At 42.3% G+C, this 144,179-nt stretch overlaps 1 protein-coding gene across 1 annotated transcript; it reads right to left on the bottom strand.

Moving 5' to 3' along the window:
• Window positions 1-43,354: 43,354 nt before the first annotated feature.
• Window positions 43,355-143,945, bottom strand: LY75 (lymphocyte antigen 75). The gene is made up of 35 exons (XM_073647081.1): window positions 143,748-143,945; window positions 138,044-138,412; window positions 116,835-117,005; window positions 115,079-115,243; window positions 110,516-110,626; window positions 109,001-109,144; window positions 108,683-108,868; window positions 107,253-107,407; window positions 106,086-106,196; window positions 98,427-98,515; window positions 98,140-98,306; window positions 96,262-96,458; window positions 94,593-94,735; window positions 93,467-93,545; window positions 92,302-92,370; window positions 83,925-84,042; window positions 82,781-82,816; window positions 82,479-82,669; window positions 81,605-81,663; window positions 80,023-80,096; window positions 75,961-76,103; window positions 74,615-74,720; window positions 73,467-73,627; window positions 73,238-73,367; window positions 71,111-71,337; window positions 70,846-71,008; window positions 63,891-64,046; window positions 63,619-63,741; window positions 62,250-62,444; window positions 51,940-52,163; window positions 51,630-51,801; window positions 50,238-50,396; window positions 49,803-49,925; window positions 48,690-48,857; window positions 43,355-47,881 (listed from the first exon to the last, which is right to left on the bottom strand). The coding sequence occupies exons 1-35, from the start codon at window positions 143,842-143,844 to the stop codon at window positions 47,718-47,720; spliced, it is 5,145 nt and encodes a 1,714-aa protein (XP_073503182.1). The 5' UTR covers window positions 143,845-143,945; the 3' UTR covers window positions 43,355-47,717.
• Window positions 143,946-144,179: the final 234 nt, after the last annotated feature.

The following is a 144,179-nucleotide window of genomic DNA, read 5'->3' as shown; positions in this document are numbered from 1 at the left end:
ATTTTGATGAGTGATTTTAATGAGTGATTCTGACAAGTGATTCTAACGAGTGAGTCTGACGAGTGATTTTGACGAGTGATTATGACAAGTGATTTTGACAAATGATTCTGATGAGTGATTCTGACAAGTGATTTTGACAAATGATTCTGATGAGTGATTCTGACAAGTGATTTTGACAAATGATTCTGACGAGTGATTTTGACGAGTGATTTTGACGAGTGATTTTGACGAGTGATTTTGACGAGTGATTTTGATGAGTGATTCTGACAAATGATTCAGACAAGTGATTCTGACAAGTGATTTCGACGAGTGATTTTGATGAGTGATTCTGACAAGTGATTCCGACGAGTGATTTCGACGAGTGATTGTGACGATAGATTCTGACGAGTGATTTTGAGGAGTGATTCTGACAAGTGATTTTGACAAATGATTCTGATGAGTGATTCTGACAAGTGATTTTGACGAGTGATTCTGACAAATGATTCTGACAAGTGATTCTGACAAGTGATTTTGACGAGTGATTTTGATGAGTGATTCTGACAAGTGATTCTGACAAGTGATTTTGATGAGTGATTTTGACGAGTGATTCTGACAAGTGATTCTGACGAATGATTCTGATGAGTGATTTTGATGAGTGATTTTGACGAGTGATTTTGACGAGTGATTTTGATGAGTGATTCTGACGAGTGATTTTGATGAGTGATTTTGACGAGTGATTTTGATGAGTGATTCTGACGAGCGATTCTGATGAGCGATTTTGACGAGCGATTTTGACGAGCGATTCTGACGAGCGGTTTTGACGAGCGATTCTGACGAGTGATTTTGATGATTGATTCTGACGAGTGATTTTGACGAGTGATTTTGATGAGTGATTCTGACGAGTGATTCTGACGAGTGATTTTGATGAGTGATTTTGACGAGTGATTTTGATGAGTGATTCTGACGAGCGATTCTGATGAGTGATTTTGACGAGTGATTCTGACCAGCGATTCTGACGAGCGGTTTTGACGAGCGATTCTGACGAGCGATACTGACGAGCGATTCTGATGAGTGATTTTGACGAGTGATTCTGACCAGTGATTCTGACAAGTGATTTTGACAAGTGATTTTGATGAGTGATTTTGACGAGTGATTCTGACAAGTGAATCTGACGAGTGATTTTGACAAATGATCCTGACAAGTGATTCTGACGAGTGATACTGACGAGCGATTCTGACGAGTGATTTTGACGAGTGATTCTGACCAGTGATTCTGACAAGTGATTTTGACAAGTGATTTTGATGAGTGATTTTGACGAGTGATTCTGACGAGTGATTCTGACGAGTCATTTTGACAAGTGATTCTGACGAGTGATTCTGACGAGTGATTTTGATGAGTGATTTTGACAAGTGATTTTGATGAGTGATTCTGACGAGCGATTCTGATGAGCGATTTTGATGAGCGATTTTGACGAGCGATTCTGACGAGCGGTTTTGACGAGCGATTCTGACGAGCGATACTGACGAGCGATTCTGATGAGTGATTTTGACGAGTGATTCTGACCAGTGATTCTGACAAGTGATTTTGACAAGTGATTTTGATGAGTGATTTTGACGAGTGATTTTGACGAGTGATTCTGACAAGTGATTCTGACGAGTGATTTTGACAAGTGATTCTAACAAGTGATTCTGACGAGTGATTTTGACGAGTGATTTTGACAAATGATTCTGACGAGTGATTTTGACGAGTGATTTTGACGAGTGATTCCGACGAGTGATTCTGACAAGTGATTCTGACGAGTGATTTTGACAAGTGATTTTGATGAGTGATTCTGACGAGTGATTTTGACGAGTGATTTTGATTAGCGATTCTGACGAGCGATTCTGACGAGCGATTTTGACGAGCGATTTTGACGAGCGATTCTGACGAGCGGTTTTGACGAGCGATTCTGACGAGCGATACTGACGAGCGATTCTGACGAGTGATTCTGACCAGTGATTCTGACAAGTGATTTTGACGAGTGATTTTGATGAGTGATTTTGACGAGTGATTCTGACGAGTGATTTTGACAAGTGATTTTGACAAGTGATTCTGACAAGTGAATCTGACGAGTGATTTTGACAAATGATTCTGACAAGTGATTCTGACGAGTGATACTGACGAGCGATTCTGACGAGTGATTTTGACGAGTGATTCTGACCAGTGATTCTGACAAGTGATTTTGACAAGTGATTTTGATGAGTGATTTTGATGAGTGATTTTGACGAGTGATTTTGACGAGTGATTCTGACAAATATTTCTGACAAGTGATTTTTATGAGTGATTTTGACGAGTGATTCTGACAAGTGATTCTGACGAGTGGTTCTGACGAGTAATTTTGACAAATGATTCTGATGAGTGATTTTGACGAGTGATTCTGACAAATGATTCTGACAAGTGATTCTGACAAGTGATTTTGACGAGTGATTTTGATGAGTGATTCTGACAAGTGATTCTGATGAGTGATTCTGATGAGTGATTCTGACAAGTGATTTTGATGAATGATTCTGACGAGTGATTCTGACAAGTGATTCTGACAAGTGATTTTGACGAGTGATTTTGATGAGCGATTCTGACGAGTGATTCTGACGAGTGATTGTGACAAGTGATTCTGACGAGTGATTTTGATGAGTGATTTTGATGAGTGATTCTGACAAATGATTCTGACAAGTGATTTTGAACAGTGATTCTGACATGTGATTCTGACAAGTGATTTTGACAAATGATTTTGACAAGTGATTTTGACGAGTGATTCTGACGAGTGATTTTGATGAATGATTCTAACGAGTCATTCTGACAAGTGATTCTGACAAGTGATTCGGACGAGTGATTCGGACGAGTGATTTTGACGAGTGATTTTGACAAGTGATTCTGACGAGTGATTTTGATGAGTGATTTTGATGAGTGATTCTGACGAGTGATTTTGATGAGTGATTCTGACTAGTGGTTTTGACTAATGATTTTGACGAGTGATTCTGACGAGTGATTTTGATGAATGATTCTGACGACTGATTTTGACGAGTGATTCTGACGAGTGATTCTGATGAGTGATTTTGACCAGTGATTTTGACGAGTGGTTCTGACGAGTGATTTTGATGAGTTATTTTGATGAGTGATTCTGACAAGTGATTCTGACAAGTGATTTTGAACAGTGATTCTGACATGTGATTCTGACAAGTGATTTTGACAAATGATTTTGACAAGTGATTTTGACGAGTGATTCTGACGAGTGATTTTGATGAATGATTCTAACGAGTCATTCTGACAAGTGATTCTGACAAGTGATTTTGACGAGTGATTCGGACGAGTGATTCTGACGAGTGATTCTGACAAATGATTTTGACAAGTGATTCTGACGAGTGATTTTGATGAATGAATCTGACGAGGTATTCTGATGAGTGATTTTGACGAGTGATTTTGATGAGTGATTCTGACAAGTGATTCTGACGAGTGATTTTGACGAGTGATTCTGACAAGTGATTTTGACAAATGATTCTGACGAGTGATTTTGACGAGTGATTTTGATGAGTGATTCTGACAAATGATTCTGACAAGTGATTTTGACGAGTGATTATGATGATTGATTCTGACAAGTGATTCTGACGAGTGATTTTGACAAATGATTCTGACGAGTGATTCTGACGAGTTATTCTGACGAATGATTTTGTCAAATGATTCTGACAAATGATTCCAATGAGTGATTCTGACGAGTGATTCTGACGAGTGATTTTGATGAGTGATTCTGACAAGTGATTCTGATGAGTGATTTTGATGAGTGATTCTGACGAGTGATTCTGACGAGTGATTCTGACAAGTGATTCTGACAAGTGATTCTGACGAGTGATTTTGATGAGTGATTCTGACAAGTGATTCTGACGCGTGATTTTGATGAGTGATTCTGACAAGTGATTCTGACAAGTGATTTTGATGAGTGATTCTCACAAGTGATTCTGACGAGTGATTTTGATGAGTGATTCTGACAAGTGATTTTCACAAGTGATTTTGACGAGTGATTCTGACTAGTGGTTTTGACTAATGATTTTCACGAGTGATTCTGACGAGTGATTTTGATGAATGATTCTGACGACTGATTTTGACGAGTGATTCTGACGAGTGATTTTGACGAGTGATTCTGATGAGTGATTTTGACGAGTGATTCTGACGAGTGATTTTGATGAGTGATTCTGACAAGTGATTCTGACAAGTGATTTTGAACAGTGATTCTGACATGTGCATCTGACAAGTGATTTTGACAAATGATTTTGACAAGTGATTTTGACGAGTGATTCTGACGAGTGATTTTGATGAATGATTCTAACGAGTCATTCTGACAAGTGATTCTGACAAGTGATTTTGACGAGTGATTCGGACGAGTGATTTTGATGAATGATTCTGACGAGGGATTCTGATGAGTGATTCTGACGAGTGATTTTGATGCGTGATTTTGATGAGTGATTCTGACAAGTGATTTTGACAAATGATTTTGACGAGTGATTTTGATGAGTGATTCTGACAAATGATTCTGACAAGTGATTCTGACAAGTGATTTTGACGAGTGATTTTGATGATTGATTCTGACAAGTGATTCTGACGAGTGATTTTGACAAATGATTCTGACGAGTGATTCTGACGAGTGATTTTGTCAAATGATTCTGACAAATGATTCCAATGAGTGATTCTGACGAGTGATTTTGATGAGTGATTTTGACAAGTGATTCTGACAAGTGATTCTGACGAGTGATTCTGACGAGTGATTCTGACAAGTGATTCTAACAAGTGATTGTGACAAGTGAATTTGACGAGTGATTTTGACGAGTGATTCTGACGAGCGATTTTGACAATTAATTCTGACGAGTGATTCTGATTGATTTTGACAAATGATTCTGACAAGTGATTGTGACCAGTGATTTTGACGAGTGATTTTGACAAATGATTCTGACGAGTGATTCTGACAAGTTATTCTGACAAGTGATTTTGAAGAGTTATTTTGATGAGTGATTCAGACAAGTGATTTTGACAAGTGATTTTGACGAGTGATTCTGACGAGTGATTTTGATGACTGATTCTGACAATTGATTCTGACAAGTGATTCTGAGTGATTTTGACGAATGATTTTAATGAGAGATTCTGACAAGCGATTCTGACAAGTGATTTTGACAAGTGATTCTGACGAGTGATTTTGACGAGTGATTTTGACGAGTGATTCTGACGAGTGATTTTGACAAATGATTCTGACGAGTGATTGTGACGAGTGATTTTGACGAGTGATTTTGACAAATGATTAAGTCATTCTGACGAGTGATTCTGACAAGTGATTCTGATGAGTGATTTTGACGAGTTATTCTGACAAGTGATTTTGACAAATGATTTTGATGAGTGATTTTGATGAGTGATTTTGAGTGATTTTGATGAGCGATTCTGACAAATGATTCTAACAAGTGATTGTGACAAGTGAATTTGACGAGTGATTTTGACGAGTGATTCTGACGAGCGATTTTGACAATTAATTCTGACGAGTGATTCTGATGATTGATTTTGACAAATGATTCTGACAAGTGATTGTGACCAGTGATTTTGACGAGTGATTTTGACAAATGATTCTGACAAGTGATTCTGACGAGTGGTTCTGACGAGTAATTTTGACAAATGATTCTGATGAGTGATTTTGACGAGTGATTCTGACAAATGATTCTGACAAGTGATTCTGACAAGTGATTTTGACGAGTGATTTTGATGAGTGATTCTGACAAGTGATTCTGATGAGTGATTCTGATGAGTGATTCTGACAAGTGATTTTGATGAATGATTCTGACGAGTGATTCTGACAAGTGATTCTGACAAGTGATTTTGACGAGTGATTTCGATGAGCGATTCTGACGAGTGATTCTGACGAGTGATTGTGACAAGTGATTCTGACGAGTGATTTTGATGAATGATTCTGACGAGTGATTGTGACAAGTCATTCTGACGAGTGATTCTGACAAGTGATCTTGACGAGTGATTTTGATGAATGATTCTGACGAGTGATTCTGACAAGTGATTCTGACGAGTGATTTTGACTAGTGTTTTTAACTAGTGATTCTGACGAGTGATTTTGATGAATGATTCTTATGTGTGATTCTGACAAGTGATTCTGACGAGTGATTTTGACTAGTGTTTTTAACTTATGAATGATTCTGACGAGTGATTATGACGAGTGATTTTGACAAGTGATTTTGACGAGTGATTCTGACGAGTGATTTTGACGAGTGATTTTGACGAGTGATTTTGATGAGTGATTCTGATGAGTGATTCTGATGAGTGATTTTGATGAGTGATTTTGATGAGTGATTTTGATGAGTGATTCTGACGAGCGATTCTGATGAGCGATTTTGACGAGCGGTTTTGATGAGCGATTCTGACGAGCGATTCTGACGAGTGATTTTGACGAGTGATTCTGACCAGTGATTCTGACAAGTGATTTTGACAAGTGATTTTGATGAGTGATTTTGACAAGTGATTTTGACGAGTGATTCTGACAAATATTTCTGACAAGTGATTTTGATGAGTGATTTTGACTAGTGATTTTGACAAATGATTCTGACGAGTGATTTTGACAAATGATTCTGACAAGTGGTTCTGACAAGTGATTTTGACGAGTGATTTTGATGAGTGATTCTGACAAGTGATTCTGACGAGTGATTTTGATGAGTGATTCTGACGAGTGATTTTGACAAATGATTCTGACGAGTGATTCTGACGAGTGATTTTGACGAGTGATTTTGACAAGTGATTTTGATGAGTGATTCTGACGAGTGATTTTGCCGAATGATTCTGACGAGTGATTCTGACGAGTGATTCTCACGAGTGATTCTGACAAGTGATTTTGACGAGTGATTTTGACAAGTGATTCTGACGAGTGATTCTGACGAGTGATTTTGATGAGTGATTTTGATGAGTGATTCTAACAAGTGATTCTGACAAGTGATTTTTAAGAGTGATTTTGATGAGTGATTCTGACTAGTGATTCTGACGAGTGATTCTGATGAGTGATTTTGATGAATTATTCTGACGAGTGATTCTGACAATTGATTCTGACAAGTGATTTTGACAAGTGATTCTGACGAGTGATTTTGATGAATGATTCTGACGAGTGATTCTGACGAGTCATTCTGACCAGTGATTTTGATGAGTGATTCTGATGAGTGATTCTGACGAGTGATTTTGATGAATGATTTTGATGAGTGATTCTGACAAGTGATTTTGACAAGTGATTTTGACAAGTGATTTTGATGAGTGACTGACAAGTGAATCTGATAAGTGGTTTTGACAAATGATTTTGACAAGTGATTTTGACGAGTGATTCTGATGAGTGATTTTGACGAGTGATTTGACGAGTGATTTTGACGAGTAATTCTGACAAGTGATTCTGACAAGTGATTTTGAAGAGTGATTCTGACAAGTGATTCTGACAAGTGATTCTGACAAGTGATTCTGACGCGTGAATCTGACGCGTGATTTTGACAAATGATTCTGATGAGTGATTCTGACGAGTGATTTTGACAAATGATTCTGACAAGTGATTGTGACGAGTGATTTTGACAAATGATTCTGATGTGTCATTCTGACGAGTGATTTTGACGAGAGATTCTGACAAGTGATTCTGACGAGTGATTTTGATGAGTGATTCTGACAAGTTATTTTGACAAGTGATTTTGACGAGTGATTCCGATGAGTGATTTTGATGAATGATTCTGACGAGTGATTCTGACGAGTGATTCTGACAAGTGATTTTGACGAACGATTTTGACAAGTGATTTTGACAAGTGATTTTGACGAGTGATTCTGACTAGTGATTTTGACGAATGATTTTGACGATTGATTCTAACGAGTGATTCTGATGAGTGATTCTGACGAGTGATTCTGACGAGTGATTCTGATGAGTGATTCTGACTAGTAATTTTGACGAATGATTTTGACGATTGATTCTGACGAGTGATTTTGACGAATGATTCTGATGAGTGATTCTGATGAATGATTCTATCGAGTGATTCTGACAAGTGATTCTGACGAGTGATTTTGATGAGTGATTTTGACAAGTGATTTTGATGAGTGATTCTGACTAGTGGTTTTGACTAATGATTTTGACGAGTGATTCTGACGAGTGATTTTGATGAATGATTCTGACGACTGATTTTGACGAGTGATTCTGACGAGTGATTTTGACGAGTTATTCTGATGAGTGATTTTGACGAGTGATTCTGACGAGTGATTCTGACGAGTGATTTTGATGAGTGATTTTGATGAGTGATTCTGACAAATGATTCTGACAAGTGATTTTGAACAGTGATTCTGACATGTGATTCTGACAAGTGATTTTGACAAATGATTTTGACAAGTGATTTTGACGAGTGATTCTGACGAGTGATTTTGATGAATGATTCTAACGAGTCATTCTGACAAGTGATTCTGACAAGTGATTCGGACGAGTGATTCGGACGAGTGATTTTGACGAGTGATTTTGACAAGTGATTCTGACGAGTGATTTTGATGAGTGATTTTGATGAGTGATTCTGACGAGTGATTTTGATGAGTGATTCTGACTAGTGGTTTTGACTAATGATTTTGACGAGTGATTCTGACGAGTGATTTTGATGAATGATTCTGACGACTGATTTTGACGAGTGATTCTGACGAGTGATTCTGATGAGTGATTTTGACCAGTGATTTTGACGAGTGGTTCTGACGAGTGATTTTGATGAGTTATTTTGATGAGTGATTCTGACAAGTGATTCTGACAAGTGATTTTGAACAGTGATTCTGACATGTGATTCTGACAAGTGATTTTGACAAATGATTTTGACAAGTGATTTTGACGAGTGATTCTGACGAGTGATTTTGATGAATGATTCTAACGAGTCATTCTGACAAGTGATTCTGACAAGTGATTTTGACGAGTGATTCGGACGAGTGATTCTGACGAGTGATTCTGACAAATGATTTTGACAAGTGATTCTGACGAGTGATTTTGATGAATGAATCTGACGAGGTATTCTGATGAGTGATTTTGACGAGTGATTTTGATGAGTGATTCTGACAAGTGATTCTGACGAGTGATTTTGACGAGTGATTCTGACAAGTGATTTTGACAAATGATTCTGACGAGTGATTTTGACGAGTGATTTTGATGAGTGATTCTGACAAATGATTCTGACAAGTGATTTTGACGAGTGATTATGATGATTGATTCTGACAAGTGATTCTGACGAGTGATTTTGACAAATGATTCTGACGAGTGATTCTGACGAGTTATTCTGACGAGTGATTTTGATGCGTGATTTTGATGAGTGATTCTGACAAGTGATTTTGATTAGTGATTTTGACGAGTGATTTTGATGAGTGATTCTGACAAATGATTCTGACGAGTGATTTTGACGAGTGATTCTGACAAGTGATTTTGACAAATGATTTTGACGAGTGATTTTGATGAGTGATTCTGACAAATGATTCTGACAAGTGATTCTGACAAGTGATTTTGACGAGTGATTTTGATGATTGATTCTGACAAGTGATTCTGACGAGTGATTTTGACAAATGATTCTGACGAGTGATTCTGACGAGTTATTCTGACGAGTGATTTTGTCAAATGATTCTGACAAATGATTCCAATGAGTGATTCTGACGAGTGATTTTGATGAGTGATTTTGACAAGTGATTCTGACAAGTGATTCTGACGAGTGATTCTGACGAGTGATTCTGACAAGTGATTCTAACAAGTGATTGTGACAAGTGAATTTGACGAGTGATTTTGACGAGCGATTTTGACAATTAATTCTGACGAGTGATTCTGATTGATTTTGACAAATGATTCTGACAAGTGATTGTGACCAGTGATTTTGACGAGTGATTTTGACAAATGATTCTGACGAGTGATTCTGACAAGTTATTCTGACAAGTGATTTTGAAGAGTTATTTTGATGAGTGATTCAGACAAGTGATTTTGACAAGTGATTTTGACGAGTGATTCTGACGAGTGATTTTGATGACTGATTCTGACAATTGATTCTGACAAGTGATTCTGAGTGATTTTGACGAATGATTTTAATGAGAGATTCTGACAAGCGATTCTGACAAGTGATTTTGACAAGTGATTCTGACGAGTGATTTTGACGAGTGATTTTGACGAGTGATTCTGACGAGTGATTTTGACAAATGATTCTGACGAGTGATTGTGACGAGTGATTTTGACGAGTGATTTTGACAAATGATTGAGTCATTCTGACGAGTGATTCTGACAAGTGATTCTGATGAGTGATTTTGACGAGTTATTCTGACAAGTGATTTTGACAAATGATTTTGATGAGTGATTTTGATGAGTGATTTTGAGTGATTTTGATGAGCGATTCTGACAAATGATTCTAACAAGTGATTGTGACAAGTGAATTTGACGAGTGATTTTGACGAGTGATTCTGACGAGCGATTTTGACAATTAATTCTGACGAGTGATTCTGATGATTGATTTTGACAAATGATTCTGACAAGTGATTGTGACCAGTGATTTTGACGAGTGATTTTGACAAATGATTCTGACAAGTGATTCTGACGAGTGGTTCTGACGAGTAATTTTGACAAATGATTCTGATGAGTGATTTTGACGAGTGATTCTGACAAATGATTCTGACAAGTGATTCTGACAAGTGATTTTGACGAGTGATTTTGATGAGTGATTCTGACAAGTGATTCTGATGAGTGATTCTGATGAGTGATTCTGACAAGTGATTTTGATGAATGATTCTGACGAGTGATTCTGACAAGTGATTCTGACAAGTGATTTTGACGAGTGATTTTGATGAGCGATTCTGATGAGTGATTCTGACGAGTGATTGTGACAAGTGATTCTGACGAGTGATTTTGATGAATGATTCTGACGAGTGATTGTGACAAGTCATTCTGACGAGTGATTCTGACAAGTGATCTTGACGAGTGATTTTGATGAATGATTCTGACGAGTGATTCTGACAAGTGATTCTGACGAGTGATTTTGACTAGTGTTTTTAACTAGTGATTCTGACGAGTGATTTTGATGAATGATTCTGACGAGTGATTCTGACAAGTGATTCTGACAAGTGATTTTGACGAGTGATTTTGATGAATGATTCTGACGAGTGATTCTGACGAGTGATTCTGACAAGTGATTCTGACGAGCGATTTTTACGAGCGATTCTGACGAGCGGTTTTGACGAGCGATACTGACGAGCGATTCTGACAAGTGATTGTGACGAGTGATTTTGACAAATGATTCTAACGAGTGAATCTGACGAGTGATTTTGCCGAATGATTCTGACGAGTGATTCTGACGAGTGATTTTGATGAGTGATTTTGACAAGTGATTTTGACAAGTGATTTTGATGAGTGATTCTGACGAGTGACTCTGACGAGTGATTTTGCCGAATGATTCTGACGAGTGATTCTGATGAGTGATTCTGACGAGTGATTCTGATGAGTGATTCTGATGAGTGATTTTGACGAGTGATTTTGACGAGTGATTCTGACAAGTGATTCTGACAAGTGATTCTAACAAGTGATTCTGACGAGTGATTTTGACGAGTGATTTTGACGAGTGATTTTGACAAATGATTCTGACGAGTGATTTTGACGAGTGATTTTGACGAGTGATTCCGACGAGTGATTCTGACAAGTGATTCTGACGAGCGATTTTGACAAGTGATTTTGATGAGTGATTCTGACGAGTGATTTTGACGAGTGATTTTGATGAGTGATTCTGACAAGTGATTCTGAGTAGTGATTTTGATGAGTGATTTTGACGAGTGATTTTGATTAGCGATTCTGACGAGCGATTCTGACGAGCGATTTTGACGAGCGATTCTGACGAGCGGTTTTGACGAGCGATTCTGACGAGCGATACTGACGAGCGATTCTGACGAGTGATTTTGACGCGTGATTCTGACCAGTGATTCTGACAAGTGATTTTGACGAGTGATTTTGATGAGTGATTTTGACGAGTGATTCTGACGAGTGATTTTGACAAGTGATTTTGACAAGTGATTCTGACAAGTGAATCTGACGAGTGATTTTGACAAATGATTCTGACAAGTGATTCTGACAAGTGATTCTGACGAGTGATACTGACGAGCGATTCTGACGAGTGATTTTGACGAGTGATTCTGACCAGTGATTCTGACAAGTGATTTTGACAAGTGATTTTGATGAGTGATTTTGACGAGTGATTCTGACGAGGGATTCTGACGAGTGATTTTGACAAGTGATTTTGACAAGTGATTCTGACGAGTGATTCTGACGAGTGATTTTGACAAATGAATCTGACAAGTGATTCTGACGAGTGATTCTGATAAGTGATTTTGATGAGTGATTTTAATGAGTGATTTTGACGAGTGATTTTGACGAGTGATTCTGACAAATATTTCTGACAAGTGATTTTTATGAGTGATTTTGACGAGTGATTCTGACAAGTGATAATGACGAGTGGTTCTGACGAGTAATTTTGACAAATGATTCTGATGAGTGATTTTGACGAGTGATTCTGACAAATGATTCTGACAAGTGATTTTGACGAGTGATTTTGATGAGTGATTCTGACAAGTGATTCTGATGAGTGATTCTGATGAGTGATTCTGACAAGTGATTTTGATGAATGATTCTGACGAGTGATTCTGACAAGTGATTCTGACAAGTGATTTTGACGAGTGATTTTGATGAGCGATTCTGACGAGTGATTCTGACGAGTGATTGTGACTAGAGATGAGCGTTGTTCTACTCGAACTGTTCGCCAATCTCAAATTCGAGCTGTTTTGGGCGGTGTTCGAGCCGGTCGGCGAACACGAACAATTTGAGAAAAATTCGGCTGTTCGAGGTTATGTTCGATAACTGTTCGTGCACCAAAATCATAACTGGATTTTTTCTCAGTAATGCTGAAAATTAATGTTAATACGCAGTTTGAGTGTACAGCGGGGCGGGCGGAGGGGCAGGGGATGGATCTCTGCAGGAACAATGAAGATCTCCATTTTTTTTTCTCTTTCCCGCATTTGCAGTGGGGAGGTGCAATCTGTCAGCCTATCAGCAGCGCACACACGGAGCGAAGTGCTTTTTTTCACACAAGCAAGGGCATGTGTGATTGGCAGTGTATGTCACATGTCCTTGCCCTATAAGACCAAGCCATTTTCCCCGTCGCCACCATTTTCTCACTGCTGCAGCTGCGTGTTAGACGGCACCGCTGTTGCTGTGTGTGCTATACCTTGTTAATTTCAAGCCAATTTTCGCACAAATATACAGATAGCTTGGGAGTAGGGAATAGTTGTGATTGCAGTCCTTTTAAGGACTAGGTTACAGCATTTCCTACGACTTTTATCAGGGAGGTCTGTGCTCTTAAATAGATAGGTTGTGGGAGTAAAGACTAATTGTAATTGGAGTCCTTTTCAGGACTAGGTTACATGAGTTCCTATCAGTTTTTGCCAGGCAGGTCTGTGCCAGTGCTGTGCAAGTTTTTTTCACAGCATTTGGCTGAATCTAGCAAAGCTAATCCTTTTTGGCCTATTGCAGAGTGTGTTAGTCAGTGGAGTAGCCTATCTGTGTTGCAAGATATAACACCTGTGTATAGAATACCAATTTTTTTACTGCACCTAGTGAAGTAAAATCTTTTGGGCATAGCATCATTCTATTAGTCCATCTATACTGACCTCCATCAGGTTGCAAACTGAATATAATTTTTTTCTGCATCTAGCTCTGAAAAAATATTTGGGCTTCTAGCGGTGTGTGGGACTTGGTCTATTAGTCCATCTATACTGACCTCCATCAGGTTGCAAATTAAAAATAATTTTTTTCTGCATCTACCTCTGAAAAAATATTTGGGCTTCTAGCAGTGTGTGGGACTTGGTCTATTAGTCCATCTATACTGACCTACATCAGGTTGCAAATTAAAAATAATTTTTTTCTGCATCTAGCTCTGAAAAAATATTTGGGCTTCTAGCGGTGTGTGGGACTTGGTCTATTAGTCCATCTATACTGACCTACATCAGGTTGCAAATTAAAAATAATTTTTTTCTGCATCTACCTCTGAAAAAATATTTGGGCTTCTAGCAGTGTGTGGGACTTGGTCTATTAGTCCATCTATACTGACCTACATCAGGTTGCAAATTAAAAATAATTTTTTTCTGCATCTAGCTCTGAAAAAATATTTGGGCTTCTAGCGGTGTGTGGGACTTGGTCTATTAGTCCATCTATACTGACCTCCATCAGGTTGCAAATTAAAAATAATTTTTTTCTGCATCTAGCTCTGAAAAAATATTTGGGCTTCTAGCGGTGTGTGGGACTTGGTCTATTAGTCCATCTATACTGACCTCCATCAGGTTGCAAATTAAAAATAATTTTTTTCTGCATCTAGCTCTGAAAAAATATTTGGGCATCTAGCAGTGTGTGGGACTTGGTCTATTAGTCCATCTATACTGACCTCCATCAGGTTGCAAATTAAAAATAATTTTTTTCTGCATCTAGCTCTGAAAAAATATTTGGGCTTCTAGCAGTGTGTGGGACTTGGTCTATTAGTCCATCTATACTGACCTCCATCAGGTTGCAAATTAAAAATAATTTTTTTCTGCATCTAGCTCTGAAAAAATATTTGGGCTTCTAGCGGTGTGTGGGACTTGGTCTATTAGTCCATCTATACTGACCTCCATCAGGTTGCAAATTAAAACTAATTTTTTTCTGCATCTAGCTCTGAAAAAATATTTGGGCTTCTAGCAGTGTGTGGGACTTGGTCTATTAGTCCATCTATACTGACCTACATCAGGTTGCAAATTAAAAATAATTTTTTTCTGCATCTAGCTCTGAAAAAATATTTGGGCTTCTAGCGGTGTGTGGGACTTGGTCTATTAGTCCATCTATACTGACCTCCATCAGGTTGCAAATTAAAAATAATTTTTTTCTGCATCTAGCTCTGAAAAAATATTTGGGCTTCTAGCGGTGTGTGGGACTTGGTCTATTAGTCCATCTATACTGACCTCCATCAGGTTGCAAATTAAAAATAATTTTTTTCTGCATCTAGCTCTGAAAAAATATTTGGGCATCTAGCAGTGTGTGGGGCTTGGTCTATTAGTCCATCTATACTGACCTCCATCAGGTTGCAAATTAAAAATAATTTTTTTCTGCATCTAGCTCTGAAAAAATATTTGGGCTTCTAGCAGTGTGTGGGACTTGGTCTATTAGTCCATCTATACTGACCTCCATCAGGTTGCAAATTAAAAATAATTTTTTTCTGCATCTAGCTCTGAAAAAATATTTGGGCTTCTAGCGGTGTGTGGGACTTGGTCTATTAGTCCATCTATACTGACCTCCATCAGGTTGCAAATTAAAACTAATTTTTTTCTGCATCTAGCTCTGAAAAAATATTTGGGCTTCTAGCAGTGTGTGGGACTTGGTCTATTAGTCCATCTATACTGACCTACATCAGGTTGCAAATTAAAAATAATTTTTTTCTGCATCTAGCTCTGAAAAAATATTTGGGCTTCTAGCGGTGTGTGGGACTTGGTCTATTAGTCCATCTATACTGACCTCCATCAGGTTGCAAATTAAAAATAATTTTTTTCTGCATCTAGCTCTGAAAAAATATTTGGGCTTCTAGCGGTGTGTGGGACTTGGTCTATTAGTCCATCTATACTGACCTCCATCAGGTTGCAAATTAAAAATAATTTTTTTCTGCATCTAGCTCTGAAAAAATATTTGGGCATCTAGCAGTGTGTGGGACTTGGTCTATTAGTCCATCTATACTGACCTCCATCAGGTTGCAAATTAAAAATAATTTTTTTCTGCATCTAGCTCTGAAAAAATATTTGGGCTTCTAGCAGTGTGTGGGACTTGGTCTATTAGTCCATCTATACTGACCTCCATCAGGTTGCAAATTAAAAATAATTTTTTTCTGCATCTAGCTCTGAAAAAATATTTGGGCTTCTAGCGGTGTGTGGGACTTGGTCTATTAGTCCATCTATACTGACCTCCATCAGGTTGCAAATTAAAACTAATTTTTTTCTGCATCTAGCTCTGAAAAAATATTTGGGCTTCTAGCAGTGTGTGGGACTTGGTCTATTAGTCCATCTATACTGACCTCCATCAGGTTGCAAATTAAAACTAATTTTTTTCTGCATCTAGCTCTGAAAAAATATTTGGGCTTCTAGCAGTGTGTGGGACTTGGTCTATTAGTCCATCTATACTGACCTCCATCAGGTTGCAAATTAAAAATAATTTTTTTCTTCATTTATCTCTGAAAAAATATTTGGGCTTCTAGCAGCGTGTGGGACTTGTTCTATTAGTCCATCTATACTGACCTCCATCAGGTTGCAAATTAAAAATAATTTTTTTCTGCATCTAGCTCTGAAAAAATATTTGGGCTTCTAGCAGTGTGTGGGACTTGGTCTATTAGTCCATCTATACTGACCTCCATCAGGTTGCAAATTAAAAATAATTTTTTTCTGCATCTAGCTCTGAAAAAATATTTGGGCTTCTAGCAGTGTGTGGGACTTGGTCTATTAGTCCATCTATACTGACCTCCATCAGGTTGCAAATTGAATAAAAAAAATTTCTGCATCTAGCTCTGAAAAAATATTTGGGCTTCTAGCGGTGTGTGGGACTTGGTCTATTAGTCCATCTATACTGACCTCCATCAGGTTGCAAATTAAAAATAATTTTTTTCTGCATCTAACCCAGCCAATAGTTTTGGCCTAATACCACAGTTTGGCCACTCAGCTCTGCTCGGTTACCATCCATTGTTTTTTTGTGCAAACAACTCCAGAGTTGTGAATTAGTTAACCACCAAAATGAGTGGAAAAAGGCCTGCTGCTGGTGGAAAGGGGAATAGGCGTGTTGGGAAGGGGAAAAAAGGTTGTGTCCGTGGGGTAGGTGCAGAAGAAAGACCATCTTCCAGCCAAACTAAAATGTCTACTTCTTTTAGCGGACAATGTGATAAGATCCCTTTCTTACGGCCACGCCAATCGCTACAAATTCCAGATGAGGCACAAAAACAGCAGGTGCTTTAACGGATATCAAGTGCTCCTTTAAGTGGGCTCTCCTCCACATCAACTTCAACATCACAAATACTCCAGTCCTCAAAGGTGTCACCCAAATCGCACTTGCTTCCTCACAGCTCCCAAATCTCCAGCTGCCCGTCTGAGTGTGAGGTAGAACAGATGGTTGAGTCTGCAGAGCTGTTTACTCATACTATAGCCTGGGAATCAGAGGTCGACTCCAGCGCTTCTGTGAATCCAGACGAGGAAATGATCTGCACTGATGCCCAGAATCTTTATGAGTCGGATCCAGGACCAGACGCAGAAGGTTCTGACCATAATGTAGACCCTCATTCCCAAACTGTAACTCCTGTTGGTGGAGACAATGAGGAAGACGATGATAAGACTCAAATACCTGATTGGAGCGACAACTTTAGTTTTTTGTCAGGGCAGGAACAGGTTGGCTCTGAGGACGACGGGTGTGATAACGCACAGGGTGATGATGATGAGGTCGGAGATCCCACTTACTGTCAACCCACAGTCAGCCAAGAGATGAGGTCAGCAGAGGAGGTGGAGGAAGATGCTAGTGACGACGAGGTCAGGTTGCGCCTTCCTGGACAGAGACGTAGTACTGGAAGCACGTCAACAACTGCATCCTCAAACACAACTCTGCCTCTCACCACAAGTCGTGGTGGCTCTTCAGGTCGCATGGGTGCTAAGCCTTGCATAGCCTGGGCATTTTTTCAGATCGATAAAGATGACCCAACTCGTGTTATCTGTAACATTTGTCAGCAAAAGCTAAGTAGAGGCCAAAAAATACATAGTTTGAGTACTTCATGCATGAATCGGCACATGGACATGAAGCATAAGTTGCAGTGGGAAGCTCAGTGTGCTACAATGCGGCCTAGCCGGCCGGGCCAATCACCGTCTGCCATATCTTGTGCATCCGCGGCCTCTTCATCCTCTGTGACTGGGGGGACAGCAGTCACACCTGTTTTGGGGCGCAGACCTGCCACCTCTTTACCCGCAACAGCCGGCGTGATTGGCAGGTCATCATTTTCTTTGGAGGTGGTAACACCAGCTGGTGTTGAGCGCTGTCCGACATCGATAGCACCACCTTTGGATCAAGGCAACCTAACATGTCCGCCTGCATCTTCCTCACAGACCGGCAGTTTGCCGGGGACACCCTTATCAACCCCGTCTAAGCACAATAGCCAGCCCTCGGTCCCTCAGATGTGGACAAGTAAAAGACCATTTCCTCCTAGCCATGAGAAAGCTAAGAGGTTGAATTTCACCATCTGCAAGCTCTTGGCTACAGAAATGCTGCCTTTCCGCCTGGTGGACACAGAGGATTTTCGAGACCTTATGTCCGTCGCAGTGCCCCAGTACCAGATGCCCAGTCGGCACTACTTCTCAAAGAAAGGTGTGCCTGCGCTCCACCAGCATGTCGCACACAACATCACCGCTTCTTTGAGAAACTCTGTGTGTGACAGGGTGCATTTCACCACAGACACTTGGACGAGTAGGCATGGACAGGGGCGTTACATGTCGCTGACTGGGCACTGGGTAACTATGGTGACAGCAGGACAAGGGGCTGCTGTCCAAGTCTTGCCGTCCCCACGAGTTGTGCGTCAATCCTCTTTATGTCAAAGTTCCTCCACTGCTTCTGCCTCCTCAACCTCCTCTCGGTCTTCCACCTGCACCCAAAGCCTGTCTGGTCATGCCACAAGCTTTCTAACTGCGCAGAAGGGATCCTGCACACCTCCTTACTATGCTGGCAGTAGGGCTCAACGTCATCAGGCGGTTTTTACATTGAAATGTCTGGGAAATGTGAGTCACACAGCTGAGGAGTTGTGGTCAGCTCTGGAGAACCAATTTCATGAATGGTTGTCTCCACTGGACCTGAAACCAGGGAAGGCCGTGTGCGACAATGCAGCAAACCTGGGTGTGGCCCTTCGCCGGGGCAATGTCACACACGTGCCTTGTATGGCTCACGTGTTGAACCTGGTTGTCCAGCAATTTTTAGCCCACTATCCCAGACTAGATGGCCTTCTGCAGAGGGCACGGTCGCTGTGTGCTCACTTCCGCCGTTCGCATCCCGCAGCTCAGCGACTTACATCTCTACAGAAGTCGTTGGGCCTGCCACTTCACCTGCTAAAATGCGATGTGCCTACCCGGTGGAATTCAACTCTGCACATGTTGCAGCGACTGTGGCAGCACCGACAAGCCCTGGTGCAATACGTTCTGACGTATAGTCTGGGCCAACGAGATTCAGAGGTGGGGCAAATCACGCTGGAGGAGTGGTCTCAGATCAGGGACCTATGCACCCTTCTGCACAGTTTTGAAATGGCGACGAAGATGTTTAGTGCTGACGATGCCATTATCAGCATGACTATTCCGGTGATTTACATGCTGGAGCACATGTTAAACAGAATTCGGAGTCAGGTGGTGGCACAAGAGGAGGTGGAGGAAGTAGAGGAGGAGGAGTTGTATGCGGAAGGGCTAACATCTGCAAGGTCCAGACGGTCGGCAGCACCAAGGCGGCAGGCATGTGAGGGTGGGGGAGATGGTTTTACCAGGGCGCATGGTAGCAGCCAAAGTAGTGAGGAAGGTGCAGGAGCCCAGGAAGAAGTGGAGGACGAACTGATGGAAGACTCATCAGATGAGGGAGACCTTGATCACATTTCTGTTGTGCGAGGTTGGGGGGAGAGGACAGAGGAAGGAAGCATGATTGTTACCTCGCCACCAACACAACAGGGACTTGGTGCTCCTGGATGCGCAACACACATGAGTGCCTTCTTGCTGCACTACCTGCAACATGACCCTCGAATTGTGAGAATTAGAAATAATCCTGACTACTGGGTTGCCACACTGTTAGATCCCCGGTACAAAAGTAAATTTGCAGAAATTATTCCTGCCATAGAAAGGGATGCACGCATGCAGGAGTATCAGCAGAGACTGTTGCAGAATCTTACATGTGCTTTTCCACAAAATACCAGTGGTGCACGTAGTGAATCTCACAGTTCCAACTTGCCAACCGTGGGACCGTCAAGTGTTCAGCACTCAAACCGTAACAGAACCACAGTATCTGCTGGTAACATCAATTTTGCGGAATCATTTCACCACTTTTTTAGCCCATCCTTTGCAAGGCCACAGGAGACAAGAAGTCTGACACATAGTCAACGCCTAGAGACGATGGTACAGGAGTATCTCCAAGTAAACATTGAAGCCACGACTGTGTCACTGGACCCTTGCTCTTTTTGGGCTTCCAATCTGGATAAATGGCCGGAGCTAGCCACTTACGCCTTGGAGATCTTGTCATGCCCCGCAGCCAGCGTTCTGTCTGAACGTGTGTTCAGCGCTGCTGGTGGTGTGCTGACAGATAAGCGCACGCGGCTCTCCACTGATAATGTAGACAGACTCACGTTCATAAAGATGAACAAATCATGGATCCGAAACGACTTTTCTACCCCTGTGTCATCCTGGGGAGAGTAAAAGCTTGATGATTGGTTAAAATCACCCTACCAACCGTTTTAAGCTTTCAAATTACTAATCATGTTTATCTGTATCTTGACTGGAAAATAATTTGGGCTTTGTAGCAGTGTGCAGCACTGATCCTATTAGGCCATCTATACTAAAGCTTCACCAGATTTAAAATTAAAAATAATTTTTAGCTGCATCTAGCCCGGAAAATAATTTTGGGGCTCCGAGATGCGCAAGGCACATAAGTGCCTTCTTGCTGCACTACCTGCAGCATGACCCTCATATTGTCAGAATTCGAAGTAATCATGACTACTGGGTTGCCACACTCTTAGATCCCCCAAACTTTTCGATCAACCTTTTCATTTTAATAAAGACCAAAAAAATGGTCATTTTTGAAATTATAAGCATTAGCAGGTTGTTAGAAACTGAAATCAAACAGTTTTCAACTCAAAACTTTATTCTAGGTGATGTTACATTTTCACATAGGACCCCTTGTTCGAAAGGAGCTTCTGAACTCTCTCGTCCATTGAATTTGTCAGGTTTTGGATGGTTTCTGCTTCAATTGTTTTGCATGAGGACAGAATACCCTCCCAGAGCTGTTGCTTAGATGTGAACTGCCTCCCGCCATCATAGACACTCCTTTTAATGATGCTCCAAAGGTTCTGAATGGGGTAGAGGTCAGGGGAGCATGGGGGTCACACCATAAGTTTGTCCCCTTTTATGCCCATATCAGCCAGAGATGCAGATGTTTTATGTGCAGCATGAGATGGTGCATTATCATGCAGAAAAATGATCTTGCTGTGAAATACACGGTTCTTCTTCTTGAACCATGGCAGGAAGTGCTGTTTGAGAAAATCCACATACATTATGGAGTTCATCTTTAGCGCCTTCAGGGATCCTAAAGGGGCCGACAATCTCTCTCCCCATGATTCCAGCCCAAAACATTACTCCACCTCCTCCTTGTTGGCGCTGTAGCCGTGTTTGCGTGGGGTGTCCATCAACCAGCCATCCTCCACTCCATCCATCTGGACCATCGAGCGCTGCACGGCACTCATCTGTGAACAAAACAGTTTTGAAATCAGTCTTCATGTAATGTTTGGCCCACTGGAGCCGTTTCTGCTTGTGTGAAGTGGATAGAGGAAGTCGACAGGATGGCGCATGCACAGCTGCAAACCTCTGAAGGACCCTGCATCTTGTTGTTCGGGGGACGTTGGAGGCACAAGCAGCTTCAAAAACTTGTCTGCTGCTATGACAAGGCTTTTTTGCCGCTGCTCTTTCAACCTGACGTAATTGCCTGTAGGAAAGAGTCCTCAATTTGCCCTTATCAGCACGCACACGTGTGTACTGTGAATCAGCTACATACTTCTTGATTGCCAGGACACTTCATCCTGATCATCGCACAATGTTGATTGTAGTCATGCCTTGACCTAAACACTCCACAATTTGTTGCTTCTCAGCAGCCGACACATCCTTTTTCTTTCCCATTTTGGCAGAAAATGTAGGCTGCTTAATAATGTGAGAGAGCCTTCTTAAGTAGTCTTGCCTTTCATTGGACACACCTGCCAAACTAATTAGCACAGGTGTCTGCAATTGCTTACAGTGATATAAAGAGCCCTGACACACATCACCATCAATGAGTTTAACTGACAAACAAACAAATTCTTCCCTTATCACTCCTAAACACTTTTTGTATAATAATTTGGAACGCAGTGTACATGTGCTTTTCCACAAAACACCAGTGGTTCACGTAGTGAATCTTACAGTTCTAACTTGCCAACCGTGGTCTGTATGGAGTTGTTCAATAAAGGGCCCAAAATTAAGATAACATAGATGGGAGAGGTCTCTATGAATAGGAATTCCTAAGTATTTGATACCCTGTGAGGGCCAGGCAAAGGGAAAGTTGGACTGGATGGAATCCTATATGGATTTGGGGAGGGAGACATCGAGGGCCTCAGACTTCGCTGCATTGATTTTAAAATTTTACCATGTAACAAAGTGATCTATTTCAGCCATAACAGCATGGATGGATATATGTGATTGAGTGATATATACTAGGACATCATCAGCAAATAGAGAGCACTTGTACTCGGTGCCTCCCACCTCAATCCACCTAATATTGGGGTTATGGCGAATTGATGAGAGCAGGTGCTCCGTCACTAGGATGTATAAGAGAGGGGACAGAGGACATCACTGCCTTGTCCCATTGGTGATTGTGAAAGGTGATGAAAATGTTCTGACGCACCCCCTGGGCCTTGGGACACCCGGAGCCGGACCCTTTTTGGTGGATGCTGGTGGTTGTAGTCTTCGTGGCGGCGACCCAGTTCCGTGGCTCAGGGCGGTCAAACCAGTGGCGGAACTATTTATGTGGTTTTCATGTTTAAATGTCCGACTACGCCACCCGTGGATTGCGGTCAGAGTGAACCGCCGCTACAGGGCAGACCACTGAGGCTGGTGTTGTGGGTGCAGCAGAGCGTAGCATAACTCCCCACGGGAGGAGTATAGCCTCAGGGCAGTGTATGCGGAGGATGGGGGTGATGGTGCAGGGCAGCAGCAGTAACGACACGGAGTCAGTGATGCAGTTCAGGGCCTTTACTCACAGTTCTTATTATCCAGACCACGTCTGCAGGTAACGGCTGCCCACGTCGTACTGTGCTCACCAGGTGAGGGGCTCAGACAACTCCCAGATAACTTTGGAGCACTTCACAGGACCCCCTTTGTGTGTCCTTTGTCTGGCCTTTCTTACCAACACTTCTGTCCGGCTGCCTCGGGCCTCCTCTTGGTAAACTTGGCGCCAGTTTCCCTGACCCTATGTGGTGCCTTCCTAGCGGGTGTAGCGAGGGGCTGCGCCACATAAAATGTCAGAGCCTCCGGTTTCTAGCTGAGGGTCGTTTCCTGCCTCCACTAGTTCGGGGACCGGTCTCCCCCTTTGGCCTGACCCCTCCACGCAGGTGGATTCGGGCGTGCGGTGGCGACTCGCCCGTCCGCACCCCTGGGATCCCTTCATTCCTCGTTCCTGGAGCCTTCTCCGCTCCTCTTCCTTCCTTCTCCCTCTTCCAGGCCTGGGCCTCTGTTACTAGGCCCGCCTCCGGAGCAGAGCTCATGCAGAGCCCCTGCTCCCTGCCACTTCTGCTCAGACTTCTCTGCACTGAACTAAGATGGTGCCCACCTTTTATACTCCCTTCTCAATGCACCCAGGAACTGCTTCCTCCCTGCTCCTGCACTACAGGGTTCCCCTTCCTCAGTGTTCCCTCCCCCCACTCCAGCCAGGGACAGGGACTGTCGTGCCCATCTCAGGGGCATATTGGTCGCCCTGCCCCACGGCAATGTGGTGTAATGCATGCAGGTGTCGGGTCCTGATCCACACTCCATCCTTACCTGAGAGTGAGATATCACACCTCTGGGTGAGGTGCAATACGTCTTTAGCAACCGAGCCCTCAGGGTGCTACAGTTCCATTTATCTTCAGCCTAGGTGACGTATTGCGATACAGGGCCGTGATTTTGGCTATAAAAGGGTCCCCTAGACCCCTACCCCAAGCTTTTTAAGAGAATCATATATGGCGTGCCAGGAGACTCTATGGAATGCTTTCTCAGCATCCAACGAGAGTATCTAATTACAAATTTTTAACTGCATCTAGCCCAGGAAATACTTTGTGCCTAGTAGCAGTGTCTGCTAGTAAGCGGATTATCCCGGCTGTTAAGCAAGCTGCACCACCTGTAGTTTAGACACTTAATTTTTTCAAAGGAAATGCTTCGGGACCATGGGATACTTAGTGAAGAGCATCAGGAGGCACCCCAAGGCATAGGGGCTGGGACTGGCAGTAGGATGCCTTGCGGTGGACAGCCGAGCTCGATCCTTATAAAAGCTTTTTAACTGCAGCAGCTTTAGTGGACGCTACTGGAGCTGGAATTACCGCGGCTGCTGGCATGAGACTTGCCCTCCAATAGATCCTTGTAAATGGATTTAAAGTGTATTCATTCAAATTAGAGAGACAATTTAAATTAAAAAGCTTAGAGCTGCCTCCACCACAGGGGGGCTCGCTCGACCCACCAGCGGACAGGCACCAGTATTGGGAGAGGGGGGCTGGCCGTCAGGGTTCACCGCGGCTCTGGCACAAACCCGGCGACACGGAGGAGGCACGGGCAGGAGCGGACTGGCCGTGTCGGCTTCTCACTTTTTGGATTTTAGAAGGGCATGACATGCCTATATCTGTGTCTCCCCCTCCTTTTACTCCTCCACCTCTTTTATTTTCGCATGACTATATGTACTTGTCACTTTTCCATGTGTTAGTTATGTCTTCTGAGCAGTTTGTCAGCTTTTGGACACCTTTGAAGGTGTTTTCTATGTGTTTCTATGTGTTTTTGTTTGCCTGCCATTGGTTTTAACGGTGTTCGAAGGTGTTCGACGAACAGTTCGACGAACAGTTCGGCGAACACACGGGTGTTCGACGAACCGAACCGAACTCGAACACTACGGGGGTGGCTCAACACTAATTGTGACAAGTGATTCTGACGAGTGATTTTGATGAATGATTCTGACGAGTGATTGTGACAAGTCATTCTGACGAGTGATTCTGACAAGTGATCTTGACGAGTGATTTTGATGAATGATTCTGACAAGTGATTCTGACGAGTGATTTTGACTAGTGTTTTTAACTAGTGATTCTGACGAGTGATTTTGATGAATGATTCTGACGAGTGATTCTGACAAGTGATTTTGACGAGTGATTTTGATGAATGATTCTGACGAGTGATTCTGACGAGTGATTCTGACAAGTGATTCTGACGAGCGATTTTTACGAGCGATTCTGACGAGCGGTTTTGACGAGCGATACTGACAAGTGATTGTGACGAGTGATTTTGACAAATGATTCTAACGAGTGAATCTGACGAGTGATTTTGCCGAATGATTCTGACGAGTGATTCTGATGAGTGATTTTGATGAGTGATTTTGACGAGTGATTCTGACAAATGATTCTGACAAGTGATTCTGACAAGTGATTTTGATGAGTGATTCTGACAAGTGATTCTGACGAGTGATTCTGAAGAGTGATTTTGATGAGTGATTCTGACGAGTGATTTTGACAAATGATTCTGACGAGTGATTCTGACGAGTGATTTTGACAAATGATTCTGACAAGTGATTGTGACGAGTGAATCTGACGAGTGATTTTGCCGAATGATTCTGACGATTGATTCTGACGAGTGATTCTGATGAGTGATTTTGACAAGTGATTTTGATGAGTGATTCTGACGAGTGATTCTGACGAGTGATTTTGCCGAATGATTCTGACGAGTGATTCTGATGAGTGATTCTGACGAGTGATTCTGATGAGTGATTCTGATGAGTGATTTTGACGAGTAATTTTGACGAGTGATTCTGACAAGTGATTCTGACGAGTGATTTTGACAAGTGATTCTAACAAGTGATTCTGACGAGTGATTTTGACGAGTGATTTTGACGAGTGATTTTGACAAATGATTCTGACGAGTGATTTTGACGAGTGATTCCGACGAGTGATTCTGACAAGTGATTCTGACGAGTGATTTTGACAAGTGATTTTGATGAGTGATTCTGACGAGTGATTTTGACGAGTGATTTTGACGAGTGATTTTGATGAGTGATTCTGACAAGTGATTCTGACTAGTGATTTTGATGAGTGATTTTGACGAGTGATTTTGATGAGTGATTTTGATGAGTGATTCTGACGAGTGATTTTGACAAGTGATTTTGACAAGTGATTCTGACAAGTGAATCTGACGAGTGATTTTGACAAATGATTCTGACAAGTGATTTTGACGAGTGATACTGACGAGCGATTCTGACGAGTGATTTTGACGAGTGATTCTGACAAGTGATTTTGACAAGTGATTTTGACGAGTGATTTTGACGAGTGATTCTGACGAGTGATTCTGACGAGTGATTTTGACAAGTGATTCTGACGAGTGATTCTGACGAGTGATTTTGACAAATGAATCTGACAAGTGATTTTGACGAGTGATTCTGACAAATATTTCTGACAAGTGATTTTTATGAGTGATTTTGACGAGTGATTCTGACAAGTGATTCTGACGAGTGGTTCTGACGAGTAATTTTGACAAATGATTCTGATGAGTGATTTTGACGAGTGATTCTGACAAATGATTCTGACAAGTGATTCTGACAAGTGATTTTGACGAGTGATTCTGACAAGTGATTCTGACAAGTGATTCTGATGAGTGCTTCTGATGAGTGATTCTGACAAGTGATTTTAATGAATGATTCTGACGAGTGATTCTGACAAGTGATTTTGATGAGTGATTTTGATGAGCGATTCTGACGAGTGATTTTGACGAGTGATTGTGACAAGTGATTCTGACGAGTGATTTTGATGAATGATTCTGACGAGTGATTGTGACAAGTCATTCTGACGAGTGATTCTGACAAGTGATCTTGACGAGTGATTTTGATGAATGATTCTGACGAGTGATTCTGACAAGTGATTCTGACGAGTGATTTTGACTAGTGTTTTTAACTAGTGATTCTGACGAGTGATTTTGATGAATGATTCTGACGAGTGATTCTGACAAGTGATTTTGACGAGTGATTTTGATGAATGATTCTGACGAGTGATTCTGACAAGTGATTCTGACAAGCGATTTTTACGAGCGATTCTGACGAGCGGTTTTGACGAGCGATACTGACGAGCAATTCTGACAAGTGATTGTGACGAGTGATTTTGACAAATGATTCTAACGAGTGAATCTGACGAGTGATTTTGCCGAATGATTCTGACGAGTGATTCTGACGAGTGATTCTGACGAGTGATTTTGATGAGTGATTTTGACGAGTGATTCTGACAAATGATTCTGACAAGTGATTCTGACAAGTGATTTTGATGAGTGATTCTGACGAGTGATTTTGACAAATGATTCTGACGAGTGATTCTGACGAGTGATTTTGACAAATGATTCTGACAAGTGATTGTGACGAGTGAATCTGACGAGTGATTTTGCCGAATGATTCTGACGAGTGATTCTGACGAGTGATTTTGCCGAATGATTCTGATGAGTGATTCTGACGATTGATTCTGACGAGTGATTCTGATGAGTGATTTTGACAAGTGATTTTGACGAGTGATTCTGACGAGTGATTCTGACGAGTGACTCTGACGAGTGATTTTGCCGAATGATTCTGACGAGTGATTCTGATGAGTGATTCTGACGAGTGATTCTGATGAGTGATTTTGACGAGTGATTTTGACAAGTGATTTTGATGAGTGATTCTGACGAGTGATTTTGACATGTGATTTTGACGAGTGATTCTGACGAGTGATTTTGCCGAATGATTCTGACGAGTGATTCTGACGAGTGATTTTGATGAGTGATTTTGATGAGTGATTCTGACAAATGATTCTGACAAGTGATTCTGACAAGTGATTTTGATGAGTGATTCTGACGAGTGATTCTGAAGAGTGATTTTGATGAGTGATTCTGACGAGTGATTTTGACAAATGATTCTGACGAGTGATTCTGACGAGTGATTTTGACAAATGATTCTGACAAGTGATTGTGACGAGTGAATCTGACGAGTGATTTTGCCGAATGATTCTGACGAGTGATTCTGACGAGTGATTTTGCCGAATGATTCTGACGAGTGATTCTGACGATTGATTCTGACGAGTGATTCTGATGAGTGATTTTGACAAGTGATTTTGACAAGTGATTTTGATGAGTGATTCTGACGAGTGATTCTGACGAGTGACTCTGACGAGTGATTTTGCCGAATGATTCTGACGAGTGATTCTGATGAGTGATTCTGACGAGTGATTCTGATGAGTGATTCTGATGAGTGATTTTGACAAGTGATTTTGACAAGTGATTTTGATGAGTGATTTTGACGAGTGATTCTGACGAGTGATTTTGCCGAATGATTCTGACGAGTGATTCTGACGAGTGATTTTGACGAGTGATTTTGATGAGTGATTTTGACGAGTGATTCTGACAAGTGATTTTGATGAATGATTCTGACGAGTGATTTTGATGAATGATTCTGACGAGTGATTCTGACAAGTGATTTTGACGAGTGATTTTGATGAGCGATTCTGACGAGTGAATCTGACAAGTGATTCTGACGAGTGATTCTGACAAGTGATTTTGACAAGTGATTTTGATGAGTGATTTTGACGAGTGATTCTGACATGTGATTTTGACGAGTGATTCTGACAAGTGATTTTGATGAATGATTCTGATGAGTGATTCTGACAAGTGATTTTGACGAGTGATTTTGATGAGCGATTCTGACGAGTGAATCTGACAAGTGATTTTGACGAGTAATTCTGACAAGTGATTCTGACGAGTGATTTTGATGAATGATTCTGACGAGTGACTTTGACAAGTCATTCTGACGAGTGATTCTGACAAGTGATCTTGACGAGTGATTTTGATGAATGATTCTTATGAGTGATTCTGACAAGTGATTCTGACGAGTGATTTTGACTAGTGTTTTTAACTTATGAATGATTCTGACGAGTGATTCTGACGAGTGATTTTGACAAGTGATTCTGACGAGTGATTCTGACGAGTGATTTTGACGAGTGATTTTGACGAGTGATTTTGATGAGTGATTCTGACGAGTGATTCTGACGAGTGATTTTGATGAGCGATTTTGACGCGCGGTTTTGATGAGCGATTCTGACGAGCGATTCTGACGAGTGATTTTGACGAGTGATTCTGACCAGTGATTCTGACAAGTGATTTTGACGAGTGATTTTGACGAGTGATTCTGACAAATATTTCTGACAAGTGATTTTGATGAGTGATATTGACAAATGATTCTGACGAGTGATTTTGACGAGTGATTTTGACAAATGATTCTGACAAGTGATTCTGACAAGTGATTTTGACGAGTGATTTTGATGAGTGATTCTGACAAGTGATTCTGACGAGTGATTTTGATGAGAGATTCTGACGAGTGATTTTGACAAATGATTCTGACGAGTGATTCTGACGAGTGATTTTGACAAGTGATTCTGACGAGTGATTTTGACAAGTGATTCTGATGAGTGACTCTGACGAGTGACTCTGACAAGTGATTCTGACGAGTGATTTTGACGAGTGATTCTGACGAGTGATTTTGCCGAATGATTCTGACGAGTGATTCTGACGAGTGATTCTCACGAGTGATTCTGACAAGTGATTTTGACGAGTGATTTTGACGAGTGATTTTGACAAGTGATTCTGACGAGTGATTTTGACGAGTGATTTTGATGAGTGATTCTAACAAGTGATTCTGACAAGTGATTTTTAAGAGTGATTTTGATGAGTGATTTTGACTAGTGATTCTGACGAGTGATTCTGATGAGTGATTTTGATGAATTATTCTGACGAGTGATTCTGACAATTGATTCTGACAATTGATTTTGACAAGTGATTCTGACGAGTGATTTTGATGAATGATTCTGACGAGTGATTCTGATGAGTGATTTTGACAAGTGATTTTGACGAGTGATTCTGACGAGTGATTCTGACGAGTGACTCTGACGAGTGATTTTGCCGAATGATTCTGACGAGTGATTCTGATGAGTGATTCTGACGAGTGATTCTGATGAGTGATTTTGACGAGTGATTTTGACAAGTGATTTTGATGAGTGATTCTGACGAGTGATTTTGACATGTGATTTTGACGAGTGATTCTGACGAGTGATTTTGCCGAATGATTCTGACGAGTGATTCTGACGAGTGATTTTGATGAGTGATTTTGATGAGTGATTCTGACAAATGATTCTGACAAGTGATTCTGACAAGTGATTTTGATGAGTGATTCTGACGAGTGATTCTGAAGAGTGATTTTGATGAGTGATTCTGACGAGTGATTTTGACAAATGATTCTGACGAGTGATTCTGACGAGTGATTTTGACAAATGATTCTGACGAGTGATTCTGACGAGTGATTTTGACAAATGATTCTGACAAGTGATTGTGACGAGTGAATCTGACGAGTGATTTTGCCGAATGATTCTGACGAGTGATTCTGACGAGTGATTTTGCCGAATGATTCTGACGAGTGATTCTGACGATTGATTCTGACGAGTGATTCTGATGAGTGATTTTGACAAGTGATTTTGACAAGTGATTTTGATGAGTGATTCTGACGAGTGATTCTGACGAGTGACTCTGACGAGTGATTTTGCCGAATGATTCTGACGAGTGATTCTGATGAGTGATTCTGACGAGTGATTCTGATGAGTGATTCTGATGAGTGATTTTGACAAGTGATTTTGACAAGTGATTTTGATGAGTGATTTTGACGAGTGATTCTGACGAGTGATTTTGCCGAATGATTCTGACGAGTGATTTTGACGAGTGATTTTGATGAGTGATTTTGACGAGTGATTCTGACAAGTGATTTTGATGAATGATTCTGACGAGTGATTTTGATGAATGATTCTGACGAGTGATTCTGACAAGTGATTTTGACGAGTGATTTTGATGAGCGATTCTGACGAGTGAATCTGACAAGTGATTCTGACGAGTGATTCTGACAAGTGATTTTGACAAGTGATTTTGATGAGTGATTTTGACGAGTGATTCTGACATGTGATTTTGACGAGTGATTCTGACAAGTGATTTTGATGAATGATTCTGATGAGTGATTCTGACAAGTGATTTTGACGAGTGATTTTGATGAGCGATTCTGACGAGTGAATCTGACAAGTGATTTTGACGAGTAATTCTGACAAGTGATTCTGACGAGTGATTTTGATGAATGATTCTGACGAGTGACTTTGACAAGTCATTCTGACGAGTGATTCTGACAAGTGATCTTGACGAGTGATTTTGATGAATGATTCTTATGAGTGATTCTGACAAGTGATTCTGACGAGTGATTTTGACTAGTGTTTTTAACTTATGAATGATTCTGACGAGTGATTCTGACGAGTGATTTTGACAAGTGATTTTGACGAGTGATTCTGACGAGTGATTTTGACGAGTGATTTTGACGAGTGATTTTGATGAGTGATTCTGACGAGTGATTCTGACGAGTGATTTTGATGAGTGATTTTGATGAGTGATTCTGACGAGCGATTCTGATGAGCGATTTTGACGAGCGGTTTTGATGAGTGATTCTGACGAGCGATTCTGACGAGTGATTTTGACGAGTGATTCTGACCAGTGATTCTGACAAGTGATTTTGACAAGTGATTTTGATGAGTGATTTTGACGAGTGATTCTGACAAATATTTCTGACAAGTGATTTTGATGAGTGATTTTGACAAATGATTCTGACGAGTGATTTTGACGAGTGATTTTGACAAATGATTCTGACAAGTGATTCTGACAAGTGATTTTGACGAGTGATTTTGATGAGTGATTCTGACAAGTGATTCTGACGAGTGATTTTGATGAGAGATTCTGACGAGTGATTTTGACAAATGATTCTGACGAGTGATTCTGACGAGTGATTTTGACGAGTGATTTTGACAAGTGATTCTGACGAGTGATTTTGACAAGTGATTCTGATGAGTGACTCTGACGAGTGACTCTGACGAGTGATTCTGACGAGTGATTTTGACGAGTGATTCTGACGAGTGATTTTGCCGAATGATTCTGACGAGTGATTCTGACGAGTGATTCTCACGAGTGATTCTGACAAGTGATTTTGACGAGTGATTTTGACAAGTGATTCTGACGAGTGATTTTGACGAGTGATTTTGATGAGTGATTCTAACAAGTGATTCTGACAAGTGATTTTTAAGAGTGATTTTGATGAGTGATTTTGACTAGTGATTCTGACGAGTGATTCTGATGAGTGATTTTGATGAATTATTCTGACGAGTGATTCTGACAATTGATTCTGACAAGTGATTTTGACAAGTGATTCTGACGAGTGATTTTGATGAATGATTCTGACGAGTGATTCTGACGAGTCATTCTGACCAGTGATTTTGATGAGTGATTCTGATGAGTGATTCTGACGAGTGATTTTGATGAATGATTTTGATGAGTGATTCTGACAAGTAATTTTGACAAGTGATTTTGACAAGTGATTTTGATGAGTGACTGACAAGTGAATCTGACAAGTGGTTTTGACAAATGATTTTGACAAGTGATTTTGACGAGTGATTCTGACGAGTGATTTTGACGAGTGATTTGACGAGTGATTTTGATGAGTGATTCTGACAAGTGATTCTGACAAGTGATTTTGACGAGTGATTCTGACAAGTGATTCTGACGCGTGAATCTGACGCGTGATTTTGACAAATGATTCTGAAGAGTGATTCTGACGAGTGATTTTGACAAATGATTCTGACAAGTGATTGTGACGAGTGATTTTGACAAATGATTCTGATGAGTCATTCTGACGAGTGATTTTGACGAGAGATTCTGACAAGTTATTTTGACAAGTGATTTTGACGAGTGATTCCGATGAGTGATTTTGATGAATGATTCTGACGAGTGATTCTGACGAGTGATTCTGACAAGTGATTTTGACGAGCGATTTTGACAAGTGATTTTGACGAGTGATTCTGACTAGTGATTTTGACGAATGATTCTAACGAGTGATTCTGATGAGTGATTCTGACGAGTGATTCTGACGAGTGATTCTGATGAGTGATTCTGATGAGTGATTCTGACTAGTAATTTTGACGAATGATTTTGACGATTGATTCTGACGAGTGATTTTGACGAATGATTCTGATGAGTGATTCTGACGAGTGATTCTATCGAGTGATTCTGACGAGTGATTCTGACAAGTGATTCTGTCAAGTGATTTTGACGAGTGATTTTGACAAGTGATTTTGATGAGTGATTCTGACTAGTGGTTTTGACTAATGATTTTGACGAGTGATTCTGACGAGTGATTTTGATGAATGATTCTGACGACTGATTTTGACGAGTGATTCTGACGAGTGATTTTGACGAGTGATTCTGACGAGTGATTTTGATGAGTGATTTTGATGAGTGATTCTGACAAGTGATTCTGACAAGTGATTTTGAACAGTGATTCTGACATGTGATTCTGACAAGTGATTTTGACAAATGATTTTGACAAGTGATTTTGACGAGTGATTCTGACGAGTGATTTTGATGAATGATTCTAACGAGTCATTCTGACAAGTGATTCTGACAAGTGATTCGGACGAGTGATTCGGACGAGTGATTTTGACGAGTGATTTTGACAAGTGATTCTGACGAGTGATTTTGATGAGTGATTCTGACGAGTGATTTTGATGAGTGATTCTGACTAGTGGTTTTGACTAATGATTTTGACGAGTGATTCTGACGAGTGATTTTGATGAATGATTCTGACGACTGATTTTGACGAGTGATTCTGACGAGTGATTTTGACGAGTGATTCTGATGAGTTATTTTGATGAGTGATTCTGACAAGTGATTCTGACAAGTGATTTTGAACAGTGATTCTGACATGTGATTCTGACAAGTGATTTTGACAAATGATTTTGACAAGTGATTTTGACGAGTGATTCTGACGAGTGATTTTGATGAATGATTCTAACGAGTCATTCTGACAAGCGATTCTGACAAGTGATTTTGACGAGTGATTCGGACGAGTGATTCTGACGAGTGATTCTGACAAATGATTTTGACAAGTGATTCTGACGAGTGATTTTGATGAATGATTCTGATGAGGGATTCTGATGAGTGATTTTGACGAGTGATTTTGATGAGTGATTCTGACAAGTGATTCTGATGAGTGATTTTGACAAATGATTCTGACGAGTGATTATGATGATTGATTCTGACAAGTGATTCTGACGAGTGATTTTGACAAATGATTCTGACGAGTGATTCTGACGAGTTATTCTGACGAGTGATTTTGTCAAATGATTCTGACAAATGATTCCAATGAGTGATTCTGACGAGTGATTCTGACGAGTGATTTTGATGAGTGATTCTGACAAGTGATTCTGACGAGTGATTTTGATGAGTGATTCTGACGAGTGATTCTGACAAGTGATTCTGACGAGTGATTTTGATGAGTGATTCTGACAAGCGATTCTGACAAGTGATTTTGATGAGTTATTCTGACAAGTGATTCTGACGAGTGATTTTGATGAGTGATTCTGACAAGTCATTTTGACAAGTGATTTTGACGAGTGATTCTGACGAGTGATTTTGATGAATGATTCTGACGACTGATTTTGACGAGTGTTTCTGACGAGTGATTTTGACGAGTGATTCTGATGAGTGATTTTGACGAGTGATTTTGACGAGTGATTTTGATGAGTGATTCTGACAAGTGATTTTGAACAGTGATTCTGACATGTGCATCTGACAAGTGATTTTGACAAATGATTTTGACAAGTGATTTTGACGAGTGATTTTGATGAATGATTCTAACGAGTCATTCTGACAAGTGATTCTGACAAGTGATTTTGACGAGTGATTCGGACGAGTGATTCTGACGAGTGATTCTGACAAATGATTTTGACCAGTGATTCTGACCAGTGATTTTGATGAATGATTCTGACGAGGGATTCTGATGAGTGATTCTGACGAGTGATTTTGATGCGTGATTTTGACGAGTGATTCTGACAAGTGATTTTGACAAATGATTTTGACGAGTGATTTTGATGAGTGATTCTGACAAGTGATTCTGACGAGTGATTTTGACAAATGATTCTGACGAGTGATTTTGTCAAATGATTCTGACAATTGATTCCAATGAGTGATTCTGACGAGTGATTTTGATGAGTGATTCTGACAAGTGATTCTGACAAGTGATTCTGACGAGTGATTCTGACGAGTGATTCTGACGAGTGATTCTGACGAGTGATTCTGATGAGTGATTCTGATGAGTGATTCTGATGAGTGATTCTGATGAGTGATTTTGACGAGTTATTCTGACAAGTGATTTTGACAAATGATTTTGATGAGTGATTTTGAGTGATTTTGACGAGCGATTCTGACAAATGATTCTAACAAGTGATTGTGACAATTGAATTTGACGAGTGATTTTGACGAGTGATTCTGACGAGCGATTTTGACAATTAATTCTGACGAGTGATTCTGATTGATTTTGACAAATGATTCTGACAAGTGATTGTGACCAGTGATTTTGACAAGTGATTTTGACAAATGATTCTGACGAGTGATTCTGACAAGTGATTTTGAAGAGTTATTTTGATGAGTGATTCAGACAAGTGATTTTGACAAGTGATTTTGACGAGTGATTCTGACGAGTGATTTTGATGACTGATTCTGACGATTGATTCTGACAAGTGATTCTGAGTGATTTTGACGAATGATTTTAATGAGAGATTCTGACAAGCGATTCTGACAAGTGATTTTGACAAGTGATTTTGACGAGTGATTTTGACGAGTGATTTTGACAAATGATTCTGACGAGTGATTGTGACGAGTGATTTTGACAAATGATTGAGTCATTCTGACGAGTGATTCTGACAAGTGATTCTGATGAGTGATTTTGACGAGTTATTCTGACAAGTGATTTTGACAAATTATTTTGATGAGTGATTTTGATGAGTGATTTTGAGTGATTTTGACCTGCGATTCTGACAAATGATTCTAACAAGTGATTGTGACAAGTGAATTTGACGAGTGATTTTGACGAGTGATTATGATGATTGATTCTGACAAGTGATTCTGACGAGTGATTTTGACAAATGATTCTGACGAGTGATTCTGACGAGTTATTCTGACGAGTGATTTTGTCAAATGATTCTGACAAATGATTCCAATGAGTGATTCTGACGAGTGATTCTGACGAGTGATTTTGATGAGTGATTCTGACAAGTGATTCTGACGAGTGATTTTGATGAGTGATTCTGACGAGTGATTCTGACAAGTGATTCTGACGAGTGATTTTGATGAGTGATTCTGACAAGCGATTCTGACAAGTGATTTTGATGAGTTATTCTGACAAGTGATTCTGACGAGTGATTTTGATGAGTGATTCTGACAAGTCATTTTGACAAGTGATTTTGACGAGTGATTCTGACGAGTGATTTTGATGAATGATTCTGACGACTGATTTTGACGAGTGTTTCTGACGAGTGATTTTGACGAGTGATTCTGATGAGTGATTTTGACGAGTGATTTTGACGAGTGATTTTGATGAGTGATTCTGACAAGTGATTTTGAACAGTGATTCTGACATGTGCATCTGACAAGTGATTTTGACAAATGATTTTGACAAGTGATTTTGACGAGTGATTTTGATGAATGATTCTAACGAGTCATTCTGACAAGTGATTCTGACAAGTGATTTTGACGAGTGATTCGGACGAGTGATTCTGACGAGTGATTCTGACAAATGATTTTGACCAGTGATTCTGACCAGTGATTTTGATGAATGATTCTGACGAGGGATTCTGATGAGTGATTCTGACGAGTGATTTTGATGCGTGATTTTGACGAGTGATTCTGACAAGTGATTTTGACAAATGATTTTGACGAGTGATTTTGATGAGTGATTCTGACAAGTGATTCTGACGAGTGATTTTGACAAATGATTCTGACGAGTGATTTTGTCAAATGATTCTGACAATTGATTCCAATGAGTGATTCTGACGAGTGATTTTGATGAGTGATTCTGACAAGTGATTCTGACGAGTGATTCTGACGAGTGATTCTGACGAGTGATTCTGACGAGTGATTCTGACGAGTGATTCTGATGAGTGATTCTGACGAGTTATTCTGACAAGTGATTTTGACAAATGATTTTGATGAGTGATTTTGAGTGATTTTGACGAGCGATTCTGACAAATGATTCTAACAAGTGATTGTGACAATTGAATTTGACGAGTGATTTTGACGAGTGATTCTGACGAGCGATTTTGACAATTAATTCTGACGAGTGATTCTGATTGATTTTGACAAATGATTCTGACAAGTGATTGTGACCAGTGATTTTGACAAGTGATTTTGACAAATGATTCTGACGAGTGATTCTGACAAGTGATTTTGAAGAGTTATTTTGATGAGTGATTCAGACAAGTGATTTTGACAAGTGATTTTGACGAGTGATTCTGACGAGTGATTTTGATGACTGATTCTGACGATTGATTCTGACAAGTGATTCTGAGTGATTTTGACGAATGATTTTAATGAGAGATTCTGACAAGCGATTCTGACAAGTGATTTTGACAAGTGATTTTGACGAGTGATTTTGACGAGTGATTTTGACAAATGATTCTGACGAGTGATTGTGACGAGTGATTTTGACAAATGATTGAGTCATTCTGACGAGTGATTCTGACAAGTGATTCTGATGAGTGATTTTGACGAGTTATTCTGACAAGTGATTTTGACAAATTATTTTGATGAGTGATTTTGATGAGTGATTTTGAGTGATTTTGACCTGCGATTCTGACAAATGATTCTAACAAGTGATTGTGACAAGTGAATTTGACGAGTGATTTTGACGAGTGATTCTGACGAGCGATTTTGACAATTAATTCTGACGAGTGATTCTGATTGATTTTGACAAATGATTCTGACAAGTGATTGTGACCAGTGATTTTGACGAGTGATTTTGACAAATGATTCTGACGAGTGATTCTGACAAGTGATTTTGAAGAGTTATTTTGATGAGTGATTCAGACAAGTGATTCTGACGAGTGATTTTGATGACTGATTCTGACGATTGATTCTGACAAGTGATTGAGTGATTTTGACGAATGATTTTAATGAGAGATTCTGACAAGCGATTCTGACAAGTGATGACGAGTGATTCTGACGAGTGATTTTGACAAATGATTCTGACGAGTGATTGTGACAAATGATTGAGTCATTCTGACGAGTGATTTTGACAAGTGATTCTGACAAGTGATTCTGATGAGTGATTTTGACAAGTTATTCTGACAAGTGATTTTGACAAATGATTTTGATGAGTGATTTTGATGAGTGATTTTGAGTGATTTTGACGAGCGATTCTGACAAATGATTCTAACAAGTGATTGTGACAAGTGAATTTGACGAGTGATTTTGACGAGTGATTCTGACGAGCGATTTTGACAATTAATTCTGACGAGTGATTCTGATGATTGATTTTGACAAATGATTCTGACAAGTGATTGTGACCAGTGATTTTGACAAGTGATTTTGACAAATGATTCTGACGAGTGATTCTGACAAGTGATTCTGACAAGTGATTTTGAAGAGTTATTTTGATGAGTGATTCAGACAAGTGATTCTGACAAGTGATTCTGACGAGTGATTTTGATGACTGATTCTGACGATTGATTCTGACAAGTGATTCTGAGTGATTTTGACGAATGATTTTAATGAGAGATTCTGACAAGCGATTCTGACAAGTGATTCTGACGAGTGATTTTGACGAGTGATTTTGACGAGTGATTCTGATGAGTGATTTTGACAAATGATTCTGACGAGTGATTGTGACAAATGATTGAGTCCTTCTGACGAGTGATTTTGACAAGTGATTCTGACGAGTGATTTTGACGATTGATTTTGACGATTGATTCTGACGAGTCATTCTGACGAGTGATCTTGACGAGTGATTCTGACAAGTGATTCTGACAAGTGATTCTGACAAGTGATTCTGACAAGTGATTTTGACAAGTGATTTTTTACGAGTGATTCTGACGAGTGATTTTGATAAATGATTCTGACGAGTGATTCTGACAAGTGATTCTGACAAGTGATTTTGACGAGTGATTTTTATGAGTGATTCTGACAAGTGATTCTGACGAGTGATTTTGACGAGTGATTTTGACAAGTGATTCTGACGAGTGATTCTGACGAGTGATTTTGACGAATGATTTTAATGAGATTCTGACATGTGATTCTGACAAGTGATTTTGACGAGTGATTCTGACAAGTGATTTTGACAAGTGATTCTGACGAGTGATTTTGATGAATGATTCTGATGAGTGATTCTGACAAGTGATTTTGAAGAGTGATTTTGATGATTGATTCTGACAAGTGATTTTGACAAGTGATTTTGACGAGTGATTTTGACGAGTGATTCTGACGAGTGATTCGGACAAGTGATTCTGATGAGTGATTTTTTGACGAGTGATTTTGATGAGTGATTTTGATGAGTGATTTTGATGAGTGATTTTGATGAGTGATTCTGACAAGTGATTTTGACAAGTGATTTTGACTAGTGAGTCTGACGAGTGATTTTGATGAATGATTCTGTCGAGTGATTTTGACAAGTGATTCTGACGAGTGATTTTGATGAATGATTCTGACGAGTGATTTTGACAAGTGATTCTGACGAGTGATTTTGACAAGTGATTCTGACGAGTGATTTTGATGAATAATTCTGACGAGCGATTCTGACGAGCGATTTTGACGAGCGATTCTGACGAGTGATTTTGACAAATGATTTTGAAAAGTGATTCTGACAAGTGATTCTGATGAGTGACTTTGACAAGTGACTTTTACAACTCTAATAATAATAATAAAAAAAAAAAGTAACTGATGGGACTTGTACCCAAAATTCTGCATCTTAAAGCCAGTGCACTAACCATTAAGCTATAAATTCAGTTGTTAAAACCTAGGAGTTCTATTTGGTTATATGATTTTCATTGCAAACTTGTCTAAAACTCATTGGGACTTATGCACAGACTGCAAGCAAGCCAAATTCAAATGATGTTTGATTCTGATATGTTAGTCTGATGTGTGACTTTCTTCTTTTTTTTAAACTTGTTTTTATTGAAAATAAAGTTTTCATACATTAATACGAATATAATTTGGAATATGCATAACAAGTTTGTTATAAGATGGTAAACAGCAGAAAGTAAATTCCAAGTATAATTACATCAGGTCAAAAGACAAACCAAAAACTTAGGAGGGGAGAAAAGAGGACACCCAAAACAGGTACTTTCCTTACATATTGGAGAACATTTCTACCCTAGTTTACAGTCATGGCCAAAAGTTTTGAAAATGACACCAAAATTATATTTTCACATGATCTGCTGGCCTCTGGTTTTTATTAGTGTTTGTCTGATGTTTATATCACATACAGAAATATAATTGCAATCATATTATGAGTACCAATAGGTTATATTGACAGTTAGAATGAGTTAATGCGGCAAGTCAATATTTGCAGTGTTGCCCCTTCTTCTTCAAGACCTCTGTAATTCTCCCTGGCATGCTCTCAATCAACTTTTGGACCAAATCCTGACTGATAGCAGTCCATTCTTGCATAATCAATGCTTGCATTTTGCCAGAATTTGTTGGTTTTTGTTTGTCCACCCGTCTCTTGATGACTGACCACAAGTTCTCAATGGGATTAAGATCTGGGGAGTTTCCAGGCCATGGACCCAAAATCTCTATGTTTTGTTCCATGAGCCATTTAGTTATCACCTTTGCTTTATGGCAAGGTGCTCCATCATGCTGGAAAAGGCATTTTTGGGCGCCAAACTGCTCTTGGACGGTTGGGAGAAGTTGCTCTTGGAGGACATTCTGGTACCATTCTTTATTCATGGCTGTGTTTTTAGGCAAGACTGTGAGTGAGCCGATTCCCTTGGCTGAGAAGCAACCCCACACATGAATGGTTTCAGGATGCTTTACAGTTGGCATGAGACAAGACTGGTGGTAGCGCTCACCTCTTCTTCTCCGAATAAGCTGTTTTCCAGATGTCCTAAACAATCGAAAAGGGGATTCATCAGAGAAAATGACTTTGCCCCAGTCCTCAGCAGTCCACTCCCTGTACCTTTTGCAGAATATCAGTCGGTCCCTGATGTTTTTTCTGGAGAGAAGTGGCTTCTTTGCTGCCCTCCTTGAAACCAGCCCTTGCTCAAAGAGTCTCCGCCTCACAGTGCGTGCAGAAGCACTCACACCAGCCTGCTGCCATTCCTGAGCAAACTCGGCACTGCTGGTAGTCCGATCCCGCAGCTGAAACAGTTTTAAGATACGGTCCTGGCGCTTGCTGGTCTTTCTTGGGCGCCCTGGAGCCTTTTTGACAACAATGGAAGCTCTCTCTTTGAAGTTCTTGATGATGCGATAGATTGTTGACTGAGGTGCAATCTTTGTAGCTGCGATACTCTTCCCTGTTAGGCCATTTTTGTGCAGTGCAATGATGGCTGCACGTGTTTCTTTAGAGATAACCATGGTTAACTGAAGAGAAACAATGATACCAAGAACCAGCCTCCTTTTAAAGTGTCCAGTAATGTCATTCTTACTTAATCATGACTGATTGATCGCCAGCTCTGTCCTCATCAACACCCACACCTGTGTTAATGGATCAATCACTAAAACGATGTTAGCTGCTCCTTTTAAGGCAGGACTGCAATGATGTTGAAATGTGTTTTGGGGGTTAAAGTTCATTTTCTGGGCAAATATTGACTTTGCAAGTACAGTAATTGCTGTTAAGCTGATCACTCTTTGACATTCAGGAGTATATGCAAATTGCCATTACAAAAAATGAAGCAGTAAACTTTGGAAAAATTACTATTTGTCTCATTCTCAATACTTTTGGCCATGACTGTACACCACTTTTGTGTCGTAAATGGTAATGAATGTCAAGCCACACTGGGTAATGTCCTTCACCATCATCTGACCACACAAGATAATGCCTTTTACCAAGGCCCACCCACACAGGGTAATATTCTCCGCCAAGGTCGGCCCACATTAGGTAATAGGTCCGCCCACACTAGGTAATGCCCCACGCCAAGATCCGCCCACACTAGGTAATGCCCTCTACCAAAGTCACCCCATTTTAGTATAAAATCCACCAAAAGTCTGCAAAATTTTTGTGCAACTTTTTACTACATTTGTAGTATCACAGCAGTTTTTTTGGTGCAAACTGGGCCCTCAGTATATATATTTTTTTCACACGTACACTGACCTAACTATAGGCCATAAAATAGTGGATATGGATTGAGACCCTTGGTAGAAATAGTGGGTTTGGCCCACAGAACAAGCCACAGGTCTGTACAGTACATGGAGCCTGTATGGAGGCACACTGAGCTACAAGATCACTTTCTGCTTAAGGTCTTAAAGCTGGAATTTGGTTGCTATGGGCAACAGCTACATTTTTATGAATAATTTAATAGATGAGGCCTTTGTTCCTATGGTAACTGTGCTATAAAAGGGAGGAAGCTGCTGCCATTGGGCCTAAAATTTTAGTTGCTTGTGATCTGTTGCAGAAGTAAATTATTTACAGGGTATGTGCACACGATCAGTATTTGCTGTGGATTGGACGCAGCGCACTTGCGCTGCGTCCATTCCGGAGCGGCCAGATGTTACAGCATAGTGGAGGGGATTTGTAGAAATCCCATGTTCACTATGCTTCTCCGTACACCCGCGGAAACTGACATGCGGAGAGTCTTTCCAGACTGCGGCATGTCAATTTCTCCTGCGGGTCCGCATGCAGACTCACCATAGACCTAACCTCTATGGGGAAAGTCTGCATGTGAAAAAAAAAAGCCTCCGTTCATTAGCATATTGAGCGGAAGCAACCGCCGGCTTCTCCGCAGCATCGGGGCCGCAGGCAGTGAGACATCGTGTGCACATACCCATAAAGTTCTTAAAATTTTTCAGACATGGCAAACACATTTTACTCTTCAGAATTTTTCCTGAATCTCTCTGCTCCTCACACCTTTCATACTAACCAATCTTCTCTGCCAATTATAACTACTTGTTCTCCATCTTGCAATTGTTTGTACCGTAGAGGACTATGCTGTAATATTGAAGTTTATTGTAAAATTACCGCCAAGGAGTACGGATACCGGACATGTCTGATAATGACACTCCCACAGGTGGGATTATCACTTGAACCAGAGCCATGTGACATCAGTAAGGTGTGCATTTCACCAAACAATTGTTATACAACCCCTTTAAAGTAAAACATGGGGGTCCAAATTCCTTCATAGTTCTATATGTGAAAAACACAATACAGCGCTTTTTTTTTTAAATATAAAAACAACTTTATTGAACATTGGCTTGGCATTTCTATCATTAACTGGTCTCAGACTGAACATATTATTTTAAAGGTTCATCAGATGTACAAGTTATATACAAGCGACCATTTCCCTTATAAAATTGTCAAGAAATTTTAATGTTATCAAGTTTTTATTTTATACTGCAGTAGTCTTCCACATAATAGATTGTTAAAGTGAGAATAAAAGTCGGAACTGGTTATTAATGCAGAGAACAATAACAGACAAATGTGATAAAAGACAATGCAGTTTCTTGCTTTGCTATATTATTTATATATATACACAAAACAAGTTTCTAAGCCAATGTTGGCTGCAGGCAGATGTGATCATTTAAGATATATTAAAAAATAAATCAGGGCCAAATGAAAAAAAAACAACTTTTTGCCATCTATAAAATTAATATTTCCAAATACTAAAAATAAACTTACTTACAAGGTACTTTTAGCCACTGGAGTGGTTTTCATGTGCTTTATTATACTGGCAGTTTAAAGAGCCATTAGCGTTACATATAGATCTGTATACAAAAGCCTTAGATGTAAAGAAAGAAAGAGAAAGTTGATGTTTGCATAGTGCAAATAAAGGCAAGTTATGGCTTTCCAACTTTTGTGCATTTACAAGTTCAGGGTATTGGGGGACCTATTGTCCAAAAGCAAGAGCCGCCCACCACCTGACGTTTGGTATAAACTCTTTATTATCCCTTATTATTCAGCATCACACCTGGCATCTACTGTACATATTTACCGCAGCTCCCGGAGTTTGCTTTATTGTGCTGAAACCAGGTGTCAGTAGCTTTACTTTGCAGAAAATGTAAAATTAGAGGATATATCCATCACTGTAACTAAATTTTATTGCTCCAAAGCATCTAAAATTAAGCAGCTTTTTCAAATTGTTCTGCATTAAAAATTTCCTACCGTTTTGCATTTACAATTCTATAAAGGCTTTTATGTCTCCATGGTAACAGACTACAATCAAAATCAATCATCTGGATCCGCAGAAGCGATGTTACAAGCGCAAAACGGCTGTTGTCCGTCCCTCCCCTCTCGCCACTTTTATACTTGGAATGAAATAAGGATATGCAGTTTTTACGGTATCGGTGAGTGCTGCCTTCATTTTTTCCTTTTTTTGCTTGACTACAATCAAACACTGCAGTCGTGCTTTCATCCATTTGTCTCCATCTTAGGCTAGATGCAGACGAACAACTGTATGTTCTCAATTTTAGAAAATTGGTCCAATCATGCTAATCACGCTTTGATCAGAGTGGGTTCAGATTTTATCTCGGAGATGGAGGAGAAAAAAAAAAGCTTCTCCGTGCAGTCAGTCCGTGAAGATCAGACCGCGCTCAGATGTCATCCGAGTGCGGTCCAATCTTTTCCATGGACCCATAGACATGTGTCATACAATTATCGGAGGCAAATTGTTCATGCTGAAATTGTTTCCTTGGACCGACTCTGTCTGAGGAAGAAAAAAAAAAATCAGACATGTGCATGGTCCCGCAGAATAACATGGGGATGAGCGCTATCCGTCATAATGACTGATTGCTCTTGTCCGATTTTTACGGTCGTGTGCACGAGCCCTTACAGATATACCGCTGCAAGAAGGAGGCGGCAGATAGAAAAAGATGGCCGATTAAAGAGCACAAGTCAGTTTTTTTGTTTTGTTACCACAAAGTCATTCTATATAGGAGCTGAAGACACAAAATGGTAGATTTTAAGCAAAAGTTTAAAAAAACAAAAACAATGGAGCAAATTTAGCAAAACTGTCTAACAGATAAACTGTCTCTGTTGCCCATAACAACCAATTCACAGAGCAGCTTTTATTTAAAAAAAAAGCTGTTTGAATATTTAAAAGCTGAGAGTTCTGACGGTTGCTATGGGCAACAATGACAGTTTTTCTTTTAGTCAGTGTTGATAAATGAGGCCTGGTGTTGTGTTTTATTTTAGATGCATTCGAGTAAAAAAATAAAAAATCATTTGGTTGAGGAGTTGAACATGGAGTTGTTCTTAGCATTGTGTGATCTACTACTTTGAAATAAATATAGATATGGTCAAGGATGAAATCCATGTATGCGGTCAGTATCGGAAAGCCAATTATTTATAACTGAAGTATGCCTGAATTATGGACACGCTTTAAATATTGCACATAGGTCTTACAAGAAGTATTCCCATTAATGTAAACTATATGCGGATCCCGCAAACGAGACCTACATCTACTTATAAAACAGGGCCACGGCTTTCAGTGAAGAGGTAGTCAGAATTCCCAGTTATTTGTAGGGTAATTGGGACCACCTCTCCACTGAAAACAGCACGACACAGAAGAGGGTCCCACACCTAGTACACATTTATGGCACATCCCATTGATATGGCATAACTCTACGAGATGGGAATACAATTTTAAAATGTTGAAATTTACTAAAAATTTGCAAGCAAACTCCCGAGGGCTAAACGCTGTAGTCCCAAAATTTAGTTGGGTTGCCCTTTAACCTGTGCTACGAATAAATATTCAGATATACAAAAAAAAAAGCAATTTTCCTTCCGTTGTTGTTACAGTAGCGTTAAGAAGAAATATAAATTAAATTTCCAGAAACTCACAACCTACTATATACACACACAGTAATATTTATTTAACCTGGCATTTACGAGACTTAACAGGTGCCAAAAAAATCATAAAAACAGCGGCATAGCGCAGACAACGGGGGGGATGGCCAGTTAATTCTTAAGCACGTAGAAGTACAAGTGATGTCACTAGCACTGAAGATCTGGGGCAGCGCACCCGCTCTGGACTTTTAGCTAGGTGACCCCGTATCTCCGGGCTAGCAGCAATATGAAGCCCATACTGTGGGCAAAGCAGGGAGCCTATGGCCATTCTCTCTTCTGTAGGTCTACCGCTTACAAGACATCAGGCAGAAGCAGTGCAATTACGTCACTCCATTGCACCGCCTGTGTCCGCTCAATCTGTGTGTAGGGGAGAAGAGGACTGTCGCTCGGATTACGGAAATATGAACTTTTTGTTGGGGGTGGCACAAAGTGCCATTATTACTTTTGGAGGGGGGCGTCATTACTTTTTAAGATGCACTAAAGGACCATAGTAGGCATTCTTTATTTTAAAGGGGGGATTATTTATTTTAAAGGGACACACAAGGAACCTTATTACTGGGTTAGAGGGTGCAATTTTTGTACTGGCAACCCATGCTACGCCACTGCGTAAAAAAAAAAAAAACACATCAAATTTACAATTAAGAATAAGCCCAAATTAAAATGTTAACACAAAATCTTCTAATATTATATGTTTAATCAAATGAATTCAGTAACCTGTTCTCTCTGTTCACACTTTGGCACTTTATTAGACCTTCTGGATAATCCAATGCCAAATGTATAGAATTTTACCATCATAGATATATATGTAGTCTAAAATATCTGCACCTCATCGTCTCACTGATAAGACATTTTCTCCATCGATCTCTCCAAGAGATGATAGACGTTACTTTCCAATGAAATGAATGGAAACCCTACGAGAATACACATGCATCGCAAGCTACCATTGTGCACGTAGACATTTCTCCGCTCTTCAAAATGTCCAAGGATGCTGCTAAAAATCATACATAGTAGAAATGTGAAGATCAACCCTATAATATAAGCAGCTGCTTTAATAACTTACAATGAAACCTACACGAAGATGAGGGGCAGATATTTTGTTCCTAAGAGCAATTATTAAAATTGCTTAAATTAAGGAGAGAACAATGTCTCCATAATTCCATATCCTTTCAATTTGCAACCAACTGTACCATACAAATTTGGATATTTTTCCAAATGTTCTACTTAAAATTAGCCAAAATTAAAAAAGAAACCTTTGATAGCAAAAAACAAAAATTCTAATTCCAACCATAAAAATCTAAATTTGGCTTAAAGAGAAAAAAAAATTAGCATCAAGTATTCAGCAATTTTCAACAGACTGGTCTCATAGTAGTCTTCCACAACAAACAGAGAACAGACTAAGGATATGTGCACACGTTCAATATTTGCAGCAGAGAAATCTGGCGTTTTTGATGTTTTTTACCCATTCATTAAAATGGGTGAAAAATTTAGCAATAATGCTGAAAGAATTGGACATGCTGCAGATATGAAACCGCTTCAAATCTACACGGAAAAAATAAGCAACGTGCATGAGATTTCATAAATCAAATTCACTTTGCTAGAACAGTAAAATTCCGTGTTTTTTAGTGACAAAAATGCGACGTGTGAACATACCCTAAAAAGAAAAATTTGTAAAATGCAGCATTAAAAAAAAAATGTGCAAAATAAAAATGCAAGTAAATGGTTAACAGCAGTCCTAAGTATAATCAATCATTGACTCCATCTGATCTTCCGCACGCCGATACCGAATGGCAGAAGAAAAGGGATTTCTCTTTCTAAAGAAATAGACGAGGGTCCCGATGAGCAGAACGATGATCACAGACACTGCAAATGCAACTGCAATTCCTGTTCCACTGGATCCTAGGACAAAATTAAAACAGGCAGGATTAATACAACACTGTTTTTTTTACCGAGATGGACAACCCGTCATTTCTTATTGTTCCCATGATAGTGGATGAAGGACCCTCCTACCGTTTGTGCTCAATACTTAATAGTGTAACCATCAGAATCAAAGTTGTGCCGAGTCATTTAATATGTGGGTCTCGGGTTATTGGAGATTCTTGCTAATGGGAGGGAGACAATCAGCTGATACCCTTATATTAATACTGTAGATCTGTGGGTGCCTGGGTCCTGTGACCCCCATCGCTCAAACCAAGTGGTATTTGGGCCAGTTGGTAAGGGGCAAAAAGTTACAACATATCAAAACATTATTTGAAAGTTTAGATTTTTTTTTAAATGTTTTGTCCAAGGCTGAGAAATTGATGGTACATTCTAAGGATAGGTCATCTCTATCCGATCTGTGGGTCAACCGGCCTTCCGAAGATCAACTGTTGCCAGATTCTGTGGTGGTTGGAGAAGTAACACTAGAGCGCCATACACTGAATAGTGGTTATACAGTGGTTCAGCTTCTATTCACTTCAATAGGAGATCAACCACAGTGTCTGAGATCAGACACTACATACACTACAGAGCTGAGGTGTTCTGGCACCATACATGGTGTACTTTCAGCAACTGCAGAACGTAGAAACTGAAAATCGATAGAGCTGGCTTGCGATATTACCTAATTATAGGTAATCAATATCACATCGGTTATGGTCTGACACCACTTGGTTTTGAGAACAAAAAGAATACCCCTCCTCCCCTCAATTGTAATTTTAGGAGAACTTACTCAACGGTGATTTGCAGACAACTCTGCCATGTCCTGGTGCACACGGGACTTTACTCCATGTTCCTGTCTGAGGCATCAATATAACACACGATCCGGCCCCCGAATTCTGTGTAGGCTCCCAGTTTGTATACTGCATAGGAGAGCCATCGAGCCACACTGACTTCTGACCTGAAGGAAGGGGCAAACATTATTTACTCTTCCATTTATCTTATCCACCATAATCTTTCTTAATCCACATTTATTTATGCCATTTCCTGCCCCAGAATAGCCTGGAAGTTTATACAATCATTTAGATACACTGCTAAAAAAACAAAATTAAGCTAACACCTAAACTAAACATCGGGTCTCAATGAAAGAATAAAAGTAGGAAATCTTTAGTAATATGTCATATGCAATCAACAGTCAATAGAGACCAAATTCATCAACCAATTCAGAGCTGGATTCCAAAATAACTCCCCCCTTTCCCACCCCCCCCCCCCCAAAAAAATAAAATAAAAATCATCACAGGTGGGTCAATGTGTGCCAATTCCATCATGGGAACTTATAATGTGACTCAGTAGGTTGTGTGGTACCCAAATGCTTGGAAGGAGGGGGGGGGGGGGGGGGGTTCCTACAAGACCTGGATCAGGACATCAGTGGGCTCCTGGACAGCCAATGGCGGCATTGGATGCACAGATACATAATGTCCCAAAGGTTCTAACTTGGATACAGGTCTGGAGAACGTCAGGGCCAGTCAATTAATGGCAGCAATTACCTAGTCATCTGGGAAATGTCTACACACTCTGGTCATACGTGGGACCGTGAGGAACCCAGAGCCTACTGCTCCAGCATAAGGACTGAACAGTCGGCAAGGTATCATTGGCCATCACATGGAGGGTTTGTCCAACTCTTCAAGGATATACCTCCCCAGATCATCAATGACCAACTGCTGAACCGATCAAGTTTTCACATCTGTCCAATGTTCTCAATGTGCCCCTGCTTTTATCCATAAATTGAACAAAATGACAATGGCGGACCTGCCAATTCTGGTATTCGCTGGTAAATGCCAATCAAAGTCATGCCTGGTACTGCAGCCCCATCCCATTTACTATTGTTTATTTTTGAAAAACTTACCAATAGAGGTAGAATTTACTCCAAGCCAAATTCTGCTGGTAACATATGGATCGGTGCTTAGGTAATTGCTAACAAAGGTATTTTCCTCTTCATTTTTTACAGTCAACAGTGTGGCAGTGGGATCTGTAATAAAAGGGATAGTGAATAAAGATTGCTTATGTCACAGAACGGAGGGTGTTCGTTCCCAATGGTAAGAGGATTCTGAGCCAAGAACCTTATAAAATGTGCTGACATTCTGCTTTCAATCAATCGAATACAGTATTTTATTATATATGTTTTGGCATTCCATCACTTCTATTAACATTCCATCCTGGATTCCAAATTCCAATTCCAATAGGTGTGTCTGTACATATACTTTTGTCTAGGGGGTCTTACATTTTGACACAAGCACACCTACAGTATATGGCATGCTTTATACATAAAGTGATGACGTACCCACAGTCTGACACATTTTGTTGGCATCCGTATTATTATACACAGTGTAGTTGTAAATTTTCACATCAAAACCATAGCAGAAATCCTTGTGAAGGATCCACTGCCCTGAGCCAGGAGTTTTAGGACACAGGTCTACTTTACCATCAAGCTTCGATTGTACTGGAAAATAAAGAAATTATGTAAAAAAAACAAGCAAAAAAAAACCCCACACAATATTATAGTCTATTATTAAATATTAAACTATTGTTACAATGAAATGTGCACAGAACAGCTGAAATAGTGTTTTTAAATCCTCTTTTTTTTTCCCTTTTTCCATCGATATAGCGATATGAATCTTCGTTTTCTTGCTGGAGGAGTTGTAGTTTTGAATAGTACCATGTATTTTACTATATTGTGAGCAGGAAAATGGGGAAAAATTCCAACCAAAGTGATGAAAAAATAACGCAATACTAACAATATTTATTTTTTTGTTTAATTTTTACAGTGTTTGTTACAGAGAAACCAATTTCTACAGGTCTCTTTAAAAAAAATCAGAACATTTTAAGAAAATAAATTTAAGTAGTTTTCGTGGCACCATTTTCTGAGACCCATAAGTACTTTTTCATCTTTCCGTTGATATAGCTCTAAGTGATTGTTTTTTTTTGTAATCTGGTGAGCTGTGCATTTATTGATATTATATTGGGTTTACATACAAAGACTTGATTGCTTTTTCTTTCCTTTTTTTTTTTGGGGGGGGGGTGCGAGAAAAACGGCAATTTTGGCATTTCAATTTTTTTCTTTATGAAGTTTACTGTGCAGGGTAACTCATTTTGTATTTGGATAGATCAGACTTTTATGGATGTAGTAATACCAAATATACTATACATTTATTTTTACATTGGGAAAAGGGGGAATAGAGAAACTTTTTTTAACTCCTTGTTTGTTTTTTTTTAAAGATTTTGAATTACTTTTTACATATTTGTTTAGTTACCTTAACGGATTTGAACCTGCAATTGTTTACTTATACTATATACTGAAATACTTTATTACTTTGGTATTGCAGCACATAGTAAAAATATGGTCAGGGCTTCACAGAAGCACTAAGATGGGTGCAGTGAGAGTCTTTAATAGGTTTCCAGATGGCAAGATAGTCCATCGACACCCCGTTATTGCATTGCTAGGGGGCCATTGGGTGCCCAAATGAGCATCTATACCTCTTCACACCTTTTAAATGCCACTGTTTGACAGCAGCATCTAAATGGTTAAACAGCAGCGATAGGCGCTAGCTCTGTTCACTGCTGTTAGAGACAAGTGCCGACTGTACAGCACAGCTGGCAACACAGTGCTATACAGAATAACACTCGCCTCTTGTAAATGCCAGGAATATGGCAGCCTCCCCTAATTACAACTTACCTGGAAATGTATCTTTGTAACATATTGCACCATCTTGAGTTTCACTACAATTCTTCTGGTTCCACTCTCCTTTTGTATCCAGATAGACACAGTTTCCAAGACTGAGCTTCTTTGGCAAGTATTTAGATGCATAGTTGATTTTAGTACCGTCCGTCCACTCTATACTGGACCCCTATTAGCCAAATGTATTAAAGTAAAAAGTCCAAATATGTTTAAACTTTATCACATTTCAGAGAGAATAAATTATGCACTGACCCGCAGCGATTGAGTGATCACCCTACTGGCTTTATTTTGAGTTTGGAGTACTCACGTCATTATTCCACAGTCCAATCCACAGCGCAAACCCATCGTGCCTGAGAATGTGCTCCATGAACAATTGCTGGTTCTCTATGTGAATACTGGCCAGGTGACCACCGCTCTTTTTGCACTCCTTTACTGCTTCAAACCATGAAACCTTCTTCTTTACAACAAAGTATGTTGAATTTAAATAGGGCATAGTGGACGGCAATGGAGAAACGTAATCTCCAGTAGAACCTTAAGGGGTGGAATTAACATCACTTTAGGTTCAAGGTAAGTCATATTACAAACATGTTTATCTAAACTGGTTCTAGAGAAACGGCACAATTAAAAAAACAACACTTGAAGAGAAAGGTGTTATCAGAAAATGACCTATTGTCTAAACACACACACATACATACATACATACATACATACATACATACATACATATATATATATACACACACACAGTACAGACCAAAAGTTTGGACACACCTTCTCATTTTAAGATTTTTCTGTATTTTCATGACTTTGAAAATTGTACATTCACACTGAAGGCATCAAAACTATGAATTAACACATGTGGAATTATATACTTAACAAAAAAGTGTATAACAACTGAAAGTATGTCTTATATTCTAGGTTCTTCAAAGTAGCCACCTTTTGCTTTGATGACTTCTTTGCACACTATTGGCATTCTCTTGATGAGCTTCAAGAGGTAGTCACCGGAAATGGCTTTCACTTCACAGGTGTGCCCTGTCAGGTTTAATAAGTGGGATTTCTTGCCTTATAAATGGGGTTGGGACCATCAGTTGTGTTGTGCAGAAGTCAGGTGGATACACAGCTGATAGTCCTACTGAATAGACTGTTAGAATTTGTATTATGGCAAGAAAAAAGCAGCTAAGTAAAGAAAAAGGAGTGGCCATCATTACTTTAAGACATGAAGGTCAGTCAGTGTGAAAAATTGGGCAAACTTTGAAAGTGTCCCCAAGTGCAGTTGCAAAAACCATCAAGCGCTACAAAGAAACTGGCTCACATGAGGACCGCCCCAGGAAAGGAAGACCAAGAGTCACCTCTGCTTCTGAGGATAAGTTTATCCGAATCACCAGCCTCAGAAATCTCAGGTTAACAGCAGCTCAGATTAGAGACCAGGTCAATGCCACACAGAGTTCTAGCAGCAGACACATCTCTTCAACAACTGTTAAGAGGAGACTTCATGGTAAAATAGAGGCTAGGAAACCACTGCTAAGGACAGGCAACAATCAGAAGAGACTTGTTTGGGCTAAAGAACACAAGGAATGGACATTAGACCAGTGGAAATCTGTGCTTTGGTCTGAGGAGTCCAAATTTGAGATCTTTGGTTCCAACCACCGTGTTTTTGTGCGACGCAGAAAAGGTGAACGGATGGACTCTACATGCCTGGTTCTCACCGTGAAGCATGGAGGAGGGGGTGTGATGGTGTGGGGGTGCTTTGCTGGTGACACTGTTGGGGATTTATTCAAAATTGAAGGCATACTGAACCAGCATGGCTACCACAGCATCTTACAGCGGCATGCTATTCCATCCGGTTTGCGTTTAGTTGGACCATCATTTATTTTTCAACAGGACAATGACCCCAAACAGGCTGTGTAAGGGCTATTTGACCAAGAAGGAGAGTGATGGGGTGCTACGCCAGATGACCTGGCGTCCACAGTCACCAGACCTGAACCCAATCGAGATGGTTTGGGGTGAGCTGGACCGCAGAGTGAAGGCAAAAGGGCCAACAAGTGCTAAGCATCTCTGGGAACTCCTTCAAGATTGTTGGAAGACCATTTCCGGTGACTACCTCTTGAAGCTCATCAAGAGAATGCCAAGAGTGTGCAAAGCAGTCATCAAAGCAAAAGGTGGCTACTTTGAAGAACCTAGAATATAAGACATAGTTTTAATGCCTTCAGTGTGAATGTACAATTTTCATAGTCATGAAAATACAGAAAAATCTTTAAATGAAAAGGTGTGTCCAAACTTTTGGTCTGTAATGAATGTATGTATGTATGTATGTATGTATGTATGTATGTATGTATGTATGTATATATATATATATATGCATATATATATATATATATATGCATATATACACACACACATACATACATACACACTATGTGCAGAATTATTAGGCAAATGAGTATTTTAATCACTTCGATACTTTTCATACATGTTGTCCTACTCCAAGCTGCATAGGCTTGAGTGCCAACTACCAATTAAGTAAATCTGGTCATGTGCATCTCTGTAATGAGGAGGGGTGTTGACTAATGACATCAACACCCTATATAAGGTGTGCTTAATTATTAGGCAACTTCCTTTCCTTTGGCAAAATGGGTCAGAAGAGAGATTTGACGGGCTCTGAAAAGTCCAAAATTGTGAGATGTCTTGCAGAGGGATGCAGCAGTCTTGAAATTTCCAAACTTTTGAAGCGTGATCACCGAACAATCAAGCGTTTCATGGCAAATAGCCAACAGGGTCGCAATAAACGTGTTGGCCAAAAAAGGCGCAAAATAACTGCCCATGAATTGAAGAAAATCAAGCGTGAAGCTGCCAAGATGCCATTCGCCACCAGTTTTGCCATATTTCAGAGCTGCAACGTTACTGGACACAAGGTGTGCGATACTCAGGGACATGGCCAAGGTAAGGAAGGCTGAAAAACCACCACCTTTGAACAAGAAACATAAGATAAAACGTCAAGAATGGGAATTGAAATATCTTAAGACTGATTTTTCAAAGGTTTTATGGACTGATGAAATGAGAGTGACTCTCGATGGGCCAGATGGATGGGCCAGAGAGCTCCACTCCGACTCAGACACCAGCAAGGTGGAGGTGGGGTACTGGTATGGGCTGGTATCATCAAAGATTAACTTGTGGGATCTTTTCGGGTTGAGGATGGAGTGAAGCTCAACTCCCAGACCTACTGCCAGTTTCTGGAAGACAACTTCTTCAAGCAGTGGTACAGGAAGAAGTCGGTATCGTTCAAGAAAAACATGATTTTCATGCAGGACAATGCTCCATCACATACATCCAACTACTCCATAGAGTGGCTGGCCAGTAAAGGTCCGAAAGAAGAAAAAATAATGACATGGCCCCCTTGTTCACCTGATCTGAGCCCCATAGAGAACCTGTGGTCCATCATAAAATGTGAAATCTACAGGGAGGGAAAACAGTACACCTCTGGGAACAGTGTCTGGGAGGCTGTGGTGGCTGCTGCACGCAATGTTGATCGAAAACACATCAAGCAACTGACAGAATCTATGGATGGAAGGCTGTTGAGTGTCATCGTAAAGAAAGGTGGCTATATTCATCACTAATTTTTTGGGTTTTTGTTTTTGCATGTCAGAAATGTTGATTTCTAAATTTTGTGCACGGATATTGGTTTACCTGGTGAAAATAAACAAGTCAGATGGGATTATATTTGGTTTATTAAGTTGCCTAATAATTCCGCACAGTAATAGTTACCTGCACAAACAGATATCCTCCTAAGATAGCCAAATCTAAAAAAAAACACTCCAACTTCCAAAAATATTAAGCTTGGATATTTATGAGTCTTCTGGGTTGATTGAGAACATAGTTGTTGATCAATAATAAAAATAATCCTCTAAAATTCAACTTGCCTAATAATTCTGCACACGGTGTATATTTATATATATATATATATATATATATATATATATATATATATATATATATATATATATATATATATATATATATATATATATATTACGTTATACACACACACACATACAAACAAGCATATCTACATATACACACACTAGAGATTCCTACTTCCTGTTCCTTCAGGAAATCTACTTATACATCAGCAACAATAGACTAACTCGTACCATAGCTTTCGCATATGTATTCTGAAGGGACATTGACCAGGGGAAGCTGTGACATCACCTATTGTGATTGGTGGATCCTGTGTTATCAGCTGTGTATTCAGTTGTTACCTGTCATTGTAATCCTGCCTCTGATAAGGAATCTGCTGAAAACTCTTACTAAAAGACCAGGAAGTACAAGAATAAATTAGCCCCAAATATATATATATATATATATATATATATATATATATATATATATATATATATATATATATATATATATATATATATATATATATATATATATATATATATATTTATTTATTTTGAACTAATAATTGTGATAAAAAAACAAAAAACAAAAACACAACAGCAAGAATACACCATTTAGAAAAAGGTAAATTTCTGATGACAAGTTCATTTTAAAGGGTTAGTCCTGCTCCGCTCACTTGCGCATCAAGAGTTGAGTGGGGCAGGGGATGTCCTGTCGACTGATGCCTCCCCGGGGATGCAGGAAAGATTGGCAGGTGTTGCACATGCGAAATCACTGGCCCCAATCACATCTTTAAGGAGAAGTAAGCAGAACCAGACTAAACCTTTAAAGGAAAATGGGCCATCAAAAATAACCTATTGTTAAGATGAAGTCATGTTTTACATAAGCTGACACTTTCTAGTCTGTGGAGTTCCCTTCTTAGTAGTCTTTTTTCTTTTCCATTACAAGCAGAATTAAGGTGATAACACAGGATCCACTATACACAATAAGTGATGTCACCTCTGCACAGGTTAAACTCAGCCAATCTCATAATATACAGTGGCTTGCGAAAGTATTCACCCCCTTGGCTTGTTACCTATTTCGTTACATTACAACCCGTGTTCAGCAATAAATAGTCTAAGTGAAGTGAGAAAAATATAGGAATAAATTAAAATTTCTGAGATCAAATAACTAAAAATTGGCATATGCATATGTATTCACTAGTGATGAGCGAGCATGTTCGCTACTGCTCAGTGCTCGCCCGAGCATCTCACTGCTCGAGATGCTCAGCGCTTGCCGAGTATTTCCGGGTTGCTCGGCGGGAGCTCGGATCCTCTCCCTGCATGTTTGGCGCTCTTTAGAGCGCAAATCAACATGCAGGGATTGCCTGCCACTCACTAATGCTGTAGCCATGTTGGTTGTGGCATTACAGTGATTGGCTGGACGCACAGCGTCATTAGGTCTATATCAAACCTGGCGCCGCCATGCTCGTCACAGTCACTCTGGAATCAGACAGTGTAGGGAGAGGTGCTGCTGAGCTAGGGAGAGATTTGCTTGTTTCTAGTTAGTGTAGGTGTACCAAACTATATTAGAGACACATATCCATCTCAATAACCAGTCCTTCTGAGGACTAATCCAGCTGCAGAGATATCAGTGCTAGGCAGGCAGGGTATATAGCAAGAGGGTCCATTCCAGTTCTGTCCGCTGCTTTTACAGATATTTGTAGAAATAGGCCCAGGTCTCAGGGGCCAGGAATATTTTTATCTTAATCCTGATTATCTGCTTAAAAAGCAATCCAGAGAACACCGTTTTCTGCGCCATTTGCTTGTTGGCACTGCAGAATACAGCCAGGTCCTTTCCATATTACAGCGCTAAAAATCCAGCTATTTAAAACTGATTTGTCCGTCACACGGATCACATATAATTGCGCTGAAAATACTGCCATTTCTGGCCTCCATTCAAATTTTGTTTCAGTGTGTCAGCCTGGCATGGTTGTGTGTGACAATGGCCGGAACCCGGAGGCGGCTATGAGGCGAGGCGAGCTCACACATGTACCATGCCTGGCCCATGTGCTTAACGTTGTGGTTCAGCGGTTTCTCAAAACCTACCCGGAGCTGCCGGATCGGCTTGACAAATTACGCCGCCTGTGTGGCCATTTTAGAAAGTCAGCTACAGCTCCAGCCGCCCTTGCCGTGTTTCAGCAGCGTTTGCAGCTTCCAGCTCACAGACTCATGTGTGATGTCACCACACGTTGGAACTCTACACTGCAGATGTTGGGAAGGATTTGTGAGCAGAAGAGGGCAGTTGTTGAGTACCACCATCAACAAGGCTGTCGGTATTCAGTTCAGACGCCACACAAGACCTCAGGAGTGAACATGGATGTCAGACATCTGTACCATCCTCCAAAACTTTGAGGAATCCACCAAGATGGTGAGCGGCGATGACACCATAATTAGCGTCACCATCCCGCTTCAATGTCTTCTGAAACGCTCTGTGCTCACAATCAAAGAGGATGCATTGCAGGTGGAACACGAAGAGATGGAGCAAGGAACCATACAGGGTGATTACACACAGCTCAGCCTCATATCATCCAAACGTGGATTGGGTGACAATGAAGAAGAGGAGGAGGAAGAACAGGAGCTAGTTTCATGCGCTATAGACGATACTACCTGCACAACTGTCATACCGTCTGTTCAGCGTGGATGGCCTGAGGACAGGGAGGAGGAGGAGAGCATGGTCAGTGGTCCTCTTGGTGAGGACACGGAAGTGTTGCCTGTTAGCAGTCTGGCACGCGTGGCTGAGTTTATGTTACGCAGCCTTTCCCGTAACCCTCGCGTTCTCCAAATTTTGGGTGACAGTCATTACTGGTTGGTGACACTTCTAGACCCACTTCTAGACCCAGGCTACAAGGAGAACTTTTTATCTCTTATTCCTGAGGTGGACAGGTTTATAAAGATGGGGGCAGTACCAGAAGGCCCTTGTTGCGGAACTATTAAAAAAATTCCCATCTGAAAACGCTGGCAGCAGAGGTCACAGCTCGTTGGACAACCAAGGACTAGAGGCGAAAGAGACAACTCCAATCCAGCAGAGGCAGGCGAACACTATCTAAGTTCTGGGAGAGTTTTCTCAGCCCCTCCCATCACAGAGGCCCTGAGGCACGGGGTACTCTCACAAGGAGTGCAAAGTTTGGGAAGAAGCTGAGGGAGTACCTTGCCGACCGTACCAACATCCTCAGTGATTCCTCTGTGCCTTATAATTATTGGCTATCCAAGCTGGACACGTGGAATGAACTGGCTCTCTACACCTTGGAGGTCCTGGCCTGCCCTGCCGCCAGCGTTTTATCAGAGCGGGTTTTTAGTGCCGCTGGTGGAATTATAACTGCTAAGCGCATCCACCTGTCAACTGAAAATGCTGACAGGCTGACTCTTATAAAAATGAACAAGGCTTGGATTGGGCCAGACTTCTCAACACCATCGAATGATAGCAGCGTAACAAACTCAAATCCAGGGTCTTTTCTTGGGATGTGTATTCCCATGCACCTCTTCACACCCACACATGGGTATACGCTTCCTGCGTTTGGCTATTTGCTCTTGCCCTCCTCCTTATCCTCATCTTCCACCACCATATCACCAGGGTGATCATGGTCCGTGATGCAACACCCACATAATTTTTTTAAAGGGCGTTTATGATGCCCGTAAAAAAATTTTTTATACAGTATTTTCATGTATACCCCCCAGAGGTAAATGTTTGTCAGCCCTTATGCTTAGTGCATGGGCATTACAAGTATAGGAGACCCGCTCCTTTCTAATGGGAACATTTTTTTTTATGAGGCCCTCCTCCACATCTTTTCCAAGGGGCATTGGAGTGCCTCCCAATTTTTTTTTCAGCCCTTGCATTCACTGCATAGGCAAACACAATGCGAGACCCACTTCTTAATAATGGGAACATTGTTTTCAGGAGGCCCTCTGACCTCTACGTCTCTTCCAAGGGGCATTGGAGTGCCTCCCAATTTTTGGCAGCCCTTGCATTCACAGTATTGGAGACACACTTCCTAATAATTGGAACACTGTTTTCAGGAGGTCCTCCTCTAAGTCTCTTCAAAGAGGTATTGGGGTGCGTCCAAATTTTAGGCAGCCCTGCCACTCACTGCATACACAATAACAGTATAGGAGACCCACTCTAGTAATGGGAACAACAAAGCATAGCCGGCTGTTGGCTCTCTAAGAATAGTGAGGGCCGACAGCTGGCCCTATAAAAATAGGCTTTGTGACTTTCAGAGTCCCTCCTTCATAAATGGAACAGGATGTGTCTGATCATGTCTCACACACCACATGGGCAGATAAGGTTGTAAAATGTTAAAATTACATCTCCCGGTGAATGCATTTGTCACGGTTGAAAGTAATGCAAAAGTGCAAAAAAGCATCAAAAACGCTACGTGTGAACATAGCCCAAGGTGTGGAGAAGTATTTTTGGTTTTGGTTATTTTGCCTTATATACAAGTCATTACCCTGGAAAGGATGTTTCTTACCATATTTCCCAGGAAAATCCATTTTGGTTTCGTTTTTGTATGTTTTATTGTGAGTTCGTAAAAGTGGCGTAATACTCTGACCACGTTGCTGACAGCAGTGACCTGGGAGTCAGAAATGCTTCCAGGGGTCTTCCTCATGCTGTTCCCATGTCATTTGAGCACTGTTCCCATTGATTTGGGCAATTTTTAGGCCCTCTGTAGAGCGCCGTGGGGAGCCGCCTGAAAAATGCTCGAGTTTCCCATAAACTTACATTGGGCTCATTGCTCGGGTCGAGCACCCAAGCATTCCAATTTGCTCGACCCGAGCATCGAGCACCCGAGCATTTTAGTGCTCGCCCATCACTAGTATTCACCCCTTTTGCGACGAAGCCCATAAAAATTTCTGGAGCAAGCAATTCTCTTCATAAGTCACATGTTAAGTGAAAGGAAGTCCACCTGTGTGCAATATAAGTGTCACATGTCAGTCAGTATATACACTTTACCTTTTCTGAAAGGCCACAGAGGCTGTACCACCATTAAGAAAGAAGCAACACTAACCGAACAACACCATGAAGACCAATGAGATCTCCAAACAAGTCAGGGACAAAGTTATTGAAAAGTACAAGTCAGGGTTGGGTTATAAAAAAAAAAATATCCCAATCTCTGATGATCCCCCGGAGCACCATCAAATCCATTATCGTCAAAAGGAAAGAACATGGTACCACAACAAACCTGCCAAGAGAGGGCGCCCACCAAAACACTCAGCCAAGGGCAAGGAGGGCATTAATCAGAGGCATCACAGAGACCAAAGATAACCCTGAAGTAGATGCAGAGATCCCAAGCAGAGACTGGGGTATCTGTCCATACGACCACAATAAGCCGTACACTCCATAGAGGTGGCCTTTATGGAAGAGTGGGCAGAAAACCGCCTTTACTTACACACAAAAATTGTAAGGCTCGTTTTGAGTTTGCCAAAAGACATGTGGAAGACTCCCAAAATGTATGGAGGAAGGTGCTGTGGTCAGATGAGACCAAAATTGAACTTTTTGGCCACCAAGATAAATGCTATGTCTGGCGCCAAACCAACACAGCTCATCACCCCAAAAACACCATCCTCACAGTGAAACATGGTGGTGGCAGCATCATGCTGGGGGATGTTTTTCGGCAGTAAGGACAGGGAAAATGGTCCAAGTTGATGGGAAGATGGATGGTGCAAAATACAGGGATATTTTGAGCAAAACCTGTTTCAGTCTGTCAGTAATTTTAGACTAGGACAGAGGTTCAGCTAAAAACAAGACAATGACCCAAAGCATACGGCTCTAGAAACACTCGAGTGGTTTAAGGTGAAACATGTAAATGTTTTGGAGTGGCCTAGTCAAAGCCCAGACATTAATCCAATTGAGAATCTGTGGCTAAACTTGAAGATTGTTCATCAGAGGAAACCATCTGACTTGAAGGAACTGAAGCAGTTTTGGCTTGAAGATTGGGCAAAACTGCCAGAGGCAAGATGTGGAAAGCTCATAGAGACTTAGCCAAAGGGACTTGCAGCTGTAATTGCCGCAAAAGGAGGCTCTGCAAAGTACTGACTTTAGGGGGGTGAATAGTTATGCACCCTGAAATTTTCAGTTATTTTGTCCTATTTGTTGTTCACAGTTGTAGGCATGTTCTTTACACGAACTGATGCAAACCCTCAAAGAAAAAGCAGTGAAATTCCAGGTTGTGAGGTAGCAAAAACGAAGGGGGTGCCAAGGGGGTGAATACTTTTGCAAGCCACTGTATAAATCAGATCTGCCGATTGTGATGCTCATATCAGATCTATTGAGTCTCATCCTATCTTAACAACATACAAAGACAACGGCAAACTGAATGCATAAAGTGTATGAGAACATAGAGAACATTCTAAGCCAAGTACCTCATCCTAAAATAAATTAAAGTTCAAAAGGTAATGATCATACTCTGCTCTGTGCTGCACTATAAAAGGCAGTATAAGAGCATTTTCCTCTTAGCGACATGTTGGATTCTGGATTATAAATGATTGGCTGATCAGATCATTAAATTACGTCACTCCGTGGGTGGTTTGGCCATTAGACTCCACCCAGGCCTAGCTTGGTCTAAATCTAACTATATGATCGTATCTTAATGAGCTCATACTCTGCCTCCATTCATTTATTTTTTATTTTGTGTTTTAAACAACTTTGTTTACATATAGATGCAGTTATTGGAGGAGTTACCTTTCTCAATTTTGCAGGCCACAAGAGAGTGTTGTTGAAGATATAACCGCTGAAAATCCATTGGACTTGGATAAATGTCCCAAAATCCATCAATTTTCATAGCAGCATAAAAGCTGTTATTTGTCACATTTGGTCGTCCTTCTCTCCAGTTGGAGTATTGTACAAAGGTCTGGTCATGCCACCGCAAACCATTGGCTGGGAAAGGAACAACATTGTGGGTTAAGTATTGATTTAAAGACTATGGACATACAAATGTTTGTGGTTAATGTAATTTTATTAATTAAATGTAAGTTTCAGTCTGCAATCTTCATTAATTAGCAGATCCCCTGATATTCAATTTGCAGCCTTTTCCAAATCTTAGATTTTTCTCTTGAGGGAGCATCACTCCCAGTAATATAGATTGGATGTGAATTCTGTATGTATGCAAGTTTCCGCTGTCTTCATCATCTCATACTTCTATCCTGCATTTATTTCCTCTTACTTATTTGTATTTATTTATTTTACTCACTTATATAGCGCCATTAATTCCACAGCGCTTTACAGACATTATCATACATTTCTTCCTTTTCTAAAATCCCTGTTTTCTCCACCTTCCCTGAGAACGTAGATACTTTCTCCACTCTCCATCTTAAGATTTTTATACATCCCCTTTCCTTACTTTTATCTCTAACACTGAGAGAAGGGATGGAGATAAAAAAAAAGAGACGTGTTAACTAAGCAGGAGCTGTGTTAGATTTGTAGAAAAAAAATTGGCAAGGACTGGACTAGTATGATTTTTTTTGGGCAATGCTATGCCACACCCTTAACAGTTAATGCTGCCAACTTTTCAAGTTCAGAGGTTATTTGCAACAATTTTATTCAAGATTTTTAGCATAAACTGTTTGATGAAATCGGCCCGAAGATCTGTTACCTCACATGTCAGAAGTTTTGATCAGTGAGGATACATGTGCCAATACATCCACTGATCTGTTGTCAGATGGCCGTATAAATCAGACTGGACAGGGGCCACACCCTAGACCCGATCATTACAGATTAATATATTTCAAAGAAGCTGTCACACTCGGGTCGAGAACTGAAGTCTGATCTCGATGCGCTTTCCATAAGTCCATCTCTAGCTAAAAAGAGCAATTTTTGCAGTTTGTTGAGATTTCAGCGCCTGGACCTCACAGATCTAAATTTTTAAAATTTCCACTATAACAGTCAAAAAGTTTAGTGAAAGCTGCAGTTACCCTTTAAATACCCTCACAGTAAAAGGTATTGAGAACCTTTTGCAAACATCAGAATTATTCGGTAGGTATTTGGCCTTGCTGCATCTTTGCTGCAGACCGACCAAGAGTTTCAGTTCTTAATGATAATGATCAAGACTTACCACTTCGATCATAAATAATTCCCAACCAAACCCACTTGGCCAAGTCCATGTACGGCTGCAGATGGTTAAAAACAAATGTATTTTCGTCCTCATCTCTGATGCTCAGGACATAGGCATCCGGGTCTGTAAGACAGTGCACACTCCGTAAGCTCACAGTCACTTACTGCAGGTTTATCAAGTCAATAAGAATTTATATTATTTATTGATTTTTTTTGCATTGCAGTCACTATAGGAGTCAAAAGACAAAAAATATAGAAATGACTGATACGTACGGACTGTGTGGCAGATATATTTTGATCCACTTGGCAACCATCTGCTATGTCTTAAAAGAAAAGCATAACAGCTATTTCTGTAAGGAATCCATACGGTTTTCCCGACTGTATGTGGACAGTCTGTGTGGTTGGCCTCTGCTTTATTTGCAGGCTTTTCTGCAAAAATATATATGGAAAAAAATTAGCATTGGGGAAAAAAGTGCAAAAAGACAAAACAATCCCACATTAGTTTTCAGTGGCCCCGTGCATATTTGCGACTTTCTAATAAGCTTTGCATTTCAATTCCTTAAAGATTTCAAAATCTCTGCTTGGTTTAAGTACAGAGAGGGTTCATAATTTCAATCCGGAAATTGAAGATATACTGTATATGGATCATGTTTAAAGGGTTTATTCTCCAATGAGGTCACATGTATAGATACCTGCTTAGTGCGAGTGCACCTGTCCTACTCATTAGGACTAACCCTTTAAATTACAAAGGAGTTTTGACAGACTTGCACGTACGTCAGAGGGTCACGATCAGGACCGGATCTGCTCATCTTTTGCATATGAAAATGAATGTTTCCATTCACTAATTGCACACAGATGTTTATATAATTGTGATAAATGGAAATGCAAGTTATCTTAGAAGGTTGCAAAACGTTACAATAAATGATAGAGTTTTATTTACAGATTCCCCGTTCTTAAACGGGAAAATACTATCACATTAGACTGATGTACAACAATATTCGTTATTTGCAGAGTATATCAACTGGTTTTTGCATATGTCCCACATGGTGTATGCTTCTTTAAAGGGGAGATATTGGCAGAAAATTACCAATCTGTTAGTATCAAGTTTTTTTGTTACATTTCTTTCTTTTTTTTGCAGTGGTATTTTTTCTACATATCACAATTTGTATTAAAAATAAAAAAAATGGAAATCTTGTAATTTTCACATTAGCCTGGTGTTTTTTTTTCTAGACTTTAACGTCCTTTTCTTTCAAGAAATAATACATTTACATTAGCCACAATGGTCAGACCCTGACCCCATTTTTTGCATTGAAGTGTCTAATGAGCGTGTGCCAAGGTGAGGGTAGGAGGAGCAGCGGTGACATCATCTATTGTGATTGGTGGATCCAGTGTTGGACTGGGCTTCCAAGGGCCCACCAGTAACATCCACTCCAGGGCCCCACTTTTCAACTACATGTAAATAGGACTTTATCCTCATTTAAAAATTTCTAGAGCAATAAACTGGGATGATTGTTAAATTAATAAGATGTTGCCTTTGTCTGTATATGGTAAATCAAGTATATTGTGCCAAGTACTTCTCATATAAGAGGGGCCCACCGGAGGATTCTCCTGTTCTCCTGTGGGCCAGTCCGAGCCTGGGTGGATCCTGTGTTATCAGTTGTGTATGGAGGTGTTGTAGCCATTTTGCTCTGACCCAAACTCAGTTTATGGGATCACCAGTGAGTCCAAATTAAGAGACTAGGCCTTCCAAATAACGAGCGTTCGGCGAAAAGAATGCATACTTGTGAGCAAAACAATTCTGTTTATTTCTCTGTGAATACTTCTTATACCTTTTACAGACAATTTGGTTCCAATTTGGAAATCGCCACCTGCCGCTCCCTTCTGACGAACATGTTATGATACCTTTTATTTATCAGGTACCCATAACTCAGTTCTCTCAGAACATTGCATATGAGATAAGAAAATATTAGACCAAGTATGAAACCTTGAATATGAGACTATAAGGTTGGATATGAATAAACAAAATGTAGAACAGAAAGTAAAAACCATTAACCCTTCCATATAAAATTTTCCCCTTTTGTAAATGGTATAACCTTTACACAGAGTTAGTTGGTATCCACAAAGGAGCTTCTGTCTCATGGGTCTAGTACCCATAAGGAGACTTCCTACCTGTTTCGCTCATCCACCCTCAGTGACTCCTTGTCAGTAGTGGTCATCTGGGGTCTATAATACACTACGGAAGGAGGTGTGGGTACAGTACTGGAACTCGTGACAGATACACTATTCAATAGCTTGGGTAATACATATATCAGCTCTTTTACCATTATATAGAGCAATAAACAAAATAATAAAATTTGCATGCAAGTCTGTACAAGGCCAGAAAACCAACCTGCTAGGCCCTTAAACCAGTTGGCTGGATTCAAAAAGGAGAATGTATTCCCCCACCAGGAGTCTTTGTTTCCATCGTGTTCTTGTAACCACTTATCCCTAACTTCACTTATTTTATGTAAATCCGCTCTGAGCTGGAGATTGCTTACAGGATCAATACCAATATAATGAAAGCAGCCAGGACCAATTAATTCCCACATTCCCCCCTCCTTTGCTGTCAGTCTAGCACTATGGTCTTCTGGTTAGGGACTACGATTAACTGTCTCTGTATTGCATTAGTGGTATTGAGGATCTCAAGAACCTAAAAAAAATGATTATCCAGGTAGTCAGTGGCCTCTACTAGCTTGTTCCACAATTTGTATTATGAAGGGGTATATGAAAATAGCACTGAATACTTTATTTGCTTTCCCCATCTCTACTACATTTGGCCGAGATGTGTTGTCTGCTGCCCGTTTATACAAGGTGTGAATTGGGACTGCTGCTACATCTACTTTACTACGAGGAACTATGAAAGTGGCTGGTGTTAGTCTGGCAAGTCTTATGTGGTTTTGTCCTGATGAAGAGGTTTGAAAACCTTGAAACGCGTTGACGAAATAAACTTCGTCTTCGTCTATGATCGTACTTTGGACCTTTGGCAGAGCGGATTTCTCAACCATCACATTCCTCATCAATTGCATTAAGTCTTATGTCTGGGCTCACCCACTTGGAAGCACGGCACAAAGTCCACAAACCAAGAATACTCCTTCTAGGAGAATACAAAAGTGGGCTGGAATGTGTATACAAGAGAGTAAATTCAAAAGCCCCACCATAGCTTTATAGGGATTGGGGGCATAAAGAATTATTCATTTGTTTTCTGTTCATACTAAAAGAGTACACTTATCCCTAACTCCTCATTATTTTACTGATAGATGATGTTTTACAGTCTTCAACACCCTTTGGTGCATGGTCTCATTAACCTGGATAGATAATGGGTGTATATACGAAAGCAATTGTTGTCTTTTCCACAGGTACCTACCACCAGTGTGTTGAAGACTGAACCATAATCCATCATGGGGAATGAGGCCTGAATGAGGGTGAGGGATCATAGTCCTTATTTTGGCAGCTACACAGTTTATGTCTGGATCGTACTCCCACCACCACGTCTGTCCCATAGGCCGTATTACATTTAAAGAATATGTAGTAGATATACTAATATTAGCAAATACCGCCAATTAGAAATTTAGTATAGTTCTTCAGATTCGCTATGTTCCTTACCCTATGTAAGGCATTGCAGTAGCTTAGGTATCCATGGTTACGACAACTAAGTGCTGCCTGTCATTATATGAGTGGTCGTAACCATGGATACCTAAGCTACTGCAATGCCTTGCACATAAGGTAAGCGACATAGCTAATCAGAAGAACTATACTAACTTTCTAATTGGAGGTATTAGCTAATATACCTAGTAAATATGGGGATAGGATTACGGAGATGGGAATACCCCTTTAACCGGAACCAGGGATTAGTGACCCATCCGGCTATAGTCAATCGGCAGACACGTCACAAGGTACATCTTTTTCCAAAAACCTAGATTGAGTCCAGTTCTCATTGTGTATACAGTGTGGCGTTAATACCTCCCGCGGTTCCAGAGGTAAGGCTAAATACGGCATAGTCTTTGAAGAATATGGACTGTGTGCGCAAATCCAATAGTCCTTTGGCTTTTCTCCTTCCAATGTCCTCAGTAAGGGAAGAATGATGTCCAATAAGTTTATTGTCCCATTCCATATTTAAAAGTTTATTTAATGTCTTAGTTGGGTGGAATAACCCTGCTACTCCCAGCGAGACAATTAGTAGAACAGTCATTCTGCCGGTGGAGTGACCTTTTCGCAGTGACTGGCGTGGATCCAGGTGGGCTTTCCCTCAAGTTTTTTCAGTCATTAAAATCCTGCCTCCGATAAGGGAGCCTTTCTGAAAACTCTTTATGAAAGGAAAGAAGTATGAATCTAAAATATCCCCAGTGACTGGTGATTTTTTTTTTTTTTTTTAAATGAAAACATTGCCAAATTTAGGTTTAAAAATATATGTACCGTATTTTTCGGACTATAAGCAAAAAATGTGGTCATGATGCACTTTTAAGGGGGATTGAGTCTTCTGCTGACACTGGTATAGGAGTAATGTCCCCCAATTCTGACAATATCCCCCATCCTGGTATATATGCCGCCCCCCTTCCTTTTATATGTGGTCCCCATCCCCATCCTGGTATGCCTGGCATCTCTCATCCTTATCCTGGTATGCCTGGCACCCCTCATCCCTGTCCTGGTATGCCTGGCACCCCTCATCCCTGTCCTGGTATGCCTGGCACCCCTCATCCCTGTCCTGGTATGCCTGGCACCCCTCATCCCTGTCCTGGTATGCCTGGCACCCCTCATCCCTGTCCTGGTATGCATGGCACCCCTAATCCCTGTCCTGGTATGCCTGGCACCCCTAATCCCTGTCCTGGTATGCATGGCACCCCTAATCCCTGTCCTGCTATGCATGGCACCCCTAATCCCTGTCCTGCTATGCATGGCACCCCTAATCCCTGTCCTGCTATGCATGGCACCCCTAATCCCTGTCCTGCTATGCATGGCACCCCTAATCCCTGTCCTGGTATGCATGGCTCCCCTAATCCTCATCATGCTGCACATTAAATAAAAATAAACACTCATACTCGCCTTTCTTCTCTCCTCCAGCGCTGCGTCCTGTCAGCCTACACTGATCTCTCCATGTGAGCCGCGCATGACGTCACTGCCATGCGCGGCTCACAAGGAGAGATCAGCTGCCGGAAGTCACTGCTCCCCACGCCGGGACTGTGTGCGCGGGGAGCAGTGACTTCACTCTCCTTCATAGCCGGCACACAGTGTAGTCGCGCTGCGGCTGCTGCCGGCTGTCTCCTGTGCCCGCTCATTAAAAGGCATGAATATTCACCCCCTCCCCACGCCCATGGGCGTGGAGAGAGGTTGAATATTCATGCCCTTTAACAGCGGGCACAGGAGATAGCCGGCAGCAGCAGGAGCTGCAGTGCGGCTACACAGTATACCGCTATTAAGGAGCATGAATATTCAGTGCTCCCCACGCCCCATAGGCGTGGGGAGCAGTGAATATTCATTTTCTTTAGCAGCAGGGACAGTGTAGGCTGCAGTAGGCGGCTGTTGCCTCCTGTGCCCCGCTCCTCCACTGATACCGCTCCCCCCACACCACACATAAATATACACCCCCCCAACATTCGGACTATAAGAGGCACCCCCCATTTTCCTCCAAAATTTTGGAGGAAAAAAGTGCGTCTTATAGTCCGAAAAATACGGTAACTCTAAAACCCGATTTAGATAATAGAAGGATTTTTGGTACTTGTTGTAAAATCTCTCTCTTTCTCAAAGCCTTCATTGGGGGACACAGGAGACCATGGGTGTGTATTGATGACACGAAAAATTACACTTAAAGAAAAAAAGTTGTCTCCTCTTCGGCAGGCTACACCTGCCTACTGGCATGAAGCTACTCAGTTAGTTAGTGAACAAGCAGAAGGAGAAGCAACATAAGGTAAAGAAACACAAAACACATGTCCAAACAAGGGCAGTTATGAAGGCTACAAGAAAGAGAATTTACAGTGAGTACCAAAAATCCTCCTTTCTCGGGCACCTCATTGGGGAACACAGGTGACCATTGGACGTCCCAAAACAGTCATAGGGATGGGAAATAGAAGAACGCCAGAACAAAAAGGTAAAAGAATACAAAGTCAGTGTCAGGATTCCTGTTATCCTTCTACAGTTTGACCACTAGTGGCTGCTATTGTTCACCTTAATAATTGTGCTGCAATCCCACTCCTTACCACTGGAGGCTGCTGTTGTGTTCCACAATTGCCCTTTACTAAGATGGCAGATTCTGAACCTGTGGACTCCATCTTGTTTCCTGTTTGGGCTTACTTTAAGCCACATGGATCTCTCACTCATTGCTTGAGTATTGTGTCTAGCTGTTGGTCTAATTCCAGTTTCCAGCTCCTGAACTTTCTTACACAGACTGTTCTCATTCATCTACGGATTGTTTCCTACAACTCATTACTAACTCCAAGAACTTCTACTACTGCTTGCTGTTCCTGCTTGTGCTCCTTCGGCCTCTGATTTCCAGCAGTGCTACACCAATACCGTAACAGGAATCCTGACCGTCAGATGCCTCAGGCTATTACAGGGTCAACTCCACCTTTCTACCCAGACTTGAGTCAGCCAATGAGAAGAAATGAACTGTGTAAAATTTTGAGAATGCGTGAATGGAGGACCATGCCGTAGCCTTACAGAGCAGCAGAATGGAAGCCGGATATGGCAAATGGCCCATTGACTGGGTGGAGTGAACCGTAACCCCCGGTGGAGACACTCTGTCCTTAACTCAATACGCTACTAGAATGGCAGAACATATCCAGCAAGCGATAGTAGCCTTAAAGGCGGAGAAACCTCTATGAGGGAGTATTGGGACGAAGAAGAGTCATTGACAAGTAACGACAAACTGGTCTGACCAACTTGTGTAAAGATCATTCAGCTAAGTAGCTTCGTGCCAGTAGACCGGTGTAGCATGCAGTGGAGGAGCCATGTTTGTTTTCTTTAAGTGTAATCCTTAGTATCTGCCTCCAAGAGGCATCATCAAACATTCATGTTCTCATGGGTCCCCCAATGTGGAGACGTAAAAAGGTCATTCTCTGACGTTAATTTAATGATAAGCTGCAAAAATGATAAATTAACCATGAGCGGTTGAACCTGCATGCTATGAAGTGGAATGCACTAAAGTAACCAGTCAGACATTACCCTCTACAAAAAAGAAAATGAGGCAAAAACTTACCTGGTGGAACATGACAAATTGCCCCAGGAAGCTGGATGTCACAGATCTCAGTTTTCCAAGTCCCATCTAAAGAAATAAGAGTGCAATCCTCCTCTTGAGTTTCTTCTGACCAGCGATTCAGGGTAACCAGGCTGCCATCCAGCCATCGGTAGTGGATTCCATCCTGGAACGTTAGAACACATTAGTAATTAGCAATGATTACTGAACATGCACATGAAATGCAAACTAAAAAAAGTCACATAAGAAAAAAAGCTGAAAAACTTACATCATGACTAGAGAGTCCTATCCACATCGGCTGACCCACTTGACTAACAGTGACTGTGAGAAAGGAAAGCTGGTACTGATCCGTTATACTGACCAGCTCCATATTTTTGCTTTTGCATTCAGACACTGCTTCGTACCAAGTCATATTTTTTTGAATAAATCTATACTTTCGATCTCTATACTCCACTTCTTCTGGAATCACAGTCTGCGCAGGTGTGCTGCTCTTATCTGAAGAGGATTCAGAAAAAAACAAATTAGTTTGTAAATTGAAAAAAAAAGAACATCCTATACTTCTATTTAAAGCTACATATTATTAGCATATTTCTCATTTTTATGGAAAAAAAAAAAGAATATCGAGCATTTTTCAATGCTCCCATAGAAGATAAATGTAGAGAGCTGTGCAGAAGCGGCCAGCAATGGAGATGTGGCCGTTCCTGCACAGCTCTCTACATTTACTTCTATGGGAGTATTAAAACATGCTCAATTTTTTTCCCTAATAAAAATTAAAAATATGCTATAAAATGTCCCAGATGGGTCAACCACTTTAATCTAATAGGGGGCGCTCACGGAAAGAACCCTTACAGGGTAGATGCGTATATGGAGCTTATATGGGAAGCTACTGTATGTTCTTGCATACAGTATGTGGGACCCGCATACAGTATGTGGGACCCGCATCTAAGGGACATTTATAGAATTTTCAATATGCCACAAATTTTCTAGCAAAGAACACTTCCTTAAAGTTGGCCAAACCCAGTGGTTTTGGCAGGACTTGATGAGCGTCTGAATAAAGTTGCCGTTGGGGCAAAGTCTTCCCTCCACCCTCTCACCTTCAGTGAAAACATAAGAAAGCTTGGCCAAGTACATGGGGTAGACAGGAAAAATAGCGTAGGCGAAACAAGCGTACAGTCAATTGCTATTTCAGGGGTACGGTATAGTCTAAATCTTAGAAACTCTGTTTATAGGGAGTTGGTGGTAACATTGCTGTCAGAATAGAAACTCTGGGATGTCATTCAGTGGTTGCAATTAAACCTACTATTCCACTTTTGACAAGTATTCAATTAAATGTACAAAAATAATATAAATATATGTGTATATAATATAAAGATGTTATAACACAATATAAGATAAAATCTAATATAATTACAAAATATAAATATAACAACTATAAATTTAAGACCTAATAAGATTATACAAATAATATACATCTATTTTATAATATAGTATATTCTTTATAAAATCTAATAAAGATATTTTTGTATTCTATTATATATATTTAAATATAACAGAATATAAAATATAATTAGAAAATATAACTATAAATGTAAGAAATATGTAATTAAAAGTTTATACATAATCAATCTATTTTTTAATATACACTTTATAAAGAAATAAGGATAAAATAAATATAAAATATATTTAGATTGTGTTTATTACGTTACAAAAAGATATTACACAAAATATAAATATTTTATAATATAGTATATACTTACAAAATATAATGAAATTAATATGAAAATACGGTAGTTTAAATATATAATATTAACATAAAAATATAAATATATACAATAAATGAAGTAAATCTAAAGTATAAGTAATGAAAGAAGGATAAAATAATCTAAATATATTTTATGTGAATTAAAAATAATATAAGACATGAAGTAGACAAAAAATATTTAAAATGTACTTTTTAATATAACTTCATTTCTAATATATATTTCAAATAAATTCTTAGATTTATATTGTCTCTAAGTAATAATAATGATAATTTAAAAATACTTAATATTTTTATTTCATTACTTGTACCCTATATTCATATCATCTTTATATCTATAATTGTATTTTATGTTTAAATTACTTATAAAATATAAATGGATAAAATGTAAGGTAATAAAAAGAGAATAGAATATATAAGTAATATAATATTAAAAAAATAATAATTTATACAAGACAACAATTGACTTTAGAGGAAGCTGTTAAAAAAAACAAATCTAATACTATCTAATACTAATACTGCACACACAAAATGCAATAATTCCGTATTTCTACTTAAGCAAACTTTTTTATTTTATCTTTTCCCTCTTAAAATGCTTTTCATTTCAGTTAAAGATTATTTCCCCCATTTTCCTACTTGCATATCTTTGGCAGATGGACACATATTGCTGATCTGAACAAGCTGTGAAGTCCCACGTCCCAACAAATGTTGATTTGGGATCATTGAGAAAAAACACACATTGCTGATTTTTCTCCATGTTACTATCCTGGGGAAAACAAACAAAGACAAAACAAACAATAAGTTTAGGAATGAGAACAATGAACTAATTTTGCAAATCGATGAACTTCTAAATCCCAGCCCTTACATCAATCTGAAGCAGCTTAAGTCTTCCCTGTAACAGCGGATGAAAGTTGGTGTAGGTGACATCGGTGCCGTCCAGCCAGTTGTACTTGTAAGTGTGCAAGGCAATTCTCAGGCCGATCCAGAATTTTTTTTGCATGCTTGAACTCAAATATGTGATAAAATCTAAGAAAAAAAAGCAACATATTAGTAACTTGAGTTGTACAAATGTTTAAAAAGAAATTATCCTGACATCACATGGTGCTGCTCTTGCATTTATGGAGCTTGGTAAGTGCCGGTGAGAGATTTTGGATTATTGGGCAGTAAGAATACAGAATGTGCCATCACTCTACTATGGAGCTCTTAGGTCTAGACAGATAGTTGTCACACACATGGATCGTGGACACACTCTGCCAGGGGGCCGGGCTTACGGGGCGTAACTAAGTGGCTACCTGGTTTTCAATGGAGCTCCTGATAGTGGAGTCAGGCTTGTGCTGCAGGTAGCCACCAGGTACCACTCCTGGGAAGTCACCGCTACTGCAGCAGCTGACCCCAGGACATCACTGGCAGGACTGGATTCGAAACCTGTTCAGACAACACGGATTCAGGGTAACCAGATAGGACGGACACTGGGGCTAGTTCAGGTACTGCCCGTGTGGTTTCAGGTTCATGTACCGCCGATGGGGTCTCAGGATCTGGTACCACCACAGCGGCTTCAGGTTCAGGTTCTGCCGGTGCGGTTTCAGGTTCAGATTACAGGGCAACGGGAACAGGTTCTAGTTCTGACAACACAGGACTCAAGGATAGGGACCTGGCAACATACTAGTTGCACAACACTAAGTAGGGAAACTACAGGGGTTGCTCAGGCACCTCCATACTGGGGAGCGTGCCTTATATACCTGATGCCTCCCAGCTATTGGCTGAGAGTATTTCCAAAGTGCGCGCGCTGCACCTTTAAGAATTGAGGAATGCGCACACACTAGGCATGCCACTGCGCAGGCCCAGGGAAACAGGACACCACAGCAGAGAATGGAGACACCGCCAAGCGGCCGGGCTGGCGAGTATGTCGGCGTCCCTGCTGGGAGGAGGGTTAGGGACCACACAGGGATGCCGGCATTGGCATTGCAATAGTCACAAGGACGCAAAACACTTTACAGTGCACTCCCTCTTTACCTTGCTCATGTTGGTTCAGGATTGAAGGAAGAGTGCCCCCGTGTACATTGCAATAGTTAGATGCTTCCAAGGAAGTCAGGTTTTTCTCAGGAACTTTTATGAAGCACTAAATAAGAAACAATCACATACAGAGTTAATGTCCTATTGTCAGAATCAGATTACCCATAAAAGGTAACTTCCTGCTGCATGATGTACTAGTATGTCATGGAGTTGGTGTGGGTGTATAGAGCAAGCCCAGGTGCTGAGCCTGCTCCATACAGGGCAGGTGTCAGCTGTGTTATACAGTCAGCAACTGCCTCTAACAACTCAGATCACTGCTGTTTAACTCCATAAAGGGGATGTCCGGTGAACACAAGACAGGTGATAACTCATTGATCTGTGTGGGTCTGACCGCTGGGACTCACACTAATCGGCAGAACGGGGCCCGTAAACAACAAATGGAATAGCGGTCGAGCATCCAAACTGTTTCTCCATTTTGTAACAGGGATAGATTTTCCACATTTGATGATCAGTTTGGGTCCCTGCAGTCGGACCGCCACCAATTTTGTGGATAGCTGACAACCCCTTTAAATGCCACTGTCAAATCACAAACGCATTTAAGATGTGGTTTGTCCGTTCAATCACCCATCCCATGACCCCTGTGGTCGTTGGGTGCTGAAGGGTTGCCATTGAAGCTAGGGTCCTGCTGGAGGCCCCTATTTGCTGCCATGTAAGCGACAAAACAATTGCAGGTTCAATTCCTCTTTGTGGAGTAAAAAGAAAAAAAAAAAAAAAAAAAAGTGCAATAAAAAATAAAATAAAAAAATCCTATCATATATGAATAATGAAAAAAAAAAATAAAACTTTTGGTACTGTCATGTCCATAAAAGTCTGATCTATGAAAATATAAGATTATCTACAAAATTGCTGCTTTTTGATAGCTGCACCTCAGTTACAAAAATGCAATAAGTCATATATCATTATTTATCTCACAGTGGTTTATCTAAAATGTATGCATTAAAAAAAAGCACTATACAAGTTTAGTTTTGTTGTAATTGTACCGAACTGGACAATGAACCACACAATGAATGCCATAAAAATGAAAAATGAAAGAAGCAACTTTCTCTTTCACCATTCACCTCATCTGGAATTTTAGTTTTTCAATACATTGTATGGTATGATTGAATTTTGACATTCAAAACTACAACTTGATCATTAAAAAACACCATACATCTAGGTCACAGGACAAATTAGCACATTTAAAAAAAGCAAAAGTGAAAAAAAAAGGGGTTAAAATCTTAACATTATTAGCCTGCAACATGCCAGGATCACACATATTAATGACCCTTCTTCATTATATCATGTACCTTGTCTCCAAACAATGTAAAGTTTTTCGGGCAGCTTCCAGAAGAGTTGATAACTTTGTTCGAGATTATTTCCAGGAGAGAAATGTTCTGGCTCTTACATATAAATGGGAGCTTCACATTGCAATTTATTGGCTTAAACTGGTCTGTGGAATTCAAACATTAAATAGGTTAAAAGATGACATAAAGCTTAAAATTATATATATAAAAAAGGGAAAAGAAAATTGTAGCATGGATCGTGCTTTTATAACAGGCTTAGTAGGAGCCTAATACTACATTTTTTGCAAAAGAAACCAACACCATACTTTTAATGCCTTCTGACCAAACATGTTGTTGTTAAAATGGTCTGTTTCAATGTGCTACACAAAAGAAAAAAAGAGAAAAAAAGTCATGTGGGCGAGGCTTATGTAGTGCGTAGTCAAGGTGTCTTAGTTGATACTGAGCCCCGATTGACATTCTACTCTGGACAGTTATCGGAGACTTCACACATGTAACAGCACATCAATCATGCCTGAATTGATGTCCTAACAGCCAGGAAACTGACTCTCCCCCATCTCGGCGCACTGCCCAGACGACTCTTCCCCCCCCCCCCCATCTCGGCGCACTGCCCAGACGACTCTCCCCCCCCCCCATTTCGGCGCACCGCCCAGACGACGCTTCCCCCATCTCGGCGCACCGCCCAGACGACGCTTCCCCCATCTCGGCGCACCGCCCAGACGACGCTTCCCCCATCTCAGCACTATAACTTTTTTTTTTATCAAGCAAAGTTAAATGGGTGATTTGAAATATAGAAAGCTATTATAAAGCACTACAACATGACGCTGGTTTCTTTGGCAAATATCTAGTGATGGGTTCTCTTTAAACGTATTGTCTGGTTAGAAAACCAATATGAAAATTCTGAGTTAGTAGAGGGACTTTTCTGTTTAGGATCCTCACATCTTAGCCAAAGATGAGTGGTTACAAAAAAACATCTCTTAGTTGGGAGGACCTGTCATGACCAGTATTACAACACAGCGCCTATAGTCACCACAATTTACATGCTAACCTGGCTACATCATGATGAAGTGGCTGAAGATGTGAAGAAAACCTATTTTTCTACTTTGTTGCAAAGATATCAGCTTGCAAAGTTTATATGCCAATTTTCCCAAAGAGGGATAGAGGGGGAGAATGCAGAGATTCTTCTCAAAGGGCGTTTACTTTTTTCCCTTGTAAGATGCTGCTAAATCATAAGCTAGAGGAGTTATGAAGGAGAAAAAAAAACATCCTCGGCTCTCTCTGTGTGATATGGTAAGGGTCAGGTTGAACCAGGTCATACAGAGCTCAGTGCCAGCGATTATTGTGCAGAGGAAAGAGAGCAGAGCTGTGTGTCATTACAAATACCGCTCAGCATCTATCCCACGCATTGAGGAATAATGCCTGTGTAACTTGCGATAGAGTGCTGTACCTGATAAGCGCCGATCGCACACTACAGCTTTCATCTGCCGGCACTGTTATGCTGTGAGATAAGAGCTGTAGTGTGTGATCAGCACTTGTCACATAAACCGCTCTGCATCTATCTCAAGTACCAGCACATTATTCTATGATACACAGCTCTGCTCTCCACCTCCTGCAAGTAATCGACAGCAGTTAGATCTTTGTCATACCCTATCTCATTTCCTGGTGACGTTTTCCTTTGTCCACTGCATGAAGCTTCCTGCTTATGAGAGATATATATATTATATATTTATATTATATATATATATATATATATATATATATATATATATATATATATATATATATATATATATATATATATATATATATATATATATATATATATATATATACACATACATACAGTACAGACCAAAAGTTTGGACACACCTCATTTAAAGATTTTTCTGTATTTTCATAACTATGAAAATTGTACATTCATACTGAAGGCATCAAAACTATGAATTAACACATGTGGAATTATATACTTAACAAAAAAGAGTGAAGCAACTGAAAATATGTCTTATATTCTAGGTTCTTCAAAGTAGCCACCTTTTGCTTTGATGACTGCTTTGCACACTCTTGGCATTCTCTTGATGAGCTTCAAGAGGTAGTCACCGGAAATGGTCTTCCAACAATCTTGAAGGAGTTCCCAGAGATGCTTAGCACTTGTTGGCCCTTTTGTCTTCACTCTGCGGTCCAGCTCACCCAAACCATCTCGATTGGGTTCAGGTCTGGTGACTGTGGAGGTCAGGTCATCTGGCGTAGCACCCCATCACTCTCCTTCTTGGTCAAATAGCCCTTACACAGCCTGGAGGTGTGTTTGGGGTCATTGTTCTGTTGAAAAATAAATGATGGTCCAACTACACGCAAACTGGATGGAATAGCATGCCGCTGCAAGATGCTGTGGTAGCCATGCTGGTTCAGTATGCCTTCAATTTTGAATAAATCCCCAACAATGTCACCAGCAAAGCCCCCCCACACCATTACACCTCCTCCTCCATGCTTCATGGTGGGAACCAGGCATGTAGAGTCCATCCGTTCACCTTTTCTGCGTCGCACAAAGACACGGTGGTTGGAGCAAAAGATCTCAAATTTGGACTCCTCAGACCAAAGCACAGATTTCCACTGGTCTAATGTCCTTTCCTTGTGTTCTTTAGCCCAAACAAGTCTCTTCTGCTTGTTGCCTGTCCTTAGCAGTGGTTTCCTAGCAGCTATTTTACCATGAAGGCCAGCTGCACAAAGTTTCCTCTTAACAGTTGTTGTAGAGATGTGTCTGCTGCTAGAACTCTGTGTGGCATTGACCTGGTCTCTAATCTGAGCTGATGTTAACCTGCGATTTCTGAGGCTGCTGACTTGGATAAACTTATCCTCAGAAGCAGAGGTGACTCTTGGTCTTCCTTTCCTGGGGCGGTCCTCATGTGAGCCAGTTTCTTTGTGGCGCTTGATGGTTTTTGCAACTGCACTTGGGGACACTTTCAAAGTTTTCCCAATTTTTCGCACTGACTGACCTTCATTTCTTAAGTAATGATGGCCACTCGTTTTTCTTTACTCAGCTGCTTTTTTCTTGTCATAATACAAATTCTAACAGTCTATTCAGGAGGACTATCAGCTGTGTATCCACCAGACTTCTGCACAACACAGCTGATGGTCCCAACCCCATTTATAAGGCAAGAAATCCCATTTATTAAACCTGACAGGGCACACCTGTGAAGTGAAAACCATTTCCCGTGACTACCTCTTGAAGCTCATCAAGAGAATGCCAAGAGTGTGCAAAGCAGTCATCAAAGCAAAAGGTGGCTACTTTGAAGAACCTAGAATATAAGACATATTTTCAGTTGTTTCACACTTTTTTGTTAAGTATATAATTCCACATGGGTTAATTCATAGTTTTGATGCCTTCAGTATGAATGTACAATTTTCATAGTCATGAAAATACAGAAAAATCTTTAAATGAGAAGGTGTGTCCAAACTTTTGGTCTGTACTGTATAATATATATATATATATATATATATATATATATATATATATCTTTTTAATTATTTGAAATATATTATTCAGATCTTCAACCACTTCATCATGATGTGGCCAGTTTTCATGTAAAATGGGGTGTGTACTGTGCAATGCTTCATTTGCCCTGTGGCGGCGCTGCAGGAAAAATAACCAGGTTAAAAAAAATATATATATATATATACACACACACACATATATATATATATATATACACACACACACACACATATATATATATATATATACACACACACACATATATATATATATATATATATATACACACACACACACATACATATATATATATATATATATATATATATATATATATATACACACACACACACACACATATATATATATATATATATATATATATATATATATATATATATATATATATATATATATATATATATATATATATATATATATATATATATATATATATATATATATATATATATATATATATATATATATATATATATATATATACAGACCAGATAATTTAAACAATTTATCAATTGTAAATTAGTAGAGAACACTAAAACCTTGTCTGAATAAATTACCTGGAAAATGGCTGAGAGCAGAAATACTACTGCACTCTCTGTTACCTGAGCCGAACATTCGATAAAGCACAAGCCTAAAATGTGAAATAGATAGTGAGAGGACTTGTAAGAATCTGATTCACAATAACTATTTGTAATCTATAAAAAACAAAACAGGTTTTTCTTAAACGGCTTTGGAATAATGAATGTAAGACAATGATCTCTTCTCTTAACTTTTTGGCTCTTGACTTTGCAACATTTCTAATATGCAATCAAACGTCTCAGTGAACGAACCCCTAGCCAGTCCAGGTATTTGATGCCATTTATCTGAAGCAAACCGGATGCAACTAGAAGCTCTTGATTAGTTGCATCATGTTTGCTGGAGACAACGGGTTTGAGAATTTGTCACTTATGAGGGATTTTATTAAAGAGGGTTGAATAATTCTGAGAATTCAGTGGTTATTTAAGGGTATGGCAAAAAAGTCCGCAGGCAGAGGATGATGTTCCACACACCCACTGCTGGACAATGGCAGCAAGATTGTGGAACCAACTTGTGTAACAGTTAACGATTGCAGTTGGCGAAGGTTCGGACGCATGATATCAGCTTTACCCTAAGGCTATGCTCACATGTTGCGTTTCTGCTGAGTTTTTTTCTGCTCTCTTGGCAGTAAAGAAGCTGCTTACAAAAAGCAGGTTTTGCTGCACTTTTTGCTGCGGTTTTAGACTATGTTCACTCATCATGTTTTTTTCTGCAGCAAAACCTGATCTCTTGCCAGGAGGTTGTTCAGGATTTTTGTTGCTGTTTTCTTGCTGCGTTTTTTCAGTGTTTTTTTCACTGTCTTTTTGTCCCTGTAATGTATATACATAAAGTTCAGTGAAAAAAAAAACCTCATTCTGGTTTATGCACAAAAACCTCTGAAAACTTGACACCTTGCTCCATCTTTCAAAAATCCATGCAAAGCACAAACTCCTAAAGAAAAAAAAACCCTGATATGTGCATGAGATTTATAGAATCTCATAAATCTTGCTGGTAATGTAAAACACAGCTGCAAATTTGCATAAAAAACGCATCAAAAAACGCTGAAAACACCATGATGTGTGAACATAGTCTTATTGTCTCTTGTGCATGCTGATAAAAGTTTAGTGCCCCCCCCCCCAGAAAAAATATGATGCAACTTCCTTAGGTTTTTACACCAAAAGCGCAGCAAAACCTGATACCTGCGATTTTTGCTGCATTTTTCAACTTACTCATTTCTTTCCATGGGTGAAAAAACGCAGCAAAAATGCTGAAAGAATTGACATGCTGCAGTTTGCAAAAACCCAGCTGTTTTCCAATTCAGTCAGCAAAAAAAAAAAAAAAAAAGTGTGCGTGAGATTTCTGAAATCTCATAGCTTGTGGCTGGTACAGTAAAACACAGCTTAAAATGTGCATAAAAAAGCGCAGCAACAACGTAATGTGTGAACATAGCCTAAAGTAGCATTTTGAATCTGGAGACACCACTTGTTCCATTAGATGCATCCAACTACTGCAATTAAAACTGTTCTTCTTTGGTTAGTCCTCTGCGGTTTGCATTAAACCAGGGAATAATGAAGCTGCACTTACGGTCGGTAAGTTCTGAAATCTGTTGACTTTATCCACCAGTTTTGCATCAAAACTTGTAACTGAGAAAAAAAAAAGAAAAAGAAAAAATAATTTATATATGCTTTTTCAAGACTGTCTTTATTTCACAGTTTTTCTAGACACAGCCTGTCACATGATCGAGATACAAAATAAAAAAAAGATTAGGTACGCTGCAGACCTGGCTTCTGTAATACAGATTCTAGCTACGTCAGTGTGACCGATGCTGGCGTTAAAGGGATTGTCTCATCTTATTAAATAGGTAAAATTGCAAAGTGCTTGTGAAAAATGAAAAGAAAACAAAACGATTCCGGACAGACGAAGAACTAGAATGAATGAACTGATCAGGGATTTATTTGAGACATTAGGACAAAAAAATTAGAGAGTCAGAAAAAACTTGTCACTTATGCAGATCCTCTATAATAGGGTTAAAATTTAGACGTGACAGGATAACCTCTTAACTCTCAAAAATAGAAAAAACACAAACAGGATTAGATATTAAATTCATAGACATATATATACATACATACATACATACACACATATAGATATATATCTATATCTATACACACACATATAGATATATATCTATATCTATCTATCTATACACACACATATAGATATATATCTATATCTATCTATCTATATACACACATATAGATATATATCTATCTATCTATACACACACATATAGATATATATCTATATCTATCTATACACACACATATAGATATATATCTATATCTATCTATCTATAGATATATATCTATATCTATCTATACACAAACATGCACGCGCATGCGCATACACACGTGCACGCGCGCACACACACGCGCGCACACACACGCATTTTTTTTACCACGTTTGGCCCTTGTTTTTTTAAATAGTCCTGTATGTTTCTCATGGCAGTGGAAGAATCGATGGTGGCCAATTCACTGCCATTGCTTGCACAATAGAAAGCGGCTTCCTTGTAGCCGAGCTGAGTATCTGACACGAACCAATATTCGCTGCCTTCGATGATAACGGAGGCTCCCGATCTTTTACTCCAATCTAAAACGGCCAAAGACAAAAATGAAAAACGGAATAGAAAACGAATTTAAAAAAACAAAACAAAAAAAAAAGGTTCCCGTTGAGAATAATTTAAATTTAGGATTAAATTACCGGGTTGATACCAAACTGGAGTTTTCGGAGATGCACCTAGAAAAAAAAAAGGTAAAACAATAACACATATAATATGAGAGACTGAATTGTAGAAATATAATAAAGGTCATATACATCCAAGGCCATCCATTAAATACTGTGTGTACGACCCCTGATTGGCTCCAGCAGCCCTGCCGGGAATAGCGGTGCAAGCATTGCTGCAACAGCGCCGCTAATGGAGGGGGGGTGTCCAGTGCTTTTATTTTAACCCTCAACTGGTGAGGTGGGGTTTGCCACACCCCAGGGAATTTTTGTTCGGCTGCCACTCATTGAAAAATGCTGGTATGAGGATACGTGTCTCACTAGCTTCCATCCATTTGAGGGTGTCAAAAATGTTGTTATACTCATGTGTAATCAATCGCCAATAAGAAAACGATTAAAACAAACGTGATCTTTGCATTTTCTGTAAAAATAAGAGATTTCTAAACACTGAGGTATAGGAAACCCCACATCACTAGTTGCGTGACAAAAAACAGTTGAGGGTTAAATGGGGCCCTGGAATGATTAAAAAGAAATCGGTAGTGAGCAATCCCTTTAAATGTCTTATTTTATATTCATCTTGGAGCTATCCTGGCGACAGACAGATGCCCCTTTCTTTCAAAATTCTTTTTATTAGGGGAACAGATGCCCCTTTCTGAACAATTTATTCTTCAGAAATTAAATGACTTTCACCACAAAAAATACTTAACAAATCAGCTTAAATGGAATATCCGGGACTTTAAAAAAAAAAAATGTGCCTAAGCACCAAAAGGCAGGTAGTTGCTAAAAAAAGACAAATCACAGCATGCACTACTTTCTTTTGAGTATCGGATGATATTCACCCATCTAGATCAATGGGTGTGCAAGAAAAAAAAAAAAAAGGGATCCTGAACTGACCATCCGAATAGCATCTGATTTTTTACAGATACATTTTAATTATAAACCTAGGAAAAATATGTGACCATATGCAATTTTTAATGTAAATGTATGAAAACGGATGGCACACGGCCGTAAAAAAACGGACACCTGAATGAAAATTTGTGAAAAATGGTCTGGATGAAACTTGGATGATTTTTCATACGCTCGTCTGCAGCTGGAAAGGAGAAGGATTCTGCGGGAAGCTCACCTTTAGGAACCTGGCACACCCACTCGAGCTCTGCATCACAGTGAAATGGTTTTAGTCGATAACTTGTTTCAGTTTGGTCCAAAATCCCCATCCAGTACATTCGTTTTGGTAAATTTATCTGTATATTTAAAAAAAAAAAAAAAAAAAATTAAAAACATTAAAAAAAAAAAAAAAAAGACAAAAATAGAACAAACAAAAAACAACAACCACCCGAAGCATAAAAATACTTTTAACAATGCACCGTACAGAGGTTTTCCATCCCTTCTTCCACAGTAGCTAAAGGGGAGGTGTGATTGTAAGTGAAAACAGACGTGTTACTAACCTCTGAGAACCCTGCTATCCATCAGTCACCAGGCCCTGCAGCTAATCAGTGTCCTCAGCTGTATAGGTGGGATGTATTCTCTTCTGGACCGCCAGATTCACAGTGCTAGCGCTGCGAGGACTTGGATTTCTTTTTTTTTCCCTTTCACAACCCTCCCATTCCTCGGGACATTTGTCTATACAAAAGAGTATCCAGCCACCGTCCCTTGTAATTATTACAACTGAGTCTGAACCACCCAAAATTAACAAGGAGGGTCTTCAAATCAAACAAACCTTTTAGGGGTTGTGCATCAACTAACATTTTAGTTTACTATTAGATCAACAAAAACATAAGTAGTTTTCAACTGGGTACATAAAAAAATAAAATAATCGCATATAACCAGGCATGTGAAGACTAGAGATGAGCGGTGTTCTACTCGAACTGTTCGCCAATCTCAAATTCGAGCTGTTTTGGGCGGTGTTCGAGCCGGTCGGCGAACACGAACAATTTGAGAAAAATTCGGCTGTTCGAGGTTATGTTCGATAACTGTTCGTGCACCAAAATCATAACTGGATTTTTTCTCAGTAATGATGAAAATTAATGTTAATACGCAGTTTGAGTGTACAGCGGGGTGGGGGGAGGGGCAGGGGATGGATCTCTGCAGGAACAATGAAGATCTCCATTTTTTTTTCTCTTTCCCGCATTTGCAGTGGGGAGGTGCAATCTGTCAGCCTATCAGCAGCGCACACACGGAGCGAAGTGCTTTTTTTCACACAAGCAAGGGCATGTGTGATTGGCAGTGTATGTCACATGTCCTTGCCCTATAAGACCAAGCCATTTTCCCCGTCGCCACCATTTTCTCACTGCTGCAGCTGCGTGTTAGACGGCACCGCTGTTGCTGTGTGCGCTATACCTTGTTAATTTCAAGCCAATTTTCGCACAAATATACAGATAGCTTGGGAGTAGGGAATAGTTGTGATTGCAGTCCTTTTAAGGACTAGGTTACAGCATTTCCTACGACTTTTATCAGGCAGGTCTGTGCTCTTAAATAGATAGATTGTGGGAGTAAAGACTAATTGTAATTGGAATCCTTTTCAGGACTAGGTTACATCAGTTCCTATCAGTTTTTGCCAGGCAGGTCTGTGCCAGTGCTGTGCAAGTTTTTTTCACAGCATTTGGCTGAATCTAGCAAAGCTAATCCTTTTTGGCCTATTGCAGAGTGTGTTAGTCAGTGGAGTAGCCTATCTGTGTTGCAAGATATACCACCTGTGTATAGAATACCAATTTTTTTACTGCACCTAGTGAAGTAAAATCTTTTGGGCATAGCATCATTCTATTAGTCCATCTATACTGACCTCCATCAGGTTGCAAACTGAATATAATTTTTTTCTGCATCTAGCTCTGAAAAAATATTTGGGCTTCTAGCAGTGTGTGGGACTTGGTCTATTAGTCCATCTATACTGACCTCCATCAGGTTGCAAATTAAAAATAATTTTTTTCTTCATTTAGCTCTGAAAAAATATTTGGGCTTCTAGCAGTGTGTGGGACTTGTTCTATTAGTCCTTCTATACTGACCTCCATCAGGTTGCAAATTGAATATAATTTTTTTCTGCATCTAGCTCTGAAAAAATATTTGGGCTTCTAGCGGTGTGTGGGACTTGGTCTATTAGTCCATCTATACTGACCTCCATCAGGTTGCAAATTGAATAAAAAAAATTTCTGCATCTAGCTCTGAAAAAATATTTGGGCTTCTAGCGGTGTGTGGGACTTGGTCTATTAGTCCATCTATACTGACCTCCATCAGGTTGCAAATTAAAAATATTTTTTTTCTGCATCTAACCCAGCCAATAGTTTTGGCCTAATACCACAGTTTGGCCACTCAGCTCTGCTCGGTTACCATCCATTGTTTTTTTGTGCAAACAACTCCAGAGTTGTGAATTAGTTAACCACCAAAATGAGTGGAAAAAGGCCTGCTGCTGGTGGAAAGGGGAATAGGCGTGTTGGGAAGGGGAAAAAAGGTTGTGTCCGTGGGGTAGGTGCAGAAGAAAGACCATCTTCCAGGCAAACTAAAATGTCTACTTCTTTTAGCGGACAATGTGATAAGATCCCTTTCTTACGGCCACGCCAATCGCTACAAATTCCAGATGAGGCACAAAAACAGCAGGTGCTTCAACGGATATCAAGTGCTCCTTTAAGTGGGCTCTCCTCCACATCAACTTCAACATCACAAATACTCCAGTCCTCAAAGGTGTCACCCAAATCGCACTTGCTTCCTCACAGCTCCCAAATCTCCAGCTGCCCGTCTGAGTATGAGGTAGAACAGATGGTTGAGTCTGCAGAGCTGTTTACTCATACTATAGCCTGGGAATCAGAGGTCGACTCCAGCGCTTCTGTGAATCCAGACGAGGAAATGATCTGCACTGATGCCCAGAATCTTTATGAGTCGGATCCAGGACCAGACGCAGAAGGTTCTGACCATAATGTAGACCCTCATTCCCAAACTGTAACTCCTGTTGGTGGAGACAATGAGGAAGACGATGATAAGACTCAAATACCTGATTGGAGCGACAACTTTAGTTTTTTGTCAGGGCAGGAACAGGTTGGCTCTGAGGACGACGGGTGTGATAACGCACAGGGTGATGATGATGAGGTCGGAGATCCCACTTACTGTCAACCCACAGTCAGCCAAGAGATGAGGTCAGCAGAGGAGGTGGAGGAAGATGCTAGTGACGACGAGGTCAGGTTGCGCCTTCCTGGACAGAGACGTAGTACTGGAAGCACGTCAACAACTGCATCCTCAAACACAACTCTGCCTCTCACCACAAGTCGTGGTGGCTCTTCAGGTCGCATGGGTGCTAAGCCTTGCATAGCCTGGGCATTTTTTCAGATCGATAAAGATGACCCAACTCGTGTTATCTGTAACATTTGTCAGCAAAAGCTAAGTAGAGGCCAAAAAATACATAGTTTGAGTACTTCATGCATGAACCGGCACATGGACATGAAGCATAAGTTGCAGTGGGAAGCTCAGTGTGCTACAATGCGGTCTAGCCGGCCGGGCCAACCACCGTCTGCCATATCTTGTGCATCCGCGGCCTCTTCATCCTCTGTGACTGGGGGGACAGCAGTCACACCTGTTTTGGGGCGCAGACCTGCCACCTCTTTACCCGCAACAGCCAGCGTGATTGGCAGGTCATCATTTTCTTTGGAGGTGGTAACACCAGCTGGTCTTGAGCGCTGTCCGACATCGATAGCACCACCTTTGGATCAAGGCAACCTAACATGTCCGCCTGCATCTTCCTCACAGACCGGCAGTTTGCCGGGGACACCCTTATCAACCCCGTCTAAGCACAATAGCCAGCCCTCGGTCCCTCAGATGTGGACAAGTAAAAGACCATTTCCTCCTAGCCATGAGAAAGCTAAGAGGTTGAATTTCACCATCTGCAAGCTCTTGGCTACAGAAATGCTGCCTTTTCGCCTGGTGGACACAGAGGATTTTCGAGACCTTATGTCCGTCGCAGTGCCCCAGTACCAGATGCCCAGTCGGCACTACTTCTCAAAGAAAGGTGTGCCTGCGCTCCACCAGCATGTCGCACACAACATCACCGCTTCTTTGAGAAACTCTGTGTGTGACAGGGTGCATTTCACCACAGACACTTGAACGAGTAGGCATGGACAGGGGCGTTACATGTCGCTGACAGGGCACTGGGTAACTATGGTGACAGCAGGACAAGGGGCTGCTGTCCAAGTCTTGCCGTCCCCACGAGTTGTGCGTCAATCCTCTTTATGTCATTTTTCCTCCACTGCTTCTGCCTCCTCAACCTCCTCTCGGTCTTCCACCTGCACCCAAAGCCTGTCTGGTCATGCCACAAGCTTTCTAACTGCGCAGAAGGGATCCTGCACACCTCCTTACTATGCTGGCAGTAGGGCTCAACGTCATCAGGCGGTTTTTACATTGAAATGTCTGGGAAATGTGAGTCACACAGCTGAGGAGTTGTGGTCAGCTCTGGAGAACCAATTTCATGAATGGTTGTCTCCACTGGACCTGAAACCAGGGAAGGCCGTGTGCGACAATGCTGCAAACCTGGGTGCGGCCCTTCGCCGGGGCAATGTCACACACGTGCCTTGTATGGCTCACGTGTTGAACCTGGTTGTCCAGCAATTTTTAGCCCACTATCCCAGACTAGATGGCCTTCTGCAGAGGGCACGGTCGCTGTGTGCTCACTTCCGCCGTTCGCATCCCGCAGCTCAGCGACTTACATCTCTACAGAAGTCGTTGGGCCTGCCACTTCACCGGCTAAAATGCGATGTGCCTACCCGGTGGAATTCAACTCTGCACATGTTGCAGCGACTGTGGCAGCACCGACAAGCCCTGGTGCAATACGTTCTGACGTATAGCCTGGGCCAACGAGATTCAGAGGTGGGGCAAATCACGCTGGAGGAGTGGTCTCAGATCAGGGACCTATGCACCCTTCTGCACAGTTTTGAAATGGCGACGAAGATGTTTAGTGCTGACGATGCCATTATCAGCATGACTATTCCGGTGATTTACATGCTGGAGCACATGTTAAACAGAATTCGGAGTCAAGTGGTGGCACAAGAGGAGGTGGAGGAAGTAGAGGAGGAGGAGTTGTATGCGGAAGGGCTAACATCTGCAAGGTCCAGACGGTCGGCAGCACCAGGGCGGCAGGCATGTGAGGGTGGGGGAGATGATTTTACCAGGGCGCATGGTAGCAGCCAAACTAGTGAGGAAGGTGCAGGAGCCCAGGAAGAAGTGGAGGACGAACTGATGGAAGACTCATCAGATGAGGGAGACCTTGATCACATTTCTGTTGTGCGAGGTTGGGGGGAGAGGACAGAGGAAGGAAGCATGATTGTTACCTCGCCACCAACACAACAGGGACTTGGTGCTCCTGGATGCGCAACACACATGAGTGCCTTCTTGCTGCACTACCTGCAACATGACCCTCGAATTGTGAGAATTAGAAATAATCCTGACTACTGGGTTGCCACACTGTTAGATCCCCGGTACAAAAGTAAATTTGCAGAAATTATTCCTGCCATAGAAAGGGATGCACGCATGCAGGAGTATCAGCAGAGACTGTTGCAGAATCTTACATGTGCTTTTCCACAAAATACCAGTGGTGCACGTAGTGAATCTCACAGTTCCAACTTGCCAACCGTGGTCTGTATGGAATTGTTCAATAAAGGGCCCAAAATTAAGATAACATAGATGGGAGAGGTCTCTATGAATAGGAATTCCTAAGTATTTGATACCCTGTGAGGGCCAGGCAAAGGGAAAGTTGGACTGGATGGAATCCTATATGGATTTAGGGAGGGAGACATCGAGGGCCTCAGACTTCGCTGCATTGATTTTAAAATTTTACCATGTAACAAAGTGATCTATTTCAGCCATAACAGCAGGGATGGATATATGTGATTGAGTGATATATACTAGGACATCATCAGCAAATAGAGAGCACTTGTACTCGGTGCCTCCCACCTCAATCCACCTAATATTGGGGTTATGGCGAATTGATGAGAGCAGGTGCTCCGTCACTAGGATGTATAAGAGAGGGGACAGAGGACATCCCTGCCTTGTCCCATTGGTGATTGTGAAAGGTGATGAAAATGTTCTGACGCACCCCCTGGGCCTTGGGACACCCGGAGCCGGACCCTTTTTGGTGGATGCTGGTGGTTGTAGTCTTCGTGGCGGCGATCCGGTTCCGTGGCTCAGGGCGGTCAAACCAGTGGCGGAACTATTTATGTGGTTTTGATGTTTAAATGTCCGACTACGCCACCCGTGGATTGCGGTCAGAGTGAACCGCCGCTACAGGGCAGACCGCTAAGGCTGGTGTTGTGGGTGCAGCAGAGCGTAGCATAACTCCCCACGGGAGGAGTATAGCCTCAGGGCAGTGTATGCGGAGGATGGGGGTGATGGTGCAGGGCAGCAGCAGTAACGACACGGAGTCAGTGATGCAGTCCAGGGCCTTTACTCACAGTTCTTATTATCCAGACCACGTCTGCAGGTAACGGCTGCCCACGTCGTACTGTGCTCACCAGGTGAGGGGCTCAGACAACTCCCAGATAACTTTGGAGCGCTTCACAGGACCCCCTTTGTGTGTCCTTTGTCTGGCCTTTCTTACCAACACTTCTGTCCGGCTGCCTCGGGCCTCCTCTTGGTAAACTTGGCGCCAGTTTCCCTGACCCTATGTGGTGCCTTCCTAGCGGGTGGAGCAAGGGGCTGCGCCACATAAAATGTCAGAGCCTCCGGTTTCTAGCTGAGGGTCGTTTCCTGCCTCCACTAGTTCGGCGACCGGTCTCCCCCTTTGGCCTGACCCCTCCACGCAGGTGGATTCGGGCGTGCGGTGGCGACTCGCCCGTCCGCACCCCTGGGATCCCTTCATTCCTCGTTCCTGGAGCCTTCTCCGCTCCTCTTCCTTCCTTCTCCCTCTTGCAGGCCTGGGCCTCTGTTACTAGGCCCGCCTCCGGAGCAGAGCTCATGCAGAGCCCCTGCTCCCTGCCACTTCTGCTCAGACTTCTCTGCACTGAACTAAGATGGTGCCCACCTTTTATACTCCCTTCTCAATGCACCCAGGAACTGCTTCCTCCCTGCTCCTGCACTGCAGGGTTCCCCTTCCTCAGTGTTCCCTCCCCCCACTCCAGCCAGGGACAGGGACTGTCGTGCCCATCTCAGGGGCATATTGGTCGCCCTGCCCCACGGCAATGTGGTGTAATGCATGCAGGTGTCGGGTCCTGATCCACACTCCATCCTTATCTGAGAGTGAGATATCACACCTCTGGGTGAGGTGCAATACGTCTGTAGCAACCGAGCCCTCGGTGCTACAGTTCCATTTATCTTCAGCCTAGGTGACGTATTGTGATACAGGGCCGTGGTTTTGGCTATAAAAGGGTCCCCTAGACCCCTACCCCAAGCTTTTTAAGAGAATCATATATGGCGTGCCAGGAGACTCTATGGAATGCTTTCTCAGCATCCAACGAGAGTATTTACTTACAAATTTTTAACTGCATCTAGCCCAGGAAATACTTTGTGCCTAGTAGCAGTGTCTGCTAGTCAGCGGATTATCCCGGCTGTTAAGCAAGCTACACCACCTGTAGTTTGGACACTTAATTTTTTCAAAGGAAATGCTTCGGGACCACGGGATACTTAGTGAAGAGCATCAGGAGGCACCCCAAGGCATAGGGGCTGGGACTGGCACTAGGATGCCTTGCGGTGGACAGCCGAGCTCGATCCTTATAAAAGCTTTTTAACTGCAGCAGCTTTAGTGGACGCTACTGGAGCTGGAATTACGCGGCTGCTGGCATGAGACTTGCCCTCCAATAGATCCTTGTAAATGGATTTAAAGTGTATTCATTCAAATTAGAGGGACAATTTAAATTAAAAAGCTTAGAGCTGCCTCCACCACAGGGGGGCTCGCTCGACCCACCAGCGGACAGGCACCAGTATTGGGAGAGGGGGGCTGGCCGTCAGGGTTCACCGCGGCTCTGGCACAAACCCGGCGACACGGAGGTGGCACGGGCAGGAGCGGACTGGCCGTCTCGGCTTCTCACTTTTTGGATTTTAGAAGGGCATGACATGCCTATATCTGTGTCTCCCCCTCCTTTTACTCCTCCACCTCTTTTCTTTTCGCATGACTATATGTACTTGTCACTTTTCCATGTGTTAGTTGTGTCTTCTGAGCAGTTTGTCAGCTTTTGGACACCTTTGAAGGTGTTTTCTATGTGTTTCTATGTGTTTTTGTTTGCCTGCCATTGGTTTTAACGGTGTTCGACGAACAGTTCGACGAACAGTTCGACGAACCGAACCGAACTCGAACACTACGGGGGTGGCTCAACACTAGTGAAGACTGATCAAACCGGCAAGATGAGCGGAATCCTAACAGTGTGCATATTACACGCCGTGCGGATTCCACATCAGACACCATCACTAGTTTTATAACTGGCCTGGAGAACCCTTATAATTAAGGACTTAAATCTGTAAGAACTATTTATCCCAACAGCACAGTTAGGGTCCATGTACGCAGCCAACATACACGTCGTTTCCACAGGGCAACCCACCTCAAATGCAACACAGTCCCGGAGAGCGTAGTCCTCTTCCGTAAAATCACTCAGTACTGTGGAGGAAATCTTTGGAAGAAAGATACTTCATGGTTAAAATACAAAAAAAAAAACGATGTTTTACCAAAGAAGCACTTTGCTACCAAGTAATGTACCACCCATATTATGTATCAAAATGAGTAAATCCAAAAGTGGAAACTAGTTATTCGTTTATTTTAGAGTAACAATTCATTAAAGATAAAACTAATTAAAAAAAAAGTAAAAAACAAAAACAAACGACCCTGTGTTTAAAAAAATATATATTCTATTGATATGTGAAGAAATAGAAAAACTATTTAGGATGGCTACGCTGCAAGACAGGGTCACGGTCACTAAAGGGTTAAACCAATAATCCTTTGGTGGTACTGAGCTGCCACTTTTTTTTTTCCCAGATCTTTTATTACACTTTAGATTAATAGTAGTCTAAAAATTAAAGCAATGCACTATATTCAAAATTAGGCAAGAAGATGAAATATATGCACAATAGCAAGAGTAGATAATCTGTTCATTCTAAATAGAGCAGAAAGTTCATCAGAAATTTCATTAGAAATTGTACATAGTGACCTAAGGAGCACACCACATCCTCCTCCACCTACTCCAACGCGCGTTTCGCTTCGTCATCTCTGAACATTAGATCATTATCTTGTGTGTGCATTTATTGGTGCACATTCATCCCCTTCCTCCATTTTTATATTTTTTAACCATTACTATCCCCATTTTATGTTTTTTTTTGTGTGTTGCAACTTCAACACTGTTAAATAAAGCAATATATTTTTTATCAAAATACTTCTTGCATAATTTTGAATATAGTGTATAGGTTTAACATTTGATTTATTTGTAGGCTTTTATAGTATTTTTGATTATATCTTGGCATTTCCTTCAATATAGGTTTTGTAAAAATCAAAGCAAGTCTGGCTCAGTTCTGCTCTAGCCTCCCTCATACTTTACACTGCAGCTCCAACTGTCTGTTGTGTATACACCAGGAAGTCAGTGCAAGAATATATGTATACTAGACCAAATGAGCCCTAGTAAGGAGGGAGAAAACCAAAAGACAAGCTTTTTTTCCCCTGAAATGTATTACAAAACATAAATGAGATAAAGAAGAGTACATAAGATATTAACTTACGGGACGGCCATCACTCCATCCCCAGTTTCCCAGATTTCTTTTATTTAACCCCAGCCAGATCCATCGTGTAGAACCGGAACTGGTAATAAAGAAATTAACAGATTTAAGGGTATGCCCACAAAGCGCAGATAACACGCTCAAAAGAATGAACATCAGCATATCTATGTAAATATGACTCGCAACTCATATGAGCGTCTTTTATCCTACTCAAGTTTCCAAAAATGCCAAACGGTGAAGAGAAGTCAGTGGGCCATACTTCAGGTGTTTGCACTTGGGAGACGCTACATACTTTGCAACAGAAAAGTTTAAAAGAAGGCAAAAAAATTAAAAATACCCGAGGGACGCTTGGGTGTCTTTTGGAGCATTTTCGTCTATATAAACAACAACAACCACCACAACCCAAAACACTCCTTGCTCATATTTTTCCCATGGCTTAAAGGGGTTGTCCAGGACTATTTTATTCTTTTTTTACTATGGGCCTAAAAACTAACAGGCAGGTTATTGCTAACAGAGGCACCTTCCTGCCTGTCCTACCCGGCACCGCTCAGAGCGATCACCGCTCCTGCCAACGATTCAGTTGCTGCACGTCAACAGAGCAGCTCCTCTTCTTCAGTGCTGCTCTGTTGACTCGTCATGACTGCCAACGTCATGCCCCGTCAACATAGCAGAGCGGAAGAGAAGATGCTGCTCTGTCGACGGGACATCAGAGGAAGTTGCCCATTTGCCAGCCGGAGTAGTCTGTAGTTATCGACTACCTGCCTGTTAATTCTTCAGCCCATAGTGAAAAAAATGTAATAGTCCTCGATAATCCCTTTAATGGGCTAGAAAAAATGCTGGAAAGTCGCCCCCCACCCCAAAAAAAAACTAAAAATGCTAAAAAAAAAAACCTTCTGAAAATAGAAAATGCCAACATTTACAAACTGCTTATTCAAAAATGGCGGCGATTCCTGAAGCGGTTTGCCCTTGAAAACCTCGTCAGTTTCGACCACCTGGAAAAACGGTCGCATGCACATGGCACAAGCTCTAATCTTACTTTGCCTACAAACATTGGGAAAAAATATTTACCAATAATAATAAAACAAAAAGTGTTCAAGGCCAAATATTTTATGAGTAACATAAGTCCTACCCCAATGTCGGCCTCAGAAATGAATACAAGTTGTTCAGGTCTGCCATATGTGAAAGACTGACAAGGTGGCCGCCAAACTCTTCACAAATTCCCTCGGATTCTTCCCAAGTTTTCTGCCTCAGAAGTCGCTCTTTATGAAACAGCTGCAAAAGAAAGAAAAAGAAATGCAGAATGTTATCAAGATCAAGAAATGGATATTTTTTCTATGGGATTTAAATTTAGCCAAATTGTTTAACCCCTTCACCCCTGGGCGATTTTCCGTTTTTTTCTCCCTTTCTTCTAAGAGGCATAACTTTTTTATTTTCTCGTCAATATGGCCGTGTGAGGGCTTGTTTTTTTGCGGGACAAGTTGTACTTTTGAATGGCACCATTGATTTTACCATATATTGTACTGGAAAACGGGGAAAAAAATTACAAATGCGGTGAAATTGCAAACAAAGTGCAATTCCATAATTGTTTTTTTGGGGTTTAATTTACCATGTTCACTATATGGCAAAACTGACCTGCTAATAGGATTCTCCAGGTCAGTATGATTACGCAGATACCAAACATGTATAGGTTCTTTTCTATTAAAGTGGTAAAAAAAAAAATTCCAAAATTTGTATGAAAAAAAGTTTTTACTCTTGTTGCCATTTTCTGAGACTCGTTACGTTTCCATTTTTCGGGATCTGGGCTGGGTGAGGGCTTAATTTTTGCGCCTTGAATTGATGTTTTTATGGATTCCATTTTGGTTGAGATACGATGTGTTAAATCGCCTTTTATTGCAATGTTGCGGTGGCCAAAAAAACGTAATTCTGGAGTTTCGATTTTTTTTTTTCTCGTTACTCCGTTTACCAATCTGATTAAATTTATTTTATAGTTGATAGATCAGACATTTACATTGCGTTTCAGATAGGATATTTATAAACGCAGTGATAACAAATGTGTGCATTTTTTATAACTGGTTTATTTTTAATGGGGCAAAAGGGGGTGATTTGAACTTGTGTTTTTTTTTATATTTTTAAAACTTATTTTTTTATTACTTTATTTATTAGTTCCTTTAGGAGATTTGAAGCTGTGATCGTCCGATCGCCTGTGCTGTACATAGTAGAGTTTCAGCACTGCTATGTTTAGCAAAAAATCACAATCTATGAACGTTGGCTACAAGCCAGCGTTCACAGGGTCATGACAACCCATCGGCGCCCCGAAAGATGTGGGCTCAGCGTGCGAGCCCGCATCAAAAGCAGGGACACAGCCAATGACATAAATGACAGTCGTGAAGGGGTTAAAATGGATCTGTCACAATTGTTTGATTACAAAAACTATTAAATAGATCTCTTTGACCTAATGTAGCTGATGTACTTACTTGTAAAATCCACGTTAAAATGGCTATATAATCTCAATGTTAAAATGAAAGCTTGTATTCAGTCCTTAATACAGCTGCAGCTTTTACGGAGCAGTGTGAGATCTCAGGAGCAGCGGGGAGGAGGGACTCTGAGGAGCGGACCATCAGGCTAGATGGGCAGAGGTTCAGCAGCAGGAAAGAGGGACAATAAGGATTATACAGCCATCCTGACATGAATTTTCAGAGTAAGTACAACATTCTCATCAGGTCTGCAGTTTGAATTGTGAAATCTGCTCTATATTTCTGTGTAAAACAAATTTCAGCATTCTTTGAATTATATCATACTTTGTAGCAATACAGGTCTGCTCCAGGGGTCCAGCCATCAGGACATGTGGTGGGAGGGGGTTTTGGCTTCTCCTCCTCTTCTGCCGTGCCAATTCTTTTTTTGCATACAGTCAAAGCTTTAAAAGTGTTACAGTCTTTGACCTCCCATTTTCCAATAGATTCTCCGGTGGCCATAACAACACATCCCCCGGCTAATGCTAGGGAATAAAAACAATTAAATAAAATAAACGCCAAATTTATACAAATCTAAAAAGAAAAAAAAATGTAAAATTGATCACTAGAAAATTGTGGAAACATCGAGTAGAGCTTTGGGTGGGTGCAACACTGTTAATGAAAATGTTGTGAAATTACAACAATGAACCAGAAAACAAGCGACTTGGTCCCTCACTGCTACATCACCCACATATAGTCATACAGGTAACTAAGAACATCTTTAAAATAACCCATCATGGGAGTACATGACTTCTGATCATTATACGACTTGTTTTCTACATTAATCACCAGTTTTCCCCTTCCTGGCCCTCTATAATTTTCAGTTGTCTCTGAGCTGGTGGGTGAAGACAAGCTGCTATGATGTCTCCCATGCACAGCACACACAGACACAAGGAATTCTGATCTCTGTGAAGGACATGTTCAGAAACAGCATTGAGATCATCATACAGCATTAGGGCTTGTGTACATGACAGATTTCCGCATACTTGGTTTTCACGGATAGCCCTCGTACCTATGATATTCCATGGTGCTGTGCACATGTCCGATTTTTTCCTCGGACGGAGTGGTCTGCAGTAAATATCAGAGACATGTCTGACTTTGATCTGAGGGTCAGATCTAAAATCTGCAATGCAAGTCTATGGGTCCATGGAGGAGAAAAAATAAATAGATAAAAAAAATCGGACCCATGACATCAGAGTGCGGTCTGACATAATGAAGGTGGAAAAAACTTTTTTTTTTTTTCTTCCTCTCCTTGTGCAAGAAAAATGGATGACACTCTGATCAGAGTCTGAACAAAATAATCACACAATTTTTCTCAGATGTGGAAAAACCGGTTGTGTGACCCTACCCTTACTAAGATAAAACGCTAAGCACCAGCAGCGCTGTCTCTCTGCGCCGCTCACTCTGCTCCTCTCTTCTTCCCTCTCATTAGACTTCAATAGGCAGCTGTAATCTGATTCCTCACTGTGCTGGCAGTCAATTTTTGCAATTTTTCACAGAGGATGAGGAGTTCAGAAAGCAAGAGTGGGACAAAGTGGCTCAAAAGTGGAGAATAAAAAGCAAATTCCTATGATCAGATTTATTCCAAAATTTCTTATATTTGCTTGTACTAAGGATTTGTGCAAAGTTTCTTGAAATGACCATTTAAGGACATTAAAGAATGAGTGAAATGGAAATTGTTATTAAAGGATATGGACATCTTCAGGACCAATAAATAAAAATTATTTAAATGTCAGCATTTATTGGGAAAAAATCCTTTTATGTAACTGGGTTTAATAACGGATTGTTGACAGTTTGGCTTCAAGCCAACAACCTCAATGTATTATAGAACATAGAAGAATGAGAACACTGAATCTGAGAGCGTCCGCAGGGTTTTTACTCTGATCTTTCTACTCCTGGATGATCTCCTAAGTTGATTTAAGACTAAATCAAAGTTCAACTTTAAAATGGTCATAAATCAGCTTAGAAGAAAATTTACAATGTAGTGAGTCAGAACAAGCTCACTGACAGTCACAGTCAACTCATTCTACAGTCAATGTACTGTGAGGCTCTAGAAGCTAAAGAGTTCATTTTTGCAGTAGGGTTTATGTATAAAATAAACTACAAAAAGAGTCCCAAAAGGTGTCCATATCCTTGAAATATCTGTAAGAAAAAGCCTAGCTTTACCTGGCTGGTGGGTGTTCCAGTTGGAATAGGTGGGGTCTTTCGTTGCATTCGCAGTCTCCCAGTAGTAATCTCCAGTATTCTTCACATCTCGTAAACCTGTCCAGAAATATTTCCCCTCAATGTTATTCTGCTTTCTTATTAAGGAGTTCAAGAATTCCTGCTCAAACCTGGGAAAAAAAAACAAAAACAAAAAAACAACATAAAAACAAACCGCACGGTTGAAGATAAAACATTATGGTTAAAACAAACTCAACTTTCAGGTATGTATTAAAAAAAAAAAACATTACTTGTTCATAATTGTGAGGTTGCATTGTGCGCCAAATGACACTTCCGTTGTGTTCAGGAGGTAGCAGTATTCTCCGTGTTTTCTCCAGTTCTACAAAGCAAAAAGTAGTAAAATTCATGTTACTTTGGGTCAGGAAGATGATGAAAGATTACCCACTCAGTGCGGGTCCCCTCTGTGATTCTTATTGGCTGATGACTACAAAGATCCGCTAATCTCCATACATTAAACACACACGCAAAAAAAATAAAAAGGCCACTTTTGTCAAAACTTTTGAATAATTTTAAGAACATGGTCAAAGTACTCAACTTTTCTAGCAGGGAGGAGGGGGATGCTGCTGCAGATCTTCTATTTTTCAGTGTTTTAAGTTACAGTGCGATGGGTGGGGGAGCGGCAGGAAGACATCTGTTTAGCGTAGACAGCTGTACATTTATCCTATTCATACCTAAAGGACGCTGACAAATTCAGTTTTTTGTCCTTTCGAGCACTGCTGTTAAATAAAGGTGCTGGCTGTACATCACAGCTAGCACCTGCTCTGAGATGATCCAGCTTCGTAATGGAAATATAAGTCATGAGGCACGAAAAGGTTAAAAAGACATAGAAAAGGATAGCAACTATAATTTTACAGCTGTCTGAAAACATTTATTTTGTACTTTATCTTGGTCATTGTAGCGCCGGCGTCCCTGCCCTCTGCTAGGCAGGGACGCTGTTCCCCTCACCTCCCTGCTCTGTGCCCGGCGTCCTCCTCCCGCTCTGCTGGCAGCGCGCGCTCCTTCCCGGCCACTGTGCTTAGGGCGCGCGCGCTCTCCCTCCCTCTTAAAGGGGCCGTGCGCGCCGTCCTAAGGAGTCCCCGGCCAATGGCCGGAGGACTTCACCATATATAAGGCACCTCCTCCAAAATGGAGGTGCCCGAGCAATGTTGTTGCACTGTTCTACTCTGCTTCAGCCCTCAGGTCCCGTTGCCAGTTACCTGCCTGATTCCTGCCAGAGTCCTGCCAGTTTGCTGTCTGTTTCCTGCCAGTTATTCCTGCTACCTGCTTGCTAGCCTGAGGTCCGACGGTCTGCCTTACAACTCCTGTCAGTCTGTCTAAGGACCAGCTTGCCCGCTCACCTGGGAGCGCACATCAGCTACCTGCCTGCTTGCTAGCCTGAGGTCCGACGGTCTGCCTTTCTACTCCTGTCAGTCTGTCTATGGACCAGCTTGCCCGCTCACCTGGGAGCGCTCCTCCGCTACCTGCCTGCTTGCCTGCCCGGAGGCTCCGCCGTCACGTGCTGTGACCACCAGCTATTCCAGAGACTCTTGCCCGCTCACCTGGGAGCGCTTCTCCGCTACCTGCCTGCTTGCCTGCCCGGAGGCTCCGCCGTCACGTGCTGTGACCACCAGCTATTCCAGAGACTCTTGCCCGCTCACCTGGGAGCGCTTCTCCGCTACCTGCCTGCTTGCCTACCTGGAGGCTTCGCCGTCACGTGCTGTGACCACCTGCTATTCCAGAGACTCTCGCTTGCTCACCTGGGAGCACACATCCTCCATCTGCCTTGCTAGCCTACCTGGAGGTTCAGCCATCACAGGTCGTACCTACCCTTTACCTAGAGACTGCCCCGGTCACTTGCCGTGACCTCCAGCCCGTTCACCCAGAGACTGCCCCGGTCACCTGCCGTGACCTCCATCCCGTTCACCCAGAGACTGCCCCGGTCACTTGCCGTGACCTCCAGCCCGTTCACCCAGAGACTGCCCCGGTCACTTGCCGTGATCTCCAGCCCGTTCACCCAGAGACTGACCCGGTCACTTGCCGTGACCTCCAGCCCGTTCTTCCAGAGACTGTCCCGGTCACTTGCCGTGACCTCCTGCCCGTACACCCAGAGACTGTCCCGGTCACCTGCTGTGACTGCCTGCCTGGTCGCCACCCGCTCCCTTACAAGGACCGCCCCCTTGTATAGTAGCTCAGAGGTTCCGCCTCCCAGACCCGTTACAGTTTGCTCGGGCCATGGAACCCGGTGGCACCCAAGCTCCCTCGCTCTCGGACCTCTGTCATGAACTGTCCCGTCAGAGGTCCCAACAGGAGTCCATCCTGGGTCACCTGCGGAATGTCAATTCTCGCCTGGATACTCTGACTGCTCCACCAGCAATCACCGCCAGTGCCATGACTCGCAACCCGGCAGCTCCGCTGCCCACCAATACCATGGTATCCTACCTCGGACCCCGGCTTTCTGCACCTCCTCGCTTCGGAGGCGACTCCGCCCAGGCTCGGGGCTTCATAAATCAGTGCACCCTGCACTTTGAACTATTGTCCCACCAGTTTAACTCCGACCGGGCCAAAATTGCCTTCATCATGTCCCATCTCACCGGGGAGGCCCTGGCCTGGCTAAATCCTCTATGGGAGAGAGGAGACCCCCTGGTGTCCGACTTGCCTGCCTTCCTCACGGCTTTCCGGAAAGTCTTCGACGAACCCGGACGGAAGACCTCATCCGCATCATCTCTGCTACGCCTCCGTCAGGGAAGTCTCACCGTGGGCCAATATGCCATACGGTTCCGTACCCTTGCCTCAGAGCTGGCCTGGGATAACGACGCTCTGGTATCCGTCTTCTGGGAGGGTCTGTCCGGCCGTATTAAAGATGAACTTGCCGGTCGGGACATTCCTACCACTCTCGATGACCTAATAACTCTTGCCACCCGGATTGACCTACGGTTCCAGGAGCGTGCCAAAGAGGTCACCCGTGAGAGGAGGTTTCCACGTCTAGCTCCTACCTTTCAGAAACCCGTCACTCCCTCCATCTCTCCCCAGGTACACTCTCCTGAGTCTATGCAGGTCGACCAGACCAAGATGGTCAAAACCCGTCAGGACTTACGCCGTGCCGAGGGGAGCTGCTTCTACTGTGGCAGTAAGGAGCACCGGATCCGTGCCTGCCCAGAGAGGTCGGGAAACGCCTGTGTCTAGGTTCGCTCAGAGAGGTCGACCTAGACAAGAATAAATCCTCTCCATCTCTGCTGCTGTCAGTTTCAATCGTCTGCGGGGAGAACCGTTATTTCGAACTAGCCCAACTGGACTCTGGAGCAGCCGGGAATCTTATTTCACAGTCCCTGGTAGAGAAATACCGCATCCCCACCAAACCTCTGGCTGTACCCTTGTCTGTTGCTGCCGTGGATGGGGGTCTCTTACCACGCCCCATCCAACTCATCACCGAATCCATTACTCTACAGGTGGGAATGCTGCATTCTGAGAGTATCTCCTTTCATGTTCTGCCTGGACTCTCTCACGCCCTCTTGCTAGGTCTACCTTGGCTCCAGAGACATGCACCCGTGCTTGACTGGCAGACCGGAGAAGTCCTTCGCTGGGGACAGGACTGCCATAAGACCTGTCTGGTTCCCGTCCATCCCGTCCGTCCTTCTCCTACCCCAGCTAATCTACCTGGACTTCCGATTCCTTATTGGTCTTATGCTGATGTCTTTAATAAAAAGGAAGCAGAGACACTACCCCCTCATAGACCATACGACTGCCCTATCGACCTGTTACCCGGTACTACTCCTCCCCGTGGGCGTATTTATCCATTATCCGCTGCTGAGACCCGGTCGATGTCCGAATATATTGAGGAGATTCTGGCCAGGGGATTCATCCGGAAATCTACCTCCCCGGCGGGAGCAGGCTTCTTCTTCGTAAAAAAGAAGGACGGCTCTCTCCGTCCCTGTATAGACTATAGAGGCCTTAACCAAATCACGGTGAAGAATAAGTACCCCCTTCCGCTCATTCCGGAGTTATTTGATCGTCTGAGAGGGGCTAGAATCTTCACCAAACTGGACCTCCGTGGGGCGTACAACCTGGTTCGTATCCGTCAGGGGGATGAATGGAAGACGGCATTCAACACCCGGGACGGCCACTATGAATATCTGGTAATGCCCTTTGGTCTCTGTAACGCTCCTGCCGTCTTTCAAGAGTTGGTCAATGACATCTTCCGGGACCTTCTCTACTCCTGCGTAGTGGTGTACCTGGACGACATCTTGGTCTTCTCTCCGGATCTCCAGACTCACCGGAGGGACGTTCGTCAGGTCCTGCTCAGGCTCAGGCAGAATCACCTCTTCGCTAAATACGAGAAGTGCCTCTTTGAGCAGACCTCGCTTCCGTTTTTGGGCTACATTATTTCTCAGACCGGCCTACGAATGGATCCAGAGAAACTGTCTGCCATCGAGAAATGGCCTCGACCGGAGGGGTTGAAGGCCATTCAGCGGTTCCTGGGCTTCGCCAACTACTACCGCCTCTTCATACCACACTTCTCTTCCCGGACTGCCCCAATTTCCGCGCTCACCCGTAAGGGTACTAATCCCAAAGAGTGGCCGCCCGAAGCAGAGGAGGCCTTTCTTTCCTTAAAACAGGCCTTCTCTTCCGCCCCGGTGCTGCATCGCCCGGACGGCAACAAGCAGTTCTTCCTGGAAGTTGACGCCTCCTCCTCTGGAGCCGGAGCGGTACTTACTCAAAAATCATCTTCCGGGAGGATGGTAACTTGCGGCTTCTTCTCTAAACTCTTCTCCTCCTCAGAGCGCAATTATTCCATAGGAGACCGAGAGTTATTGGCCATCAAACTGGCATTGGAGGAGTGGCGTTACCTGCTCGAGGGGGCTCTTCACCCGGTAATAATTTACACGGACCACAAGAACTTGGCTTACCTCCAGCATGCCCAGAGACTTAACCCGCGCCAAGCCCTGTGGTCCTTGTTTTTTGCTCGCTTTGATTTTGTTCTTCATTTTCGCCCGGCTGACAAAAACGTCAAGGCGGACGCCTTGTCTCGATCCTTTCTGGTGTCTGATCTCGAGGAAGATCCGAAACACATCATCGATCCCGCCAGAGTAATGCAGGTGGCTCCCGTGAGTCTAAATCGTCTCCCTCCCGGAAAGACGTTCGTATCAGTACCTGATCGGGAGAAGATCCTTCACTGGGGTCACTCATCTAAACTGGCTGGCCATGCCGGTCAAAAAAAGACCCTCCAGCTTATTACCCGGCACTACTGGTGGCCTACCCTGCACAAGGACGTAATAGACTTTGTTTCTGCCTGTGTGTCCTGCGCCCGCAACAAGGTTCCGAGACATCTGCCAGCCGGTCGCCTCCTTCCGCTCCCAGTACCTGCTGCCCCCTGGCAGCATATAGCAATGGACTTTATAACAGACCTCCCAGTCTCTGCCGGTTGTACGGTCATTTGGGTGGTCGCTGACCGCTTCTCCAAGATGGCTCATTTCGTTCCCCTGCCAGGCCTCCCGTCTGCACCCGAGCTAGCTAAAGACTTTATTCGTCACATCTTCCGTCTTCATGGCCTGCCCCTCCACATCGTGTCGGATCGTGGGGTACAGTTCACCTCACGCTTCTGGAGAGCCACTTGTAAACTGCTAGACGTCACCCTGGACTTCTCTTCCGCTTACCACCCACAGTCCAATGGTCAAGTGGAGCGGATCAATCAGAACCTGACCAGTTACCTCCGGCACTTCGTTAATGCCCATCATTCAGACTGGGTGGATCTCCTACCATGGGCCGAGTTCTCTTATAACAATCACGAGAGCGAATCCTCCTCCAAATCCCCGTTTTTTGTAGTCTTCGGTCAGCATCCTCGGATTCCTTTTCCTGTCTCCACCTCTGTGGACAACCCGGCTGCGGAATCTCTCGTTGGCAAATTTTCCTCCATTTGGGAGAGTACCCGATCCACACTCCGTCAGTCGTCCGAACGGATGAAAAGACACGCTGACAAAAAACGCCTGGATCCTCCACAATTTCGTCCCGGAGATAAAGTCTGGCTCTCATCTAAATATGTCCGACTCAAGATACCTTCTTACAAGTTAGGGCCTCGGTTCATCGGCCCCCTGGAGGTCATCAGTCAGATCAACCCGGTGGCCTATAAATTGAAACTCCCGGCCAACTTACGGATCCCTAACTCCTTCCATGTATCTCTCCTCAAACCTGTGGTACTTAACTCTTTTTCCAAGTCTACAGGTACGCCTCCTGCTCCGGTTTCTGCTGAGGACGAGTTTGAGGTAGAGAACATTCTTGCCACCAAAAGGGTAAGAGGAAAGACCTTTTTTCTAGTAGATTGGAAGGGGTTTGGTCCTGAGGAGAGAACGTGGGAGCCCCGGGAGAACATCCATGCCCCTCTTATCCTTGCTAAATTTCTGTCTGGCCTAAAAAAGGGGGGGCCTAAAGGGGGGGGTACTGTAGCGCCGGCGTCCCTGCCCTCTGCTAGGCAGGGACGCTGTTCCCCTCACCTCCCTGCTCCGTGCCCGGCGTCCTCCTCCCGCTCTGCTGGCAGCGCACGCTCCTTCCCGGCAACTGTGCTTAGGGCGCGCGCGCTCTCCCTCCCTCTTAAAGGGGCCGCGCGCGCCGTCCTAAGGAGTCCCCGGCCAATGGCCGGAGGACTTCACCATATATAAGGCACCTCCTCCAAAATGGAGGTGCCCGAGCAATGTTGTTGCACTGTTCTACTCTGCTTCAGCCCTCAGGTCCCGTTGCCAGTTACCTGCCTGATTCCTGCCAGAGTCCTGCCAGTTTGCTGTCTGTTTCCTGCCAGTTATTCCTGCTACCTGCTTGCTAGCCTGAGGTCCGACGGTCTGCCTTACAACTCCTGTCAGTCTGTCTAAGGACCAGCTTGCCCGCTCACCTGGGAGCGCACATCAGCTACCTGCCTGCTTGCTAGCCTGAGGTCCGACGGTCTGCCTTTCTACTCCTGTCAGTCTGTCTATGGACCAGCTTGCCCACTCACCTGGGAGCGCTCCTCCGCTACCTGCCTGCTTGCCTGCCCGGAGGCTCCGCCGTCACGTGCTGTGACCACCAGCTATTCCAGAGACTCTTGCCCGCTCACCTGGGAGCGCTTCTCCGCTACCTGCCTGCTTGCCTGCCCGGAGGCTCCGCCGTCACGTGCTGTGACCACCAGCTATTCCAGAGACTCTTGCCCGCTCACCTGGGAGCGCTTCTCCGCTACCTGCCTGCTTGCCTACCTGGAGGCTTCGCTGTCACGTGCTGTGACCACCTGCTATTCCAGAGACTCTCGCTTGCTCACCTGGGAGCACACGTCCTCCATCTGCCTTGCTAGCCTACCTGGATGTTCAGCCATCACAGGTCGTACCTACCCTTTACCTAGAGACTGCCCCGGTCACTTGCCGTGACCTCCAGCCCGTTCACCCAGAGACTGCCCCGGTCACTTGCCGTGACCTCCAGCCCGTTCACCCAGAGACTGCCCCGGTCACTTGCCGTGACCTCCAGCCCGTTCACCCAGAGACTGCCCCGGTCACTTGCCGTGACCTCCAGCCCGTTCACCCAGAGACTGCCCCGGTCACTTGCCGTGACCTCCAGCCCGTTCACCCAGAGACTGCCCCGGTCACTTGCCGTGATCTCCAGCCCGTTCACCCAGAGACTGCCCCGGTCACTTGCCGTGACCTCCAGCCCGTTCACCCAGAAACTGACCCGGTCACTTGCCGTGACCTCCAGCCCGTTCTTCCAGAGACTGTCCCGGTCACTTGCCGTGACCTCCTGCCCGTACACCCAGAGACTGTCCGGGTCACCTGCTGTGACTGCCTGCCTGGTCGCCACCCGCTCCCTTACAAGGACCGCCCCCTTGTATAGTAGCTCAGAGGTTCCGCCTCCCAGACCCGTTACAGTCATGGAGTTAAAAGTAAGATGGTGAAGTAATTTACCTCATCAGGAGGACACCCTGAGTCAGAGCTGGTGGCATTCTTTACTACACCAGGTTTCCTGCATATGGACTTCAATGGCTCTGAACAGTTTCTCACTTGCCAGCGACCAGTCTGTTGGAGACAAGAATACATTTACACTAAAATCTGGATATTTCTTTTTTATGGTGACAGTTTAGCCATTGAGTAAAATGAGTTCAAAGAATAAAACTTTAGGATTCGTTTGTGCTCTTTTCCAGCTACATTGGTGTTCCCGTCGGAAAACACTGACACTGCCAAAAGGAGCACAAAGGGAGTCCAAAGTAGCATATAAAATTACTTATTACATCTTCATGATAAAAGCACCCAGGTATTCACTAAACAATTCTCAAAATAGTAAAATAAAATACATTTTGTTACAATTAAAAACACGTAATATGCAGCAAGTACACATAAATGAGGAGTTTAAAGAGGACTATCTAGTAAAACACAGACAGTGGCAAGTCCAAATGGCCAGGTCTAATATACTTTATATATGTTCTATTCAAAAATGGCGGCTACACATTTATACAGGTCCATAGTTTTGATAAAGAATCAGTGCGAAACGCGCGTCGGGGCGGCCGTTGTGGTCTTGTTGGTCATCTTATTACATCATGGGTAAGATCTGACAAATTGCTTATATGGCTTAGCCTGGTGGAGGTCAATTTGAGACTGTGTATGAGTATAAATATGTGTAGCAGCCATTTTTGAATAGAACATATAAAATATATATAAACCCTGGCCATTTGGACTTATCGCTGTGTATGTTTACTTGATCCTCCTCTATGTGTACTTGTTGCATGTTACATGTTTTTGATTGTAATAAATAAAATGTATTTTATATTACTATTTTGTGAGTGGTTTAGTGAACACCTAGGTATTCATATGTAGCGTGTTATATGGAGTAACCCACTCCTGACTTTTTCCTGATAATTAATGGGGAGACAGATAGCGAGCGATATGTTTCTAGCCATAAACAAATATATATGGTCTTTAAATATTTGTATGTTCATGATAAAAGCAGCAGTAATCCCCAAAATTGAGCAAAATGAACCGTGAAGTAAATAAAAGCTCCTGTAGGAGCAGAAGAATCCCTGCTATTTGCACCCAATTTTATCATTCATTTTAAATACAAGTATAAAAGATACATACCTGTCCTGAAAAGGACACACAGGTCGGAGTCACATTAAAGGGAGGTAATGGTTCTTTTAGATCCCAATAAGTAAATTGTGCTTCCGTTCCATCAGACCATTTGTATAAAGGGGGGAATGACTGGCTTTGAAATCCCGACCAAATATTTTCATTTTCTGTAAAATGAATAAAATCAGTAAAACAACACAAGTGAAGTTTGCTAGAAAAAAAAAACAAACGCTCAAAGAGCTAGCAGTGCACAGAAATTCCACTGGCTACTATTCGTACTTTCCAGGGTGCCCTTTAAAATCTATGAAAAAGAAAACCCAAAAAAACAAAAACTATGTAAGTGGTCAAATTCAGTTAAAAAAAGTTGCACTAAGTTTCAGGCTGCAGACCCCTTAGTATACACTTCGTAACAAGCTCATAGTTTTACACTTTTCTCATGTGTGGCGCACAGTATTACATGCTGGATGTAAGGTCTGTGTGTCCAGGATTCTGCGGCCTTCACTAACTCTCATGTGTTAGCACAGCTTCATTCTTGAATTACTTTTTCCTTCTTCTCCTAGCCATTTTACCAACAGGCACTGATGCTGAGGAGTATGCAGTTTCCCCCTCATTTCTTCTGCTCTCTACACTCATGCACAGCCTGTGTAAATCACTCGGCGACACGCTGATCAGTGCAGTCTGTCTCATCCTCCTTCAATGAATACTTTGGATGCTTTGGCCCCTCTCCATCGTCTGATCTGCCATGTACATCCCCGTTGGTCTCTCTGCTGTTACCTACAACACTGTGGTTAGGAACGGGGAGAGCATATAGCCCACACAGCCAGAAACAGTGTGCTATTGAATCTACATCAGAAGCAACAGCACTGCCAGCTATGTAATGGGGTTACATTTGTTGACACACTGTGTAGAAGCAAAATGGTTAGAAACTTTTAATAAAGTCTATTTAGAAAGCAATTACAAATACAATACAGAATCTTTGAGGACTACCCTCCATCTCTGCTTTAGTAAATGTAAAGAACAATGCTGAGGCATATTTTCTTCCAATAATATTGTACTGCTTCTCTTTTTATCCGGGAAACATGACTAGATTGACAACTTTGACATCAATCCTCTTGTCAATAGGGAAAATATTCCTAAAAAGTCTTACAATGTCGAATTCGATAGTGCCAGACTATATGGAAATACATCCTACTGACCCAGAAAATAGTAACGCCCAGAAGTAAAGGACTATTGATACATTTCCAGGAGGAATTGTGGAGTGATATCCCAAGTGTAGACGCTCTAGTATTATGATCTCATTTGGAATACAATTATTTAGTAGAAAAAGAAATATTAGGCTAGAAAAAAAGAGCTTATTTAAGGCCAAAGACCACTGATAATGCATCATGGAAGACTACGACATTCAAGGTATACAAAATAATATCCGCATTAATATTACATACCGTTCTGAAACTTTGTCACCACCAGTTCAATATCAGCCAGAGAATGGAGGCTGATTAAACTTCCGTTCTCGTTTTGGCAGGACACATCAGCTTCCTGCCATGTGTTAGGCTCCTGTGTCACATAGCAAAACCCGTTGTATGTCGTCCAGTTTGCGGTGCACTCCGTTTCAGAGTAATGCCAATAATCTACACAGACAAGAACCCCAGGGAGGTAATAATACAGATAAGCAAATCAATTAAGATTTTTCTCTTAGGATATATGTTTGTTTTTTTTTCATAAAACAAAAAAGTGGTCATCATTTTTTCCAAGCCCCTTACCCACAGGATCGGATTTTATCTCATTTACTCCCTTCTTACAGACATACGGCAGGGCGGCATCGCATGGAAAGAACTCAAATCGACCAGAGTTCACGTTAAGTTTTCCACAACTTGAACCATCTATAAGTGAAAATGCAGAGATTCCTAGAAAAATAAAAATATCAAGGGTTAATAATGTATTTCTTGGAAGCAGATATGTATCAGACACCAAACTATCAAGTAGCAGAGGACAAGAAGCCGGAATCTCCAGTTACCGGATAAGACTCAGCTCAAGTTCTTTGAATACTATAGCTAATGGGATCATGGTAAAGGTGTATATATACACGTGTGTGTGTGTGTGTGTGTGTGTGTGTGTGTGTGTGTGTGTGTGTGTGTGTGTGTGTGTGTATGTGTATGTGTATGTGTGTGTGTGTGTGTGTGTGTGTGTGTGTGTGTGTGTGTATGTGTATGTGTATGTGTGTGTGTGTATGTGTATGTGTATGTGTGTGTGTGTGTGTGTATACGGTATTTTTCAGACTAAGACACACACCGGTTTTAGAGGAGGAAAATAGAAAAAAAATAAAATGTAGTCATGATGCACTGTTAAGGGGGAGGGGGTCTGCTGCTGACACGGTTATAGGGGTAAAGTCCCCCAATTCTATACTAATATCCCTCATCCTGGTATATATGGCCCCCCTTCCTGTTATACGTGGACCCCATCCCCATCCTGATATGCCTGGCACCCCTCATTCCTCATCCTGGTATGCATGGCACCCCTCATTCCTCATCCTGGTATGCATGGCACCCCTCATTCCTCATCCTGGTATGTATGGCACCCCCCATCCCTCATCCTGGTATACATGGCACCCCCATCCCCATCACGCTACACACAAAAAAATAAATGGCAATACTCACCTTCCTTCCCTCTGCTCCAGCGCTGCGTCCTGCTCTGCTGCCAGCACTCATCTCACTGTGTGAGCTGCGCATGACATCACTGCCATGCGCCCTCACACTGTGAGATGAGCTGCTAGAATAGTCACTGCTCCCCACAATGGGACTATTGGCGTGGGGAGTAGTGACTTCATTCTCCGCGCACACTGTAGCCGCAGCCGTGGCTCCTGCAGTGGCTCGGCGGTCACTCGTGCCCGCTATTAAAGAGCATGGATTGTTCACTCCTCTCCACTTCCATGGGAGTGGGGAGTAGTGAATATTCATGCTCTTTAATAGCGGGCACGCGTGACCGCCGAGCCGCTGCAAGAGCAGGCGGCTGTGGCTACAATGAGCACGCTATTAAGGAGAATGAATATTCAGTGCTCCACACGCCCATGGGAGTGTAGAGAAGTGAATATTAATTTTCTTTAGCAGCAGCTCCTGTCTCCTGTGCTCAGCTTTCCCCACCATCCACAGCCACATGCGGACAATAAGACGCACACCCCCCACACTTTCCTTCAAAATTTTGGAGGAAACAAGAAAGTCTTATATTCCGAAAAATAAAATACGGTATGTTGTAGATCAGGCCCATTTGAGTTCCTCTACCTTCATCCCAGTTGATAAAATTCAAAGGGCTATGGTCTGACCACTGCCAGCCACCACTGGTCTCCAAACGATTAAGGCCAATCCATATGGAATCTGGAAGATCTTGAGTTTCTGCAAAAAAAAATATATATATATTAGTATTATTTATATAATGCCAAAGGCTTACGTGTACTTGAGCTGGAACATTGCCGCCTGTTCCGATAGGCCAATAAATACACCAGGTTTTTTATTTGTATGAATTTGCTATTGAGTTCTGCCCACTTTTTTTTTTGCTTTTTTCTGTTCCATGGGTTGTCAGCGTGCAACCTGTTGGCCTCATCTTAAGGCCTTTAATGCATGAGGTACAAAGTTGGTACAGACTTGTGCTGCCATAGAGAACTTTGTATATATTGTGTCTGATGGAGCATACATTACATTTATTCCAGGGATATACAGAGGTACAGAAAGTACCGCAGATGGCGATTGCCACCATAATACAGTGAATGAGGCCTGTGTGTCCCCATGCAGTACAAAGACCGCACTATAGATCCATGGTAGAGTCTTGTGGGCGCGCTGTGTGCCGCCTTGTGCTGCATTATGTTTTCCCCTTTACTTTGCAGGATGACAACTGGAAAGTTTTCCTGCACACCCGGTTTCCTCTTAAACTGCAAAAACATGGCTAATTACTGGCTAATTGGCGACACCGTGCGCGCAGGGTTGTGAAATAAGTTGGTGCTTTATAAGCAGAAAATAAAACGGTCATGTCCTCAAGAGCAGAACTCCTCGGCTATATTCCTTTCTTTGGGTATAAATAACTACCAGGACATATTTTAATACGTTGCTCCTATAGAGATAAGCAGATTTTAATATTTTATTGATGTACAAAAACCAAATAAAAAATAAAATAAAAGCAAAAGGATTGCATCATAAAGTTTCCATTCACATTTATGGTGCACGGAGGTGATTCCCATGAATGTGACTCACAGGGGAAATTTTTTGAAAATTGAAAATTACACCTCAGAATAAAATGTGACGAGACATGGGAATTTCAATCGGTTTCTTTTTCTATTTCAGTCATGGAGTCCCTACTTCTCTTCATAGAAACTATGGGCAGTATAGAGGACTACATGCTGTTCCAAACAGCCTCTTAAAGGGATCCTGTCACCATGAAAATGCAGTGTATTCTGCAGGCACCAGCTTATAGAGCAGCGGGAGCTGAGCAGATTGATATATAGTTTTGTGAGAAAAGCTTCAGTATAACCTGTGTTTTCATCATTTGAACTACTGCTCTCTCTGGGATTTTGGGTCCAGTGGGCGGAGTGAAAATAAAGAAAGCTGTCAGTCATGGTTAGCACCGCCCACTGGACCAAAAATCCCCAAAAGAGCTGAGGATTAAATAATGAAAACACAGGTTATGCTGAATTTTCTCAGCTTCCGCTGCTCTATAAGGATGCAGCCATTTTTTATTTTTGCTTCATTTCCTCTGCTTCTCCCAAGAACCATAACTTTTTTTTCTACATAGTTGTATGAGGGATTTCTTTTTTTCCTAATGAGATAAGTAGTAGTTCTGAACAACACCAATAATTTTTACCATATAATGAGTGTACTGAAAAACAGGAAAAAAATCCAAGTTGGGGGAAAATGGTGAAAAAACAAAACAATTCACTTCAATGCAACTGAGCTGCAATGCCAAACTACATGTACATAGGCCTGGCACTGATTTTGGAAGAAAGTAGCCATGTTTCTCTAATTCCAAACAACCCCTTTAAAGAGCAGCCCATATTGGGAAACTTTTCAAAGTCATTATTTCCAGTACTAGCCAGAGCTTCTTTTGAAATGATAATGGCTGCCATGGGAAACCGCCAACAAGCTTGTTGACAGATAAGCCAATACAGCTTATTTGAGCTCCTATAACTTATCCAGCGTCGGAGTGAACATTTATTATTATTACTTATAAATAGTCTGTCGATAGTGTAGTGGCTGCTGCTGGGTACTCAAGATTAATACCTATTTATCTGACTAGTGGCCAGCCGGCGGGACCCAGGCGCAGGCAGGCTGGCGGGACCCAGGCGCAGGCAGGCCGGCGGGACCCAGGCGCAGGCAGGCCGGCGGGACCCAGGCGCAGGCAGGCCGGCGGGACCCAGGCGCAGGCAGGCCGGCGGGACCCAGGCGCAGGCAGGCCGGCGGGACCCAGGCGCAGGCAGGCCGGCGGGACCCAGGCGCAGGCAGGCCGGCGGGACCCAGGCGCAGGCAGGCCGGCGGGACCCAGGCGCAGGCAAGCCGGCGGGACCCAGGCGCAGGCAAGCCGGCGGGACCCAGGCGCAGGCAAGCCGGCGGGACCCAGGCGCAGGCAAGCCGGCGGGACCCAGGCGCAGGCAAGCCGGCGGGACCCAGGCGCAGGCAAGCCGGCGGGACCCAGGCGCAGGCAAGCCGGCGGGACCCAGGCGCAGGCAAGCCGGCGGGACTGTGCTAGTCAGCTTGGCAACTGATAAACTCCGCACTCACATCAGCTGATTGGTGGGCGTCTGACACCCGAGACCCTCACCAATCTGAAAACTAGTGGAGCAACCCTTTAAAATATACACATGGAGCTTTTCATTGTGTATAGTTTTAACCAAGTGCATGGTTGCTGTGTGCACATAGCCCTATCCAGCCGTTGCGCACACCCCCGGTCACCTTAAGCTCTCCAACTATGACAGCAATGAAGTGTCCGGGGGGGGGGATTTCTTTGTAATATCTGGTCTAAATATTGAACCATGTGAAGCTGGAACGTAGAAGTCTGCATTGGCCATTCATCGAGTGCACATAGTCTGTCCGATACCTGGACTCTGATTGAACTTTAGCAGAGGGGAAATTCTGCTGTACAAATTGGAGGAGTCTTATGAATGAGATCAGAGAATGAGTCATAGGGAACAATAGTGAATATTCTGCTGTGTAAACACCACTCTGCAGTTGCTTATTAACCAGATAAAGGCAAATAGATCAACACCTCTGTGTTTCCTGTTCAGGAGCCGGAGGTCACCACGTTTATACCGCACCGTGCATAATGCGGATGGGGCCAGTAAACAGGCCCCGCCACTCAATATCTCATATTGAACATACAGTATATTATATTATGGGGGAGAAAATAAACTCTGCAGAGTAGACTTTTCAAATTCAAGATTTGAGTAGCTAAAAGTATTTTATGTGGTCTCAGTCCTCACTGTAAGGCTAGAAACGTCTGAACCAAACGGGCTGTCCTACAAGTAATAGGACTATATAGAGTTTGAAGAATATGACTGCTTTGTGAGAAAAACAGCACCACCCCTGTCCATAGGTTGTGTCTGGTATTGCAGCTCAGAACCATTCACTTCTACAGAACCAAAAACATTTGACATTTCTCTAACAAATCAGACAAAACATTAGACAAAACATTACATTATTTTTTAACCCCATCCCAATTGGGCGATTTTCTGCTTTTGCTTTTTTTCCTCCCTTTATTACGAAAGCTATAACTCTATATAATAGGAGTTTCACTTTTTGTATTGAAGGACATATATAACATAGGAGGACCTGATTTTTACGGGACAAGTTGCAGTTTTGAATGGCACCATTCATTTTATCATTCAATGTACTTGAAAATGGGAAAAAAAAAATAATCCAAATGTGATAAATCTGCAAGAAAAACCCCCCAAAAAACGTAATTCCGGAATCATTTTCGCAGTGTTCATGATTTAGTAAAAATGACTCGTGAACATGGATTCTCCAGGTCAGTACGATCACAAAGATTCCAGACTTGAATAATATATATATATATATATATTTTTTTTTAAGTGCTGAAATTTTTTTCCCCCAGAAATCCTATAGAGCCAAACAAAATTATTTTGCCTGTGTTGCCATTTCCCAAGATCTGTAATGTTTTCATTTTTCTGTCAAAAGAGCTGTAAAATGGCTTGTTTTTTCGCGCGATGAGCAGGCTTATTTTATTGATATATTGGAGTATTTTGGAGTATATATTGATATATTTTGGAGTACATACAACGTTTTGATAGTTTCTTATTGCATTTTTTTTTCCTGGAGTTGCAGCCTGTTCCAGCGCTTACCCTGTACCACTGGTCTATGCCTCTGGGTCTCACCCTTGACACATGGGAAGTAGCCAAAAATGTCTGCGGTAAGAAAAATCATTGAGCACAACAATGACCACTTCACCCAGTAACCGGTGTGTCGAGGACGAGACTGTAAGGTACAAGTCAATGGGGAACATGGCAAGCACCAAAAATGGACCTGCAGGAGTTTTGTCGAGGGGAGTATACGTTTTTTCCCCCATTACTTTTACCAGGCCCGGGTCCTTTTAAAGTATAATTTTTATTGATGGGACAATGGGATGTAACTTTTCACAGTAAGGAACTTTTAAATGATTAGTAAGTTACTTATATGCCTTTCTGACACATTTGTAAAATTCTAAATAAAATTGCCAACCACTTTAAAAAAATATAAATTCAACCACCACTAGAGGGAGCTATACTGTACTCACTAAAACAATACACAGTACACATATAGTTACATATACACTGTATACACACAATATCACATAACAGAACTCACCAATGATGTACTGTAGCTCTTCTGGACTGGATACGCTCAGTAAATTGGCACCTTGGCTTTGGCACGATATATACGCTTCCTTCCACTTCAGGACAGTGTTTGCATTGAACTGGTAACATTGCTGGAGCGCTAAATTCGGGGTCCAAGAGCCATTACATCCACTCACTACAGGGGAACATTGCAAGTAAGAAATCATTAGTATACAACAACTTGATAACTTTCTTCTGACTTATTTCAGCAGTTGTTCCCCCTTAGTATTGTGAATGGTGGAAGTCGTGTTATCTACTGTATATCAATGTGATACCTTTCAATGTATTCCTGTCTGTGATGATACGGAGACTGCTGAAAAGTCTGCCACACAGGACAGGAAAGCTAAAATTAGGTCTAGAGGCTAATGTGAAAATTGCAAGATTTCTGAGTTGTTGTTTTTTAATGAATATAGATAGTGATATGAAAAATGTAAAAAATATCCTGGATATTAAACTATATCCAGTAAAACTACAGGTGCATCTCACAAAATTAGAATATCATCAAAAAGTTAATTTATTTCAGTTCTTCCTTCAATACAAAAAGTGAAACTCATTATATAGAGTCATTACAGAGTGCTCTATTTCATGTGTTTATTTCTGTTAATGTTGATGATTATGGCTTACAGCCAATGAAAACACAAAAGTCATTATTTCAGTAAATTAGAATACTTCATAACAACAGCTTGAAAAATGATTTTAAAATCTGAAATGTCCTACTGAAATGTCTGTTTAGTAAATACACTCAATACTTGGTCGGGCTCCTTTTGCATCAATTACTGCATCAATGCAGCAATGTGGCATGGAGGCGATCAGCCTGTGGCACTGCTGAGGTGTTATGGAAGCCCAGGTTGCTTTGATAGCAGCCTTCAGCTCGTCTGCATTGTTGGGTCTGGGGTCTCTCATCTTCCTCTTGACAATACCCCATAGATTCTCTATAATAGATTCTCTATGGGGTTAAGGTCAGGCGAGTTTGCAGCCAATCAAGCACAGTGATACTGTTGTGTGTAAACCAGGTATTGGTACTTTTGGCAGTGTGGACAGGGGCCAAGTCCTGCTGGAGAACGAAATTTCCATCTCCAAAAAGCTTGTCGGCAGAGGGAAGCATGAAGTGCTCTAAAATGTCCTGGTAGACAGCTGCACTGACTTTGGTCTTGATAAAACACAGTGGACCTACACCAGCAGATGACATGGCTCCCCAAACCATCACTGATTGTGGAAACTTCACACTAGACCTCAAGCAGCTTGGATTGTGGCCTCTGCACTCTTCCTCCAGACTCTGGGGCCTTGTGCAGTATGTCAATGACTGCCTTCTGGACATCTGCCAAGTCAGCAGTTTTCCCCATGATTGTGGAGCCTACTGAAACAGACTAAGGGACCTTTTTAAACACTTAGGAAGCCTGTGCAAGTGTTTTTTGTTAAATCATTTACTGAGATAATGACTTTTGTGTTTTCATAATCATCAACATTAACAGAAATAAACACTTGGAATACATCACTGTTTGTAATGACTCTATATAATATGAGTTTCAATTTTTGTATTGAAGGAAGAACTGAAATAAATTAACTTTTTGATGATATTCTAATTTTGTGAGATGCACCTATATATGACTCATAAGGGACTTTCCAGCAGTTTTAACGGTCCAATGAATGCTAATGTTCAGGAATTAAAGGACCGGTACCTAGATCTCTATTTTGATCTATACACCAAAGAAAGTAACAGATCGAACCTGGCTTTAAACAGTTTCCCAAAAGAACATGGTCATCAAAGTTTTCGGAGGTCACGCACCACTCCTGATCTTCATTATCATCATGAATACAGTCATGATACCACTTCTCCTTATAAAGGAATGGAAATTCACAGGGTCTTCCAGAAGAATTCCCCCCTGTCGTATACACAACTGAAAAAAGAAAAAAAGCAAAATGCTTAAAAATGATTAAAAGGGAAAATAATAATAAATAAAAATCGCTGATTTTACATTTGCTCATATACGTACAGTATGGCATTGCTTCCAGGTAGCATATAGACTTCTATAATTTATAGCATCCCTGCATGCCCCTCTGTGCGCAGGACAATATTGTCCATCCAGAGCCTCCGGATTAATGAACAAAAGGCCAGAACTACGGTGAAATCTGCACACAGATAAAGTAATGGGACAGAGAGAAAGTACTCGACTTTTTCCAGTAGTCCTATAGAGAATGAATGAAGCGACGTTCGGGCTTCCAACCTGTTGCTCCACTGAACAAAGTGTTAATGAAGTTTCAGAACACTTATGACTTGTAACAGATGAGAAGTTTTGATCGGTGGGGGTCCAGCTGTTAAGACCTCAACATAACACTAAAATGAGGGGACAGAAGCGTTCAGGCAAGGGCTACTTTCCTAGAAGTTCTCAAAAACAAGTCTGTGGCCAACTGCAGTTTCGGGGGAGAGAAGAGCTAGGCTGAGGCCGTCAGCTTCTGGTTCTACCCCACGTTCCCCAATCAATCAAAACTGCTCTACAACACGTCAAAAGTTTTCTTTAAAGTGCAGTTATACTTCAACTCTGGGGCTGCACACAGACTTGCAGGTACAGGAAGCGTCACCGTTGCCAGACATGCTGATCGGAGGAGGAACAGAAAAAAAAAAAAAACACAACAACAGCTTGTGCAAGAATTTGCAGAAAATACAAATTATATTACTGAAGAAATTCAGAAAAGAAAAAAAGTAATGGAAAGAGAAAAGAAATATGCGGCTGTCGCGGCACAATATGTACTTACCGTGAGCTGCACAAAGTGCTGCATGTCACAGTGCAATCAGCTCTTCCCTTCAATTGTGCACAAATTCCCATATTATCTTATCTATCCATCCATCCATCCATAGTAAGGCTGCAGATAGGCAAATCGTGGATGGGAGGTATGTGTCCCTGAGGTGCCAAGCCTCGGTGATGTAGGACCTGGATAAGGATGCTCCAACACACATAGTGCTGAGAGGTATGTTAATGGGCCCGGATTATGGGTCCAGGTTTTACGAGCAGCTGAAAGAACTGGGTGGGATTGGCTGCTCACGTACCTCCAGTCCAGGTCTTGAATGGTCTGATTACAGGCAGCTGGGGCTGTCTCACTCTGTCTGTGTGTTTTGCAAGGTGAGGAGGCCTTACATCTGCTGCTCAGACCTGCTAGAGTCAGAGGAAAGCACCTGCATTTAAACAGCCGAGGCCGTGCTGTATATGGACTGGTTATTTTTAAATTTTGTTCCATTATACCTTTTTGTACCTGGAAGAGGCTGTTTAAATTTGTTATCCTGACTGGTTTATGGACATTTAATAAACCATCAGTTTGTTGGCACCGACGAACTGCATCCCTGCGTGTGAAGCTGGGTCTACCACAGAGCCACATACATACATACATACACACGGCGTCTCCTCTTTGCCTTTCTCCGCCGACAACCACTTGCTGGTAGGGAGAAGCTAAGAGGATCTGAGGACTGCAAGTGCACCCCCCACCCACCAGTGCACTTGCAAAGCTAATCTGCATATGAATAAAAGTCGAATTTCAGAACAAGGAGGAATCAGATAGGGGGCAAAATAGGTATCCCTGGAAGTGTTTTACAGAGCCCCATCCTGCAGTACATGTGTTTGCCTAGGGGAAAATGTTACTGACAGATTCCCTTTAAGGGGATAATGGATCGATTGCAAAAAGACAATAGGAAAAAAAAAAAAAAAACAAAACGATTGCAAAATGGATGCTAAAGGTAAGGTGAAAAAAAACAAACTGAAGTGATCAGGGCAGAAAAAGAGCAATGCATCTTATCGGATCTGAGAACGCAGAACAACTAACCGGTAGCAAGAAAAGCCTACCCACATAGCAGGCATGGAAAATCACATCATCAGCTGCAGTTACTCAATTATCTATGTATCCAAGTAATTGTGATGTTGTTTTTTTCTTACCAACAGGCACAATGTAATAATATTTGCTTGTAACGAATGGAAAAACTTCTGGTTAATTATAAGGTCCCTGCAGAGTCACAGGATATCTGTGGTCAGAGGGGAGGTCGGCAGGAATGTGACCGCAGCCTACACCCTCCACACCTTACTCTTGTCCCTTAACTCAACCATAACCACGCTTCTTCTCCACCCACAGGTGAGGATAACGCAGGTCCAATACTATTAAAGGGATCCTGACATTCATGCTCAAGCCACACGCAGCAAAGATCAGGCACTTGCTGCATTATTGAAAGACCCGTCAGTCTAGCGGAGCGGGGTGGGAGAAGCCACAGGGTACCGGCCTCAGACTAGTCAGCCAAGACACACAAACTGCAACCGGCTTTTCAAGGCAAGTTCACTCAGACGCCGCAACATTTCATATTAAAACATGCAATAATGCAAAAACAGTCAGACTCTGATTAAAGGAGTTGTGTGGCTTTGGGGCACGAGTCTGCAGTCATCCTATGTGACTGCAGACTTGTGAAGCCTCACCACACGCGCACTGTGAAGATTCTCCGATGCCAGGAGCAACAGGCGCATGACCGCAAGTATGCGATTTTCACACATACGGTCACATGCCAACTAGACGTGTGCGGCCTCACTCAATACAAGTGTATTGACACGTCTAGTGGGAATGTGACCAGAAATATGCAAATCGCATACTCGCCAGCAAAGCACCAGAGAATCCTCACTGCGTGCTCAATGTGAGGATTCACAAGTCTGCAGTCACATAGACTGCAGACTTGTACCCCATGGCCAGAAAACTCCTTTAAACAAGTTGAGCCTAATAATATTTCCTAAATAATGCAGAAACTTCAAAGACATACAAATAGGGAATTTAGATTGTAAGCACCAATGGGGACAGAGATGACAATATCTGTAAAGCGCGTAAAATGTAAATTTTACCGATAAAGCACCATAAATACTTGAGGCATCATAGTCATGTTCCCCATTGGGAATATATGCTTGTATATGTCCATATGTAATTCTAATTGTAAGAAATTTCCAATAATCTGGGCAGCTTGGAATCCAAACTTTGGAGGAGACATTTACATTTATCAATAATGTAAATATCACTCGGATCATCCAGAACCTCCGACAATTCAGACCATGGCAATGACAGATTACTTTGTACAGTATGACTGTATATAATGTATCTGTTATTGCCGCATTCTGAATTATCAGAGGTTCTGGACCATCGGAGTGATATTTACTGTATTGATAAACGCATAATGTGTCATCCAAAGTTTGGATTCCAAACTGTCCAGATTATTGGAAGTTCCAGACAGTTGGAATGACACTTTACTTTATACGGTACAACTATATATAATGTAAGTCATTACTATGGTCTGGAATTTCTGATAAAATCCATTATTCACATTTCCGTTTGCCTGTTCCTATAAGTGATCTTTTGCATCAGTTTTGCACATGGAAGCAGATGGGCCTCACTGATTATTATGGGATCCGTTTTTTCCCCACAACTTAAAAAAAAAAAAAATCCTGCAAACAAAACTTTTTCTTTCATTCTAAAAAACAAAACAAAAAAAAACCCACCAGAACGGAGGCCGATCCCATAATAATCCATCGGGGCCCTGACATCACTGATGGATCACTTAGTCCACAGAATGTCCAAACGGAAATGTGACCGTAGCCTGAATCCTGTTTTTTTTTGGGATCTGATTGTCCTCGAGCACAGTGGAGAGGGGGGCGGTATGTCTGTCGCTCACCATTGGGCAGCATTATTTTGGTCGGTGGCATGACTCAGCTGTATGACATCGGCTTCTAAAAGGTCTTCAGGTAGAAGAGGGCTACAGACAGGGGGAAAGAAAGATGTCCATCGATGTTCCAAGTTTTTAAAGAGGAAGATGCTTGAGGAAATAGCAAAGATTTTTTTTCTTGAGGCCTCTTTTTTAACATTTCCCGAGCACTATTCCAATGTTTTAATCTGCCGCCGACTGTTTTTGAGTGTATACTGCCATTTACTCCATTCACCAATAAATAAACCACCAGCGTTCTTTCAAGCAACCTTTGCAACAAGAACCTGATGAAAATAAAACCATAAATAGGTAAAGAAAACACATTTTACAGGTTCCTCATTCCTCACATGGGCTGGTAGTTTATTCAGTATCAGTGGATGCTGTGTTGTGGAGTCTCGTTACTTTACTTTCGGTGGAAACTAATTTTCCTTGGGGTGTAGAAATTCCCCTATCGGTTCGTTCGAGCACTTCCAGTTTAAAAAAAAAAAAAAAAAAAAAAAAACTTGGAAGGGAAGCATGTCAAACATTTTCAACTACAGATTCCAGGATCTGAGAAGTGTACTCGAAGGCATAGCAACTTCTTCTATCTTCACTCCAAAAATTTGGTCCACAACTTAACAAGGAGCAATTTCAGTTTCGTAAAGGGAACCTGTCGGCTTATTTATGCTGCCCGAATCATGAGGAGCATGAATCAGGAGGAAACTGCTTCATTACAAACATACAGTATAGGTTTTACTCTGAAAAGATGCTGGGAAAATCATAGCTAACAAGGCCAACAGGCCTAGACCAAGAGGAGGGTCCCCGCTGACTTCTCCCTGCCGGCTCAGCTAGACTGAACAGACTCTTCCTAACCACACACATAGGGTATAACCTGTCAGTGTAGCTGAGCGGGCAGGAAGACGTCAGCAGGGACCTGCCTCTTGGACTTGGCATCTATGCCTTGCTAGCTATGATTTTCCCTGCAGTGTTTCAGAGTAAAACATAAACTATAAGATTGTAATGAAGCAGCTGCCTCCCGATTCGTGCTCCTCATGATTCGGGCAGCATAAATAAACCGACAGGTTCCCTTTACGACACTGAAATTTTTCTAAAAGACATACAGCACTACTTTGATTTTTAATTGTAGTTGCAGACCCTTAACCCAGTTATAATCTGCATTGATTTTATATAATAAAAGAATACATCCGCCCAAAACATTTCCAATTCTTGCTTTATTTTTCTGTGTGTATAATAAACAGATGAAACCATTGCAGGAGAGGAGACTGATGTCAAAGTACACACTCATTTTTGGCAAACCTTTTGAGTTATATATTATATATCCATTCCTTAATTTAGATTTACTATTGAAGGAAACCGGTAATGTAATAAATGGCATCTGATGTGCAGCAGGTTATAGAGCCAGAAGAGCTGAACAGATTGATATAAAGGTTTGTAGGGGAAAAAAAAAATCTGTATTACTTCCTTTATTCATGTAAATCCCTGTTCATTCTCGTTCTAGGAGTCCGGTGGGAGGTCCTAATCAGTGATTAACAGCTACCTCTACAAGCATAGTCATAGATGAAAGCTGTCATCACTGACTAGTACCACCTATGGATTACTAAGCACAGAAAGAACAGGCATTTAAAAGAATATAATACAAGGCATACTAAATCTTTTTCCCACCAAACCTTATTTAAATCTGATCAACTTTTTTTTTTCTAGATCAGACACCTACTTGATAGGAAGTTTACATAATATATTTATGCTTGCCTACAGCTGCCACTAGAGGGAGCCCATGAGCTTACTGCATACTGATAATATAGTGAGTGACAAAATAAAACTGTATACAATGGGCTCCCTCTAGTGGTTCCTAAAGGCAGCAAAAGTTCATTATCATTTATCCTTATGTCTAAGCATAGGATTTATGGTTCCGGACAACAAAGTTTCCAGTCGACAAAGATAAGTCCTTATATTGAACAGGGTACTAAAAAGTAAACATTTACTTTAAAGAGGGTTTTCAGCTAAACAAAAATATATGTAGAAGATCCTTAAATAGAAAGTCCTATTGGGCCAGGGACTGTTACTTTGCTAGCCGCTCCATTCGGGGTCCTGGCTTCCAGTCTCGTGCTTGATACAGGACAGGGCATGGAGTTAAAGGGGCTGGCTGAGTATATTTCAATAGCTAGGTCAGCCTCCTACTTTAATATATAGACAGGAAGGGGGGCTCTTTAAGACTGCATTAACACTGCACTCCTTGCATGGTGTTTCTTAAGGAAGGATGAGCTTTATAATTAATACTAAAAATGCATTAAAACGTCAGCTTTAATTGTGAACTATTAAGCTCCAAAATGCAGGTAACATTCATCCAGAAGCACATTTTTGAGAAACCTCATGCATTTATGTAAGGGTAACCACAGCCGGCTTCTAAACCACAAGTGTGAAGTTCACAAAAAACAGCTACCGGAGACAGAACAAGTGAACGGCAGATCACCTACCCATAAAGCTCACCCACATGTACACAGACGTCTAATAACCCGACTATAGAAATAGGGTGCATGCAATAAATCGCACTGCAAACAAGAGACGACTGCCAGAAAAAGGAATGAATGTAACAGTACCAGAAACACTGATACTGTGCAATGACACGCTGTAAGTCCGGGCAGCAATGTGTAGTCTGCTTCAGTGTCCCTGTGCTCCTCTGTTAGCAGCATGGAACAGCGCACAGTTCGGACCAGTAACACAACCATGTCGCTGGTCCAAACTGTCAATCTTCAGGAGCGCACTGCCCCCTAGTAAGCAGGAAGCTGAAAGGCAGAGGAGCACGCTCACGAATATTGAAACGGAGATAAACCCTTTAAATGTTCCATATAGCAACATAAGTTAGATCAGGATCAGGTGAAAGTTTGAGAAGATTTTGGCTTAAGGTTTATTTTTTTCCTTCTGTGCTGTCATTCGTATGATTTTAGAATTGTTTCATATGGGGCTTATCCCATCAAGATATTGTCCATTTTTGATCAGGCCGAATGCTGCTGCCTTTACTGGCTCTCATGTATCATCATAGCTTCATTCCTGGAGTGATTTTACCTTCCACAGATCATGAAGGATTGTGTGCTTTCCTTCCCTATTTACAGTCTGAATGAGCTGTCCTCTGTAATAATATGAATGCTTCCAGCCCCCTGGCTCCGCTCTGATTTGAAATTTTTTATTTCAATGTCGCCATTCAGTGCTGCCTTCATATTCTCTTATTTATAAGAATAGAATGCTGCTGTCTTCACTAGCTCTTATGTATCAGCATAGCTTCATTCCTGGAATAATTTTACAACTCAAAGGATTGTATGCTTTCCTCCCTCTCTACAGCCCAAGTGTCCTCACTTAGAAAAGGGATGGAGAAACCCGAAAAGTAAGAGCTTTGATGAATTTGCAGAGCAGCTCGCTACGTGAAAGACAGGGGGCGTAACTATAATGGGTGCGGGGGTTGCAAATCGCATCCCGGTGCCTGGAGCCTAAGGAGCCCAAAATTTCCCTTTGGCCCATATGAAAAGACTATTATTCTTAAAGACCTGTGATAGATTTTGCATTGGGGCCCACAAGCTTCAAGTTACACCACTGGTGAAAGACTAAGGCTTGTCATTGACGACCATGGGGGGCGGATTACCAAGCGTTTACGCTGCGTAAATTCCACAGCATAAAAGCTTGGAAAAAGCATAGTGGGCACACAGCCTTATGCTGCGCTCAAAAATCCGCAGCATGTCCATTAATTTTGTGGACATGCAGCGTAATCGCCGCCATTGACTTGCATTGAAACGCATAATATCTGTGTCAGTACATTTGTACACACGGATATTATGCGTTTCAATGTGCGGATGGTACCCAAGTCTGGAGGAGAGGAGACTCTCATCCAGACCTGGGTACCATAGAAACTGTAAAAAAAAGAATTTAAAATAAAAAATAAAGATTATACTCACCTTCCGATGTCCTCCTGGTGTTTTGTCCGCTCCGTCCGGTCTCTTGCATTGCTCGCGCTGTTATGAAGGACCTGCCATGACGTCACTGAGTCATGTGACCCATCACATGACTCAATGACGTCACCGCAGGTCCTTCACAACAGCGCGAGCCGCCCAACACACCGGACGCGGCAGAGAGAACACCGGGAGGACAACGGAAGGTGAGTATAATCTTAATTTTTTACCATTCTTCTTCTTTTTTAACTAACTTGGTCACACTACTATAAATCCATGCCGGTTGCATGGATTTATATTGTGTGAACAAGTTGTCAAGCACTTTTCCAAGTGATGCTAAAATCGCCTGGAAAAGCGCTTGATAACCCGCATGCGGAAATGCATGTGAAGAACGCTTGACAAACGCTTCTACCTGGCGGGAAAAAAGCATGTAAAAAATGCATGCGTTTTTCCTGCCAGGGAGAAGCGTAAAAAAATATGCAGCATTTCTGCATCGTGGGCACTAGGCCTAACAAGCTGCAGCAACAAACTGGTAGGAGATAATGCAAACATCTTGTACAGAGTCTTTAAGGAACTAGTAAGTAGTGTTGAGCCACCCCCGTAGTGTTCGAGATCGGTTCGGTTCGTCGAACACCCGTGTGTTCGCCGAACTGTTCGTCGAACACCTTCGAACACCGTTAAAACCAATGGCAGGCAAACAAAAACACATAGAAACACATAGAAAACACCTTCAAAGGTGTCCAAAAGCTGACAAACTGCTCAGAAGACATAACTAACACATGGAAAAGTGACAAGTACATATAGTCATGCGAAAATAAAAGAGGTGGAGGAGTAAAAGGAGGGGGAGACACAGATATAGGCATGTCATGCCCTTCTAAAATCCAAAAAGTGAGAAGCCGACACGGCCAGTCCGTTCCTGCCCGTGCCACCTCCGTGTCGCCGGGTTTGTGCCAGAGCCGCGGTGGACCCTGACGGCCAGCCCCCCTCTCCTAATACTGGTGCCTGTCCGCTGGTGGGTCGAGCCCCCCGCGGTGGGGGGGTGGGGGGGGGGGGGGGGGAGTAACATCTGCAGAAGAAAGACCATCTTCCAGCCAAACTAAGATGTCTACTTCTTTTCGTGGACAATGTGATACGATCCCTTTGTTACAGACACGCCCATCGCTACAAATTCCAGATGAGGCACAAAAACAGCAGGTGCTTCAGCGGATATCAAGTGCTCCTTCAAGTGGGCTCTCCTCCACCTCAACTTCAACATCACAAATACTCCAGTCCTCAGAGGTGTCACCCCAATCGCACTTGCTTCCTCACAGCTCCCAAGTCTCCAGCTGCCCGTCTGAGTATGGGGTAACACAGATGGTTGAGTCTGCACAGCTGTTTACTCATACTATAGCCTGGGAAACGGAGGTCTGCTCCAGAGCTTCTGTTAATCCAGACGAGGAAATGATCTGCACTGATGCCCAGAATCTTTATAAGTCGGATCCAGGACCAGATGAAGAAGGTTCTGAGCATAATGTAGACCCTCGTTCCCAAACTGTAACTCCTGTTGGTGGAGACAATGATGAAGACGATGATGAGACTCAAATACCTGATTGGAGCGACAACTTGACTTTTCGGTCAGGGCAGGAAGAGGTTGGCTTTGAGGACGACGGGTGTGATAACACACAGGGTGATAATGACGAGGTTGGAGATCCCACTTACTGTCAACCCACAGTCAGCCAGTCGATGAGGTCACCCGGGCCTTTGCCTGGCCTTTGGGATGTCGCGGTGGTCGGCTCCCTGGCCCGTACCCTGGGGTCACTCTTTAAAAGGGTGGATAATTGTTAATTTTATAAGAGTTTGTGACACCACCTGTGGTATCTGGTGAGAAGCACCAGCGCTGCAGCAGTCCACTGAGGCCCGTGATAAGGCAGCTCGATGGTATAGCTCCCCACAGGTGGAGCTAGGTCTCAGGGCAGCGTATGCAGGGGGAATGCAGGACAGGCGAGACCCAGCTGGGTCAGAGCAAGAACGGAAACGGACACGGTAGTCACTTCAGTACCTTTTACTGGAGGAAATTCAGGCACATCCTGGAGCACTGTAGGGTGAAGGGTGCATATCAGGATCCTCCCCAATGAGCGGGTGTAGGGCCTCCTGTTTCTTGCCTCTGCGCAGTAAGTTTCTGACCTGCCTGGAGCTAGGCCTAACTTTGTCTCTGTCCTGCGCTGGCTGACCTTGTGGTAGGGCCTTCTCTTGAAGTTCACGCTCCCAGTATGCGGGGCCTAAGCGTCTCCTGGCTCTGTTACGTATCAGCACCTTAGCGATCCTGGGACTTGTAGTTCTCCAGGGATTCCGGTTATGCCTTACTGGGTCATAGAGATCCCGGTAAGCTCGGATCCGGTGTCCGGTAAATGCTTCGGGGTGAGCTGGTTAAGCTCCTCTGCCCCTTATGTACTAACTCGCCACTCGCCTTCGGCCTACTCGGGCCCTCAATAGGCTATACACACTAACGGCAGCTTGCCGCGCTTCACCGATCTTATGACGCCGGCACACCTTAAGCTCTATCTGGGCTCCCTGAATCTAGCTAGCAGGAGCCTCGTGCTCCACTGCTGAACTATTAACTGAGTTCTCTAGACTAGACTGAGCTCCACTGCAGACTGACCTCTCTTAGGCTTCTCTACTGCAGGAACTCTTCAGAGGAACTGAACTGCCTAGCTCCACCTTCCCTATTTATATCCCTAACGGGCTCCCTCTGCTGGTCTGAGGTGGAAGGTGGAGATGTGTGAATGTTTATGGGGGCCTCTTGTGGAGGATTCCATCAATACACTCTTCTAGGATCTGTGATACCAAGCGCAGCGGGGCGTCACAGATGCTATTGACGACGAGGTTAGGTTGCGCCTTCCTGGACAGAGACGGAGTACTGGAAGCACGTCAACAACTGCATCCTCAACCACAACTCCGCCTCTGACCACAAGTCGTAGTGGCTCTTCAGGTTGCATGGGCTCTAAGCCTTGCATAGCCTGGGCATTTATTCAGATCGATAAGGATGACCCAACTCGTGTTATCTGTAATATTTGTCACCAAAAGCTAAGTAGAGGCCAAAAAATCCATAGTTTGAGTACTTCATGCATGTACCGTCACATGGATATGAAGCATAAGTTGCAGTGGGAAGCTCACTGTGCTACAATGCGGCCTAGCAGGCTGGGCCAACCACCGTCTGCCCCATCTTGTGCATCCGCGGCCTCTTCATCCTCTGTGACTGGGGGGACAGCAGTCACACATGTTTTTGGACGCAGACCTGCCACCTCTTTACCTGCAACAGCCAGTGTGATTGGCAGGTCGTCAGTTCATTGGGAAGTGGAAACACCTGCTGGTGTTGAGAGCTCTCTGACATCAAGAGCACCACCTTTGGATCAAGGCAACCTAACATGTCCGCCTGCATCTTCCTCAAAGACCGGCAGTTTGCCAGGGACACCCTACTCAACCCCGTCAAAGCACAACAGCCAGCCCTCGGTCCCTCAGATGTGGACAAGTAAAAGACCATTTCCTCCTAGCCATGAGAAAGCTAAGAGGTTGAATTTCACCATCTGCAAGCTGTTGGCTACAGAAATGCTACCTTTCCGCCTGGAGGACACAGTGGATTTTTGAGACCTTATGTCCGTCGCAGTGCCCCAGTACCAGATGCCCAGTCGGCACTACTTCTCAAAGAAAGGTGTGCCTGCGCTCCACCAGCATGTCGCACACAACATCACCGCTTCTTTGAGAAACTCTGTGTGTGACAGGGTGCATTTCACCACAGACACTTGAACGAGTAGGCATGGACAGGGGCGTTACATGTCGCTGACAGGGCACTGGGTAACTATGGTGACAGCAGGACAAGGGGCTGCTGTCCAAGTCTTGCCGTCCCCACGAGTTGTACGTCAATCCTCTTTATCTAGAAGTTCCTCCACTGCTTCTGCCTCCTCAACCTCCTCTCGGTCCTCCACCTGCACCCAAAGCCTGTCTGGTAATGCCACCTGCTTTCTAACTGCGCACCTCCTTACTATGCTGGCAGCAGGGCTCAACGGCATCAGTGTTTACTTTGAAGTGTCTGGGAAATGTGAGTCACACAGCTGAGGACTTGTGGTCAGCTCTGGAGACCCAGTTTCATGAATGGTTGTCTCCACTGGACCTGCAACCAGGGAAGGCCGTGTGCGACAATGCTGCAAACCTGGGTGCGGCCCTTCGCCGGGGCAATGTTACACACGTGCCTTGTATGGCTCACGTGTTGAACCTGGTAGTCCATAAATTTTTAGCCCACTATCCCGGACTAGATGGCCTTCTGCAGAGGGCACGGTCGCTGTGTGCTCACTTCCGCCGTTCGCATCCCGCAGCTCAACGACTTACATCTCTACAGAAGTCGTTGGGCCTGCCAGTTCACCGGCTGAAATGCGATGTGCCGACACGGTGGAATTCAACTCTGCACATGTTGCAGCGACTGTGGCCGTATAGCCTGGGCCAACGAGATCCAGAGGTGGGGCAAATCACACAGCAGGAGTGGTCTCAGATCAGGGACCTATGAAGTTGACGCGCCCCCTGGGCCGTGGAGTACCCGGAGCCGGGCCGGTAGACGCTGGGGGTTGTAGTCACTGTGGCGGTGACCCGGTCCGTGACCCAGGGCGGTCAATCCAACGGTAATTTGTATATATGGATTTTATAATGTCCGACTACGCCACCTGTGGAGTGCGGCCAAAGGGGCCGCCGCTGCGGAACAGTCCTCTGAAGCTGGTGGTTTTGCTGCAATGGTATTATTACTCACCACAGGAAGAGTGTAGCTTCAGGGCAGTGTGGGTGGATGATGGTGGTTGTAGTGCAGGGAGTCAGTAATGAACACAGAGTCCGTGTGATGCAGTCCCAAGATCTTTACTCACAGTTGTTGCAGTACAGATTACAGGTACCAGAGCTATCTCACCCGTCGTGCTGTGCGTACTCAGTGAGGGGCTCAGTCCACCCCCAGATAGCTCCGGAGTACTTAGCAGGACCCCCTTCTGTGTGTCCTTTCTCTGGCCTTCTCCCTGCACCTCACACCCAGTGACACTTCTATCCGGTATCCTCGGGCCTTGGCGGGCGACTTGTGTTCCGTCCCCTGGGTCCTATGTGGCTACCTTCTTAGTGAGACTGGTGTGGACTTTTGCCTGCAGTACATGAAATGCTGCAGCCTCCGGTTTCTAGTTGAGCCTTGCTGTTTCTCCTCTAGTTGAGGGACCGGTTCCCCTTATCTGGCCTGACCCCTCTACCTCCTGGTAGCAGCGGGAGTACAGGTGGCCTTCTGCACGGCCCGTAGCCCTAGGGTCCCTTCGGTTCCTGGAGCCTTCCTGCTCCCACTCCTCTATTCTCTCCTTCAGTCCTGGGCCTCCCAGGCTAGGCCCGCCTCCGGAGCAGAGCTCATGCCGAGCCTCTGCTCCTGTCACTTTTCCTCCTCTGACTGGCTTGCTCTTTCTAAGATGGCTTCCTATTTATACTCTCCCTGTCATGTGCTCCCCTAAGCTGCTCCCCTAAGCACCCACTACATAGGATCCTCCCACCAGCTAGGGACCTGGGACTGTGCTCTCCCTTAGGAGCAATCTCGCCCTAACCCCACTGCGGGTATGTGTTGGATGCAGGTGTTAGGGTCCCGAGCCATACGCCTTCCTTACCTGAGGGTGAGATACCACACCTCTGGGTGAGATGCAGTAACTCTGTGGTGACTGCACCCTCAGGGGCGCCACACACCTTTCTGCACAGTTTTGAAATGGCGACGAAGATGTTTAGTGCTGACGACGATGCCATTATCAGCATAACTATTCCGGTGATTTACATGCTGGAGCACACATTAAACAGAATTCAGAGTCAGGTGGTCGGACAAGAGGAGGTGGAGGAAGTAGAGGAGGAGTCGTATGCGGAAGGGATAACATCTCCAAGGTCCAGACGGTTGGCAGCACCAAGGAGGCAGGCATGGGAGGGTGGGGGAGAGGGATTAAACAGGGCGCATGGTAGCAGCCAAACTGTTGAGGAAGGTGCAGGAGCCGAGGAAGAAGTGGAGGATGAACTGGCGATGGGCATGGAAGACCTTGATCACATTTCTGTTGTGCGAGGTTGGGGGGAGAGGGCAGAGGAAAGAAGCATGATTCTTACCTCGCTACCAACACAACAAGGACTTGGTCCTCCTGGATGCGCAAGACACATGAGTGCCTTCTTGCTGCACTACCTGCAACATGACCCTCAGATTGCAGAATTCGAAGTAATCTCGACTACTGGGTTGCCACACTCTTAGATCCCCGGTACAAAAGTAAATTTGCCGAAATAATTCCTGCCATAAAAAGGGATTGACGCATGCAGGAGTATCTGCAGACGCTGTTGCAGAATCTTACATGTGCTTTTCCACAAAACACCAGTGGTGCACGAAGTGAATCTCACAGTTCTATCTTGCCAACCGCGGGACTGTCGAGTCTTCATCACTTAAACCGTAACAGTAACACAGTATCTGCTGGTAACAGCAATTTTGTGAAATCGTTTCACCACTTTTTTAGACCATCCTTTGCAAGGCCACAGGAGACAAGAAGTCTGACACATAGTCAATGCCTAGAGAGGATGGTGCAGGAGTATCTCCAAGTGAACATCGAAGCCATGACTGTGTCACTGGACCCTTGCTCATTTTGGTATTCCAATCTGGAAAAATGGCCGGAGCTCGCCACTCACGCCTTGGAGATCTTGTCATGCCCTGCAGCCAGTGTTCTCTCTGAACGTGTGTTCAGCGCTGCTGATGGTGTGCTGACAGATAAGCGCACGCGGCTGTCCACTGAGAATGTAGACAGACTCACGTTCATAAAGATGAACAAATCATGGATTCGCAAGGACTTTTCTAATCCTGTGTTATCCTTGGGAGGCTAAAAGCTTGAGGATTTGGTAATATCACCTCACCAACCGTTTTAAGCAACTGTGGGGCAATTGATGCCACTTAACCCTAGAACGCATGACCATAAAAATCTACACTTTCATATACCTGGGGCCTTTTAGGCCCGTGTGCAAATAACATTGAATAACTCAAACTCAAATGACAAACAACTATATACATGAAGAATACCTAGAGTTTCAAAATTCTAACTAAAGTAATCTTGCAGAAAATAGAAAACAATTAACAGGGCGGGCCTGCGAGGCCACAGGTATGCGTTCTAAGGTTAAGTGGTGTCTGTGCCACAATTTTGGGAAAAAATGGAAACTCTTTTTGGAGTCCCCTTGCTGTGTCTTACGTGACGTTGGCATCGTCAATTCCAGGTGGGTTGGGTCGCTCCCTTCCCCCTTTTAACTGTAAGAAACTACATACACTATGGCTTGGGGTAACACAGATGATTGAGTCTGAAGAGCTGTTTACTCAGAGGTCTGCTCCAAATCTTCAGTGTCTGCTAGTCAGCGTAGAATTTTTAACTGCATCTAGCCTAGGCAATACTTTGGGCGTAGTAGCCCAGCTGCGAAGCAAGCTGCACCGCCTGTGTATCTAATAAGAATTTTTAAATGCATCTAGCCTAGGCAGACTGTGGGGACCCCCAACCAAACCCAGACGCTCAGCCCCCCTACCGCCCCCCTTTCCTTGACAATACAATAATGTAACTCTTACAACTGGATGGGTGAGGATCGGTCACAGCATTATTAACTCTTTATACTCATTCCATTAGAAAGACATTTTATTTCTAAAATAATTCAGCTTGTTGCAGCATGCCCTGGGTCTCCACTCCGGCAACTTGGCCAACAAGTGTAACTCTCCAACATGTCCTTTCTATTTCCAGGCCACGGAGGATCCTGCGTACTCGTATGCAGGACTCTGACCCCCACCCATCACTCTTAACGCTTGTTCCACTCCGTCCTGGAGTCCTGACAGGAATATGTCCAGTCCAATATCCATTAAGTGAACACCGTCGGGCCGTATGAGGCCTGCTTTATCTCCTTCCAGTTGTCGGTGTCGTACCACTACACCGCCTCGGTCTCTTCTAAATTTTGCCATCCGAATATTTATTACCCGCCTTGTCCGTTCGATGGCCGTGATGTCTCGTGCACCTTGCCATACCGCTATCGGCACAATCTCTGACCATACTATAGCTAGTTTTGTGAAAAATTCTCTGAAGCGCTCAGTGTCTAGTTTCATTATTGCCTGTGGCCATAGCAGGCCTCTAATACCTCTCCAGTTGAAATATGTGTTATGAAACTCTAATTTCCTCCCGCCTGGGCGGACTTTCGCCCTTTAATCTGCCCAATATATATACGAGTGGCCTATCACCCACACTGTTGGCTTAGCGTCACCTGTAAAAGAAACAAACCACGTTAGGATAACAAGTCCGGTCTTATGTATCTTGCCAAACACGTGGATCACCATCTCTCTATCCTCTGAACTTCCGTTTCTGACAGTCCTGCTCTTGCTGCTTCTGAGGCCGCGCCTATGCGGAATGAGTGTGTCCCGTAATCTTTGGGGTGGTTCCCTGCCGATGTTATGCATTTATTAAATATAGCTTGGAACTGGTATCTTGATAATGGCGTCCCATCAATGTGTGATAGGAACAAATTACTTTGCGATCTGATGGTTAGATATGGTTTTACTATTGTTACCCGACTCAGTGTACCGTTTGTGGGTTGTAGAAGTACCCAAATGCCCCTGCCCGCTGGAACCATTTTCGATTTGTGTATGCGTAGACGTATTGCATTATTGCCTATGACTACGTCCTGGTGTAATAAGCCTCCACTGGTGCTAATTTTGGATTGAGGGACTAATTCGCTTATGCATAGCGCCCCGAAGAAGGCGATCACAAATGCAGTAGACAGTAGTGTTGCTTCAAATTGTGAGTGTGATGTTAATGGTGTTAGGGATATGATGTGAGAAATCAGTTTTAGTGACACAGGACGGGACGTCTACACTCCTGACTTGGCTGACCCCTTTTCCACCCTTTTATGGATTGTCTGATGATGAATCTCTTTGTCACATCTCTCCAATTCAGTAGTTGGAAGTGAAATGCTACTCCGGTCAGACACCGCTGCGCTGACGCCCCTGATATGCCCCTCATCATTAGCTGGTGGAGAAATTCTATGGTGACTTGTGATCTGGCTTGTTCACATTGGTCAACCCGTCTGCCTGCTACTAGTCGTGTCCACTCTTCCCATGCCTTACCGTATGCTTGCCACGTCGACGGGGCAACTGACGCTCTGATTAATGGCATCAACTATTCGCCACTAGATCCCATAGGGAAGGTGGGCAACTGTTGTCCCGATGGGTGGGCGTTGGGGAGGAGCTCTGTGAAAATCTGCCAATTGAATTGTTATAAAGCGTTAGCAGCAGCTTTAGACCCCTCAGCATAGTGGCTAGCGCGGACCCATACATTGTGTTTTAGGCACAGGAATGCTAGCCGGCGTAGTAGGCCTAGCACTGGGAGAGACGATGATGCCATCTTATTAATGCAGTGCGCTAAGCTGGTGTTTTTTGTTATGAAGCGTATATTTTTGTAAGCCAGGAGCGCGCCCCATATTTCTATTGCTACCACTATTGGGAAGAAAAATTATTTTCAGGGCTAGATGCAGCGAAAAATTATTATTAATTGAAAAGCTGGTGGAGCTTGGTATAGATGGCCTAATACAATGAGACCCACACACTGCTAGAAGGCCAAATATTTTTTCAGCGTTAGATGCAGAAAAAAATTATATTCAGTTTGCAACCTGATGGAGGTCAGTATAGATGGACTAATACAACAAGTCCCACACACAGCTAGAAGCCCAAATATTTTTTCAGAGGTAGATGCAGAAAAAAATTATATTCAGTTTGCAACCTGATGGAGGTCAGTATAGATGGACTAATACAACAAGTCCCACACACAGCTAGAAGCCCAAATATTTTTTCAGAGCTAGATGCAGAAAAAAATATATTCAGTTTGCAACCTGATGGAGGTCAGTATAGATGGACTAATAGAACAAGTCCCACACACTGCTAGAAGGCCAATATTTTTTCAGAGGTAGATGCAGAAAAAAATATATTCAGTTTGCAACCTGATGGAGGTCTGTATAGATGGATTAATAGAACAAGTCCCACACACAGCTAGAAGCCCAATATTTTTTCAGAGCTAGATGCAGAAAAAAATTATATTCAGTTTGCAACCTGATGGAGGTCAGTATAGATGGACTAATAGAACAAGTCCCACACACTGCTAGAAGGCCAAATATTTTTTCAGAGCTAGATGCAGAAAAAAATTATATTCAGTTTGCAACCTGATGGAGGTCAGTATAGATGGACTAATAGACCAAGTCCCACACACTGCTAGAAGCCCAAATATTTTTTCAGAGCTAGATGCAGAAAAAAATTATATTCAGTTTGCAACCTGATGGAGGTCAGTATAGATGGACTAATAGAATGATGCTATGCCCAAAAGATTTTACTTCACTAGGTGCAGTAAAAAAATTGGTATTCTATACACAGGTGGTATATCTTGCAACACAGATAGGCTACTCCACTGACTAACACACTCTGCAATAGGCCAAAAAGGATTAGCTTTGCTAGATTCAGCCAAATGCTGTGAAAAAAACTTGCACAGCACTGGCACAGACCTGCCTGGCAAAAACTGATAGGAACTGATGTAACCTAGTCCTGAAAAGGATTCCAATTACAATTAGTCTTTACTCCCACAATCTATCTATTTAAGAGCACAGACCTGCCTGATAAAAGTCGTAGGAAATGCTGTAACCTAGTCCTTAAAAGGACTGCAATCACAACTATCCCTACTCCCAAGCTATCTGTAGATTTGTGCGAAAATTGGCTTGAAATTAACAAGGTATAGCGCACACAGCAACAGCGGTGCCGTCTAACACGCAGCTGCAGCAGTGAGAAAATGGTGGCGACGGGGAAAATGGCTTGGTCTTATAGGGCAAGGACATGTGACATACACAGCCAATGACACATGCCCTTGCTTGTGTGAAAAAAAGCACTTCGCTCCGTGTGTACGCTGCTGATAGGCTGACAGATTGCACCTCCCCACTGCAAATGCGGGAAAGAGAAAAAAAAATGGAGATCTTCATTGTTCCTGCAGAGATCCATCCCCTGCCCCTCCCCCCACCCCGCTGTACACTCAAACTGCGTATTAACATTAATTTTCATCATTACTGAGAAAAAATCCAGTTATGATTTTGGTGCACGAACAGTTATCGAACATAACCTCGAACAGCCGAATTTTTCTCAAATTGTTCGTGTTCGCCGAACGGCTCGAACACCGCCCAAAACAGCTCGAATTTGAGATTGGCGAACAGTTCGAGTAGAACAACGCTCATCTCTACTAGTAAGCATTGGGTTTGTGGCTTCAGGAATCATGGATATTGGCCCAAGAGGTAAAAGCATGGAATAAATTGAGAAATCTCTGGTTTATGTTATTTGTGGGTTTCAAAAGTTAATTTTGTTTTCCTGTTCAGATACAGAATAAAAATAAAAGCAAAAGGAGACAATGTGCTGCGATTCTGAAACAAGATTAGATGTGGAATGGTCTGTAGTTGCACAGAACAAAGCCGGTTACATTGTATTGTATCATGTGGCCTTGCAGACTGGTTCAGAAGCCGTGTGATAAGAAACAAAAGAAGGGGCTGTGTATGCGCCTGAGTCTACAGCCAAGAGAACAAACTAGAAAAATAATGGAAAAAAACATAAATATGTTAAAATGGTACAGTATGTGTCTAACCTTAGGAGAGGTCACCAATATATAGACCCTGGAAAACCCCTTTAGGCTATGTGCCCACGTTGCATTTATGAAGCAGAAAATTTCTGCTGCATAAATGCAAGTCCTCTCCCGGAAAAACGCATGCGGAATTCCGCACGCGTTTATCGCGCATTTTTCGCGCGTTTATCACGCGTTTTCCACATGCGGAATTGCCTTGCGTTTTTTATGCATTGGACTAAGGCAATTCCGCTTGCGGAAACGCAAAATTAAATGACATGCTGCGGATTTTTGAACGCGGCATAAACGCTGCGGAAAAATCCGCAGCATGTGCATAGAACTTGCGGAATCCCCTTGGGGACCATGGGGTGCGGATATACATGCGTTTTTCAAGCGTTTACGCTGCGGAAATTCCGCAGCATATACGCTTGAAAAATGCTACGTGGGCACACAGCCTTAAAGCAATAATTTAATTACAGTAAAAAAAATAAATTAAAAAAAAAGCCAAGCTAATGCTAATTGTATTTTTTAATAATAAGCTGTAAAATCTGACAATTGAGCATAAATTTTGCAACATTTCAAAAAGTTGCAAATGATGAATTGGCGGAAAAAACATCTAGATAATGAAAACCATGCATGCATTGTCGAGCAGAGCAAAAAAATAAAATTGGCAAGCTCTATTAAAAAAAAAAAGTAGAGTAAAAATGCTGCAAAACCCTTAAATAAATTAGTCAGAAAAAATGGCTACAATCCAAAAAAAAAAAAGTTCAAATTGGATAGGGAAGAAATTCCTTTTTTTTTCTTAAAACTACTTTAAACACATTTTCTGGTCTCAGGGTCCGTGCCCACGATGCGTTTTTCAAGCGTTTTTGCTGCGGAATTTTCGCAGGGTAAAACGCTAGGTAATCCTCCCCCCATGTTCCCCAATGTCAATCCGCAATTTCAATGCCCATGCGGCGGATTTTTCCGCAGCGTTTTTGATGTGCGGAAAAATCCGCAGCATGTCCATTATTTGTGCGATTACGCATGCGGAATTGCCTTCTCAATGCATTAGAAAACGAAAGACAATTCCGCATGTGCAAAACGCTTCAAAAGACGCGGGTCAAATTCCGCACGCATTTTTCCGGACAAGGACATGGAGAGATGAATCGGAAATTTTCCGCTTCATTTCTGCATCGTGGGCACATAGCCTTAGACTGTTTAAGGTTTCATAAACAACAATTAAAAGGATGAACCAAGTTTGGAAATTATCCCCTAACTTCATAGTTGTTGTGACCCCCACAATCCTGAGAATGGAATTCAGCTAGAGTTCATGTCAATCATGTGCAGCACTCCTCCACTTATTCTCTATAGGACGGCCTGGACTGATGGGATTCCCAGCGATCAGCTCCAAACAGTTCCACCCCTTGTCCACGGGTTGTGTATGGTATTGCAGATCCACCCCATTATCTATGACAGAGCTGAGCTGCAATACAGGACACAACCTGTGGACAGGTGTGGCGCTGTTTCTGGAAGAGAGCTTTTGTAATCTTATACAAACTCATTTATCTAAGTGAAACCAGATTAAAGGAATTTTACAGAATTGGCAATAAAAGCCATTAAACACCACCACATACCATGATATGGGATATCACATATCGCCTCGGACTTTCCATTCTGTGTCCACTCATCTTTGCTCTTCATTTCTGCCGTTACATTTCCATTCTTTACACTTAGTCCGTATCCAGAGGCACCAGACAGACCACGACCTTCACAACGCCACCATAACATTAGCGTGGAGTCACAAGGAGCCAATTTCAAGGGTTCCTGAGGTTTAGAAATGTCAACTCCAAGGCACTTTTGAGTTCCCACGCTGAAGAGGCGATGAGAGGAGCCCCATGTCCAGACCGAAATATTGGACTTTGAGCAACTTCCGACTGATAGCCGATCATTCTCCGCTGTAAGGCACTTACCGGACTGAACGTGGAAGATCTCAAATGTGTGTTCTGCAGAGAAAAATATATATTCAACGCAAAGTTACATACAAGGATACAGAAAATCTGAATAAAGTCATTGTTAACTCTTTTTTTTTTTTAATGCAAAGGATGCTCATCCAGCACTTCGACATTTTGAAGTTTAATATGGGGAACCTAGAGCCTTTTTGTAAAGCTTAAGTCATCTTACAAGAATGTTCCAGTAATTTTTAAGAACATTTCCTGCAAAGAAGAATTATATAAAGAAGTAACCTAAACTCACTTGTTTAAAGCAGACCTTTCCCCAGATTTCACAATACAAACGGCATACATTAATAAATTGATCCCTTAGACCTGACAACACTGTTGTACTTACTATGAAAATCCATTTGGGAATGGTTAAATAAATTTGGTATTATAATCGGCATTTCATAAGCCAAGCTTGTTTTAATATCTGATGGGAAAACTTTTCAATAGAATTTTACAGACAATTTTCATAGTAAGTACACCAGCCTGATCAAGGCTAAGATATCTATTTAATAATGTATGCAGTTTATATTGTGAAACCTGATGACAGACCCACTTTAATTCTATGCTGGCTCCAGTTCTGATTCTCTGGAAAGAAACTCTTATTTCTTGGGAGTGATGATGTTTTTCCCACAATGTCACAAACCAAACAAGTCTGCATGTCGGCTCAGGTCAGTGATTGGCCGCAGTGACCACACAAGAATGGACATCACTCCATAGCTGCAGAAAGTAAGTACAGACTCTCGTTGACGAGTTTCAGAAAATATTGGAAAACCCCTTTAAATCGCCCTTAAAATAATACATGGACACGCTGTGCAGAATTAAAAAAAACAAAACATGGCTGCTTTCTTCCAAAATCCACGTGGTGTTGTTTCTGAAAGAAAAGCAGCCCTACTTTTCTAATCCCTTTAACTTTCTCATGGCTGAACTGAGACATACCTGGATTGATTGGAATTTTCCTTTAAGGTCAAAGTACAGGTAAAGTTACAGCAACGAAAATAAAAAAGTTTTACTACAGTCTAATCAAAGTTCAAGAAAAGTATTAAAATAAAATAAATTGATGGTATGAAAGGTCGTGCAGAGAGGTTTGGATGTTTTTTTCCATTCTTAAAGAGGTTGTCCAGGCTTGGGGTTCAACTGCAGAATTGTGAATACTCATACTGCACACTGTCAGGATTCTCCAGTGCTGGGAGCTGGCAGGCGTGTGGCCACAATGTGTGATTTCCATACATGCGGTCTCATGCCGACTAGACGTGCAGGGCTTCGCTCAATACAAGTGAATTGAGAGAGGCTGGACACGTCTAGTTGGAATGTGGCCGGAAGTATGGAAATCACATTCTGGCAGTCAGATGAACGCCCACTCCCGGAACTGGAGAATCCTGACAGCGCAGTGTGAGAATTCACAAGTCTGCGGTCACAGAGTGACTGTAGACTTGAGCTCTGAGCTTGGACAACCCCTTTAGTCAATGCATGTAAACAAATGATCGCCGAGGTTGTTCATTTTAAATGAAAATGTCTTGAATATTAAATTACATGGATAACCCATTATTAAAAATTCTCTTTGAAGATGAACGGTCCACTCTCCTGAAATGATGTTTTAGTAATTAATTCTGCTCTCCATAAAAATTCTGGAACCACTTTTGTATAAATGTGATATATAAGGGGGCGCTATTAGATTTACATCCAGGGCCTGCTGCGGATAAAGGCAGTAAACCAAAAATGCTGCAGGGAGGATAAAATATAAATGTATATAGTATCTGCGCTAGTCCTGGTTTGATTGAGGTACTGACAAAAAAGTATTTAAGGAGAGGTAAAGTTTAAAATAAGATATTTTATTGGTTTAATAAATATTTTAAAAGGAGAGTATAAAACCAAGGTTATAGGACAGGGTCCTGAATAAAGTGGAAATAGAAAATTCGGATGGATGTAGAGGTCAATGTTGAGTGGAGATCGCCTAAAAAGAAAGAGGAACGGTATTAGAGAGTGACCTGTTTGACCTCTCTAATACCGTTCCTCTTTCTTTTTAGGCGATCTCCACTCAACATTGACTTCTACATCCATCCGAATTTTCTATTTCCACTTTATTCAGGACCCTGTCCTATAACCTTGGTTTTATACTCTCCTTTTAAAATATTTATTAAACCAATAAAATATCTTATTTTAAACTTTACCTCTCCTTAAATACTTTTTTGTCAGTACCTCAATCAAACCAGGACTAGCGCAGATACTATATACATTTTTATTGGAACCACTTTTGGCCTATGGCCACGTTCACATGTTCAGCATTCGGTCAGTATTTTACATCAGTATTTGCAAGCCAAAACCAGGAGTCGGTGATAAATGCAGAAGTGGTGACGTGTTTCTATTATACTTTTCTTCTGATTTGGGCTTACACATACTGATGCAAAATACTGACCATGTCCTATCTGTGCCCTGTTCCTCTGTTATCCCTCCTGGAAATACATGTCACTATTCCATTTTAGTGAGACTATGTAGGGACACAACCCCATGACAATGGGAACAGCAACACCCAGTTGTTAGTTTATTCATACATTTGCAAAAAGGAGGAATGATACAATTCAGAGTAATGAAAAAGATTGTTCTGCATTGCTTAGGGAGAATGCAGGTGTTGGGAATGTTACATATTTTTTTATCTTCTTTCCATTCCAGTAAATTATAAAGGTTTTCACTGCAGTTTTTTTCTGCTTTGTCTGCGGGAGGAGTCAGCTTCCCGCCTTCAGTTTAGTAGTTATTGATTTATTTACGCGGTTAGATATTTGCGCACATAATACTAATGCTTTCCTGAAAGAGTTATGAATGTTTATGATCTCCCACAATGATCAGCAATGGTAAATATGTCACTTCATAATGCCCGGTACATTTATAAAGAATGTTCGCAGCACGCCGCTTCATTTACAGCTTCCTCCATGTATCCTGCAAGCAGGAGGCAAGTCTGGACAGGAATCCTTGGCCAGTAAGGAGGTGGCATGGGTGTGTGAACCCGGTGTCTTCACCATGTAACAGGTGGCATGTGAGCGTTTCTGCGTGATAAGGGGAGAAGAGATCACACCACCATATATAACGGCTTCCCATGGTCGTGGGGGCAGTGAATTGTCCGCCATGTCATCTACTACATTTCTAGCAATAGAAGCCCGCTGCATGGTCTGTGCCAAATACAACGAGTACATCAGAACTGACCCTGAGGGCACCGTCACCTTAGTACACCAACATTTGTATCCTCCACAGGGAAGCATGGTGGCTCAGTGGTTAGCACTGTCGCTTTGCAGCGCTGGGCTCCTGGATTCAATTCCCACCAAGGACAACATCTCCAAGGAGTTCGTATGGGTTTCCTCCAATGTTGTCCCATACTCCAAAAACATTACTGATAGGGAACCTAGATAGTGAGCCCCAATGGGGACAGTGATGATAATGTCTGTAAAGCGCTGTGGAATGAATGGCGCTATATAAGTGAGTAAGATGTAAATAGAGATTTTACTTATATAGAAACATAAATACTCCAGGCATCATAGTCGCGTTCACCATTGGGAATATATGCTTGTGTATGTTCAAATGTCATTCCAACTGTCCGGAATTTGGAATAATCTGGACAGTTTGGAATCCAAACTTTGGATGAGACATTCTGTGTTTATCAATAGAGTAAATATCACTCCGATGGTCCAGAATCTCCGATAATTCAGACCGATAAATCACTCTGATAATTCGGAGGTTCTGAATTATCGGAGTGATATTTACTTTATTTATAAACGCACAATAATGTGTCATCCAAACGATCAGGATTATTAAAGTAAATAAAGTAAATATCACTCTGATAATTCAGAGCCTCCAATTATTCAGAACCCTGCAATAACAGATACTTTACTTTGTACAGTACGACTGTATATGATGTATATGTCATTGCTGTGGTCTGAATTATCAGAGGTTCTGGACCATCGGAGTGATATTTACTTTATTGATAAACACACAATAATGTGCCATCCAAACTATTAGAAATTCCAGACAGTTGGAATGACATATCACTATATATAAAGTACTGTAAGTCATTCCAACTGTCTGGAATTTCTAATAGTTTGGATGGCACATTATTGTGTGTTTATCAATAAAGTAAATATCACTCCGATGGTCCAGAACCTCTGATAATTCAAAATGCGGCAATAACAGATACATTATATACAGTCACTGATATTATTCATTATAATAATATTATAACATTATAATATTATTATTAGTCATCTGTTATTGCCACGTTCTGAATTATCGGAGGTTCTGGACCATTGGAGTGATATTTACTTTATTTATAAAACACAGAATGTGGAGTCATCCAAACAATCTGGATTATTGGAAATTCCAGACAGCTGGAATGACATACCGTACTTTATACGGCACAACTGTATATAATATAAGTCCTTCCTATGGTCTGGAATTTCTGATAAAGGCCCTTGCTCACATTTCCGTTTGCCTGTTCCCATAATAAGTGATCCAGAGGGGCCTCGCTCATTATTATGGGATCCGTTTTTATTTTTATAACTTAAAATAAAACAAAAACCTGCAAACAAAACTTTTTCTTTTATTTTAAAAAAAACAAACAAAAATACCCCAGAACGGAGGCCGATCCCATAATAATCCATCGGGGCCCTGACATCACTTATTCCACAGAATGTCCAAACGGAAATGTGAACGGAGCCTAAATTCTATCTTTTGGCATCTGATTGTCCTCGCCACAGTGCAGAGGGGGGCGGTGTGTCTGTCGCTCACCATTGGGCGGCATTATTTTGGTCGGAGGCATGACTCAGCTGTATGACATCGGCTTCTATAAGGTCTCGAGGTAGAAGAGGGCAACAGACAGGGGGAAAGAAAGATGTCCATCGCTGTCGTAATGGCGCGACACAAAGTTGACCACAAAAATATAAACTATTAAGGCAAAAAAAAAAAAAAAAAAAACTGGAACTGACGCTACATATAAACCACAACTTTCTGGACCAGTCCATTAACCCTTCACATCCCAGAGTTTAATCTCCAATCCATGTAATAAAAAATACAGACTTTTTTCTCCTAAATTGGCTATGAGATGTAGCAGAGCTGAATGTGTCAGGTCTTCCTGGGGCTGCTGCATTGGGCTAACTCTCTCTACAAATAATATAATTAGATTGCAATCCCATGTAAAATAAGTCGGGTGTGCCAGATGACAAACTCCACTCTGCTACATCTGTAACTACACAGGAACGATGCAGCTTCCAGAAGGGAGAAGACAATGCAACCTGCAAACAGAAAGTGAAAAGAAGGAGCCCAGCACACAAGTTCCCAGCAGTGGGTATAATGTTACCTCTGTGCAGAGAGTCGACAGAGCCCGACGCCGGCTGGGTCCACACTGTCAGCAGCACCAGGCACCGCAGCAGCACCGGCAGCCGCCCGGCTCCCATAATAATCCCACCCGACCGCACCGCTCACAACAACAGACAACACCCCGCACTCTGCAAATCCACTGCGAGTCCCCGCCCGCTCCACTTACTCGACCCTGACAGCTCGGGAGTCAGAGGGATTTTTCTGATTGGTTACAGAAACGCGTCATCAGTTACTATGAGAATCGCTCAGACTCGTTTGCTGCTCGGATCTCCCGGGGCGTTTCCTAACAAGGCTGGAGGCGGTTTCTATTTCTCTGGAAATACAGCTATTACCAGTAATAGATACTGCAATAATCAGATTCATTTATTATAAGAACTTTAGAATGAAAAGTAGCTAAACTAGCTACAAGCTC

Source organism: Phyllobates terribilis, unplaced genomic scaffold (assembly GCF_046119375.1).
Source record: "Phyllobates terribilis strain yellow unplaced genomic scaffold, ASM4611937v1 Scaffold_9__5_contigs__length_417890890, whole genome shotgun sequence".
In the NCBI taxonomy this organism is placed as follows: Eukaryota; Metazoa; Chordata; class Amphibia; order Anura; family Dendrobatidae; genus Phyllobates; species Phyllobates terribilis.
This window is presented reverse-complemented; position numbering and strand designations above follow the sequence as displayed.

Excerpts from the sequence above, each read along its gene's own strand:
- LY75 (XM_073647081.1), bottom strand. The coding sequence starts at position 143,844 with ATGGGAGCCGGGCGGCTGCCGGTGCTGCTGCGGTGCCTGGTGCTGCTG. Across the intron at positions 106,197-107,252 it reads GTGTGTCCTTTTCAGGACAG|ACTGGTCGCTGGCAAGTGAG; the intron begins GTATGTATCTTT and ends TGTCTCCAACAG. Across the intron at positions 98,516-106,085 it reads CAGGGTGTCCTCCTGATGAG|AACTGGAGAAAACACGGAGA; the intron begins GTAAATTACTTC and ends TTTGCTTTGTAG.